Below are 125,185 nucleotides of genomic sequence, written 5' to 3' on the forward strand. Positions count from 1 at the left end.
CCTTCTTCCGGATCGACGAAGTGCTAGGCTCCTATTGGGCTAAGGCGGGCCACGCCTCTCCGTGTTCCCCAATCAACTCCTCCACTGGGTGCGCTCCCTCCTCCTCAGCCCCGCCCCACCGCCCCAAGTTACGTCGCTCCCTCTCTCCTCCTCCGTTTTCCCCGGGGCTGCGCTCGCGCGGCAAACCCACCGCCCCTTGCCTCTCATTGGCTGGTCAGGTCCCGCGCGAGCGGGATCGCGCCCTTCGCTCCCGCCCCCAAAGCTGGGCCATGCCTCTCCCCTCCCGTTTTCTCCAAGAGCCAGGGCGACAAGGGTTTCGGCTGCTTCTGGCGCGCGCAAGGGTGCGCGCGCCTCTCGAGGACCACTCCCTCCGCCTCGCGCGAGTAGCCGCGGCGGCTGGCAACCCCTCCCGCGCACGCGCACTTGGCCACCCCATTCCTCTGCCCGGTCGCGGGTCGCCTCGCGCTCTGTCTCGAGCCGCAGCCACCGCACTAGCGGCATTTCTTGGGGGCGCACGCGCACTGCGCCTTCCGCACCCGTTCCCTGGACGCGGCCGATGCGGTGGCAGTGAGTCCGTCGGGCGCGCACGCGCTCTCGGTTCTGCCGTGCCACGCGCCGGTTATCCCCTCGCGGCGCGCCCTCAGGGGCCGTTATCCCCCTGCAACGGTCCCCGCGCCACGCACGCGCAGCAGCGAGGGGGAGCGCGCGCGGGAGCGGCGACCGCAGGAAGGAGGCGCCGCCGCCGCCATTGCGAAGGAGGGAGGGAAGGAGCGAGCAAGGCTGGTCCGCCCTCCCCCTGGTTCCCGCCCCTCCCCCCTTCCCCTCCCCGGCCCCCGCCCCGAGGGAGAGCCGCGGAGCGGCGGGAGGAGGAGGCGGAGGAGGGAGCCCGCGAGGGAGGGTCTGCCCGGCCCCCCGCCGCCGGAGCTGCCGCCGCCGTCTCAGCTGCCGCTGAACGAGGAGCAGCAGAACATGGCGCCGGGGCCGCCGTCGCCGCTGCCGGGATCCCGGAGGCCAGGGCCGCGCTGAGGGCGCCCAGCTGGTGAGTGCGCGAGCTCGCTGGCCCCGGCAGCGAGGCCGGGCGCCGCCCCGCTGCGGGGTCCAGGGGGAGGCGGGGACGGCGGGGCCCGGAGCCCGCGAACAATGGAGGAGCCGGAGGGGGAGGGGAGGGAGCGGCCCCCCAGCCCCCCGGGCCCCGCCGGCCCCGCCGATTCGCGCTGCGGCCCGGCCCGCCGGGGCCCGTCTGCCCTTCGGACTTGCCCCTGCCCGCCCAGCCCTGCTGTCGCCGCGTCTGCCCCCACCCTCCAACCCACTGGGATCTCGGTGTCTGCCTCGGCCTCCCCCCCCAACTCTGCTCCCAATTCTGCGCCTCCCCCTTCCCTCTTCCGCCCCTCAGTGATGCCCTTCGCCCCTCCTAGATTCTGCAGTGCTCATGGGATCCACCTCCTCAGTGACCCTTCCGCATCCCTTAATTCTCGGTCCGTACTTTGAGATTCGTGATCCTTCTGCCTTCTTCGATTCCGCTCTCCCCACCCTGGATCTGTTCCCTTCTTTGACCCATCTTCTGTTACCCTCCGCTGTTTCACCGCCAGGAGCTGTCCCTCTAGGACCTGTGGTTCCACCTCCTTGGTGATTCATCCAAGACCCTGTTCGTCTTGGCACTGCTGCTCCCAGGTCTTCTCCTTGGCCTTAATTCCACGTCCCTCTTGGGCCCTACTGCCCTCTGACAAAACCTGCTCCACCGCCCCCCCCCATACCCCTGGACTCTCTGACCCTCGTCTGCCTCAGTTCAGTTCCCTGCCCCCTCTCGGACTCCGATGCACTATGCTTGCCTCCTCCCCTGCTCAGACCTTGCTCCCGTTCGCCGTTCAGATCCTTCCCTCTCTTCTAGACCTTTCTGCCTCCCCACTCTGCTCTTCATCCAATCTCAGATCTTGCTGTGCCCTCCAGCCTGCTTGCTTTCTGACTTTGCCTTCCATGAGGCAGCCTCCTCCCCCTTCTCTGACCCTGCAGCTCTCTCGTTTCTGCCTTTCACTTCTCTGACCTTTCTCCCGAGCTCAGCCTCTCCGCAGCCTCAAGCCCTGCAGTCCCCAGTTCCGCCCCAGTGTTCTCCTTGCCGTTTCCTCTCTTCCCCACCTCCTTATTGGCCCTCTTTTGAGCGGTTCCATTCATTTGCTCCGGCTTCCTTTGACCTGTCTCCCCTTCAGTACTTCTCTGTGTAAGACCTGCTTCCAGCCTGTTTCTCCAAGTCCTGTCCTCTTCATTTTGGCCCTTCTTAGATTTGTCCTTTACCTCACTGAACCGTCGATAACTTGTTTCTGACGCATCACCCCCTTCCCTTCCCATTCTGCACCTCAGACTTGCCCCAAATCCTTTTTGCACCTGCTCTTTCATTTGTTCACTTCTGCCCCATCCTCTCTATTTAATGCTTTCCTCACAGCTCTGCCCCTTTTGGAGCTGTCCACTTGTCCACCTATTTTTTGGACCCATTTTAACTTTCTTACTGCTGTCCCCTCTCGGTGTGGTCCTCTTTAACTCTGGTCATCTTGTGACTGCCTCGCACCTCTGTTGCCTCTCAATTCTAAGTTTTCCACCTGATCTTCTCTCCCCCCACCATTTTGATTCAGCTCTCAACCTCCACTCTTCTCCTTGCTCGTATTTGTTTTTTCCTTTTTGCCCTACCTCTTACCCCCTTACTGAGTCTCCTTCCCCCTGCTCTGCCCAGTATAGAGATGTTTTTCCAACCATTCCTACTTGTCACTCCCCCCACCCCAGCTTCCTCTTGGAGCTATCTCGGTTCTGGGCTAGAGTCTCCCTCCCTTTTGTGAGCTCTCTCCCAGATCTGTTCTTCATTGCCTTGTTTTCTCCCTCATCTTTTCTTTCCCCTTGTATCTTGCTAGGCTTCTTCTCTTCCCATTTAGTTCCTATCAGATTTGCTTCTCCCAGCTTCCCCGCTTGACCTGCCCATTCCCACTGGGTGCTTCCCTTCTTCAGGCATGCCTTTCTCTGGTCTCCATCCCTCAGCTTTGGAGGGGAAGGGGCTGGGTTGGGCCTAGGCTTCTGCAGGCTCAGGTTTAGACTGCAGATTCTCTCAGCGCTCTGACCCTGAGGGTTTTATCTCGAGGGATCCTGTGAGATCTGAGGAACTAGGTGGGGGTTGGTTGATTGGTTACTGCTCTCGAGTCTGGGAGTGTCTCCCCCATCTCCCCCATTTCTGCCAAGGTTAGTGGTGGTGGGAGTATATCTCCTTTCCACTGCCCCGCTTTCTTTCCCGCTGCCATTTTGCTCCCCAGCCCCTTCGGGTCCCTGGGCTTTGCAGTTTTGTGTCCTTCGGAAAAGGAGAGTGCAGCTGCTCACAGGTCTGTCTTCTCTTTCTCACTTTCCCTCCCTCCTTCTCTGAGCTATTGTAAAGAGACAGTTGTACCCTCTCCCCCTTTCACCTCCAAGCCAGCACCCTTTGGGAGAATTTAGGAGTATGCTTTTTTGGTTTTCGTCCAGCTGACAAGTCATATATTTGTTTTACCTTCGGCTGGGGAAATGCCAGTTCTCGAGTTCTCCCCAGTCCCACCGGGGGTTGTGGTCGCACTTGGTGTTTACTGCTGTGGGTCTGCAGAAGCTGCCAGTCTTGCCTTCCCTAATGGCCTCTGGTTTGCTTTGTGACCTTTGGGAGGGGTGGTGGAAAGTGGGCTTATTTCTTTTTCACCTCTGCCCCAGGAAGGATTCAGCTTCCTGGTCTTCAAAATGGTGAGGGCCTGGGTTTGGAAAGCTCTTTGCAGTTGTTTGTTGAAACAGAGTGCCAAGTGTCACTTAGATTTCTGCCCTCTGGTATTGCAGGCGCTCCCAGCCACAGGAGCTGAGTGCTTATAGGTAGATCCATGTTTGGGAAAGGGAGGGGGCTCATTGGTGTACCAGGAGTATGTGGGTGGACCCTGACACTCCCCCAGCCTTTTGACTGCCCTGATTTGGTAGAGTGAGAAATGGGTGCCAGGAACTGGCTGATATGATTGGGTTTTTGGTTTATTACCTGCGAAATGTACCTTTGCTGCCTTTTCCTTGAGCTTCAGTGATCTTATGTTGGGGGTAGGGTTTAGGAAATTCATTCAGAGGAAGAGGTGGTTTTTACAGAAAACCAGACAAGCGTTTTCCTTCCTTACCTTGGGAGAAGGACGCTTTTGCATGTTCTAGGTTTATTTATTTTATTTCTTAAGTAAATCAAAAGCCTGATTTTCTTCCCCCCCCCCCCCCCCCGTGGCCTAGGGCAATTGCATATTAAAGCAGCCATCGAGCTGTGAAGGAGCGTTTACTGGAAGGACTTTATTTCTTACTGAGCTATAATCAAACTTTGTTTACTTCAGAACTTATTTAGAATAGTTCTGTGTGAATGCATGTGAAATAAAAAACATTCACTGTCATCTACAGAATTGAACCATTGACTCATCAAATGTTAGGGCATTTGTATGTGAGACGGTGAGGGGGGCTGGATAGCAGATCCATATGGCTCCTTTAGTTTCTAAGTTCTTAGGACTTTAAGTTTTGTGACAAGCAGAGTCTGGTAATTTTAATTATCTGTGGCATTTGTCTTCACCATTATTGACTTTAAGAATTTTGGTTCATTTCTGTTAGTTTCTGTTCATTTCTGAGTTTTGGCCTTGTGAACCATGATTAATTCTCTGAATTTGTTTGCGCTTATGTTCCTCATGTTGGTATAAATAGTTGTTTTGTTTTTTATTCTTAATGTGGAAGTGGCAGCTAATTAAGAATAAAAACAACTGTGTATGCAGTACTGCTTAAATTCGTGTTCCAGGGTTTTAACATCACTGGCAGCATAGAAAGTTTCTGCGTGCCCAAAGCTTACGTTTACATAATAGGAAGAGAGGAGACAGAAGAACAAAGAGCTGATTTTTCTTCCTAAACTGGTAACTGATGTTCCAGAGCTTGTCAGATTTCTCTGATGGTAGCAGAGGCTCCAACCCCTGTATCAACATTTGCTTTCATGAAGGAATTGGGTGCTACAGAAATCTGAGGTGGTAGCCTTGGCCTTCTGGAACATTTAATGTGCCAGTTGGGGGTGGGGTGTGGAGTGGGGGATGGCGGTAGACGACTGTTTTCGACCTTGTAATATGTCTTCAAGGGCTCTTGCCCTGCCTAGAAAATCTTTGTATTACTGGCCTGATCAAAGTTCCTGTCTTTTTTTATACTAGCCTTTCTTTTTGGCTATGTCCCCCCTCCCTTACCCTCTGCCCCTTTTTTTCTTGCTATGATGAAGGCCAAAGATTTAGGACTATAAAAAGATCAGAAGATAGTCATTCCTCTTGATACTGGACACATGCAAGTTGTCCTCCTTGTGCAGATCCATGGGCCTGATGGTGACTTTTGACAAAGGACAGTCTGGGAAGAGTGAGGGTTGCATAGGTGATTGTAAACTACAGCCTCATAGGTGTTTGGTCAGTCTGTATGTGATGAGGAAACACATCAGGTCAATACAGTTGGAGACTGAAAAGATGAGACTAGTTGTCTGTTTCCCTCTAGTCTTGTCTGCTTTCCCCTCTTCCGTGTGCTGTGGTGTTTCTGAGAGGTGTTAGGTCTCTTGTAGGGCCTTCCTGTGATCTGCTTTGACTCTTGTCATTCACCAACTGGCAGTCTAAACAGTGTGTTAACATACTCAGTCACTGTGACATTTTATTTATCATCTAGTTCAGTCGTTTAAAATTTCTTTTCCACACTATATGAAATAGGTAAACTTGGAGATTGTCTGCTTGAAGAGGGAAGGCGACCAGCAGAATACCCTTGGGTTTGGAACAACAGTTTGAAGCTCAGTGCCTCGTCTAGCCTCCTCATTTACAGTTGGGGAAATGGAAAGCTTGCAAAGGGCATGCTGACAGGCTTCCTGTCATAGTTGAAAAAGTAATGGGCATACGGGTAGGAGACCTTCTGGTCTAGGCCTTAACCTAATTAGAGGGACACTTGGACAGAACGCTTTACCTCTCTGGGCTTCACATTCGTAGCCTGAAGTCTTGTGTGCCATTCAGCTCTGATTGTAGATTCTCGCCCTGGATCACATACCACGTCAGAGCTGGGGCTGGGACTGGATTCCTGGTGCTACTCTTAACCACCGCCCCCCGCCCCGCCCCATCAGATCCAGTAACCCAGAACAGGCCAGGCAGTGGGGGGGCTCTTTCCCCAGGGGATGCAGTAAAATGAATTGGATTACCTTTGTTGTATGCTTTTTCAAATATAAAATAAACACTTGCCTCTTTTTCAGGCATTCACATGAAGATTAGTTTATAATTTGGGGAGAAAGGGGCATCCAGATTGTATTAACTACATAACTAAAACCATATACCTCTTAAAAACAGTATGGAATTTTTCAAGCTGAGTCATTGTTGACCCAGGCTCTCAAATAGCAGTGGTCTGAATAGCACTTGAATGCTGGTATTAAGAAATGCAAACAAATCATTCATGTTCATCTTCCTGAAAGTTTATTTCAATTTAATTTTTGATACTATGCTTTATCAGGCTTCATCTATGAAGAATTCTTGAAAATAATACTTGGCATCTGTCAGTCTAATCTTCATTTATTTGCTTCGCTGATGTTAAGAGACACCATTAAGTTGATATATTAGCAGAGAACCAGCCATGAAGCATCCTCACAGGAAAGTAATATTTATTTTAGTCAAAAGTAGCCAGACTTGCCTATCTCCTTCATCCTTTTTGAAATGAACATTTTCATTTTATGAAATTTGTGGCAGTTGTGATGTTGCATTATGCATCTATAGGTATTTCATACTTTAAAAAAATTTTATTTATTTATTTTTGCCATGCTGGACGACATGCGGAATCTTAGTTCCCTGACCAGGAATTGAACCTGCGCCCCTGCAGTGGAAGGGCAGAGTCTTAATCACTGGACTGCCAGGGAAGCCCTCATACTTTTTTTTTTTTTTTAAATTATTGGTTGCACCAGATCTTAGTTGCGGCTTGTCAGCTCCTTAGTTGCGGCATGTGGGCTCCTTAGTTGTGGCTTGCGAACTTCTAGTTGCGGCATGCATGTGGGATATAGTTCCCTGACCAGCGATTGAACCTGGGCCCCCTGCATTGCGAGCGCGGAGTCTTAACCACTGCACCACCAGGGAAGTTCCTACCCTCATACTTCTTTTGCTCTCCTAGTGTCTGCCTTCTTATTTGGAAAATGTTCTCTTGCTAGTAGTCACTATTGTAATATTTGCATTTGGTAATCAAACTTGAACAGTTGAGAGGCAGCTTCCTATGGCATAAACAAGGTTGGATTGATAAAGAAGAAACCTGGGTTCTAGCCCCGGCTCTGCTGCTTACTAGCTGAGTGACTTTGGCCAAATCATTTTCACTTCTCTGGGCTACAGTTTCTTCATTAGAAAAATGAAGGGATTATACCAGTTGGTTCCCATTGTTTCCCATCATACCTAGCAAAATATCTTGTACATAGTAGGCCCCCACTACATACATGCTGATTGAAGCCAAGCTGGTGCCAAAGACTTTTTTCTTTTTTGGGGTGGGAGGGGGGGAGTTGGGGAGATGTGTACACTGACCATAATGGCTATTTTTAGGCTTGAAACTCTTAGATGGCATGCCCTCTTGGTCAGCATTTAATCCGTATACATACATTCACACATATATCCTAAGTGTCTTGACCAGGGCTACACAGCTAATAGATGCTAGGGCTATGTTATAAATCCATGTCTGTCTGATTCTAAAATTTGTGTTTATTTTATTAGACTGCCTTGCCTGTCTGGGATGTAAGAATAAGCTATATTTCTAATCTCTTGAGGAATTCATAGTCAGTTATAAACAATTAACTATATATATAATATGGGGTAGGGTGAGGGAAGTGAATGTTCAATAGACTATTACTAATTTCTAGCTCCTTTGGAGGCAGTCCCATATTAATCTTAAAGATTTTCATATTCAGAGACTGAACACACATTAGGTTCCATATCACAGTATTTTAAAAGGAATCCACAGCCACAAGTACCAGCTTGTCTTTCTAGTCAGCATATTGAAGAAGTTGAGCATTTTATTTCTGACCTGGATTCACACCCAGGTATAACAAAAGTGTAAGTAAATTTGTCTAACAGAAATAGGATGGAAATGTTTGGTCATGTAATGGCCTTAAATCTATATTTCGGGACTTCCCTGGTGGCACAGTGGTTAAGAATCCGCCTGCCAATGCAGGGGACATGGGTTCGATCCCAGGTCCAGGAAGATACCACATGCAGGGGAGCAGCAAAGCCCGTGTGCCGCAACTGCTGAGCCTGCGCTCTAGAGCCCACGAGCCACAACTACTTGCTGCTCTGCAGCAAGAGAAGCCACCACAATGAGAAGCCCACGCACTGCATCAAAGAGTAGCCCCCCCTCGAAGCAACTAGAGAAAGCCCGCGCACAGCAACGAAGACCCAGCGCAGCCAAGGAAAAAAAAATCTATATTTTCTTTGGCAAATAGAAAAGTATCTGAATAGCTCCTAATTGATTTTCTTCTGAGAAAACTCTCTAGACAACTACAAATGTATAGATAAAAATATACTTTGCCCCTTGACTTGTTTGTGTGGAGCTCCCTATAATACTTTTTTTTTTTAATTACAATTCAGAAAGTTATTAAATAATGTTGGGGTGAGAGAGTGTTTTCCAGCTACAGCTAATAGCCTCCTGAACTGTAAAAAAAATATTGTTGCATTGTACTTCTTCCCATCTCCATTGAAAAGAAAGGTCAAAACCGAGGCTTCATCTATTGCAGCCTGCACTGCTTAGGAATAAGACAAGGAAAATGATTACTGTTAATTGCCACGGGCAATTAAAGAGGATTCTTTGTTCAGTAACAAATTGTGTACAAATGAAAGTCAGCACTGCATTAATACAAGATTATTAGATTCTTGAAATCAGCATCTTCAGCTAGAGTGGCTTTCACTTCAAGGGAATTGTGTCACTGGGAGTAGTGTACCTAAATGCTTGGTGATTAAAAGTGTCACTAGGTCTTGGACTTCCTTGGTGGCGCAGTGGTTAAGAGTCTGCCTGCCAGTGCGGGGGATGCAGGTTCGAGCCCTGGTCCGGTAGGATCCCATATGCCGCGGAGCAACTAAGCCCACGTGCCACAAATACTGAGCCTGCGCTCCAGAGCCCACGAGCCACAAATACTGAGCCCGCGTGCCACAACTTCTGAAGCCCATGTGCCTAGAGCCCGTCCTCCGCAACAAGAGAAACCACCACAGTGAGAAGCCCGTGCACCATAGCGAAGGGTAGCCCCCGCTCTCCGCAACTAGAGAAAGCCCGCACGCAGCAACGAAAACCCAACGCAGCCAAAAATAAATAAATAAATAAATTTATTGGGGGAAAAAAAGTATCACTAGGTCTTTATATTTCAGAAATGCTTATTAAGTTTTTAGGTGGAAGGCTGGTAGATGCTGCTTTTGTAATATCATTTTTTTTTAAAGAATTTCACTTTTATTTATTTATTTTTGGCTGTGCTGGGTCTTCATTTCTGTGCGAGGGCTTTCTCTAGTTGCGGCAAGTGGGGGCCACTCTTCATCGCGGTGCGTGGGCCTCTCACTATCGTGGCCTCTGTTGTTGCGGAGCACAGGCTCCAGACGCGCAGGCTCAGTAGTTGTGGCACACGGGCTTAGTTGCTCCGCGGCATGCGGGATCTCCCCAGACCAGGGCTCGAACCCGTGTCCCCTGCATTGGCAGGCAGATTCTCAACCACTGCGCCACCAGGGAAGCCCTGTTATATCATTTTTAACGGACTGATATCATTGAATATTTTAATGCTGCTGACCTATAGGAAATTTCTTCCACTGATTGGTCAGTCAGTTGAGGAATGCACATAAAACCTTTGATAAATGAGGAAAAAGGACCCTGACTGCTGCGGGAGTGGGTTGTGGCATATGCCTAGTATTAGTCAACAGCCATGAAGGCTTAAAAATGGTCAGTTGAGCTAAAGTAGTTGTGATTTGATGTTACATGTGTGTATGCAAGGAATACATATTTTCTTATGTACAGATTCCCTTAACATTTTTTCTTTTTGTTTACTTTTTTTTTAAATTAAGTAGCAACTTACATGTAGAAAAGTACATAAATCTTAAGTGTACATTTCTGAATTTTCTACATCTTGTACAGACCCCTTTTTCATATGATGGGACATAATTTCCTTTCCACACAATTCTTCATAAGTTGGAAACTGAGAGTCTGTCTGTAAGGCACTTCAGTCATGACTTTAATATACAAATGTGAATGTGTAGGATCATATTTATAACTTTTCCAAGTTTGTTCGAGGTCATATACCTGATAATGAATGGGATAATACTGATCTCATACAAATTACAAGTGTCAAAAGCATCTTGTAATAACAGATCTTACCTATTTGTGTTGTAATTCCAGAGTTTTTGGGTCTCTGTTTACTTGGAATTAAAAGGAAATAGGTATGGTCACTGCTGTGACATCATGATGGGACTGTCAGGCACGCAAACTGGTGTGAACTTTCTGGAAAGCAGTTTGGCAATGTTTTAAGAGACACAATCCTTGATCTAGTTATAGGTATCTATATGGACCCAAAACTAGAGATGACCACCAAGATTTTATACAAAGATGTTAATTATAGTGATGTGTATTGGAAAGAAGAGAAGCAATCTAAATGTTTTAACTTTAAGGGAATGGTCACTTTATGGAAAAGTCTGGAGTCATGTAAAAGGGATGTTTTTGGAGAATTCTTGACATGGGAAAGTGCACACAAAATAAAATTAAGTATGAGAAAAAAGCAGGATATAGAACTATAAACAGTGTGGTTCCAGTTATTTTAAAATATATATGGGAAAAAGTGGAAGAAATATGCCGAAGTGCTGTTAGTATTTATCTCTATGTTGTAGAATTTTGAGTGATTAAATTTTTTTTCTGAGTTTTCCCATTTTCCATAATGATTTTACTGTTTTTGATTCAGAGGAATAAAAGGTTAAACAATTTTTTTTTTTTTTGGCAGAGCAGTTGTATTATATTTGGTTTTTCTTGAAAACATATGAAGGAAAAATTGAGCTGAAAAGCAAGAAATTAGTAATAGTGAGGTCTGTTGGACTCCAGTACCTTTTTTTTTTTTTTTTTTTTTTTTTTTTTAGAAGGTTTATTCAGGAAGAAACACACTCCACAGACAGAGTGTGGGCCATCTCAGAAGGCGAGAGGCCGACTCTAGTACCTTTGAAGGTAAGGCAGTTACCCTTTTTTAGCACAATAATTGAATTAATTATAGCAGTATTACCAGTTAATAACAACAGTATGCTTATTGAGTACCAGGAGACTCCTGAGTGTTCCCTCATATTCTCCTTACCGTAATCCTCTGCTCTGAGGTACGTGGTATTTCATTTTCTAGTGAGGGAGCTGAGGCTTCCTGAGGGAACTTACCCAAGGCCACAGGGCTGATAGGTCCCGGAGGCAGTCTGGTTCAGAGCCTTTGCTTGGAGCCCCTGCTTTCTGCCACTTTCTCTGGTGTGCTGTACACTTTACAGAACTGATTTTACCCCAGAGATGAGGAAGATAAAAGTCTACTTCATGGCTGATAGCTGTAGCTATACCAAGGTGTCCCCCACCCCAACCATGCTTGTTTTAAAGGAGCCATTAGTACATTACTTTTTCCTTTTCTTGGTCAAAATCAGGAATGGACATGGAACTAGTTATATCTTCCCTTTTAAGGGCCAAAAAATTCTTTAAATCGGATTTAAATAATTTTATTTATTTAATATAGTTGATTAATTTTACTTAAATATTTAAATAACTTAAATAATTAAGGACTATTAAGCAGAAGAGGGAACAAACTGGTTCTCTGAGCTCCAAAGGATAGAGGTATCGGGAGACAAGTTTTATTTTTCCCTTTTCCTCCCTGTTCAACCAATGTTTGGGTGTCTACACTGCTTAGAGTACCAGTTGTACAAAACATGCCTCCTCCTCTCTGAGAGTTTATATGCCATTTATAAAACAAAAACAATTCTTCCCTTACAGGTGACACAAGGAACACCCTGTTTCTGTACCAGAAAGTAAAAAATTTAGAAGGCCAGTGGCCTGATTTTTTTTTTTTCCCCGATCTTATCTTAAAGAATTAAGTGCGACTGAACATTTCAACACAAGAATGCGTTGACTAGGAAGACAGATATCATCTTATTATGAGAAAGAAAGTGGTCCAAGTTCATGTTTTATCTTGAATACGGAATAATTTGGAAATTAACAATTTTACCTTCTTTGTTTTTATTGTTGTTACTAACAGGACATTTGCACACACATATACCTGTTCATTTATTGGTCATTCTTTCTTTCACTAGGGAGAACATCGAAGACCTGATGTTCATTTGCAGTGTGAGGGGTTTACATTTAGACATGAGGACGAAATTGCAAAGTAGCTTGGAAGCTCCACAGGGTTTTTTTGTTTTGTTTCCCCGTTTATTCTGTGAACCCATCACATTTGTCCTAGAACACGTCAATAGAAGCATAGTATTTGTTGACTTAAATATATGATTTTTTGAGAGAAACCAGGAAAAATAAAGTCTCTGGAATCCTTTAGTCCTTAGATTCTTGGGTTTCTTCAAGTGATGTAAAAACCCTTTCTGCCGTTTTCATTTTGCTTCTTACCAACTTTGTGACCTTGGACAAGTCATTTATCTTGAGTTCTTGTCTATAAAATGGGCCTAAATACCTATTCTGCCTGCTACAAAGGCTTTTTGTGTCCGGTTTTTTTTTGGAGAACTAAATGCCAACAGTGGATGTGGAATTCTGTAACATTGGACAGTCTTTCAGTTTTCTGGGAGGATGAAAAAGCACAGTTTGATTAATTAAACTGTTTAAGTAGGCCAGCATGTTAGAGGAAGCCTGATGAAGTTTTGAATCAGTAGAACAGCATGTGCTATTGATCTGTAATCTTGTAACTCACCCCAGGTAGCAGCCAATTTTAGGGTCTTAGCAGGGTCTCACACATCTAAATGTTGTAGGTCATAGGCCGAGTAGCAGTTGTTGAGGTCTGTTTAGTATTCACAGTGTTAGCACTGAGGCCTCAGTTACTCCTCCCATCGGGATGCATGGCCTCGGGTCGAGCCCCAGTCCCACCTCTTGCCAGCTCTGCACCCTCAGACAACACACTTAAACTTTGGTGCCTTCAGGCACCTCATCTATAAAAAGGGGAATATAATAGCGTCTACTCATAGGGTCACTGTGCAAATTAAAACAGATAGTGTATTTAAGAAGCTTAAGATCATGCCTGCGTCACGGTAAATGCTCTGTAATGTCATTATTGGTGCAGTAGTTCCAGACTTGGCTTTTACAGACCAGTTGACAATATGGTGGTGGGAAAAAAATATATTAATTTACCAATTTTTAGTTTCGCCAGGGAGGACATTAAAAAAAAAGAAAGGGAAACTAGTCACCGTTATTTCGTTGAAGAAAAAGGACCCACTATTAGAATAGAAGACAGCCATTTTCTCTTTTTTGGCCGCGAGGCTTTCGGGATCTTAGTTCCCCAACCAGCGACCCCTGCAGTGGAAGCGCAGAGTCTTAACCACTGGACGGCCAGGAAATTCCCAAAAGATAGCCATTTTCAAGGAAGTTGGCAGCTTTACGTGGACATATGTAGGTGTATGTTTCTAATTCTCATTTTTACATAGACTGGGGAAAACTGCCACAGGCCAACACGAGTAGTATGTGCACAGGTATTAAATAGACAGATACCTGTCTCAGTTCCTGCATTTATTGTAACCTTAAGCTCTTCTCTGAGCCTTAGTTTTCTCATGTGTAAAGTAAAGATACTAATAGCTGTCTCACAGGGTTGTTTTGAGAAACCGGGGTAATGTATGAAAAACGTTTGGCATATAGTAAGTGTTCAGTTGATAGAGCTTGTTATTCTCAAATGATTAGTTGAGTATTAAGCCAGTTAAGCAAAATCCCCTGTGCTTTGTGCCACTGGGAATTCTGAGAAGTATGGTATTGTGCTTGATTGCAGAAGTTTCCTACAAAGGTGTCCTCTTCATTCTTTCCTCTCTCGTTTATTCTCAACAAGTCACTGGAGGCACTAAACAAAAACCTGACTGTTGCTCCCCTGCTTTAAAACCTTGGTGCTTTTCTATGGTCTGTAAGATTAAGTCCAGATCACTAGTGTGTTCTATGGAATCCTTTATACGCTTTGGCCCATCGTGCCTTCCCAGTCTCCAGAACACGCTCTGTTCTTTTTCTGCCTCTGTGTGTTTTTTAAATTAATTAATTAATTAATTAATTTATTTTTGGCTGTGTTGGGTCTTCGTTGCTGTGTGGGCTTTCTCTAGTTGCAGGGAGTGGGAGCTACTCTTCGTTGCGGTGCGCAGGCTTCTCATTGCGGTGGCTTCTCTTGTTGCTGAGCACAGGCTCTAGGTGCGCGGGCTCAGTAGTTTTGGCTCACGGGCTCTAGAGCGCAGGCTCAGTTGTGGCGCCTGGGCTTAGTTGCTCTGCTGCATGTGGGATCTTCCTGGACCAGGGCTCGAACCCACGTCCCCTGCATTGGCAGGTGGATTTTTAACCACTGCACCACCAGAGAAGCTCTGCCTCTGTGTTTTTGATGAAGCTGGTTCCTCTTGAGAGTTCCCTTACCTATCCTCTGATTGGTGAATTTCCTGCTCATTCTTAAGCATCCTCTCAAGTGTCCACTATTGAGACCTTTCTTCCTGGGGTTTTTCCTCAGCTCTGTTCCATTAGCACTTTGCTGGTGATGTTATACATATCACTTTTTTGTGTGTGTAGTGATATGTTTATATGGTTCTGAATCAGCAGTCACAAAACACCCATACTGTTCCCTTATCCCTGTCCCCCAGCCACCCACTTGTCCCCTGTGGAGACATCAGTGTTCTACCAGAGATATTTTTTTCCTTCCAGAGATACTTTATGCGAACAAGCAAATAGAAGTATGTATGCATTCCACCCCACCCCCTTTACATGAATAGTAGCATACTATGATTACTGTTCTGCATCTTCCTTTTTTCTACTTAATATTTTGGGAGATGTTCAGTGTTAGCACAAAGGAAGCTTCCTTGTTCTTTTTTTACAGCCTCGTGGTATTCCACTACACAGATAACACTGTAATTAGCCAGTCTCCTATTGATGGATATTGGATTTGTTTCCAGTTCTTTGCTTTTGCAATCAGTGCCGTAGGGGAAATGTGAATATATGTCAATTTGCATGTGTGAGATTATAGCTGGAGGAGAAATTCCTAGAAGTAGAATAGTTATCTTCTACTACTTCTTTTCTTCTTTCTTTTTTCTTTTTTTTTTTGGCTGCCATGGCTTGTGGGATCTTAGTTCCCTGACAAAGGATTGAACCCCGGCCACTGCAGTGAAAGCGCTGAGACTAACCCCTGGACCACCAGGGAATTCCCATCTTCTGCTTCTTAAAGCTAGGAATTTGTTTAAAAAAAAAAAAAAGCTAGGAATTTGTTCTTTTTTGTTTTTCACTTTTCCTCATAAAGTGCCTAACTTGTCACTGGTGCCTAATTAATGCCTGAATGAAGGATAGACTAGTCCAGCTGGTAAGCCAAGATGGATTTTTGAAAAAAACTGGACTTTGATATCCTAAGTCCTGATATCAAGGGTCCGCAGCTAAATCCTAAAGCTTGCCGAAGTTCTGGCAGCTGTCCCCCCATGGCTTTGGGTGTTACAATAGCGCATAGGACATGGTTGGAAGATGTCTGTGTAGCTCGCTCAGCTTGGGACAGATGTGACTTTTCAAAACCCCCCTCCCAATATGACAGTCAATACAATATCCCTCTTCCCCTAGGGAAATCCTTTTACTCTCTCACCAAGTGAAACTAGGTCCTCAGAGACTTCTGCAGTAATAATAGCCAGTACTTCTTTAGTCCTTTCTATGTGCTAGGCACTGTTTTATGCACTTTACATGTATTAACTCAAGGAATCCACGTTAACAGACCTCAGAAATAGGTACTGGTACTATTCCTGTGCCCATTTTACAGATGAGGGAACTGAGGGCAGCATGTGTTTAGGTAAGGTAGGTAGATTCAGAGAAAAGAGAGTAAGAAAAAAACACCTGCCCCTTAGAAAGTACCAAATTGTTATACAGTTTTACCAGGCTGGTTTTGTGTGTGTGCTCTCTTTTCTCTCTCTGTCTCTGCAGTTTCACCTTAATTATTGACCTTGATTATTGGGAAATGTTTCTCCCACTGAAGGGTATTTGGATGAACATGGTACATTCTTTCGTTTGTCCCCTTGATCCCTAGTTTAGCTTACCTGTTAAAGATTTCCAGAATGATCTAGCAGTTAATTCCAGTTCCATTTTCTGCCCCTCCTTTTTAGTGAGGTCCTAATTGGACTTTATAATCTAGTTTTTTCATCTAATCTTATCTTAGCAAAATACAGTCAAAGCCTGTTACCCAATTCTTTCTGTTATGCCTCCTTGAAAAATTTGCTTTTGATTTTTGGGGAATAGCCCTGGGAATTTTGGTATTGCATGATGTTCAAGGGAAAAGCCGGTGGCATGTGTTGTGTGTCATCAGCCAGCCTGGAATGCTCACTTTAATAACCATGTCAGATGCATGTCTTCCCGGAAACCTTGCCCAGATCCTTTCTCTATTTCCAAGCTCTGAATCAGCATCAGAGCTTCTTTTAGATCAGCCCTGTCTAATCACCTCTGTCCTTTACAACGGCCATCAGCCGCGTGTTTCTACTTGAAATGGAGCTAGTGTGACTGAGAAACAGAATTTTAAATTTTATTTAATTTTGATTAAACTTTAAATGGGCAAAGCATTAGGGAGTGCAGATGTAGACTGTATCCTCCACAAGGGAGAGATTCTTCTTTTCCTCCCTCTCCTAACTCTGACATAGGACCATGCTTTTTATGTATTTGATGAATGTTTGATAAATAGCCCCCAGATAAATAGCTGAAATATGTAAAGAAAGTTAAAATATTCCTTAAATTCTACTTCCTAGGAATAGCCATTTTTAAGAATTGTGTTTTAGTTGTAGAAAAAATTGCCAGTTTTCATTGGCATTTCAGTGATTTCTGCAAAGGATTCATCCTTGATTCTACAAATTGAAATTCACCAGGGTTGTTGTAGGTTTGGGAATTTTCAGAGATGGAGGCTTAGAATAAATATAATAGAAAGGGTCATAAATTTAATAGAAGTATGACTAATGTTGGTCAGGTAGCTTTATGAAGATTGTTGTGACAAAGTGGAATTCTGTCCAAATGATTAGAGTCCTTAGTGAAAATCTAAGAGGATGAATCATTCTTTCCACTTCCATATCCCAGATGATTTTGCTGGCATTTTGTTTTGAGGATGAGTCGGGTGTTCCGGTGTTTTTGGCTTGATTCCTTCTTGGGATGATTGGGGTATTTGAAGAGAGAGAGATTAAAGGATTTATTCCTTGCTAGCAAGACTAAAGAAGCAGAAGCGGATCTGCTGTCATTTCTTTTCTCTTCCATAGTGGAAGCAGCACCATAGGCCAAGTTCTTTTTGTAAAGGGGGAGGCTAGGGGCGTGTGTATGTGCGTGCTCACGTGTATACGCTTTTCCCATGTAAAGATGTCACTGATTTAGTTTTTATTAAATTTCCTTGAATCCCTAATGGTTTTCCCTACTCCAAATCATTTGTTTTTGGGAACTTCCATTCTGTTCTGAAATGATGTAGTATTTACATTCTAAGTGGGCTGGTGATGTTGGGGCCTAGCGAGGCATGGATAGAGTGATGAAAAATGATAAAACTGTGGTGCTCAGGAGTAAAGGAAGGAATTTTTTGAAGTCTTTGAATTAAGTGGAATGTGGCATTGGATCCTGGAACAGAAAAGAGAATTAATGGAAAAACTGAAATCCAAATACAGTCTGCAGTTTAGTTTTTTGTACCGGAGATAATTTCTTTGTTTTGACACGTGTAAGTCTAAAATTATTCTAAAATAAGTTTAAAGAAAAAAAAAAAGAAAAAGCCAGGAAGAGCAAGAGCATTTAAGGGCTGTGAGTTCACTAAGTGGGGTGGGGTTTACATAAATTTAGATTATATAAGGGCCCTCTGGGAGCTCTGCCTCTCTCTCTGTCCACTTTCCTCATTAAACTCAGTGTTCCAGCCACGTTGGATGACTGTAGCTCTTCCAGAGATCCTTGCTTCTGACTCTTTTCATATACTGTTTTCTTTTTTATGGTATATTTTCCTGCCACCCCTTACCCCCAACCAAACCAAACCGAAACCAAAACCAAAACAAAACCAAAAACAACCCCCACAAACGGACAAACCAAAAAAACAAAAACACAAAATTTAACTAATTCTTTAGGTCTGCCTTAGATTTTATTTCCCTCAGAAAGCCTCCCCTAACCTGCAGTGGTGAGCCCCTTGCCTGAGTTTATCCCTAACGTGGTACTTATTACTCTGTGTTCTGATTGTCTGCTTTCTTCTCTCTTTATCCAACTACGTCTTAACACCTTGAAGACAGGGGCTGTGCTTTTCACCATTTTATCTCTAAGCATATAACCAGGGATCTAGGCATCATTGATGTTCAGGAAATGTTTCTTGAATAAATATCTTTACAACCAGAAGCAAGACTCCTACTCACACCCCCTCACCCTCTCAGACCCCACTGGCAGTTTCCCTCATTCCTTTAGGGAATGGTGGCTGTAGTTTGCTGTATAGTGGCATATATACGATAGATGGCCAAATCCCTGCCATAGAGAGAGAAATCAGGACTATAGAGATGAGAAAGCACATTTTTAACGAACTTAGTCTTGTATTTCAAGCTCCCAGGGGTCCAATTCAGGAAAATATTTTGTTTTAAAATCTGCTAGTTATGTACCAGACTATCTTTTCCTGTACTACATTAATTTATATCTCACTTTACTATAAGAGATAACGTGTAGGTTGTTTTAAATCTGTTCTTTAAGTAAACCATTATCTAGATAATTAATATTGTCAGATATGACACCTGCTTTTGAATTTCTTACATTCTGTTTGGGGGAGAATGAACATGCTTACCCCCCAGTTTTTTACTGTGGCATAATAACATGAATCAGGTAGTGAGAGTAGCAGGGACCCTTTGTTGTGGTGGGCAGTGAGACATTGCCAGTGCTAAAGCTATTACCTCTGTCTTCAATTTCCCGAATGTGGGTATGACCTCTAACAAACAAAAAGGTTGATGAATTTGGGTTGCATCTAGTTAGACGGGGCTTAGAGATGCGGATTCTAAGGAAAAGTTACGAACTCAAGGGTCTGTGGACCCTTAAGGGATTGAGATGGGGGAATGTCCATGATGCTGTCAAGAGTATGTGCTGAATTTTGGTTCTGTTTATTTTCTGTGAAGAGAGGATCTGTAGCTTTCTTTTAATTCTCAAAGGGATCCATGACCCAAAAAAGATTAGAACCACTGGTTTAGAGTAACACTGACACCCATGGCCTCATTTTGTCTCCCTTTTATTTCACCGTTTTAGATTGGGCACTGCGTTTTGTTTTTCCCTGATATATATATATATATATATATATATATATATTTATATATATATATTTGTTTATTTATTTATTTATTTTTAAACAAGCATGTCAGTTGATTCTTTTTTTTTTTAATTTATTTTTTTTGGCTGTGTTGGGTCTTTGTTGCTGTGCGCGGGCTTTCTTTAGTTGTGGCGAGCGGGGGCTACTCTTCGTTGTGGCGCGCGGGCTTCTCATTGTGGTGGCTTCTCTTGTTGCAGAGCACGGGCTCTAGGCGAGCGGGCTCAGTAGTTGTGGCTCCAGGGCTCTAGAGCACAGGCTCAGTAGTTGTGGTGCGCGGGCTTAGTTTCTCCACGGCATGTGGGATCTTCCCGGACCAGGGCTCGAACCCGTGTCCCCTGCATTGGCAGGTGGATTCTTAAGCTCTGCGCGACCAGGGAAGTCCCTTTCCCTGATATTTATTTGGAGGTGTCTACTGTTGAACATCTAAGGGAGGGAGGAGTGTGTAAGTTTTCTTTTTGGAAGCTTGGTTTATGGCTCTTAAGCCTTCATGTATTCTCTCATTGTTTAGTAAAAATGTCTTTGTATTTGAAATATGATTACTACTTTCCTACGTCTAAGTAGCTGAGCAGTGGTCATATAAAGATGAAAATGACTAGGTTCTGGCCTTAAATAGGCTTTCAGTGATATACAACGTAAGTGCTCAGAAATGGTAGCTAATATAGTCTCATGGGAACAACTGTCATGTAGTGTCATGGCTATAGTCTTGGAAGATGTACGGGGTAGAATAGGAACATGAGGGGAAAATTATCTAGACTTTATTTTATTGAAATTTCACCGTTGGGGTTTCCCTGGTGACGCAGTGGTTACGAATCTGCCTGCCAATGCAGGGGACACGGGTTCGAGCCCTGGTCCAGGAAGATCCCACATGCCGCGGAGCAGCTAAGCCCGTGCGCCACAACTACTGAGCCTGTGCTCTAGAGCCCGCCACCCACAACTACTGAAGCCTGTGCACTTAGAGCCTGTGCTCTGCAACAGGAGAGGCCACCGCAATGAGAAGCCCGCACACGACAACAATGAGTAGCCCCCGCTCGCCACAACTAGAGAAAACCCACGCGCAGCAACGAAGATCCAAGGCAGCCATAAATAAATAAATAAATAAATAATAAAAAAAAGACATTTCACTGTTGATTTATCTCATTACGTCATTGGTATTTTGTAAACCTTTGCGTGCAAGGGTGTAACATAGATGAGGTGCTTAGGGTCATTGACAAGCTGGAGAGGCCCAGTTGGAAATACAACAGTGACTGAGGTCCAAGCTGTGACACACGCATTCACGTGGAACTCTTTTAAAGACTGTTGACACCATTTCCCCCCTTCTGTGGACAAGGTTCTCTTTGCCCATAGTCACTCAGCACGTATTTATTGGCCACCTGTACGTAGGGTGTGTAATACTGAACTGGAACCTTGGACTGGACTGTTTACTTACTAGGAGATGGCAGTATCTTTTGATCGATCCCCATAATCAATATAGTGACAAGGTCCTTTTTGCTGGGAGGCAGTATAGATGGCCTTTGGAAGTCAAAATGCCAGAGTTCTAAACCCAGCTCTGCCATTTGCCAGCTGAATAGGCTTGAGTCAGGTCAGTTGATCCCTCTGAGCTTCGGTTTCCTCTGAAATATAACTATTATATAGGACTTCAGTATTATATACTGCATATCAGCTGCTTTGCGGAGGGCCTGTCACGACGTAGTCAAGCCCAATAAGTAGAAGCTGTTTTGTTACTAGCTGATGGAGATTATAAAACTTGGAGAAAGTCTCTCATTTTATTTATTCACTAAGGATAATTACTACGTCACTCAGAAGAGAGATTCTACGTATGTGAATGGGGGGAATTGGGTACTCCTGGTTAGTATTAGAAACTGCGGATATGTCTTTTTTTTTTGGTTAGTCCTGTTTGTTCCATAATTTTTACTAGGGAAAGGTTCTTAATCTGGGTTCCTGAATTTTTTTGTGTAAGTGCATTTTTCTGAGAGAGAGGGTCCATGTTTTCATCAGATTGTCAAAGGGATCCTTAACTGCCAAATGAATAAGAATTGGTTAATTGACCTATTAGGTCAGTATAGAGTCACAATTGGTACCCTTGATCTGAAATTATCCCTTATAGTAATATATTACTGAGAGAACTTTTCCAAATAAAAAGAACGTAATGAGGATATAGAGTGAATACTCAAAAGCTTTTGTGTGCTACCCTTATCTATTTATTTATTCTTTAAGCTGGGAGGAAGTGGGACAAGTAGGAAAGGAAGAGAGGTATCAGAGGGAGTAAGAATCTACCTGAAGAATTAAATGCCAGCTTCTTGCCCACATATTCCACAGACTGATTCTAGGTCATCACTCAGCCTCCTCTTCCCTCTACTATAACTTCCAATGAGGCTGAATCACTTGTTTTCTTCCAGACATGTTTTAAGGTTTTATCACCTCATGTTGGTCCCTCTGCCTAGACTCTCCTTTCTCCCATAATTTGCAGGTCCAGTTCTCTGTGCTTCAGAGCTCCTTCCTGATGCTGCCTTTCTTAATTGTCATCAGCTTATAAATCCCTTGAAAGCACTCACTCTCATTCATCTTTTGTCCTCCAGAGGCACAGTCCTTTGTTATAGAGTTAGGCACTAAGGTGAAGAATGATGCATAAGATGGAACCGAATATCTGCTAAAGGGAGGAAAAAGATACAGGTTAAAATTACTGAAAACAGAAAAAATGATCAGATGCCAGTGTGAGTTCTGAATTCTGGGAGGGAGTTTGGGAACCCCTTTTATAGCTTCGGTGACAGCCTGGGTAGGGAGAAGAACCCACCCTGAATTAGGAAGCAGGAGTGTGGGGAATAGGTAGCCAGCATTATGGCCTTGGCCAGGTCATATCACTTCTGGACTGGGGTTATCTTCTCTGGAAAGTGGGTTGGACTTTTTGAATATGTAATAGTGATGGTGTTGATGAGCATCTGCTGTGTACTAGGTGCTATGAGAATATGATAGGGAACAACCAGACAAGGCCCCCTGCTTCTGTTCCAGTAGAATGTATTGGGTGGGTTAGTCCCTTCACCAGCTTTAAAATTCTGTGATCTGGAGGATGGGACACCAATCTCTGCTTGGGATTGTTGTGAGGATTAAATGAGAAAGTGCTTTGAAGATTATAAAGTGCTCTTCTCTTATTTATCAATATTTTGAGTACCCTCCATCCCCCATCTTTGACCTATAACTTAAACAGATTAAAAATGTTTAAAATGTGTATGAAGGTCACTGCCAGCATTTTTACATTAGCCAATCCCCAGTGAGGTTTCATGCCATATTGTAAGCACATTAGCATAGGAAGATTGGATAGAAGCTTTTTGCACCAGTAGGAGTATGAACTAATGATCCCAGGGTTTAGGTAGAGTCAGGCACTTAATTCTTTCCATTATAAGTGAATCCCTTAACAGGATTGGAATATAGATCTGTAATACCATCTTCCCCAACTAAAAATGTATTTGAGGAGAGTACATTTACTTATGAATGTTTCTGAATTTTTTCTACATTGGGTTTGTTTCAGCCTTTTAATTGAGTTCTGTTTTTTTTCCCCCTGAAGATTTCAGGCTGTCTCTTAAATTCTTTATTTTATTTATTTATTTTTGGCTGTGTTGGGTCTTTGTTGCTGTGCGTGGGCTTCTAATTGTGGTGGCTTCTCTTGTTGCAGAGTGCAAGCTCTAGGCGTGCGGGCTTCAGTAGTTGTGGCGCGCGGGCTTAGTTGCTCCGCGGCATGTGGGATCTTCCCGGACCAGGGCTCGAACTCGTGTCCCCTGCATTGGCAGGTGGATTCTTAACTACTGCGCCACCGGGGGAGCCTTGTCTCTTAAATTCTTAAATGTAATTTCATTCTGGTGAAGGCTGCATGTTGGGGAAAATCAAACTTCTCTACTGATATGGGGCTTTTTGACCATAAATTCAGGAGACAGTTTTTCTTCAAGTGCTTGCATTTTGTGATTAGGATGAAAATTTTAAAGCACAACTCCCTTGTCTTTAAAATTGTCCCAGAACCCTCAAAACAGAGAGCAAATGATGCAATTAGGGTGCAATCCATTGCCTGTGGGTTTCAAGGGAAATCATTTTCTACACAATTCGGAAGCTCATGGATAAAGTCAAGATTCCTTTTATATCTGGTGAATTTTGTCAAAAATGACCTGATAAGGTGAGATTCTTACCTTGAGGTTAGAGTTTTTGAGTGTTAAGCAATGCTAAGCAATGCTGTGAAATTTCTAAGATAGCTCTGATTTATGAATAAAATGTCACTTCTGATTCATTCTTTGAGATGTTTTTATTCTTTTTTCCTTGGAACTTTAAATGGAATTGACTTTGTTCACACTACTCTGGTGTTTTTCACTTTTGGTGAAAGGAAAGACTTCCATCCTTTCCTGCTGTCTCCTGTGTTACGTCTTACTCTGCTGTTTGTGAGTTCTTGGGATTGAGATAAAAGATGAATTTTTACCTACCCACTGATTTTTAGTGTAGATATCTTAATTCCTTTAAATTTGAGACTGACTTTCTTTCCATAGAATTTAATTTTATGATTGTCCTTATTGGGGGCCAAACCCCTCAGGATTCATATGAACACAGCTGTCTGATCAGTAAGGAAGATGCTTCTTCCAGAGCCTTGAAAGAGTATTTCTATAATAGTGGAGTCACATAATTACTTTTTTTTTTGGTGACTTTTCAGGTGTACTTTCTGTGTGAGTAGAAATCAGTTTTTGCAACAGTTTTGCAACAGTTTTGCAATGTTGAGAAAAAAAAAAGAGGTTAAATTCAAGGGCAGAAACGTATAGCATCTTCTCCCTTACATTGTTTGAGAACTGAAGAAAGGTGCAAGTTAGTGTTTTCTCACAATTTAATGCTCAGATGACTGAAGTCATATTAATTCTTAATTGCAAATTACTGAAGTTTAAAGACAACCATTTTCCATCAAGTCTCATTTTGGAAATGGTCTTTGTGGTTAAAACCATGAGAGACATTCTGTTTCTTCTGAGTCTTGGGTGACATCAGTGTGCCCATTGAGGAGACAGAATATTGAATCCTGACCTACTTTCCCTTCCCAAGTGGGTTTAAGAAGCCGTAAGACAAGGTATGTAATAGTACTTTGAGCAACATCAGGTGCACACACATTTTTATGGGGAGTGTATTATTAAAGTTTTGCCTCGAGGTAGATGAAAGCCTGTTCCTCTTATAGTGGAGAGCTCTGCTGAAATAGCAAATGGATTATAGCGATAGTAGCTTCTGTTTTCTCCAGAAAGCTCAAGCTGCACAGCTGTTTTTGTCCATTCAGTCTTTGCAACACTGCAGTGTTGGGGTTAAGCCATGTGCATAGGTTTCAGAAGCAGGCAGCTAGGGCCACACGAAGCTGGGTGATCTAGAATGAGTCACTTGACCTCTCTGAGGCTGTTTTCTCATCTGTAAAATGGGGATTATAATAGTACCTGACTTGGGTTATTGTGAAAAATGAAATGAAATCACATATGTATATTGTTTATTTGGTGCCTGGCTTATGAATATTTGCTATTATTACTTGTATAAAAGAGAGATGACTAAATGGGAAAACAACTAGTGTAGGCGTGTGTGTGTATTTAAAGCCAATTCTAGTGCATTTTCTGTTCCATCATTTACCCCACATACTGTGCAGTGGGAAGACTTCATGTTGGCATGGGACTCCTGCTCTGTCTTTTTATTTCTCATCTGGCCCCAAGAAGGCCTTCAGTAAATGTTAAATAAGTGATGAACCTGAAGCCCCTCATTGTGAAGTGCTGGCTTAATTATCAGAGAAAGATGTGATTTCCTGTGGTAATTGCTAGATACATTTTTGTATATTCCAGTTTGTTGAGAGTTGATTATCTATGAAGCATTTAGTAAATCCCATTTTATCAGACCTTTTCATTTTCCAGTCTCTGAAAGGAATTTATTGTGCCTAACACTTGGAAAATGTTTATATTGGGTTGTACGGCATGGTTTCCTGTGGTAAGATTGTTAGAAGTAATAATGGACTAGCTAAAAATGTTAAAGCATTTATCTATTAGGTTTGTTGGCAGATGAAGTATGAAAATGACAACAGCTGATGGCCCAGTTTCATCATTCAGCCTGGAAATCAGTGAGAATCAAGCTTCTTTGTGCTCTGGTTGGAGGTTATATCTTCTCTAAGGTTTCCATTTCATGAGACATTTTTTTGTTAATGGAAAACTGGGTCAGCAGATGATGTGATGAAGGGCCATAGGTGTGGTTTTAATAATTGTTAACCTCCGGAGTTACTGGGTTTTTATTTCGCCTTTTAAAAAATTTACACTCTCTAGCACTTCTTACCCTTATCTACGTTTAAGATAATACCTGAAATTGAATTTAAGATAAGACTTAGAGATGTCTAAATGACCTCTGAGCAGGTTGGAAACACAGACTTTCAGGAGCTGGAGGTTTGCATCTGTTCTAGATTGATTCAGTTCTTCATCCTTCTAAGAAAGGTAAACTGTGTTCTGGGCAGTTTTTTGTAATGGGGTTTTCAGGCTAGATGTTTAACAAAAAAATAGAGACCCTCATCAGAAGTAGAGGTTCGAGGGTGGCTTCGGCAAAGAGGACGCAAAAGTCCCTGCCTCATGTGCCAATTGAACTCCTCCGCCTTCCTTCCCTAGTGGCTGCATTTCAGGACTTGAAAGAGCTTTGGAATCCTTTGTTGAGTGTTTTGGATGAGATTTGTATTCAAGTTGCTTTTTAGAACTAGGCTATTTGCTTGGCCTTCACTCCCAATCTCTGTGAATCCCACAGCTGTATAACAGACATCAGTCAGACACCAGACACCTAAGAAGTACCTCTTGTGTGTGAGGTTCTGGGGAAACATAGAAGGAAACACATAGAAGGATTCTCTCTATTCCCTAGAAACTCAGTGAGTCAAAGAGAGAAGCGATACTGACTTCCTTTAAAAAAAAATGTACACCTAAATACATATACAGCTAAACTAGCATTTTAATCTTTAGAACTCAAAAATGACATTGTAATACATCTAGGGAGACATTTTCTAGGATTTCATTTTATGAAATTAAAAAAAATTGGTGGTCTTCATTCTTTCGCCATTTTATGTTTTATTTTTCATTTAGTTGATATTACTATTTTTATTTCTTCATTATCTGCTGTTGGATCAGTTATTGTCCAATCAGGAAAGTGGGAACCACTCTAGATACTTCAAGCAGAGAGGGATTTGTTACAGAGGTGGTGGAAGGGCTGGAGGAGCAAAAGGAGGAAAGGAGGTGTGTGGGGGGCAGCGCAGGGGAGAAGGGGGTTCTTAGCCAAAGATCAGAAAGCTGCCTTTGGGCTGGAGCCCAGGAGTCTGCACTCACAGATGAGCTTGGAGCCATATTGCCACAGTTCAGCAGGAACCCAGAAACCAGTGCTCCGCTGATGCTGCTAGAACCTGTGGTGTGTGTGCAGTTGCCTGCAGTCCTCCACAGTTGCTCGTTGCTGCTGCAGACATAACCAGAAGCAGGAAAAGTGTTGTATCCCTCTTCCTGCCATCCAGTCTCTAGCCTTTGGCAGATTCTTAACTGGAAGCCAGCTAGCAAAGGAGTCTGGGAAATGTAGTTTGCAGGCTTTCAGTTCTGGTGATACAGAGAAGAGTATAGAAAGTGTAGGTATGGCCAAATGAATGCTAACATTACTTGGGAATGATGAATTTGTCATAGTGGACCTGAGCGGAGAAGGCATTATTTTAAACTGATAACATTCAGATAGGTGGAAAAGTGTAATGGCATTCCAGCTAAGGGGTATAGCCTGGGTAGAGGTGTGAAAGCAGGAATGTACAAGGCAGGTTCAGGGAACAGTTTATCTGGAGCTTGGAATTCTTATTGAAGGATAGTTGGAAATAAGGTTGGAAAGGTAGGTTGGAGTCAAATTGGGGTGGAGGTGTTGCGACAAAACTGTTCTAAAAGTAACACAGCAATGATTTGGCCTGGGAGAGACCAGTGAGGAAATGCACATGATAGTCCAAGTTTTGGAATAAAAAGGACACAACCAAGGCCACGGTAGTGGAGTTGGAGAGGAAAATGCAATCCGAGATAAGCTTTTAACTGGTATATATCAGTGGGTTGGGGCAGGCCATTGGAAGAAATAATGAATTCTCATTTTCTGTTAGTTTTTCCACATAAATTGAATGTGTTAATTACTATGATCTTTGAAGGTCTCTGTTCTCTACTTTTTACCTCTCTCTGGGATGGTACCTTAATGAGTAAGTCTCATCATAATATTGTGTGGATCTCTCTCAAAGTGGCACTAAATTAACTCTGATCATAAACTTTATTAGTAAATCTGAAACCTGTGTAACCTCTGCAGGGGCCTTAATAACTTGAGGTGACACTTTTATTACTTCGGGACACCTTTTTGGCTTTTTCTTTAGATACAAATTCACGTATCCCATTCAGCAAGTAATTATTGAGCCAGGTATTATGTGCGGTACTGAGGTTGAATGGGGAGTGGAATAGATATGACACTGGTCCCCATCTTCTTGGAGTCAACAATTTAACAAGAAACACATTAAAGGAAAAATATTACTCGGCCTTAACAGTCTTTGTAGTTGCTGTTTACCTGGAACGCTCTCCTCTCAGCCTCCCACATTATTAACTCCCTCACTTTTCTGTTTTGTAATTGTCTGTTACCCTTTGTTAGAATATGAACTCCAGGAGGGCAAGGATCTTTGTCTCTTTTGTTCATTGCCATATCCCCAGTGCCTAGTGTAGTGCCTGGCACAATAGTAGGTAATTTACAAAGGCTCAGTATTTGTTTGTTGAATGGTTGAATGAGAGTAAGTGAATAGGGGCGCCCAGGGAACTGGATAAAGGCCACAGTGGTTTTAGAGTCCAGTGAGAAAGAAGTAGAGTGGTGGAGACGAGGTCACATAGGGATGTATAAGAATTTGGGGTTTTATTAGAAGGGCAGAGGGAAGCTCTGAGGGGTTGTAAGCAGGAGATCAGCAAGAACAGATCTGTACTTTAAAAAGATAATTTGCTACTCTACAGAGTATGGATTGCAGAGAGCAAGAGTAGGGTGGGAAGGAACACTTGACGCTGTAGGGATCTAGCTTCCCTGGAAGCAGATATGTTTTCTTTCTCAGCTGTTGAATTTGAGTGTCTGTTCCAAGGGTAGGGGTTGATTGTTATCAGTCTGATTATAATTGCATGCACTTAGGTTATCATTAGCCCCAAGAGGCCTACCTGTCTCCTTGAAGAACATCATTGTCCAGGGATCCTGCTGACGGATGAAAGCTGTCAAGACAGCTTGGCTGTGAGATGCCATTTAACTAGTTTGTGTCTGTGTGTGCCTCCCCTCCCCTCCCCTCTGTGAGATTTAATGACCTAGTTAGAAAGTCCAGGCCTCTTGGCTACTTTCCAAGTGTTCTACCACTAAAATGTTGATATTACCTTTCTCAGAATTCTTCTGAATCATTTGCAGGCACTGTAAGTGGTTTTTTAAACTTCGATTTTGCCACTTTAAAGACTGCTCGTACTAGTACTTTTCCCTGTAGGAATTTGAGTTGCTTTGGTTACTTGAAGAAGGCCTTTTTACTTGCCTTTGCTGGTTTTTTTAATATATATATATATGAATTTATTTATTTTATTTATTTTATTTTTGGCTGCGTTGCTGTGAGCGGGCTTTCTCTAGTTGCGGCGAGTGGGGGCTACTCTTCGTTGCGGTGGACGGGCTTCTCATTGCGGTGGCTTCTCATTGCAGTGGCTTCTCTTGTTGCGGAGCATGGGCTCTAGGCGCATGGGCTTCAGTAGTGGTGGCCTGTGGGTTCTAGAGCGCAGGCTCAGTAGTTGTGGCGCAAGAGCTTACTTAGCTGCTCCGCGGCATGTGGGATCTTCCCGGACCAGGGCTCGAACCCGTGTCCCCTGCATTGGTAGGCGGATTCTTAACCACTGCCCCAACAGGGAAGGCCTGACTTTGCTTTTTTTTTTTTTTTTTTTTTTTTTAATGGCTGTGTTGGGTCTTCGTTTCTGTGCGAGGGCTTTCTCTAGTTGTGGCAAGTGGGGACCACTCTTCATCGCGGTGCGCGGGCCTCTCATCGTCGCGGCCTCTCCTGCTGGGGAGCGCAGGCTCAGTAATTGTGGCTCACGGGCCCAGTTGCTCCGCGGCATGTGGGATCCTCCCAGACCAGGGCTCGAACCCTCGTCCCCTGCATTGGCAGGCAGACTCTCAACCACTGCGCCACCAGGGAAGCCCCTGACTTTGCTTTTTAAAACGGAGTTGAGTAGCCTGTGATAGGTAGGAATGTTTCTGCCTCCTGACGTGTTAGTTGGCAAAGTAGTAGAGGCAGCCCTTAATAAAGGTCAGTTTGGAAGAATATTATTTAGGTACTTAGCATTCTTGGCATTCTTGTGGAATGATACAGGTTTATGGCCTTTTTATTAAGTTCTTAAAATCGAATGGTCTTTAATTAGAAGCAAGCACATAAAACTTTGTGACTCCAGACAACACTGGTTTTACTGTATTAGATTGTAGAATGTGGTTTGCGCCTGTAGGAATATGGGTTTTGGAGGAGGAATCAAGAAGGGGTGTGAAAAGGCCGTATCGAACACATTCTAGCCCTGTCCAGGCCATTGGCTTACTGCAGCCTTAACTGTGTGGAATGTGGACATACAGCTTTCAAGCTCAATTGCCTTTTGATTGCTCCTGACTAGGCTTTTAGTTCTCATGATTCAACTGGTTGAGTTGAGCTTTTGTTAGATAGTCAATATGGAAAATGGAGTTCAGTAGCTTAAGTTTTTTTAACTCATGTAATTATAAGACTTGACAAGCCATGATTGCATAGATTTTAATCGTCATCTTTGAAATGGTCTGCTCTAATGTTTTAAATAAGACAGTGGAGGAATATATACATTCAAGGACTGACAAGTTATTACAACCACCCCCGCCCGTCCCCCCCTCCAAAAAAAAAAAAAAACAGTGAGAGAAATCCCACCATACTGTATGTATTGTGTAAGATTCTTCACTGGGCAAAAAGGCTCAGGAAAGTGTATATCACCTCTTCATCCAAGTGTAACTCGGGATGTCCTTAATGAGGAAGACCTGAAGGGCCGGTGTGTTTGACAGAGCATTTTGGTATAGACACGTTATATAAGTTTACAGGCTGACACCTGTGCTGTTTAGGGGAGTTGATAGCCAGAGGGATCATCCTGTTATGGACAACAAAATTAAGCCCCTGACAGGCTCTCTTAAACACAGTGGGTTTTCTGAGCAGAAAGTTGAAATAGCAGTTGGATTGCAGGAGCAAGTGAGTGGTCTGAGGAGTTGGGAAGATACGTGCAGAAAGTGAAGGAGCTTGGCTGAGTCACCTCTGTTCGTTACCAAATCCTCTCTTCCTTCTGCAGACTATACTAGTCACATTAGCCGTGTTATAAAAGTTTTCATTTAAGCATAGCTGATGCTGTAGGTAGTTAAAGTCAGTCTGCTGACAAGGTTTTAAAATGGTGGTATATTTTTCTATTCCGTTCTTTCTAGTGTGAGTTAGAAATCAGTAGCTATTTCTTGTACACTGATTTTAAGACTTTTCCAAAGAAAGTGGCTGTGATATGTTCCCAGGGCCATGTGTAACCTGGGGAGTGGGAGGTGAGGTCAATGAGGGAAACAGTCAGTGGGTTTATGTTGGGATGAAACAGTGTGAGCATTCTGTGCACAGGTAACTGAGAAAGGTATGTTGTCACCTAATGTAAGTATATTTTTGATAATTTGAACTCAGGGACATTGTTTTCTGAATAGCAGCCAAATACATGAGGTCAAGGTGATTTCCTCTTGTAGGTAGGACAGCTGTCATGGAAGAGTAGGTTGAACCTGTTTTCCTTCTTAAGTATGAGGGCTGAAGTAGTGGTAAGAGATGACTCATTAGTTTTCATGAAAATTACTGGCCAAGGACTTTCAAGGAATGGTGGTTGATAAGGAGGAACTAGTTACTATTCTGGTCTGTTATCTAAGGGAAAATCATTTTATAGAAAATGCCATTTATTAAATTCCTTATATGACTACAAGTGTTTTCTTAGTTATTTTTGGACTCCTCAACAGGACATGTTACTTTTATAGTTTGAAATTTATCTTGAAGTAATGGGTAGTAGATAGGTGCTATATGGAACATATAGCAGAAGCTCATGAAAGTATACATATGATGAGGGACAGAGGTTGTTTTTGTCCCCTTCCTGATCATTTTGATTCTCGGATTTCATTAACCTTATCGTCTCTGCCACCCACCCATGGCAGAGAGTGGTGTGTAGAAACAGCCCTGGGGTGGGGTGGAGTGGGGAGAGGCGGGAGAGACCCTAGCACAGGTCTGATGGCAGCTTCTGTGACTTCCCTTTTCCTCTTCAGCTTCCTCATCTGTTACCTGAAGGAGTTGGCTGACAGCTCTCCACAGCTCTGCATTCAAGGGGCTTTCATTTGGAGAGACAACAGATTGGTTCATCTAGAAGTCTTTTTAGTTGTTAATCCCAAGAAGAATCTTAGGAATTTTTTTTGGCCAGTTTTCTTCAGATTTTGCTTCTTATTTATCTGCCCTTTCCCCTTGGCCGACTCCCTTGACAGTGAGACACAGGGTCATCGGTTTAAGTATGGGAAGGAAATTATGGCCTTGAGCACAGTCAGAAAGAATCTGGCTCTCAGGCACTTCCTGTGAGCCACCACTAAATTACAAAGACTGAGCCTTGACAAGGCTTTTCAAAGGGACATCTTACACCACCACTGTGTCAGCGTTTCCATCGTAAGCAGTTGTTTTTCATGGTGCTTATTATGACCAGGTTTGAAGTGGCCTTTACACGGAAAGCATTTACCCAGTAGGGTGAGGGTAAAATAGCAGAGAGATATGGAGGGAGTGGGAGAGTACAAAGATTGCTTTCAGAATTCCCTCTTTCAGCCCAGACTGACCATGCCATTCTTGCTCAGAATCCTGGGGGCTCCTCAGAGGATGAAGTCTAGACTCTCCTTATTGTGACAGGGCCCACCACAAAACAGGTTTGCCCCCGACCTCTCCCACCATACATACCTTATGCTCGCCGTTCCAGTTCTCTGGCCAGGACAGCGTGTTAGAGCAGCAGGACAGGCCTGGGGGTGGGGTGGGGAGGTGTCAGACCTGGGCCTGTCAGAGGGGGCACCATCCCTCACTAGCCACATTGTTTCCTTTCTCTCTGTCTCGGTAGTCACTAATCTGCGTAAGTTTCCTGAATGAGAAGAGAAGGGGGCCTTTGGGGGACAGACAGGAGACTCTTTTTGACTCTTGTCTCTTGGCAACATCTTGGGAATTAAACCACCAAATGTCTGCTTATTAAATTGGTTTTTGAACCATGAAGTTTTTTGAGCTTTTTAAAAAAACTACAGAAGTTGAAAAAATTTTTTTCTTTATATGTGGAATCCCAACATATAAAATAGATCAAATTGAGTTGCTCTGTTTTAAGGCCGGAAGGTCTGGTGTTCCACCTGTTCAGCCTTCTCCATAGCCCTGAAGATCTGCCAGTTACATCCGGGGCCCTCCAGGGCACGCTCCTCAACTGTTCTTCTTGTTGGTGCGTGAGGATTAGAGTCACCTGTTTGACAGGACCCCAGGCAGAGGCCTAGTATACAAGGGGGAGAATGTGTCCCCGTGGTTGAGAGAGGGGCGTGTTCACATCCCAGCTCTACTTCGTAGCTATGTGAACCTGTGTTTCTTCATTCCTCTGAATTGTATCCTTTTTTAAAAACTGTAGAGAAAAGTGTATAAAGCATGTACAGTCTGAACAATTATGAAGTGAATACCCTACCCGTGTAACCAACCCAGGTCAAGAAGTAGAGCAGAAGCTCCGCTCGTATCCTTTTTCTATCATACCTTCTTTCCTAGCCTCAAAGTAGGAACCTGAAATATGCTTTTCAGATAGTGAGGTGAAAAATATTTGAGTAAGAAATATTTTTCATAGTACCTTTTTGTTAATAGTGCCTACATGTAACATCTTCTCATTCAGAAAATCCATTTTGTGTTAAATGTATTAATTCATAAATCCATCACCTCTAGAAGATAGGGATAAACACCTCAATTTAGCAGATTTTCAGATATGATGAATTGAGCCTAAGGCATGATTTTGTGCTAATTCCAGGCTCCTTCCCATGTTCTGTCTTGTAACTGTTCATTTTCCATTTCTCTCAGACCTCTGCTTTTAACTTTATTTGAAGCAAGGCAAGTATATAAGTAAGTGTGGAGGCTAGAAAATGGAAAGGAGAAATATAAGTATTGGTTTGCTAGTGTGAGTCCTAAATAAGTTCTTTAATCTGTGAATTCAAATTGTTCCCTACTAAAATTTGCTGGATTTAGAGGTTGTTCTGTTATGTTTCTCTGTGACCATTGTTCTTATCTTCAGTACAGGTGAATTAGATAAAATAAAACCAACTGTTCTTATTAAAAAAGTTTATACATGTGGCATAATTTTTATTACTAGCAGTAGTCTGCTTTAGGACTGGCAATTTATAGAATAATGCAAATGAGTAGTGAGGAATAATTAGAGATAATGGGCTGAAATCCTCATGTCATCTTAGACTGCCACCAGGGGAACAGAATAGTAAGGCTTACTGTTGGACTTCAAAACAAGCCGACCTATTTTTCCCAATTGACAGAAATGCCTGTTTCCTCCTCTGCAAGACACATTTGGCTGTACCTCCACTCTTGTATATTCAGATAAATTTTTTTGGAGAATGTTCTTGAAAAAAACTTTTTTTTTTCTACTGAACTTTAAAAATAAACTGAATAGATCAGAAGTGCTCAGAAGCAACTGCTGGATAATTTTATAGGTTTTCTTTACCATTTCAAAAATCAATGGCCCGAATACCAGGAAATTCAGAGGTAAGATGTGGCTGTGTTTTTTTGTTTTGTTTTGTTTTTAAGCAAATCTTAATCTTTATTGGAGTATAATTGCTTTACAATGGTGTGTTAGTTTCTGCTTTATAACAAAGTGAATCAGCTATACATATATGTGGCTGTGTTTTTGTATCTTGGTTTGGTAAGAATCTTAGCTCACTGTATTAATGGTAGATAGGCTGTGATACCAAGGTGGATTCGAGTAATTTCAGTTTCCAGTTGGCCTTGGTGTTGCATTTCCTTTGGCGTGGAATATTTTTGCAGGTTATCAGAAATTGTGTGTTGTTGTTATCGTTCTTAATATAGGTAACCCAGAGAAATTGTGCTGCATCAGTGAGAAAGATTTCTCAGCCTTCACTTTTGTCTTTGTTTATAGTTGCTTTGATCAGATAGCCTGATCAGAACTCCAGAGTTACCTGAGAGAAAGCTGCTGAGGATAAAGTTTAAGGAAGTGCTTTTGCTGAAAGCAGCTCCCTTCATTCATCAGGGGAATTTGATTTCATCCTGTGAATAACTTGGCTTAGAAATTTTGTTTCTTTGGGACTGGCTTGTAGAGTTCTGCATGAGAACTGTGTCATGGTGAAAAATGGGCTATTTACTTTATTCTTTGTGGGCCGGCTATGATGGTAAGATAACGTAGCTGTGTTTTTCTACGCTGGAATTTGAGGTACCTTTACCACGGTTTGGGGGGAAAATAAATCAAGAGGCGCGTTGGGACTTCCCCGGTGGTCCAGTGGTAAAGAGTCCGCCTTACAGTGCAGGGGACACGGGTTGATACCTGGTCAGGGAACTAAGATCCCACATGCCGCGGGGGCAACTACGCCTGCGCGCCACAACTACTGAGCTCTTGCGCCTCAGTTAGAGCCCACGTGCCGCAAACTACAGAGCCCACGTGCCCTGGAGCCTGCTCACCACAACTAGAGAAGAGAAAACCCACACGCCGCAACTAGAGAGAAGCCTGCGCACTACAACGAAGAGCCTGCGCGCCTCAACGAAAGATCCCGCGTGCCGCAGTGAAGACCCCGCATGCTGCAACTAAAACCCAATGCAGCCAAAAATAAATAAGTAAATAATAAATCTTAAAAAAAAAAAAGAAAGAGGAGCATTAAGAGACATTTGTAAAAATTACATACGTAATGTCAGAGAATCTTTCATAGCTGTCCTTTAAAAAATTAACTTTGGGCCAAATTATTTTCAAAACAGACATCTGAGTTATCAGTCCTTGAAAACTGTTTTTGATCCCTTTGTGTTTTCTTCATTGGGCCCTCTGGAGCGTGCTGTCCATTGCATAGCGCATAGTAAGAGCTGAGTGCACATACATACCCATTGTCCAAGAATAGCCCATCTGTTGTATGAGATTACATGTTTCAAGACCAGATGGTTAAACACTTAAATCAGTCTTTCCAAAGATCCAGATGACCCATTTCAGAGATTTCCTGTACCCAGAGCCCTGGGGATGTAGTAAGATTCTGTGGCTTTGAGGAAATCCTCCCTCCTACGCTAAACAGGAGTAGGTGTATGTAGCCTGTGCTAGTGGGAGCAACCACTAGTACTATTCTGGGCAAATATTTGCTGTTTGCTTCCTTTGTAAAATCCGTGGCTTTCTTCCCCTTCCCTACCATGTTATTTGAATTTGCATTGGACTGAACGGTAGAAATATAATTGCCATATTCAAATGGTGTTTTCTTTCACGTAAGATGATCATCTCCTTAGACTGTGTTAATTTGTTAGGTGAGGAGTTGAGGTAGCAGTGTTACCAACAATAAATAACACTGGTGGGATAAAAGATTATTTTCACGTTAGATTCTCACAGGTAAAAATACAGTCTGTTCATAGTCTGAGCCCTGCTGACCTTCTTGTCTTCTACCTTCCATGCACGAAAACTCTGTGCCAGTCAGTATGTCCCAAAACATATCTGCTGCTGTTCCATTTTGGTCACCGTCATTCATACCCTTTTATGTCTTTAGAATACCTGGGCCATCTCTCCAAGCCCTGCCAGTCTTTTATGTACCAATTCAGATTTTACTTCTGCTCTGACACCATTCCCAGTCTATCCCACCATTCCCAGTCTATCCCAGACCTGAATGATCTCCTCTTCCTTTCTCTGGATCCCAGGAAATGGTCTATGCCATTTATTGTCTGTGATCTAGTTATTTTTTAAGTTAAAATATTGTATTTCTAGTAAATTATTAGATTCTCACCAGCAAGGACAGGGTCCTGTTTCTTCTTTGTTTCATGACGTTGTCTTAGGTATAAATATGTATTTGATTTGGTTGATGGACAGTTCAGTTCTTAATTTTAAGGATTAGAGGCCAGAGTGATGCAAAAATGGTTAACGTCTCTGAAATATTATGAAGGAAGGAGAGAATTTAGCTACTCTGTAACTGGGGCCATCAAATGGCTTACCTTTCTCTTTTATTCAGTGTTAGGGGCTATGTTGTGCTTGTTAAGTTTGATGTAGTCATTTCAGATGTAGTCATTTCAAAAGATACTTCTCACGCGGTAAAGAAATGAGCAGAACAAGGGCATTTCTTCACGTTTCAATAGAAATCACACGGAGGAAGTGAAGACTCCCTCTTTATTTTGGTGTCAGATTTATAAGGATGAAAATTCCTATTTATAGCTAAATACTCTGATACATCATTTGTGCACATCGCTAACCTGAAGGTTCTGTAAATTTATTTGGATTTCACAGATGAATTAACTGGATAAACGAGGACCTTGGATTCCACTTCCAACTTTAATTTCTTTTTGTAAAGGAAAACAAACAAAAACCTTAGGAAATTTTACTTTAACATTTAATAATGTGAAAATAGAAACATTGGGCTTTTAAAGACTATTTTGTTTAAGTAGACCAGAGAGTCGTATTCTCTTCTTACTGGAGCTTTTATATCGCATCCTTTCTGGCCTGTTTGGAAAGTAAATTCCTCTGAAAAATTCTTAAGGAATCTTTCTTACAGGGAAAATGCTTCCTGGTTAGATCCTTTCCTTTTGTTCTTCCCCTCCCCTCTGTAGAGCAATGAGTCTTATCATGTATCTACTTAATGCAGACATTTTAACCAGCTGTTGATGGTAATTCATAGTTTTGAAAATCCATTCAGAAATTTAATGTGTTCAGAAGTATGAGGTATTAAGGGCATTTAGAAAATGCTCTGCTTTCTGTTAAATTAAAATGCATATTTCCATTCCTTTCTCCTATTGGAATTAAGAAAAATTATGGTAGCAAGGATTTTGCTTCCTTTGCTAGTAGCTCACTATGAAATTATTTCCTTATATTATATAATATATAATTATTATACAGTGTTATATTATTATTAGTTTGGTGGTGTTCTGTATATGGTTGTTTGAAACAAAATGCATTTTCAGAATTTGTTGGCTAGTCTCATAGGCAGAGACAGTAGTTTTGGTTATGAATAGTGGTGGTAGGTAGATAGATCTGTGTCTTAACAGGGCATTCTAGGTTATAGAGCCCAGAAACATTTCCTCTTGGGGGTGGGGGTAGGGGGTGTGAGGTTGCGGATGGAAGGGTGAAACACACACTGAGCTGCTGATGGTATGAACTTGAGCAGTCATAGTAATGCTGGATCACAGTGGCATTTCTGTGTCCTATGAAATGTGTACTATCTTGGGAATGTTACCACTTCTTGTCCTGGGTGTTTTGTAGAGGTGTTAAAAAAGAAGACACCCCTCCTCCTACCTTCCAGTTGAGGCGCTCTTTGTGGAGTTACTGTCTTGGTTAAACAAGTCAAATAACTCCGGAATCTTGGTGACAGGTTCTAAAAAAGCTCTCAGATGTTTGCATTATGGTTTTGTTTTTTTGTTTGTTGGTTTTTTTGATGGTGGACCATTTTCAAAGTGAAAATTGAAATTGAAAATTGAAAATTATTGAACTTGTTAACAGTATTGCCTCTGTCCTATGTCTTGGTTTCCTGGCCGCAAGGCATGTGGGATCCCAGCTCCCCGACCAGGGATCGAACCTGCACTGCCTGCGTGGGAAGACGAAGTCTCAAGCACTAGACCGCCAGGGAAGTCCCTGCATTATGTTCAGCCTATATTTGTGACAAAGAATTGAAAATACTCCTGGAGTATTTTCCTTCCTAAAGAAGTGGACTTATGGCTTCAAATGTGAAGCTAAATGTTAGGTTCTGTGTTTTAATTTTTCTAATACAAGTAGCTCAGTAAAGCTTAAAGATAAAAGGAGTTACTGTTTTTTTTTTTTAATTAATTAATTTCTAATTTTTTTGGCTGCATTGGGTCTTCGCTGCTGTGCGCAGGCTTTCTCTGGTTGCGGCGACCGGGGGCCGCTCGTCGTTGCGGTGCACGGGCTTCTCACTGCCGTGGCCTCCCCCATTGCGGAGCACGGGCTCCAGGAGCATGGGCTTCAGTAGTTGTGACACGAGGTCTCAGCAGTTGTGGCACGCGAGCTCTAGAGCGCAGGCTCAGCAGCTGTGGCGCACGGGCTTAGTTGCTCCGCGGCATGTGGGATCCTCCCAGGCCAGGGCTCCAACCCGTGTCCCCTGCATTGGCAGGCGGACTCCCAACCACTGTGCCACCAGGGAAGCCCGGAGTTACTGTTTTAAAGAATACTTTTTTCCTCCTCTACAGTAATTCTTCAGTTTTAAAAGGATTAGTATTGGCAAATTATTAGAATGGGTGTTCAGATTTTGCAGTTTGAGTAGCTTAGTTGCCCACTAAGAACACCAGTTCCCATCAGATTTACACTCTAAAGACATTGCGAAGTCTTGGACATGCCCTGTCTTCTACTTTCTCTTTCTTTGTGGCCTTCAGATCATTAAATTTAGTGACTCAGCTAATTTTTTTTACCCACCTCTTAGAAAAGTCGAACGTGTTTGTGACCAAGCACTTAAGGTTATTTCCTTTAAACCAAGTGTTTGAGACGTTTTTAGATTAATAACAGTCTTTGTTTACCATGTAATTCAGTCCAATTGAGGAACTAGTAAAACTGCATTATCCAGACATCAAAGACAGACATGTAAGAAGAGTATACTTATACCAGGGAAACTGTTAGGTTTCTAACAAGTGGAAAGTTACCAGGTGTCCAAAAATTAACCACTCCCATGCCACCTAATTCTCATTTCTTGTAGCTTTTTTAGTTCAGCCAGCAGCATTCTGGGTTTTAAATATCAGTTGCTACATTCTTGAGAGTTGAGAGTGTTTTCTTTTCTTTAGCATCCTTCAGATAACTGAGACTTTGACTTGAATGGACTAAATAGAATATCCTGCCTAAAAAAAATTGTAAGTAACAAGATGTTGAATGGACTATACATTTTAGTTTAGTTCAAAATTAAACCAATATCTTTATTTCTTGAGGTTTAAGAGCAGGTTGTGGTTTTGTTTTCCTGAGATTTCTGTGAAGAGGTAGATTATTTGGCCCACTTTACAGAGGGTAAGTGGGATGATTTGCCAGCTGCATGCAGCAGTTGCTTGAAGTAGGACCTGTGTTGCCAAGTTGCATTTCAAGATTGGTCAAGTGGGTGGCCTTGACTCCTGCCAGACCCTGGGATGAGGAATGATAGAGAAGGGCTCTGTTAGGTGAGCACTCTTGACTTCCTTAAACCTTCGTCAGCATTCCTACCTGAGGCTCTGTTAAAGCCTCATTAAAACAAAATTGTAGGGACTTCCCTGGTGGTGCAGAGATTAAGAATCCGCCTGCCAATGCAGGGGACACGGGTTCGAGCCCTGGTCCGGGAAGATCCCACATGCTGCGGAGCAACTAAACCCGTGCGCCACAACTACTGAGTCTGCACTCTAGAGCCCGCGAGCCACAACTACTGAAGCCCGCGTGCCACAACTACTGAAGCCCGCATGCCACAACTACTGAAGCCCGCGTGCCTAGAGCCTGTGCTCTGCAACAAGAGAAGCCATCGCAATGAGAAGCCCGTGCACCACAACAAAGAGTAGCCCCCGCTCGCCACAACTAAAGGAAGCCCGCGCGCAGCAACGAAGACCCAACACAACCAAAAATAAATAATAAACAAATTAATAAATTAAAAAAAAATTGTATATGTGTACTACAGAATAATGTGCAAAAAGCACTTTGACTTCATATAAATCTTTCCTTTTCAGGTATTTCAGAGGTTGTATGTAAACATGCTTTAGATGTTCATAAGCGTCTTATAATTTTACTTATGTATGCAATCACCTAGGGAAGTGGGGGATGGGGAAGGTTGGGTTTTTTTCTCTTTCCCATAGCTATCCTGCTTGCTCCTCCTGAAACCTGGAGCTTGGCTTCTATAGGAGCATGCCACTAGGTTATCTGGAGGTGATTACTTACAGGCATTGAGATTTCTCTTTTGAGAAATGGTCAGACAATCTTTACATACCATCTAGCCACATTTTGTCTCCATAGAGGGTTTGGCTTTCTGGGTTATCAAAGGAAGACACGGATTTTTGGGAAATGTCTTTGACCTTTCAGGGTTATCATCATAGGGGACAATTGTGCTCTCCCATTTGTTGCCCCCTTGTATCAGTCAGAATAATGTATGGTGGTCTGACTTCCTGTGGCACTTCTTGTGAGATAGGCTCACAAAAAAATATTAAGGTTGGGAAATGCTGGGTTCCTACCAAGCATAAATGAGATTCAAAAGAAAATTGCTGTTTATTTTAAATTCTTCTCTTTGGAGTGTCTCAGGAGACTGTTCATTTGGCTACAGGTTCAGCAATTGCACAGTTATATTTACATGTGTAAGTAGACTGCAGTGCAGTATAAACTGTAGCAACCAGAAGAACCTTTATGTAGAGGCAGCCAAAGACTACATATTTTACTTATTTCAGCTGGGAAGCTGCTAAAGACTTTGTAAGACATCATCATAACATTTTATGACTTCAGCTATAGGTCCTTTTAGGTGCCACTTCACAGGCACAGTCTGTGACTCCCCATAGCCTTTGGGGAAGAATCAAAGCTCTTTGAAAGTGGCTTAATCTGGTCCCTGCTTACTTGCCAATGCATCTCACCCATCTCCTCCCCGTACACACTTAAGTTCAGCTGGTTCTCCCACGGGCAGTGCCCTTTTCTGGAGAGAGAGGAGTCTGCACAGTTCGGCCCCTCTACTTTTGGTCTCACCTGAGATGGAACTTCCTCTAGCAAGGCTTTCCTAAATCTGAAAGGCTGGGTTTGGGGACCCTTTAATAAGCTCTAATAGTCATTCATTTATTCATTCCTTCAGTAAATATTTGTGTCAAACATGTTCTCGTAGCTTGAGGATACAGAAGTGAAGAAGGCAGGGGTGGGCCTTACCCTCACAGAGCTTACGTTCTTGTCAGGGAAGCCACCCCATATTCATACCCTTTAAAAAACAAACAAAAAAACCCTTTTATTTGGAAATAATTACAAACTTAGAGAAGTTGCAAAAATTAAAATAGCACAAAGGAATATCCTGTACATTTTACCCAGATTCACCTGTTGTTAACATTTTACCTTGTTTGCATTCTTAGTCTCTCTCAATAATAGGTGTGATTTTTTTTTTGGACCAGCCACATACATTATGGTCTTTTTCCTCTAAATACTTCAGTGTGTATTTCCTAAGAGTAGGGCTTTTCTCTCACATGATAGTTGTAAACTTCATAAATTTACACTGATAGAATACTTTTATCTAATTCCATTCATAGTCCAATGTTATTAATTGATCTAATGATGTTCTGAATAGCCTTCCTCCTCCTGCCCCTCCACGCCCGCCCCATACAGAATTCAGTCTAGGATCAGATAATTGCATTTAGTTAGGATGTCTCTGTAGCCTCCTTTAATCTGAAATATTTATTTACAAAGCCATTCTGTCTATTATGACACTGATTTTTTTTTTTTTTAAGTACAGAAATGCCCCCCCACCCCGCACCCCCGGCCGTAATAGAATCTTGCTCATTTTGTGTTTGTCTGATGTTTCCTTGTGATTAGGTTGAGGTAGTGCATTCTAGGCCATCATACTGCATAGTGATGTTGTATCCTCCTGGGGTATCACATCTGGAGGCCCATGATGCCCTTCTGGCTCTTTGGTGGTAATAATTTTCATTACCCAAAGTGTTGCCCAACATCTCCACTGTGTAATTAGTGTGTGTTTGTTTTTCTTCTTCCATTTGCAATAAGTAGTCTATCAGGAGACCTCATTTCTGCGCAAAATCCTGCTCCTAATCAAAATTTCCCCCCCTAGATTAGCATCAAGTGATGATTCTTGTCTGATCCAGTATTATGAACTCAAGTTCCTACTTCTGCAGTGGATTGTAATTCGTTACTGTACTTAATTATTTTGATGTTCAAAGTGTCCCAGATTTGACCAGTGGGTGCCCCTTCAAACTGGCTCCCGTGTCCTTGTGAGGTATCCTATCATTTTTTCAAGCACTTCCTTCCTTTCTTGTACAATAAGATGTTCCAGGCCCATATTGTACCAACCCTGCCCTAGCCCTGGAATCAGCCACTTTCCCAAGGAGCTTGCAAGCCCTTGTTTTAGCCCTTAGCACACTGCTTGCTTATGTGTCTTCCTGCATTAGATGACATTGTACCTCTGAGGGTACAACAGATGTCAGTCTTTTTTTTTTTTTTTTTTTTAATAATTGTAAACTGCCTTGCTTTGTAGATTGCCTTTAGTGCAAATGCTTTGGTTATTTCACCACTTCTTACATTCTTTGCTGTTGGCAGATTCTCTTTTTTACTTATTTTTTTATTTTTGGCTGCATTGGGTCTTCGTTGCTGTGTGCAGGCTTTCTGTAGTTGTGGTGAGCAGGGGCTACTCTTCGTTGCGGTGCGTGGCCTTCTCATTGCGGTGGCTTCTCTTGTTGCGGAGCATGGGCTCTAGGCATGTGGGCTTCAGTAGTTGCAGCACGTGGGCTTAGTAGTTGCGGCACTTGGGCTTAGTAGTTGCGGCACATGGGCTTAGTTGCTCCGCGGCATGTGGGATCTTCCCGGACCAGGGCTTGAACCTGTGTCCCCTGCATCGGCAAGCGGATTCTAAACCACTGCGCCACCAGGGAAGTCCAGATGTCACTCTTATTTGCTCTTATGTCTTTACCCAGCTTAAGGCCTCGTACATTTGATGTTTACTGTAATTATTTGTTGAACAATAAAATTGATTTTTCCTACTGTTTGGTGATTAAAATTGGTTTCAAAATTATGATGCTGATTGGTTTTCTTTTTTCCTCCCCCACCTAGGAAGAAATGTTGACTATTTGGCGATGAGAAGTGGCAAAAACTAACCTCGTACTGGTATACAAGCACGACGAGATCTGACACTTTTGCTTCGTGGGCAGCCGGCCCCCACTGATAATGTGGGGAAGCCATTGGGTCCACTGGAAAACACTAATCTGATCTTGGAAGTAGCTGATTGTGGCAGGATGTGTCGACGATGATGATGGCAAGAAAGCAAGATGTCCGCATTCCCACCTACAACATCAGTGTGGTGGGATTGTCTGGGACGGAGAAGGAGAAGGGCCAGTGTGGCATTGGGAAGTCTTGTCTGTGCAACCGCTTTGTGCGCCCGAGTGCTGACGAATTTCACTTGGACCATACCTCTGTCCTCAGCACCAGTGACTTTGGTGGGCGAGTGGTCAATAATGACCACTTTCTCTACTGGGGGGAAGTTAGCCGTTCCCTGGAGGACTGTGTGGAATGTAAGATGCACGTTGTGGAGCAGACTGAATTCATTGATGATCAGACTTTTCAGCCTCACCGGAGCACGGCCCTGCAGCCCTATATCAAGAGAGCTGCTGCAACCAAGCTCGCATCAGCTGAAAAACTCATGTACTTTTGCACTGACCAGCTGGGGCTGGAGCAGGACTTTGAGCAGAAACAAATGCCAGATGGAAAGCTGCTAATTGATGGTTTTCTTCTTGGTATTGATGTTAGCAGGGGCATGAATAGGAACTTTGATGACCAGCTCAAGTTTGTCTCTAATCTCTACAATCAGCTTGCAAAGACAAAAAAGCCCATAGTGGTGGTCCTGACTAAGTGCGATGAGGGTGTTGAGCGGTACATTAGAGATGCACATACTTTTGCCTTAAGCAAAAAGAACCTCCAGGTTGTGGAGACCTCAGCAAGATCCAACGTAAATGTGGACTTAGCTTTCAGCACCTTAGTGCAACTCATTGATAAAAGTCGGGGAAAGACGAAAATCATTCCTTATTTTGAAGCTCTCAAGCAGCAGAGTCAGCAGATAGCTACAGCAAAAGACAAGTATGAGTGGCTGGTGAGTCGCATTGTGAAAAACCACAATGAGAATTGGTTGAGTGTCAGCCGAAAGATGCAGGCCTCTCCTGAGTACCAGGACTATGTCTACCTGGAAGGGACTCAGAAAGCCAAGAAGCTGTTTCTCCAGCACATCCATCGCCTCAAGCATGAGCATATTGAGCGCAGGAGGAAGCTGTACCTGGCAGCCCTCCCACTAGCTTTTGAAGCTCTTATACCCAATCTAGATGAAATAGACCACCTAAGCTGCATAAAAGCCAAAAAGCTCTTGGAGACCAAGCCAGAATTCTTAAAGTGGTTTGTTGTGCTTGAAGAGACACCATGGGATGCCACCAGCCACATTGACAACATCGAGAACGAGCGGATTCCCTTTGACTTAATGGATACCGTCCCTGCAGAGCAGCTGTACGAGGCCCACTTAGAGAAGCTGCGGAACGAGAGGAAAAGAGCTGAGATGAGAAGGGCATTCAAAGAAAACCTGGAGACCTCTCCCTTCATAACTCCTGGAAAGCCTTGGGAAGAGGCCCGCAGTTTTATTATGAATGAAGATTTCTATCAGTGGCTAGAAGAATCTGTATACATGGATATTTATGGCAAACACCAAAAGCAAATTATAGACAAAGCAAAAGAAGAGTTTCAGGAGCTGCTTTTGGAATATTCGGAATTGTTTTATGAGCTGGAGCTGGATGCTAAGCCCAGCAAGGAGAAGATGGGTGTCATTCAGGATGTTCTGGGGGAGGAACAGCGATTTAAGGCATTACAGAAGCTCCAAGCAGAGCGTGATGCCCTTATTCTGAAGCACATTCATTTTGTGTACCACCCAACAAAGGAAACATGCCCTAGCTGCCCTGCCTGTGTGGATGCTAAGATCGAGCACTTGATTAGTTCTCGGTTTATCCGACCATCTGACCGGAATCAGAAAAATTCACTTTCTGACCCCAACATTGATAGAATCAACTTGGTGATCTTGGGCAAGGATGGCCTTGCACGAGAGTTGGCCAATGAGATTCGAGCTCTTTGTACAAATGATGATAAGTATGTAATAGATGGTAAAATGTATGAGCTCTCCCTGAGGCCAATAGAAGGGAATGTCAGGCTTCCTGTGAACTCTTTCCAAACACCAACGTTTCAGCCCCATGGTTGTCTCTGCCTTTACAATTCAAAGGAGTCTCTATCCTATGTGGTGGAGAGTATAGAGAAGAGCAGAGAGTCCACACTTGGCAGGCGAGATAATCATTTAGTGCATCTCCCCCTGACCTTAATTTTGGTTAACAAAAGAGGAGACACCAGTGGAGAGACCCTGCATAGCTTAATACAGCAAGGTCAGCAGATTGCTAGCAAACTTCAGTGTGTCTTTCTCGACCCTGCTTCCGCTGGCATTGGTTACGGACGCAACATTAACGAAAAGCAAATCAGTCAAGTTTTGAAAGGACTCCTGGACTCCAAGCGTAACTTAAACCTGGTCAGTTCTACTGCTAGCATCAAAGATCTGGCTGATGTTGACCTGCGAATTGTCATGTGTCTGATGTGTGGAGATCCGTTTAGTGCAGATGACATACTCTTTCCCGTCCTTCAGTCCCAAACCTGTAAGTCTTCCCATTGCGGAAGCAGCAACTCTGTTTTACTTGAACTACCAATCGGACTACACAAGAAGCGCATTGAACTCTCTCTTCTTTCATACCATTCCTCATTTAGCATCAGAAAAAGCCGATTGGTCCATGGGTACATTGTTTTTTATTCAGCCAAACGTAAGGCCTCCTTGGCTATGTTGCGTGCCTTTCTTTGTGAAGTGCAGGATATTATCCCCATCCAGCTGGTTGCACTCACTGACGGCGCTGTAGATGTCCTGGATAATGACGTAAGTCGGGAGCAGCTGACCGAGGGGGAGGAGATCGCTCAAGAAATTGATGGAAAGTTCACAAGTATCCCCTGTAGCCAACCCCAGCATAAACTTGAGCTCTTCCACCCATTCTTTAAAGATGTGGTGGACAAAAAGAACATAATCGAGGCTACTCATATGTACGACAATGCTGCCGAGGCCTGCAGCACCACAGAAGAGGTGTTTAACTCCCCCCGGGCAGGCTCTCCGCTCTGCAACTCGAACCTGCAGGATTCTGAAGAAGATATCGAGCCCCCTTCTTATAGCCTGTTTCGAGAAGACACATCACTGCCCTCTCTGTCCAAAGACCATTCTAAGCTCTCTATGGAACTGGAGGGAAATGATGGGCTGTCTTTCATCATGAGCAATTTTGAGAGTAAACTGAACAACAAAGTACCTCCGCCAGTCAAACCAAAGCCTCCTGTCCATTTTGAAATTACAAAGGGGGATCTGTCTTATTTAGACCAAGGCCATAGAGATGGACAGAGGAAGTCTGTGTCTTCTAGCACCTGGCTACCTCCAGATGGGTTCGATCCTTCTGATTATGCCGAACCCATGGATGCTGTGGTCAAGCCAAGGAATGAAGAAGAAAACATATACTCAGTGCCCCACGACAGCACCCAAGGCAAAATCATCACCATTCGGAATATCAACAAAGCCCAGTCCAACGGCAGTGGGAATGGTTCCGACAGCGAAATGGACACTAGTTCTCTAGAGCGAGGACGCAAGGTATCCATCGTGAGCAAGCCAGTGCTGTACAGGACGAGATGCAGCCGGCTGGGGAGGTTTGCTAGTTACCGAACCAGCTTCACCGTGGGGAGCGATGATGAGCTTGGGCCCATCCGAAAGAAAGAGGAGGATCAGGCATCCCAGGGTTATAAAGGGGACAGTGCCGTCATTCCGTATGAGACAGATGAAGACCCAAGGAGGAGGAATATTCTTCGCAGTCTAAGAAGGAACACTAAGGTAAGACACGAGTTTAGGAATGAGTTATAGGAGTGGCTTGCACAGCACAGTGTCTTGGTAAGAGTTCATTGATGATGATGAAGATTTTCAAGGACAGCTTACTCTGGTAAAAAAACTGCCCTGTGGGTGTGTGTCTTTATTTACTCTTTGACTTAGCATTAAAAAATAAGCAGTGTCTCAGATAGCTGCTACTGGTAGCTCTCAAGTGGTAAGGACTTTGGATAGACAGCCCGAGTTGTCTTTGTCCAAAACAATAGTTAGGTAATTACCAAAATGAGCAGATCATGTAGAACTTGTCAGTGTCCTGACAAACAGCCAAGCCAGTGACAATGTGCTTGGCCTTTCTTCACTTAAACAGCAGAACCCAGAATCACAGCCCTCAGTCTTTGACTGAGAAACAAACATTTCATCCATACATCTCTTAAGTGCTCCTTTTCCCCTTTGCTGATCTGTAAAGGTTGCTACATTTTAGATTAGGAAAAATTAGATGGTTATTTTATTTGCACACATAAATCAGTGAAGGGTCTTCAAGTACCTAAATGAAAAATAATCTTGTCTCTGTGAGTTATAAACCTGTCCCGTGTTTGTAAAATTGGAGTGCCCTCCAGCTCCTTGAGTGAGTTGCTGCTGCTATCAGTGAGAGCTTCAGATTTGATTTAGGGACCACAAGTGGGGCAGGAAGGGGAAAAGAAAGAAAAAGTAAACCATGTGTGTTAGGAATATCAGGCCTGCTGTCAGATGTAGAGGAAACAGCCCCAAATGTAGGAGCAAATGAAGTCTCTATCTTGCGTGGAATTGCGCTGTGCAGGGCAGTGTGCCCTGTCCTCTTGGGCTTAGGCTTTGAGATAGAAAAGGTATTTCTCAACTTTATTTTTTCCCCATTTAGAGTAGGGGAAATACCTTTTGTTTTCCAGAGAAAGACATCTTGGTGAGACACCACAACAGAACTCTGTCAACAGACTGTTACATGCGGGCCCGCCCCCAGCATTGTGTATACAGGATGGTTTCTCTGCATTGAAAGCTTTTGCTCCTCTCCCTACCATGAAATGGCAGAGGACAAAGTCACTTGTCTGAAAGCGTTTTAGGGAACTTTGGAAGAAAGATTCCCCAAAACTTATGTTATTACAAGAGATACCAAATCAGAAGGATCTTGAGTCCAGGCTGTTTTGAGAGCTGACAATTCTGTTGTAAAATACTATCTGGAGGCCAGTTCTGCAGCTCATATTGGTTAAGAGGGTCCTTGGAGATGGAGGAACATGGTGCCATGGCCCTCACAGGGAAAACCTATTCACTTTGTGTTCCCTGATAGCATACAGCATGCTTCTCAATCACCACTGGCCAGAGCGTCCAGAATTTTCTTACCTATAGAATTTCAGAAAGGGCAGGGCAGTATCATTGTGTGTTCTGTTCCCCTCCCATTCTGAGCTGTATATCAATAAATATCATAGGCATTCTTCTGTTTGCTCTCCCTATGGTTTGCTTTTACATTTCTGTACCTTTATCTGCCTGCAGTATTTTGTTCTCCAAGTTAGTAGCGGGCAGACCAGTGGAAAGCAGTTCTTATTAGGAAGCCAGAAAGTAGCCTGACCAGCCTGCCAGTATTTCCCCAGAGCTCTCCTGTTTGATGATGCTGGAATCCAAACATTTTGAACATTTTGGCCTTCTTCTCTTCCTCCTCCACTCCCGGTGAAGACTGTTGCCAGCACAGCGTATCTAAACGCTGACAGTCTTCGAAGTGTGGAGGTGTCTGCACACCTGGGAATTAGGAAGGTGGCATAATATCACACTGTGAATCATAACGGGTTTTCCGACTTCAAGCTACGTTTTTAATACTGTTGAAAATAAAGCTTTTAAAACACATTCCCAAACAAGCTGTGCTTTAAAGAGCAGGTTCAGCAGAGAACAGCTGGTCACAGTGAGCCTCTGAGACGGCCGCCTCCACGCTGGTAATGAGTGCCTCCTAACCTAGAGCTGCCTCACGCTGGATTGCTGGGTCAGCGTGCAAGAAGTGATCCACTTCCCGTCTATCTGGGTTATGTGGGCCACACCTCTCCTAGTCAAATAAAAATGATACCTCTGGCCCAAGAGCAATAGCGTGCCAGAAGTCATTTAGGAGTATCCTTTGGAAAGAGTGAGTAAAAGGTGAAATTGTCTTTTCCTGCCTTGGAAAATGGTGCCTTAAAATGAGCATAGCTGCTTTGTCATCCTAGTGCAGAGATAAGCAAAGTTTTCATTCTGTTCCTGGTTGGAGCAAACCTCCTATTGAAATTTGCTGCCGTTAAGAAATCAGACTGACACTTGTTTACTGGAAAAGCAAGGTACCATGGGGCAGAGAATGCCAAGCCAGCCCCTACATGGGGAATTTGGCCTTTGATTTTTATTGGCATGACAAAGCAGTACAGTATTTATTTGAAGTGAGGGGAGAGCCATTTGGTAATGGAAAACACACTTAGTTCCTCCTGCATGCCACACACCACTGGGGAAATGGCACAGACCCTTCTTGCCCAGAGCTTAGCACCCAGTTGAGGCAGCAAGACCTACACAGCTTCTGAAAATAGGTGGTCTGCCTAAGAGGGTGAGGGGAGGGGGTCTGTGTGGGGCAGAGCAGATATCCTGTGCTGGGGGTGGTTAAGGTAGTGCAGTGTGTGGTGATCAGGAGCTCTGGGAATCAGGGGGCCTAAGTCAAAACCCAATTCCTCCTCTTCCTTGCTGGGCCTTCGAGCACTTGATTCACGTCTCCACGTCCCTTCTGCAAAAGGGACGAACTTAGTAGCACCTTTCTCATACGGTGTGAGAGAGGGAATGAGATTGTGCCTGTAAAACACTGAGCATACTGCATGCTGGATAAGCATTTGTTATTATTATTTAACTTGACCTTGAAGAATGAGTAGAATTGAAGAAGTGGTGTGAGGTAGGGAAAGGCTTGAAGGTGAAAATATGCATGTTGTATTCAAGGAGAGGAGAAAACTGGTCTGGTCTAGCTGAGAGCTTGAGGGACCAACTTTGTCCCTCCCTTTTGTATAAGTTTTAAACCCTGTGTGTTACTTAGCTGCTTTCTCCTCCCTTACCCTAGCAACAGCCCTAACAACAACCAAAAAAGCTATGCTCTGGGTACCTGTGTGATGTGGAGAAAGAGAAATTGCTCAGTGCCCTTGGCTAATATGCTAGATTAGCTCCTTACTGTAAAATTGGAGTTGGAGTGAGGGAATGGCTTTCATTTCTACTAATGAAAGTGCAAACTGTAAAGCTGACTCTCATTCTGGGTCCTTTTCCCAGCTGAACCATTTAGCAACCCACCCTCATAGTGGGATCCTTCCGCACTCAGCTGAATGAAATTGAAAATCTACGCTTGCACTTCAGTGGGGTCCATGAATAGATGCTTTGTCCGTAAAGAGTTGTCGTTGCACATGGTCTCTGTCTCCCAGTGCCATGCGTTTGCAAAGATGAGATCAGGACCAGCAGGGTCTTATTTTAAAGCCAGAAAAACAGGCTGGGGTGCCTTGCTCCACACAATGTGCTGTTTGGGCAAGCTCAAATTGCTGAATTCGTTGTGCTTGACCACAGATTTAGAGAAGACATTACTGGCTATTTTACCCTTCTATCTGATGTGCTCTTATTTTGTGTTTTTTTTTTTTTTTTAAAAAAAGACAAAACAGAATGATAAAGAAAATCTTTCACTCACTCTAGCTACCACATGACAAGACAACCTATTGAAAAGCAAACCAATTCAATCACGCATTGTTTGGTCTATAAGGCACCAAGTAACCAGTTTGACAGTTTGTGTGTGCCCCCCTCCCCCCAGTGAATTGGCTTATTTCATTGGATTCAGTGAATTGGCTGGTTGTTGTGGCTTTGTGTGGACACAGCTCTCATTTTGTGAGGCCTAGAACGGAGTTAAAGTTTCTAGTGTGAATAAAAACCAGCTGGGGAATTGGACTGCTCGCTCCACAGGGAGGGATGTTGCATTTTGACAAGCTGAATGGTATGAAATATGAGCTCTTTGTAACCTGCTCGGGAAAGACTCTCAGTGTGTGCTTCAGAAAAGGCTAGCCCTGCCCCATGAGCTCTAAGTCCAGATAAATACCTTGGTCTTAAAAGTGGGGTAGGGGCGCTGACTGGACCTTGGATTTTCTGATTCCCGAAAGAATTTTATCTTTTAAAAGAAGTACTCTTGCTCCGAAGCACATGTTCATTCATTCTTTTAGGAAGGAAACATTCAACTCCACGCACGGGCATTTCCTGAGCACTTGTATGCCTGGTGTTGTGCTGAGTATCATATGTGTGGTAGTTGCATTCATCTAGTTTACCATAACAGAGAATGATAGATTTTATACATGTATTTACGTGCATTTTGAATGTTGCCGTAGCGGAGGTACAGGGTGCTAAGGAATTGTATAGCAAGGAGTTTTACCCTCACCTAGGATATCCGGGAAAGCTCCTGGAGGAAATGATATGTAAAGCTGAGACTTAAAGGGTGAAGCAGACAAAGTCAGTGAAGATGGAGGCTTCCTGGGTCGAGCTTTTGAGAAAACAGTGTGGAACTTGGAGCTGAAAAAAATGTGGCATGTGCTAAGACTTGAAAGAGACCTAGAGTGGCTACTGTAGAGGGTGAGGGAGAACTGGGCAGAATAACAGAGGGCTACGGATCCCATGTGAAAGATTTTGTACTTTCCTGCATTTATTGAATACCTACTGTATGCCAGGTACAGTACCAGGTATTTTCACATCAATTTTTCATCTGTTTCGCTTAACAATCTTAAGGAAGTGATTTTTTTTAAAGTCCTGGTTTTAGAGATGAGGAAACTGAGTCTCAGTGCCCCCAAATTAGTGTAGTTACTGAGTGGAGGAGTTGAGATTTTGGAACCCCAGTCTTCTGACTTCTGTCTGCTTCCAGTGGGTTTTTAGAGTCCCGTCTCCAAGAAAGATGGTAATATTCAATAGCCAGGCACACAGTTGGAGTACTCAATCAATCCAGTCAGTTTGTTCATTTTAGACAAAGGACTTTGGTTATTATCTAAAAACATCTATTTCCCCACACTGCCCCCTAAGAACAGCGTGGTGCTGTTTGTTTCTAGCTTCAGTGTCTACTTGAGTAGAGGACAAAAAAGGCATGGAGACACTGAAATAGCAACTGGAACTTTGAGAAATTGTTTTGAACTGGTGTCACTTGGTTCTCAGTTTATTTTAAGCCCAAAGAACTGCTGTAGTTTGTTTTTGGTGACAAAAATAGGCTATCTTTAACTATCTGCTTTAGCTTAGAGCACACCTGTTTTTTAAAAAAAAAAAAAAAAAAAAAAATTACAATAGGCAACCCAAATCTATTTTTCAAAGAACAGAGAATTGCTCCGATCTTCACTGGGCCAACTTGTTCTCCTCTACCACCTAGTGATACTGAAATATCTTTGTAGGAACTCAGATTATTTCAGCTCGAGTCAGGGATCACCTCTACTTCCATAGAGAAAGGCCTTCTGAATACTTTTTATACAGTGTTTGAGAGGAGGCTAACAGGTAAAAACTGACCCCCACAGCTCTGGAAAGTCCAGATTCAGTGGGTGTCGAACCAGGCAGGAATGTTTATAAACATTTCCTGGAACTAGTGGACCCTCCTCCCTGCTTAGCCCCCTACTGCATTGGCCATTCAGCCTGAGAAGGCAACAGGGATTGACCCAGATTCATGCCTTTATAGGGCAAAAAGCTATGGTCTCAATTTATTTGGTGCCTATGAGGGGATGACATGCCTTTCTTTTCCCACCATGCAAGAGGGAGGGTTAGGGATGCTAGGAGACTTTGTGCTACTTCCTGGTTCATCCCTAAATAAAGATGCTCCAAGTTGGAGAGTGACCAGGTCATAGTACTGCCAGCTTGAAGGAGACAAGGCTGAGCATTTGTGCTTTCATAATAGACTTTGCCAGTCAGAACAGATCCATCCCCAGGTTTTCTCTTGAACTTGGGCTTAGATTTTTTCAGAGCCAGAAGGGGGAGCACCAGTCAGCCAAGAATGCATTTGGGGCATGAGCGAGTAACTTAATTGAAAAGGTCCTTTTGAAGCTGTGTTGGAAATACGAGAGAATCATCACCAATCAGAAAGCTGTAATGTTGAATACAGAATGCAAGAAAACAATTCGGGGGAAAGCTAGAGTAATGTAGTTTATGGAATCTTCTGGTTTTTCTAAGATTCCTACCAGTTACAGTTGGTTCAGGGTGTGCCACTCTACAACTTGGCAACCCATGTGTGTGACCCTCTAGGGCTTTGCTGCTATCAGTTTCACTCTCAAGAGGGAGAATTGCCCCGTTCAGAGGACACTGTCCCTGTTCCAGACTACGTCCTGTACGTGGCATTCCTCCTTAAAAACAGAAACGCAGACTGGAGTCTGTTTTTTATTTGCTTTATTAGGTATGTTACCAAGCATTTAAAAGGCTGTGCTAGGTGGTACAACTCCAATGACCACGTTTTCTGACCCTAAAATCTGGATAAGTAATTTGACATGGATAAGGGTATTTATGGAGACGGGGAGAGAATATTTGAAGTTGGCAGTTTAGGATCACTGAATAGCTGTACCTGCTGTTTCCATAGAAGATAGAATATTCTTTATCCAGAAAGAGTGGCTGACCTCTCCATTGAGGCTGTGGGAGACTTTTTTTTTCTTTGTGACTCAGTTGGTTTTTATCTGATATCTAGATCACCTTTGCTTGCTGTAGACATATATCTTCTCTAATACCCATTAGATTGTAAGTTCATTGAGGGCGAGAGATGACTTCAGTATTAGCTCTGCTGCTAGTCTGTTAGGTGACCTTGGGTATAATTCATTAAAAAGGAAAAATGCCTAGATTCCTGCACACTGGAAACTTAGCCCATTAGGAAAATGGTCATATGTGTATGTAGATGACTATCCCTTGTTCAGTGCTCGCAGAGTGATACACGGAATTCATGACGTCATCTGTTTTTTAAATCGGAGTCTGTGATGTACTACTCTCAGTATGAACATGACGTTCTGAACCTCACCTCACATCCTAGTAAGAGCAGCACAATGTTAGAAGACGAAAAAAATACTCTGGTACCCACAGAGATAGTCATCATCTCAGCTAAACTTGAAAAAAATATAAAGAAACATTGGCCTTGTGCATTATTGGAAACTGTTTTTGTTCAAGAAATTTATTGAGTGTCAATTGCACATCAGGCTCTGGAACCCAGTCATTTTACAGGCTGATAGAAGGGGTCCTTGTCTTGGCTGTTACTTATTCTTTGGCTGGCATTCTAATCATTTTCTTGCCCCGTGGACTTGGAGGAGCTGTGGAGTGGGCGTACTGTCCCATAAGCAGGAGTTTCCCCTTTATGCTCTTTTCTTGTTTCAGAAAGGCCGAGAGGCCAGAGGCAAATTCCAATCACCATTTCTCCCCAGTGCAACACTGGCAGAAGCTATTGGTTTATTTCTTTGTTTCCTTTGCCACCTGATTAGTATCAAGACTAAGAATCAGGCATGTTTTTAAGGAAACTGTGAAGTAAAGAACAACGGACTATGTTATTTATTCAAAAAATATCTATCCAAAGGACAAGGTGAAGATGATTTGAGCTGACCCAGTCCTTTGTTTATGTCAGCGGTGTGTTTCACCATGGAGATAGTTCATGTAGGGGAAGGAACATGGGGCTTTGACATTCATACATCACTGGCCTCTGAATCCTGGCTCTCTCAGTGCTGGGTGTGAATCTGTGTGAGCCTTCGTTTTCTCATCTGTAAAATGGGGTTAGTAACCCTTACCTCGAAGGGTGGTTGTGAGGTTTCAGATAACTGCAGAGCACCTAGCACAGTGTGTCTAGCACATGGCCACTCGTGATTGATCACTGTTATTTTCCATTTTGGACCCAGTCAGACTCTAAACTTAGACGTGCAGATGTGTAGTTTGTTCTCAGGGCTTGGTTTCCTCTGGCTAGATGCTTTTTTCAGTTCAGCCTGCTAATGAGTGAGCCCAAAAGAAGATAGATGTTGGGACGGTGTTGTTTTCTTCTCTCCAGGGACCTGCCGTTGAGAGTACTCCACTGACTCCCTAATGAGTGACACGTATCTGACCTGGGACTGAGACATCTGGCAGGCCACTCAGAAGAATGGCATTTCCACCTTGATGTGTGCCCAGTAACCCTTCAGATGCCTGAGGTGTTGCTTGCTTTGTCAACGGTCTGGTCCACTTCTTGGCGTGCGCCACAAAGTCTGATTTCCTTCCTAGGAAGGTTTAGAATTAGTTGTGCAAGAATCCCTGCCTGATTTTGTGACACCCTAGAGAGCCTTCAGTTATTTCAAGGAGGTATTTTGACATTCTGTAAAGCAGAGTTTGTTTAAATCTTAGGGAGAATGAGAATGAATATCCATGTCATTCAACAGCGGGAATTGATGCCCTTGCCAAAGCTTACTCTCTGTTTTGTAAGTTGAAGTGCTGAACTAGGTTAGATCTTATTAGACTCTTTGAGGTGAGAGGGATAAGAGCAGCTCTCTGGGACTTCTCTGGTGGCGCAGTGGTTAAGAATCCGCCTGCCAATGCAGGGGACACGGGTTCGAGCCCTGGTCCGGGAAGATCCCACATGCCGCGGAGTAACTAAGCCTGTGCTCCACAACTACTGAAGCCCCCCGCGCGCCTAGAGCCCGTGCTCCGCAGCAAGAGAAGCCACCACAGTGAGAAGCCCGCGTACCTCAACGAAGAGCAGCCCCTGCTCGCCGCAACTAGAGAAAGCCCTTGTGCAGCGACGAAGACCCAACGCAGCCAAAAATAAATAAATAATTTTTTTTTTTTAAATTACCTTTTAAAAAAAAAGAGCAGCTCTCTAATTTAGCCTTCCATCTGACAGCAGAATCTCCTTGACAATGAGTATGGCGGGTAGGTTGCAGCCTCTGCTTCGAATACTTACAGAGCAGTCCTTTCCTTTTTAAACAGCTGGGGGTTTTTTGTTTTTTAAAAACAAAATCGGCCAAAATTGCCTCTTTGTCTTCCTCTTATCTCTCCCAACATGACTATACAAAATCATCTGCTCTCTTTTCATGAGATAGTCCTGTAGCTATTTGAAATAGCTGTCATCGTGCCCCATTCTTCCCTTGCCCAGCTTAAAGATCCCTGGTATTTTATGTGGTCTTTATTACCTTTAGAAGTTCTTCAGATTGTCTTTGTACCCCCTTAATCATTTATTTAATCATCCATTTATTTATTCTGCATATCCCAGGAACTTTCAGAGGAAGGTAATGAACCATAGTGGTTAAGAACGCAGGTTTTGTAGCCAGAACTGACTTGGGCAAGTAACTGAATTTTTCTGGGATTCAGCTTCTTCATCTGTAAAATGGAGTTTTAACACCCATATCTACAGATCTGTTGTGAATCTGGAATGAAATAATACATATAAAGAACTTAAGCAAGGATCCGGTGCTTAGTAAGTATTCAGTTGATGGAGGCTGAATTTTCTAGCTCACTTAGACTGTTAGAACACACCTCATCATCTTGCTCTAGTATTGAGAGGGTGGAGGAAGCATGAGATTAAAATTTATTGTCTGTTTACTAGAACTATGGTCAGAAGGCATTACAGTGATTGCAAGTAGCTTCCTGGTAGCTCTCTTTAAGTTCCATTCTTTTTTATTCCATAACAGCAGTTTATTTGGAAGCTTCAAGGTTTTATTGAAGAACAATGCTATTGTTATGTTAGTTTTGCCTGGCAAATGCTGCCTGGTTGGGGTTGGCCAAAAGAATGTCGCTTAAATCCGGATGGTCTTCCTTGTGTGTTCAGATTCTTCAGCTGACAGTTTAAATGGTATGGCATTTTTAAGGGAGAGCCTCACTTGATACATTGTTACGGGTTGCTACGGTGTGTAACAATGGAAAACACTCAGCCCTTCTCACTTTGTTGGGCAACTACTGCGCTCTAGGCACTGAGCCACTTGCAGTACATCGTATCATTTCACCCTCAGGACCACCTCGTGAGGAGGGTGCTGTCCCCAAGGTGCTACATTACTTGACCAAAGTCACAGAACTTCTCAGTCAGGATTCAAACCCAGGTCTGTTAGATTTGAAAGCTTAAATTCTTTATGTTGTATTTCTTGTAAGTAGAAGATGCTAGGGAGAGTCTAGATTGGTTAAATTATTTCACGTCAAGATAAATCATTAATTTGCTTTTCCGCACTTCTTTGGTAAAAAGTGTGAAATCAGAGCCTGTTTGCCTCAGGCAGTCTGCACAGGGGAGAGAGAAGCAGCCACTCCCTGCAGCCCGAGAGGCTGTGTCACTGGTTTTACCAGGAGCAGGCATATCGCAGCGACAGGCTTTGTGGAGGGCATGTTCTTCTCTGGGACCCTCGGATCCACTCACACTGCATTACAGTCCTCCACACCAGATCAGTTAGCGGGCTTTGTGAGGACTGGATCATCTTTGCCTTTGGGTTGTCATTTCAGATAGTGTCAACCAGCAGTCCAGACACGGTCTCGTTCCTTCTTTCATGTACAGTTTATTCTCAGCTGGTTTGTTTTTTTTTTTTTTTTTTTTTTTTTGCCTCTTGTTTGCACAGGAAGTCCTCAGCGAATTTCAGACTAAACAGGAAGTGATTTGTTCTCATATAAAGGGGGTACCAAAAGGAATGAGGATGAGCAGGATAAGGAAAGGGAACGGTTGACCCTGACCTCGAAGCTAGTTAGCTGTCCTCTTTAGTGGATTTTATGCAGAGATCCCTAAATACTTTTAAGTTCTAAGTGGGGCATATTTTTAAATAAACCTGCCCTTCTAAATTAGTCTCATTAACTTGCAAATGAAACTGAATTGCTGGAGACACACCTGGGTCCATTTACCTTGATTCTGTTCGGTTATCCTCTTTAGTAGATATTTTAACAAAAGCCCAACATTTTAGGTGTATTTCTGTAGCTTTAGGAAATTTACCATCGGCTTAGAGCATTTTTTTCATCCTCATGTGATCTTCAAAATAAAAGGATTGAATAATTTTGGAGCAAAATATCTCAATAATGTTTATGAGCGTGGGCTTTGGAGACAGACCCTCCTGGGTTTGAATCCCAGCACTGTCACTTGTTAGTTGTGTCATGTGAGACATTTTTCCTTGGTAAAATGGAATGCCATAAGGTTTAATAGAAATAACATCTGGGGCTGGCTTGGTACGTAGCAGCTCGCAAGTAGTTGTTGCTGCTGCTACTCCTACTACATGAGGAAGGTGACTGCTAGGAAGGAAAAGACAAAGAATTATCTTATTTGTCATGTCTGATTAGTTGGTTTTACCCTTTCTTAATGCAGAAGCCATTGGGAATTAACCCCAGGCTGATGTATCAAAGGGAATTCTTCTCTTGGGCTTTCAGCAGAATGCATGCTCTCTTTTCTCGAAGGAGGAAATTATTAGTTTTCAATTCCACTTTTTTAATCTTTTAAAAAGATTTTAGCCATCCTTGAGTGTATAATATCTATTATCTGTATGGAATGTTTGGAAATGTTCCTGTTTACTCCATTGTACCCCTGATAAAGGATGTTGGACAGTCATCTCGTTGCTATTAAATAAACATGGCCTGCTTCTTATAAACACCTTTGTTCTGATAATGCAGTTTCACACCCAAGGTGTGACTATGTGGCAACTTGCCGGCATCTTGTGTGATACTTGGAAGAATGAGATGAGTAAGTGGGTCTCTTTATCCTGCTTGGAATCTTTGTAACAGTTTCCACACCACTGAGAGTTCGCCTCTGGAAGCCTTACTGACGTTTGAGTTGTATGTTGAGAATCACTTTGTTTTTGTGCTTTCTTTTCTCTTTCCTGGACAGAAACCAAAGCCCAAACCCCGGCCATCCATCACAAAGGCGACCTGGGAGAGTAATTATTTTGGGGTGCCCTTAACAACCGTGGTGACTCCAGAGAAACCGATTCCTGTATTTATCGAGCGATGTATTGAGTACATTGAAGCCACAGGTAAGTGTTACCTCAGAGCCGATTACAGCTTTCACTGTTTACAGGACGCTTTCTAGAGGCTAAGCCATCTGGAGGTTCTGGAATTATTTCTTGTTTCCGTGAGATGCTTTCTGGGAAGGAGCTGAGTAATCCCGACAGCTGTCAAGACTTGTGGATCCTCCATCTTCATGTAGTTTTGAGGCTGTCGTGCAAGATATGTTAGGCCTTTCAGTGTGTGGGAGCAGTCCTGTTGTCAGGACTGCAATTGTGGCTGGTTCGAATACCTTTTCTGTGCTCCCGCAGCTCCCTGTCATAGCATGCAGCCTGTTTGTCCCCTACAGGTCTCTCAGCAGGGAAAGGGTTTTATTTATCAGTGACTTCAGCGCTGTACTGGACCCAAATGGTAACACATTTTGGTTTAATAAAAGGAATGTGTAGATGGCCATCGATCAGGTGCCTGAAATTCATATATTGATAGAATTTTTTTCCTTCAGTAAAAAACCAGCGAAGATGCTTAGATATCATCTAGTCAGGCAGCTGCATTTCAGTTCCATTGGCAACTTGGTGTTATCACAAAGGCCAACTGTCTTAAAATTTTCTGTATTGCTCTTGAAATGTTAAAATTTTACCTGTGTTAAAAACATTTATTTTGTTCATTTAGAGGTCCCATAATGTGTCTCCTTGGCATTTCTTTTTCTTTTCTTTTTTTTTTTTTTTTTCCTTTTTGGCCATGCCGCATGGCTTGTGCGATCTTAGTTCCCTGACCAGGGATTGAACCCAGGCCCCGGCAGTGGAAGCTCAGAGTCCTAACCACTGGACTGCCAGGGAATTCCCATCCTTGGCATTTCTTTTGTAACCCCCGGAGCTTCCAGTTTCATGTCATTGTTTCCCTTGATTTTCTCCTGGATACCTTCAAAGCTGATGAGCTTTGAGGAGGTGGTATAGTGGGCACATGGTTATGTGGACCCTTGAGCATTAAGAGGTGAGCTCAAGGATATAGGCTGCTACTAATTTGAAACCAAGGTAGGGATTATAACCTCCCTATGTGTTCTTTCTAATTCCAGTATTACCTGCAATGATATTAAGTATTGTGTGCTGTGGACAGCCTACCAAACTCTGCTAATAATTTCAGCAGCATCATGTTAAGCTGAGTGGTGGTGTTCATATTTACTCAGGATGTGCCAAATCAGGGGAAATGGGTTTCAAATTGAAGCTCTCTAAAGACTCTGTAGTTATTTCCAGGGTTTTCTCAGTAGCACACCAGGAGTGAATCACAGTAAGCGCTTGGCATAATCATAGCAGATCTGTAGTTTGTTTAGACCATCTGTACCCAAAGCCTTTTGTCAGTGTCCATCTTCTTGACATTGGTTTTATATCAGTTTCTTCCTGGCACCTCTGCCTTGGGCAAGGAGGAAATCTTCAGGAAGCAAGTTTGAGTGATTCAAGCCTCTCCTTGTTGACCTAGCACTTCAGAGAGATAGTTTATATCATTTGAGGGGTCCCTAACTTTATTTTGAAGTGATTTCAGATTTATAGGAAAGTTACCAAAATTTTAAGTTGTAAGAAATTGGAAGTTATAATTCCCAGGTTCCTTAAATGTTAACATTTTACCACATTCCCTGTATCGTGTGTGTGTGTGTGTGTGTGTGTGTGTGTGTGTGTGTGTATCTTTTTTTCTGAAATGTTTGGAAGTTGCAGATATGATGCACCTTTACTTCTAAATACTTCAGTGGGTATTTACTAAAAACATTCCCTTTATGTAAGCACCATGCAGTTATCAAAATTAAGACATTGACATTGACCCAATACTAACCTATCTAATCTGTAGACGTTTTCATTTCATCATCGGTCACATTAACATCCTTTAATAGCAAAAGACAAAATTTTTTTTGGTCCAGGAGCTAATCTCAGACCACATTAAATGGTACATTTAATTATCAAGTCTCTTTAGTCTCCTTTAATTAGAACAGTTCAGTTTATCTGTTTTTCATGGTCTTGATAATTTTACAAAATACAGGTCAGTTATTTTGTAGGAGGTTCCTCAACTTGGATTTTTTTTTTTTATGTTTCTTCATGATTAGGTTCATGTTTGCACTTGTGGCAGTAACAGCAGGGAAGCGAGGCTGTGTCCTTCTCGGTGCATCATACCAATTGACATGCGTTGTCAGTTTGTCCCATCACTGGAGATTTTCTCTGTGATCCCTTGATTAAGGTAGTGGTGTCTGCCAAGCTTCTCCACTGTAAAGCTACTCTTCCCCCATTGTATGAATAAGTATTTTGTAGGGAAATGCTTTCAGACTGTGTAAGTATCTGTTTTCTCCTAATATTTTCACCCACTAGTTTTAGCATCCATTGATGATTCTTCCCTGAGACAATGATCACCCTACTTCCTTCTTCATTTATTAGTTAGGATTCTCCTGTCAGGGTGAGCTTCCCTTTTCAGTGGGCTCCTTGACTGGCTCACCTGTGGTAGCACCAAATGCCTGAATTTTACCCGCATGCCCTCTCGCTGAGCACATCTGTGGGCTTGATCTACCATACCCACCTTGCTTCTCTGACTCTTAGACTGCGATTAGCTTTTTATTATGTCCACTGCCTGTCTTCTACCTGTGCTTCTACAGGTGTTCTTCTACCTGTGAATCCTTTCGGGTGCGAAGACCTCTTCAACCCTGCCCCCAGTTCACCACCAGCCACTACTGAGCTGCTGCTTCTCTTAAAGCTCTGTTAGATTGAACCACTGCTCACCCTGACACCCAAAAGCTTGGAACTTCAGGGTCCTCTCTGACTCATCTAATCAGTTCCCAAGTGTGTCACTGTCCTTTGTCATCTCTTGGCTCTGTCTCCTCCACTTCATTTCCACTGCCCCACTGTCACCCTCCTTCTCAGTCCATCCTGATTACGTGGCGTTTCCTCTACTATAAACCTCTTCTTGCTTCCTCACTGCCTACCAGATGCCTGCGCACTCTCGACTCCTCCCTCCTACATGCACTACTGCAGTACTGTTACGCTGTGGTTGTCTGCCTGCCTTCTCTCCCTCCCTCCGACCCTCCCTCCCCATTCTTCCTGTTTTATACTACCACAGGCGTTAATTTTAAAATTGTTTTACAAGAATACACACCATGTATTAGAAGGATATGGCCAGAGCAGAATTTCTTTGTATTTCTCTGCTTTGCATATACCCTTCGTGTGGTTTGAAATGCGTCCCACGTTCCTCCTTGCCTCTGGAACTTGTCCTCATTCTTCAGGACTCTTCCACCCCCAGCAGCACTTTGAATGTAACCTTCCTGGTAGTTCTTCCCGGCACATTTCAATCCTGAGAACAGGATTCTCTGTTCCCCTTGTCTCGGAGAACCTGGCACACAATACACATTAGTTGTTGATGGAATGATGGGTTTTCAACCTGGAATACCTTAATTCCATTGTTTTCTTCTTCTTTCTTTCCTTTTCCTTTTACATTCTGGTCATATGCTTCCCCTCATTGGCATTAGTTTGTACTTTTATAGAATTTCAGGAAAATAATTAGATGTGGTATCTGTGAGTTTAATGTGTATGTTGGGGGCAGTTGTCTTTTGTGTACTCAGTTTCCTAAAAGAACTTGTTTTCCTCTTCATAAAATTAAAGCATGTTCATTGTAGAAATTCAACAAAAGGCAAAAACTGAAAAAGAATTTAAAGATTCATTATCTTCCACTTAATGAAAACCACTGTTGATATTTTGATGTATTTCCTTACAGTCTTATTTCTCTGCACGTGTATAGGTTTTTAGTTTTACGTAATTCAGGATATGTGGTATTATAGTTCTCAAAAAACTTAGCATCACTCAGATGAGGCTAAAGAGCCCTGAGTTTACCAGCTTACTTACTCCCGTTTTCCTGCAGGAAAAAGAACTCAGTAACTAAGAGTTATGTTGGAGGACCATTTTTTGAGAACCATTACCTTTTAAACCAGACATTATTTTGTGACCATGTTCCCCTGTCATTAAATACTCTGTGAAAATATGACTTTGAATTGCCGTACAATGTTCCATTAAATGGCTGTATCACAGATTATTTAACCATTCCCCGTTCTTAGGCCCCTGTAGCATTTTTCTCCTGATGTACTTAAAATAAAAGAGATTCACTAGGAGAGGCATTTGGGAAGAGTGATATAGAGCTTCAGGTCTGCAATCAGACCGCATTTAGAATCTTTGTTCTGCCATTTGCTCATCTGTAAACTGAGGGTGATGACAGGACCTGCCTGCTTGGGCTGCCAGGGTTCAGGGGGACTTGCGCGTGGGGCGCCGAGTGTGGCGCCTGGCACGCGGAAGTGCTCAGTGCGCGCTGGTCGTCGCGGTCAGCTTCCCCCGTGGTACATTTGGTCTTCCTTCCTGTTGCCGGTCAGACTTTACCGAGTTATGACCTTTTTCTTTTCTCCCTAACTTTTAAATTTGAAAGTGGCCAAATCCATTGAAAGAGTACTACAGGAATCACCCAGTGTTCACCAGTGGTTAACATTTTGCCACATTTGCTCTTTCTCCCCACAATTTGTATTGTTGTTAAACCATTTGAAAGTGAGCTGCGGACACCTTGTCACTTTACTTCTAAAAATCTCAGCATATATCCCTAAGCTTAAGGACTTTCTCCTCTGTAACTACAATAACATCATCACTTTTAAGAATATTAGCATAATTCAAGAGCATTTCATGTAGATCTGTGTTTAGATGTACGCAATTGACTTAAAACTGTCTCTTACAGCTGAGTCTTTTGTTCTAGGATCCAGTCAGTATTCACAGTGCATTTAGCTGTTGCCTCCTTAGTCCCTTTCAGTCGAGAACAGTTCTCTCTGCCTTTTTATTTTAGTGTTGACGTTTTTTGAAGAGTCTAGACAGTTGTCGTATAGACTGTACCCTTGTGTGGCGTGCTGTCTGTTCCTCTCCGGTGTCCTCAGCCCCCTTGTGACACCACCCGTAGCCACCTCCTCATGTGGCTCCTGTCTGAGCCGAGGGCTGGGGCTGCAGACACGGTGCCCGGGGCAGCGGGACTGCTGCCTCCCTCCCTGGACACAGCACATCTGTGAATTGGGCATCGGGACTCTCTTGAGATTCTGGTGACTGGCTGAATGAATTAGTCAGTCAGGTGTTTTCCCCAGCTCTGGCTGCTTTCTACTGAACTTGTGCTTTTCTTAGGGAAAGCCTGTGCTGCCACCTGACTGCCCCATCCCATCTCTCCCTCTCTTACTCAGGGTAGAATTGCCACATGACCCAGTTTCCATGTGGTAGTCCAGGCAGTCACTTCTAACCAATTAGAGGTGATATTCCAAATAAAACTTGTTCGTCAGGACTGCCCCACGCAGTTCAAAGTCAGAAGTCATTGTGTCCCTGTTTTTGTGTCCCTCTCATGCTCCTTGGCACTGTGCTCATCCTGGCAAATAAAATATTGCATCATCACTTTCAAGGGCAGTGCTTGGGAGTTCATAGTCCTGCCAGCCGTGGTTAGGCCTTCCATGCCTCAGGGCCTGTGTTGCTACCCACCTGCCGCTTCACAGCCAGTGTCACAGTGGAAACCGAACCAAAACCTTGCAGTAGAGAGGAAATGGTGTGACCGTTATGAATTGGGACGACGTAAACCATCCCATCACCTTAAAAATATTTTTTCTGGGACTTCTCTGGCAGTCCAGTGGTTAAGACTCTGTGCTTCCAATGCAGGGGGCACCGGTTCAGTCCCTGGTCAGGGAATTAAGATCCCGTGTGCCGCGCAGCGCAGCCAAAAATGTAAAAAAAAAATCTTATTATAAGAGTAATGTACTTGTTCACTGTAAAAAATTTAATCATTATAAACATAGGTAGATGTTATATAGGTATGTAGCAAAGTGAAAGTCCCTTATAATCCCAAGTCTCCAGAAGTAATCTGCGTTAATAGTTGGATTATGTTTTCTGCTAATGCCGTCCGCCAAAATGTTTAAAAGCATGAGATCATGTACTACTGTTCCACAGCTTGTTTTTTGTTTGTTTTAATTTAACACTGTGTATCTTGTGCATCATCTTTTAAAATTTCATCTCCAGGCCAACTGCATTTTAACCTTTGACCTGAGAAGAGGGTGGCAAGAGTTGGGCTCAAAGGGGGTCTCTGGGAGTATGGGAGGAGAAGCTTTGTTTGCAGCCCGTTCTGCCTTCCAGGGGTGGCAGGTTCCTGTCCCGTGTTTTGTGAGTAAATTGCTGACTCCTCCTAAACACGAGTCACAAAGAAAGGATTGCTGCCTTCTTGTCTCAAAATGTGCTGCTCCTGCTATTACCAGGACTCTGTTGGAGCTCCTCCCCCATATTCTTAGGTTGGCTCATAACATTGTGGGTGGAGGAGATTGGTTCTAGTTTGCACCTGTTTTTTGTTTGTTTTTTTAAAATTTTTTAAAAAATTATTTATTTTTGGCTGTGATGCGTCTTCATTGCTGCGCGCAAGCTTTCTCTAGTTGCAGAGAGCGGGGACTACTCTTCGTTGTGGTGCACGGGCTTCTTATTGCGGTGGCTTTTCTTGTTGTGGAGCACGGGCTCTAGGCGCGGTGGGCCCAGTAGTTGTGGCTCGCGGGCGCTAGAGCGCAGGCTCAGTAGTTGTGGCGCACGGGCTTAGTTGCATGTGGGATCTTCCCGGACCAGGGCTCGAACCCCATGTCCCCTGCATTGGCAGGCGGATTCTTAAATAACCACTGTGCCACCAGGGAAGTCCCTGCACCTTTTTTTTTTCCTGAGCTTTCTGACCAGTTCATTTATCTTTTTTCCATGTTTTCTAAAATTGGAATATGTTCAAGAAATGACCAGTAGGTAGAACAGCTTTCAGATTGATTTGCAGATGCTTTTAGCCCAGCCCAGGCCCAGGGACAGACTCTGTGCTTTCTGTGCTAATAGGATATTAGATTTTCACTTTCTCAGCTCTGGTTACATGGGAAGGCTGGAAAAGGGCATGTAACTACTGCAGCTGCTCTGGGGTCACCATGGCAGCGGGGTGGGAGGACTGACTGGGGGTCAGATTTGACTTTGTGTTTCTGGTTAGAAAGCTTTTTCTTCCAGTTTTCATCCATGTGGAAAATTGGTCAGGGCAGTAGAGTCACTGCTCCCCTTCGATAGCAGCGTGACTCCTCAGTGAAGGAGAGCATTGGCCAGGCTAATCTGAGATCTCTGATGTGTGGCAGGAAGTAGGAATATTCAATTCTGGACAGTTTATCTCACTGGAGTTGGGGTGAGGCTTACTTTTAGAGCCTACTCACAATCCTCCTGAGAATAATTTCTCAGGATAAGTACGCTATCTTTACACCTCACTAGAGTCACAAAACTAAGGTTTTATACCCCGAGTCTCTGGGCCAATTTTGAGTCAACGCTTCCTTCCCGAAGTTGGGGGGAAGTATCCACGTCCTACAGCATAGAAACTCCCTGAAGGAGCTTCTTCCAAGTGTCACTCCTCCCCATCCCAGAAGGTCTAGTATCCCGGAGGCTGAATGCCTAGTGCCCTGCTCATCTGGGCTCTGCTGCATGTATTCCCCAGGCCCGCAGCCTCACTTGTCAGCCATTTAACTAAGAATAGCATTCTCTAGGAATGATTTCTTTGAATAATGTGTGAGACCAAACCTCCTTGCTCCCTCTTTCTGTGATTTTTAACCAGTTTCTTTTGGCAGTGAGAGGGGGGCAGGGTGACAGTGGCAAAAATCATTTCACATCCAGACATCCTTTTCTTAATTGCTTTGCTTACTGAGAGGTGACCAATCCCCAGCACCTCTAGCAAGTGCCACAGAGGGCTGAGAATAGGAATTGTTCCCAGGGAGAAGTAGTTTCATTTGGACAGAAGGCCCCTCTTTTGCATCTTAAATTACAGTGTATTCAGACCATACCATATAAATAATTGGTAGGCCATGGTTTTGTTAGTGCATCTTACTTTCTGTTGGTCCCTGTAGAGTGAAAAACTCCCTGTAGTCAAGGAGACCTGCAGCTGTTTAAAATAATAATGCCAAAGATGGTCTGCCATCACGTTAACTTTCCCCATTTTCTATTCCTGACACATTTATTGAGTGCTTGCTATGATCCCAGCATTGTACTGGGCACTTGGCATGTTGTGATCTCATTTCACAAGAGATTGTTTTGTTGCTGTAAGAAGCCAGATGTGGCAAGGTGGCCCTTGGGAGGCAGTCAGGGTACATCACGGTCTTTTATCACTGTAGGGAGGACCTCGGTGTCAATAAAGTGCAGGGTTGGCTTGGCTGGAGAGAAGGTGGCAGCATTTATCTTCTCTTCCCCTGCTCTCTGGGAGGAATCCTACCCCACAGTCTGGTAACAGAAGCAGGACCCTGCCTTTCAAGGCAGTGCCTACCTGGGCACAACATTTGCCCCTGAGATTCACATTTATTTTCAAAAGCCCTTTGCTGGAGGGCCTGGAATCGAACCACACTACCCTGCATTGGGGTTTCAGTGCCTGCACTTAGCAGGCTTTGTATTGCAAGAGGGACTTTTTCTTTTCTTTCTTTCTTTCTTTCTTTCTTTTTTTTTTTTAAGATTTTTTTTTTTGATGTGGACCATTTTTAAAGTTTTTATTGAATTTGTTACAGTACTGCTTCTGTTTTATGTTTTGGTTTTTTGGCCACGAGGCATGTGGGATCTTAGCTCCCCAACCAGGGATCAAACCCACACCTCCTGCATTGGAAGGCGAAGTCTTAACCACTGGACTGCCAGGGAAGTCCTGAGAGGGACTTCTTCTGTCTGCCTTCCAGGGGCACTCCTTGATGGGCAGCAGAATCAGGTCAAGCTTGACCTCTCATCTCTGATGGAGTGGGAAAATCCAGATACAGCACCGAGTGGTTGTAGAAAGAAAGAAATGTCCTGATAAGTCGTTAGTAGGTTTAAAAATATTTAGCTTACCATCTTTTGGTGGGGGGGGGGATGGATGGATGCCAGATTCCATTCATTCAGCAGATATTTATTGGATTAATTTATTAATATATTAATTAATGCTAGGCATTGTGTTGAACTAAAGTTGCCCTCGTGATGACCAGGGGTGAGGGAAATAGACATAATCACACGAATGAATAATTAATTCAGGCAAGGAACATTATTGGATTTTAAAAATCACCGGAGAATAAAACGACTGACAGGACCAAGTGACGATATGGAGCAGTTAGAACCCTCACCGCTGCTGTTCAGGTGAATAAACAAACTGGTCCATCCATCCCCTGGAATACTACTTAGGGGACAAAAGGAATGAATTACTGCTACACACAGCAACATTGTCAGGTCTCAGAATCATTATATGCTGAGAGTGATAGAAGCCAGACACAGAAGACTACAAATTATGATTCCATTTATACATGGCTCTGGAAAATGCAAACTAATCTATAGTGACAGGAGGCAGGTCAGTGGTTATGGTTGCCTAGGAGCTGGGAGTGGCAAGAAAAATTGCTTGCAGAGGGGCATGGGAAAACTTTTGGGGGTGATGGAAATATTCCATATCTTGATTGTGGTGATGATTTTACTCATGTACTCATACTTCAAAATTACCAAACTGTATGCTTTTAATGGATACAGTTTATTGTATATAAATTATGCTTCAACGGTTGATTTTTTAAAAATCACTGAGGAAAGGTGTTGAGGGAACTTGATATTTGCATGGTCTCAGAATACCACCCAGCACATTAATTACTAATTACAAAGGAGAAATGTACCTTTATAATGGAGAGATATGGGGGTTACCACCTTAACAAAAGGTGATCAGGACTGGCACCCCCAGTAGCTGTTCAGCCTAACATTATGTGCCTTGTTGCCAAAAATATTTAATCTGAATCTTATCATGAGTAGATAATCAGACAAATCCAGAATGGGATACATTTTACAAGACAGCCGGCCTGGACTCAATAAAAAGGTCAGTGTCCTGAAAAAGAAAAAAGTTTGGGGGCCTAGTGCAACTTCTGTGTTCATAACCCGAACCCCTTTCCCATTCAAGTAGCCAGGTGTTAAGTCCATGAGCTTTTGAGTCACCTCTAGTGTCCTGACTTTCCCACGCAGTAGCTGGCCTTAAACTGTCTAAGCCTCATTTTCCTGTTCCTTCAAATTGGGAATAAAAATAATAGCTCTTTCAAAGGGAATTTTTTAGAATTAAATGAACTCCTGTTTGTAATGTTCTTAGCATAATGCCTAATACGTAGTAATCACTCAGTCCATGTTGGCCATTATTTTGGTGGCTCATGTTACTGATTTACTGCAGTTGTGGAAATCCAAATAGGACACTTACCCAGAACAGTAATGGATGACATTAGACAATGTCTGTAGGCAGGGTTTTTTTTTTTGTTTTTTGTTTTTAACCGGGTGAGGCGGCAACAGAATCAAGCGTTTTATTTTTTTTTTAATTTATAAAAAAAAAAAAAAATTTATTTATTTTTGGTCACATGGCCTGCAGGATCTTAGTTCCCCGACCAGGGATTGAACCCGCGCCCTCAGCAGCGAAAGCATGGAGTCCTAACCACTGGACCACCAGGGAATTCCCTGTAAGCAGTTTTTAAAAACTTCTCATTGAAATATAGTATCCATTAAGAAAAGTGCACTCATCATAAGTACAGCTCAGTGAATAGCCACTAACTGAATACACCTGTATAACCAGTACCCAGACCAAGAAACAGAAGATGACCAGCTGCCTGCAAAACTTACTACCCTGGCTTCTGCCCCTGGCTTCTGACAGTTACAGAATAGTTTTGCCTGCTTTTGTACTTTAATAATGGACTCATACCAAATGCATAGTTGTGGTCTAGCTTCTTTCACTCAGCATTATTGTCTGTGACGTTCATCTGTAGGTGGATCTGTAAACTCCCTCGTGGTTGTGTGATTCATTCATTCTCATTGCTGTATACTGTTCCATCATGTGACCAGTCCACAATTTATTTATTCATTCTACTCTTCCTGGATATTTGGGCACTTTCCAGTTTGGGGGCTGTTACGAATAGTGCTGCTGTGAACATTCTTGTACATGAATATTGGTGCATGTATGTGCACTCATCTACTTCAGGTATATACCCAGGAGGGAGGTAGTTTTTAATAATTAATTTTAACATGTTGAACATGTTGGTTTAAAAGATGTCTTGAAGCACATATTAGTTCCTGAAGGGGCAATAAGTCTATGAGGCTGTGAGCTAAAGCAGTAAGAGGATCTCTGCTACCTATTCATGGCTTTGTGTTTCCTATCTTTTAAGGGGTAAGGGGTCGTTCTGGCAAGAGTGTATGTGGGTACACAGAGCTGTGTCATACATTATTTTAGCAGCTAGATCATTCCCGTTTGCAAAGTGTGCCTGGCTGGAAGAATCTTGAATTCTTCCAATACCTTGTGGTGTAGCCATTTTCTTTGCTGGGGCTCTCCTCGTGGTTCCGAGTTGAGACTGTGGTTAGCACAGATCTTGATAACCCTATGGTGTTTACTTGATGGGCTATCATGGGGCATTGCTCCCTGATTCAGTTTTGGCCATTTGTAGCACAGATAAATAGGTGTTCTTATTGACACCTACCAGTGAGACTCTAAAATGAAAGGTTCAACCCTGTGGGCAGTTTGTGAGGGGAGGAAGGGTGAGGCAGAGTCTGGAAGCGAAGCTCTTCCCCCAGTGTGTCTGAGTGTGAGTGTGGAGCCCTGCAGCCGTGGCTGGAGATCAGCTTGTCTGCTTTGTTCGCAGGTCAGAGGTGACCCACAGCTCCTCTGCGCAAATGGAAGCCCTCTGTAAAAATGCTCTCTGACAGAATACTTAGAGCTGTGACCTTCTTCCTGATGGAGCTTGTTTGCCCGGGGAAATGAGCAGAGTGCTTTCTGCGTGGCAGATTTACATTTCACCACTAATTGAGGGTAGCATCTTTGGGGAGAAGCGCTTGCCATTAGATCAGAGGCCTTTTGGGAGACAGCCTGGCAACAAGCACATCAGGGCAGATTAAGGCAGGGGGTGGAGATGGGGAGAGGACAGAGTGCAACTGTTATTAGTAACTGGGGGACGGTCCACGGGGAAGCCAAGTGAGAACTTTTGCCATGTGCCTGTGGGGACTGTGCACATATGCACATACGTGTTGCATATGTTTTGATGGGCTTTTTTCCCCTTTTTTCTTGCTACTGACTAATCTGTACAGGGTGAACCTGGAGCCAAACTGCCTGGATTCAAATCTCTGTTCTGCTGCTTATGAACAAATGTTTAACCTCTCTGTGACTCAGTTTCCTTGACTGTAAGATGAGGATAATGATAGTACTTTGAATCGTTGAGGTGATTCAATATGTTAAAAACCTTATAACAGTACCTGGCAGGTTGTAAATGATCAATTAGCATTTGTTGCTGCTGCTTTTAGCACTGACACTAAAGTGCATCTTCCACTCTAGTTGGGCCTCTCAGCTTGCTGGAGCCTCATTTGCCAAGCCCTGCTGTCCCGCTAGCCTTGGTTCCCCTCCCCCTGTGCAGAGGCCCCTCACCTTCAAAGTCCAGCCCAGGCTTCTCCCTCCAGGAAGAGAAGCCCATTGACTCCCTCCCCTTTCTGAGTTTCAAAGAGCTTGATAGCCAGGCGGGTCAAGCATAGACTTTGGAACGGGTCATACCCCGTTCAGAATCCCAGCTCTGCTGCTACTCTTCTCAGTTACACCGCTTCACATCTCTGAGCTCCGTGCTTCCTCTGCAAGATGCGGCTAACGATAATACCCACCTTGTTAGGCCTGTGAGGGTTGAAGGAGATCGTGTATAAGATACTTGGCCTGGCACATACTAAACACTCAGGAAAGGGGGGAGACCTTGTCATTTTGTGATGAAATCTTCAGTATTAACTTCTTGCTTGTCCTCTGATTATTTCATGAGTTGCTTTTGAGTCCCTGTTTAGATGTTCACCCCTTACATTCAGGAATGTTTGTTACATGTTTTAGATCTTCTCCATGCCTACTCGGCCTGTGATAAATACTTGGGAATCTTTTTTTCTACAGAGCCATCCTCACCTCCATATAACCTCACTCTTTAGATAACTCTGTGCATTTATTTCTCTGCCTGATTCCAGAGTGCCAGAGGACTGGAGTGCGTCGAACTGTGAGGATCCTGTCCTTCTCTCATTCATTCGGTCCATAGATAATTGAGCACCTTCTATACTGTGTGCCATGCACTGGTCAAGATGCTGATGATACAGTATTGGAAAAAAGAGATAAAAATCCTTGCCCTCATGCACCGTGCATTGCAGTCTTGTGGGGGAGACAATAACAAACAAAATATAAAGAATCTTAGTAATTAGTGCTTGAGAGGAAAAAAATGAAGCAGGAGAGTGGTATGTGAAATGTCTGGGGTGAGTGTTAAAATTTTAGATACGGAGGGCTGGGGGAGAGTGCCTTTTGATGCGAGCCTGAAGTGAATGAGGGAGGGAGCCATGCGATTCCCCAGGGAAGAATCTTCCAGACAGAACAGCAAGTGTAAAATTCCTGAGACTGGAACATTCCTGGTAAGGACCTTGGCTTTTACTCTGAGTGAGGTCAGAAGCCATTGGAAGGTTTTGAGTGAAGGGACAGTAATTGGCCTTTGTTTAATAAAATAACTCTGACCACTGTGTGGAGAACAGTTCTGACCCTTGAGGACTGAAATGCACTTGATCTAGCTGCCTTTCTGCAGATCTTCCTCCATTCTGCCCTTCCTTTCTCTGCATATGTACCCAGTCCTGCATTATGCTGGCATGGGTTCACCTAGACCCTTAGTTTAAACCTGAAAGGGTAGAGGTATATAACTCAGCATAGGAGGGCAGCCTGGATTAGAGCCAAAACTGGAAGAATGCAAGAAATGGTAAGCAGATGGGTTGCTCATCTTTCTTCACACTTTGCAGTTTCATGCCTCCATGTCTTTGCTCATCACTGTTCTTACTGACTCATATGTTGTTTCCCCTCCCACCTGACAAATCCCCACTCTCTCTAAACCTTCCCTCTCTAAACATGCCTTTGTCACAGCAGGTTTTCCCTTGTATTAGGGTTAAATGAAGTCATAAGGGTGGGCCCTGTCTAAAAGGATTAGTGTCCTTATAAGAGGAGGCATGAGAGAGCTCTCACCAGAAACCAAATTGGCCAGCACCTCGATCTTGGACTGCCCAGTCTATGGTATTTTGTCACGGTAGCCCAAGCAGAAGAATACAGATGGCAAGGTGATTGATGCAGGCATCAAAACTCCTGAGATCCTTAAGGTATGGGCTGATCCTTCCTTCATTTATGCATCCCCATGGGGCCTAGCTCTCCAGAGACCTCAGTCAGGGATCTTTGTGTTCACATGACCAGGACAGAACAATTGGGTCAGTAGGAATGGGAATTGAGGCAACAGAAAGTCAGAAGGACTGAAGCTGGTGGAAGAAGACGTGGAAGAATATCACTTGAGAATCCTGGTCTAAAAAGATAAGCTCACTCTTTTGTGTTGTACCTGGCTCTCAGGTGGTTTATTTGTTTGAAATGTAAGATGACTTGGGTATTAGACAATTGAATCCCCCTTTTTCAAACAGAGATGGTGCAAGGCCTTGTGATTTCACCCCAGTTTGCGTTCTTTCGCCCTTGGCTGGAATCCTTTGTCTATTTAAATTTGGTGGCCTCCCAACAGTTTAAAAACAAACTCACACAATTTATCTTTTCGGGGAAGCTGCAGTTTGGTTGAAACAAGACCTTTCTAGCATGTAGCTCCTGATAACTGCAACTACAATCCGTGTTTCTGTTTTGTGATCTATTTTTTTGTGTTTCAAAAGCCACAACAGAAAACTCTTTCTTCTTTTGTGGTTGTCAGGAGCCAGCATTTGGGTTGTGGCAGCAAGAGAGTGTTTTTGTGGAAACTTAATCCGTAATGAGGTATTCCACTTCCTGGCCTGGGCTCTCTGTGAAGGGCATGTATGCCTTTATAACCCGTGAAGGGAGTGAAGGACCCCAAATCTGGGTAAATTCAGAATTCTTCTGAGCCTTGAAAAATGTAGGTTATGTAGTAGTTGTTGTTGTTGTTGTTTTAATATCACTAAGACCAAATGAAGAAAAACAAGGTGAAAATACCCAATCTGAATTGAATTAAATGTAACAATTATTGATTCTAAGAAGCCCCTTGGTTCTAAACTGCCCCCATCCGTGTGATAACAGCTACTGGGGGAAGGATTGTGGGGCAGTACAGTAAGTGTAGGTATTAACAGTAAGTTAGCCTAGTGTGGAAAACATTTATAATGGGCCGAGATGCACATCATCAGAGGGAAGGAATGTGGTAATGGCTGTTTTAACAACAATAGTGATGAGGATAATTAACATTAAGGAGGCCCGGCCCTAAGCTCTTTATAAGCATTATTTCATTTCATCCTCATGGTGAGGAGTTGTCCCTTGCCCACACACAGCTAGCCTTTCAACAGCCTTCTTGGCAGCAATTATGTAAGGCCGACAATATCTTTCTAATCTGAACATCACTATTTCATATTTCCTGTGTTTGGGGTAAGGAAGCTCTATCCTCAGAGTGATCTTTGAAGGGAAGGACTTACACAGCATTTAAATAATACAAGCAAGGGCTTCCCTGGTGGCACAGTGGTTAAGAATCCACCTGCCAATGCAGGGGGACACAGGTTGGAGCCCTGGTCCGGGGAGATCCCACATGCCGCGGAGCAACTAAGCCCGTGCGCCACAACTACTGAGCCCGTGTGCCACAACTACTGAAGCCCACGCGCCTAGAGCCCGTGCTCTGCAACAAGAGAAGCCACCACAATGAGAAGCCCGCTCACCACAATGAAGAGTAGCCCCCGCTCGCCGCAACTAGAGAAAGCCCGCGCGCGGCAACGAAGACCCAACGCAGCCCAAAAAAAAAAGAAAGAAAAGAACAACCCCCTGGAGTCAGTCTGCTTGGATGCCAGGCTTAGTCCTGCCACCTCATTAGCTCTGTGATCTGGAGCAGGTTACTTACCCTATCTAAGCCTTAGTTTCCTCATCTATTAAATGGGGGTGCTGATAAAAACAATATTTTGACATATCCAAATATTCTCTTAGATTTAACCAGCTATTTCTGAGCATTTGAGAAGTACTTATTTATAGCTCTCAACATACTAATCACCAGTGACTTTTAGCAGTTCTTAAAACAGACCTTCTAACACTGCTATTCAGATGGTACCATCCTTCATCTTTTTTTTTCCCCAAAAGTCTGATTTAAACTAGCTTAGATGTTTTATTCATCCAAATAGGCTTTCTCAGTTACTTCAGATTTGTGAAGCTGGGCCTATAACCATTTTGGTATGGTGGCAGGTGATAGACGGCAGGCTTCAGAACATGTGACTCTGAGTTCTGGATCTGTTGCTCGCTCGTTCAGGCCACGAGGATGTCGATAGAGCATGTTCAGTAATCCAGAAGACAGTGACTTGAACATGGCCCCCTGCCGTTAGGAGTTAGGAAATGAGAATGGGGGAGGGATACGTTTGTGCTCAAGACTATGAGAACCCAACAGGGGAGCTGGAGTCACCTCGTTGCTCTTATCCGTAATTTCTTCAGTGCACGATGGATGTAATATCTGCCTTACCTGTGCTACATGGCGTGTGATATTGAAGATCAAAGAAGAGACACATAGAAGTATTTTTAGATTATGAAACTTTGCAGCTATTCTTGTCTTGAGGTGTGTTGGTCTTATAATTTGAAAGGTAGAAGTAAGGCCTTCAGTTACTCTTGAATAGGTATGTGCTAGGTGCTGTATCTCATCTAATCTTTACAGCAGCCTTGTGAGGTAGACCATCTAATAATGCCATAAAGATTAGAGGTGGGGACTTCCCTGGTGGCACAGTGGTTAAGTAAGAATCCACCTGCCAATGCAGGGGACACGGGTTCGAGCCCTGGTCCAGGAAGATCCTACATGCCACAGAGCAGCTAAGTCCGTGAGCCACAACTACTGAGCCCGTGTGCTGCAACGACTGAAACCTGCGCGCCTAGAGCCCGTGCTCTTCTTTCAAGAGAAGCCACCGCAGTGAGCAGCCTGCGCACCACAACGAAGAGTAGCCCCTGCTCCCCACAACTAGAGAAAGCCCAGGTGGAGCAACAAAGACCCATTGCAGCCATAAATATATAAATAAATAAATGGATGAATGAATGAATGAATGAATGAGTTAAAAAAAAAAAAGATTAGAGGTGATTGGTAGCTGTGCCTTCCCAGGTAGGGAGCAGGGTGATCACAACTTTGGTCTTACATCTTGCATATCTTGCCTGTTAAGAGGTTGTCAATTTAATCATGACCGGAACTACAGCGGCTCCCAGACTTTTTGATTTGGTGGACTAGTGCTGTTACCCTCAGCATTTTGGGGGTGGCAGAGGGTTGCCAGCTTTTTGTTCTGCCAAGCAAGGATATTAAATTTTTTTAAAATATCTTTTATGACTGTTATTTCATAAAAGTGAGAATACTTCATCAACCTTCAAGTAGTAGGAAAGAAGATTTCAAAATATAAGCTAGCCTTCTATTAATTTTTTTTTTATCATGTGTTTGGTGTAAAATGCGGGACAGTATGCAGCGAAAAAGTAAGTCTCCCTCTTAGCCTTCTATCCCAGTTCCCCTAAACTAGCAGACTCCCTTTGTCTGTGTATAAGTTGCAGATATCTAATTGTTTGATTTATTTATAATCTTTGTTTTTTATAGAATTCATTTATTCATTTGTTTTTACAGTTGAATTTTCTATTGTTTCTTTTGGCTTCTGGGTTTTTGATATACTCACTTAGAAAGGGTTACCCCGCTCCAAGATTATTTTTGAAAGTCTACCATAGCTTTTTTCTAGTGTTTTATGGTTTTATTTTTATCTGAAATTTATTTTGTGGAAGATGCAACATTATTTCAGATGTGACAGCATTATTTATTGCATCTTCTACTGATTTGAAAGCCACTTGTATATATTGCAATATACACTACTGAATTCCAGAATGTATTGGAGTGTCTTTCTGAACCCTCTCATCTCTTTGATCTAGCTAACTAGCTACCCATCCATCCATGTGCCAGAACTACACTGTTTTAAAGACTGAGTTTTATAGGTAGCCACTTTGGAATTATCTTGGCTTTTCTTGTTTAATTTTCCGTATGATTCACTTCAGAGTCTGTTTAACTTTTAAAATAAGCCTTTTGTAACCCTTAAATCATACATTAACTGTTGATATCTTTATGATGTTACATTTTCTTTTTTGTCTCTCAGTAGTGTTTTAAACTTTTCTTCATGTAGCTCTTTGTGGCTTTTTTTTTTTTTTTTTTTGGTTGCACGATGAAAGGGACTAATAGGTGTGTGTTTATATAGATGAAGACTTTTGATTTCTGCATATTAACTTCGTATCCAGACTCCTTACTTGAATATTTTATTGCTTGTAATAGTTTTTCAAATGATTCAGTTGGGTTTATTGAAATGTAATATACATATAATACAACTCACCAATTTTAAGTTTACACCCAATGAGTTTTGTTTTTTAAAAATATTGATTGATTGATTGACTGATTGATTTATGGCTGCGTTGGGTCTTAGTAGCAGCACGCAGGATCTTTGTTGTGGCATGCGGGATCTTTCGCTGTGGTGTGCGGGCTTCTCTCTAGTTGTGGCGCACAGTCTCTGTAGTTGCGGCACGTGGGCTCTCTACTTGCAGCAGGCAGGCTTAGTGGGGGATCTTAGTTCCCTGACCGGGGATCAAACCCGTGTCCCCTGCATTAGAAGGCAGATTCGTAACCACTGGACCACTAGGGAAGTCCCACCCAATGAGTTTTGACAAATGTGTATAGTTTTGTAATCATCGCCACAGTCAAGATACAGAGCTTCTTGGGTTTTTTTAGGTAAATCATGACACCTGTAAATATTTATCATTTAACTTCTTTTCCTCATGTTTATTCCTCTGATTTTTACCCGCCTTTGGACTAATTATATTGGCCAGTAGTACCTCCAGGACAATATTATATAATGCTAGTAATAGTGGATATTCTTACCTTGTTCCTTGTTGGCTTTGGGATGAGACAGGAAAAAAATTTTTTTTCATTTTTAAGGACTTACTTATCCATCCATCCTTGTTTACTAAGAGTTTTTTGGTTTATCGAGAGTGGAGTTAAATTATATCAAATATCCTTTGAGCTTTTGTAAAGATGCAGTCATTATAATTTTTCTCTTTTGATCTATTTGGAAATACATTAAATTAATAATTTTCTACTGTTGACCCACTCCAGGAGTCCTAGAATAAATCATACTTGGTGTGATATACTGTAGAATAAATCATACTTGGTGTGATATACTGGGAAATAGATTATTTGGTCTCCGTCCTCAGGTTCTGGCACACAGCTCCTAAAACCCTTGGAATCTCTGGACAGGTGAGTGTCTTTTGTAGGCTAATGAGATGACTGGTGACTTAGGGCCCCTAGATAGATTCAGGATGGGGCTGGTCACCAGAAAGACCCAGGCACAACTAGAGGGTTGGAATTTTTAGCCCCACCCCCAAACCTCTGGGGAGAGGCAAGTGTCTAGAGAGTGAGTTCAATCACCAATGGCCAGTAAGTTTAACCAGTCATACCTATGTAATGAAGCCTCCATTAAAAACCCCTAAATGATGGAGTTCAAAGAGTTTCCTGGTTGAGGTGCTGGGAGGGTGCTCAGAGAGGGCATAGAAGCTCCACGCCTCTTTCCCTACACCTTGCCCTATGCATCTCTTCCATTTGCCTGTTCCTGAGTTTTATCCTTCATAATAAACTAGTAATATTAAGTAAAATGTGTTCTTGAGTTTGTGAGCTGTTTTGGCAAATTATCAAACCTGAGGAGGGGGTCATGGGAACTCCTGATTTATAGCCTGTCGGTCAGAAGTACAGGAGGCCTGGGACTTGTGACTCGTGCCCAAAGTAGGGGCCAGTCTCGTTGGGACTGAACCCTTAACCTGGAGGTCTGCACTGACTTCAGGTGTAGTTAGTGTCAGAATTGAATTGAATTGTTGGACATCTAGCTGGTGTGCAGAGAGTTGGAGAATTGGTTGGTATGAGAAAAAGCCCACACACATTTGGTGTCAGAAGTGTTGTGAGTAAAAACAGGTCCCTTGGTTATAGAATATTATTTTTAAACGTGCTGTTGAGTGCTATTTGCTAATAGTTTTTGCATCAGTGTTCGTAAATGCGGTCATTCTGTAGAGATTTTTTTTTCCTCTTGAATGTTCAAAAATGTTAATTGTCTTTATATTCAAATGGCAGTATTGCTGTATATAAAATTGGGTTAGCCTTTCTTTCCTCAAGGACTTTATGGACACAGTTCTGCTATCTTCTAGTGTGGGCTGTGCATGGGAGAAATCTGAGGCCAGCCTGTGTTTTGCCTAAATGCCTTGAAGATTCCCTTCCCTCCCTCCCTCTCTCTTTTTAAAGTTTAATAAGTTTACCAGGACATACCTTGTTAATTGAATTAAGTCAGTTTTTCCTGGAACATAGTGAGCCCTTTTAATCTGTATATTGAAGTCATCCTAGCTTCGGTTCTACATGTCCCTTACAGGGTTTTCAGCAATGTCATTTCTTTTCCATGTGTTTTTGGTTTCTGTAATGGAAAAAGATTTATTTTTCTCTTCTACTTCCCTAGCTCTGCCCTTAAGTGTTTTATCTACTTTTGTTGTCTCTTGTCTTTTCTTAGTGTATCTCTGCTTTACACATTGTTTCATAGAAGAGATTGTGTGGTTCATTTGTTTTTTATTTCATGGGAATATATTTTTATTTACTAATGGCAGCATTTTGGGGGTTTTTTTGGTTTTTAATTTTTTGGCTGTGTTGGGTCTTACAGCACACAGGCTTTCTCTAGTTGCAGCAAGCAGGGGCTACTCTTCATTGCGGGGCACAGGCTTCTCATTGCGGTGGCTTCTCTTGTTGCGGAGCACGGGCTCTAGGCACGGAGGCTTCAGTAGTTGTGGCTTGCAGGCTCAGTAGTTGTGGCTCGCGGGCTCAGTAGTTGTGGCTCGCGGGCTCTAGAGCGTAGGCTCAGTAGTTGTGGTGCGTGGGCTTAGTTGCTCTGCGGCATGTGGGATCTTCCCAGACCAGGGCTCGAACCCGTGTCCCCTGCATTGGCAGGCGGATTCTTAACCACCGCGCCACCAGGGAAGTCCCTAATGGAAGCATTTTTGGATGAATGTTATTTGCAATTGGTTTTTCTTGTGGGTTTTTTTGAGGGTTTTTTGTTTGTTTGTTTTGTGTTTTTGCTGGTTGTTTTGTGCTGGTTCCTTTTTTAAAAAAAATTGTGATAAAATATACATAACGTAAAGTTTACCATCAATCATTTTTTAAATGTACAGTTCAATATGTGCTAGATCCTTTTATAAAATTGTCATTCATCTTTGAATGAGGTGATTCCTTCCAGTCTAGCAGTCTGTAGAAAATTCTTTGGGGAAGGGGCTAGCCTAGCAGGGGTTTTTCTTGAGTATTCTACTAGCCTTTCTTGCCCTCAGACATCTGGAAATGGCAGTTGTAAATGCCCCAGGCATTCTCCCTCTGTCACCCTACCTCCTTGACAGGCTGCTTCCTGTAGGTTTGACTTGAGTATATGATTCTTCATGCCGGACTGGGTCTGAGGAAACCTCAGTCCCCAGTCCCTGAGCCAGTTCCCACTGTTAGAAACAATGGGTTGCTGGTATTGCCCCCTTGGAATGAAGCATTTACTTTTTAGAAGTGGACTTGCATGCTTTGTCTGACATCTGTAACAACAGGCGTTCTCTCTCATCGCTTTCCCACACCCTTGTTTGACCTTTACAGCATTTGGTGGTTCTTACTCACATATTGGGGTTTGGGGTCACAGATGTCTCTAGTTTTGTCAAAGACGTGATGTTTCTGTTTCTCATTCTCCTGGTTGCTTTTCTGTGGTTCTCTAGTGGAGAAGGGGTAAAGTCTTTGTTCTGCCATTTTAAGACGAAGTACAGTCTTCTGACTTTAATAAATTTAGCTTTCTGAAAAACTCATTTTTTAAAAAGTCCTTATTTTTTGCCTACTCATGAGAACTTCCTCACTACCATTGGTTGGGAAATCGCTGCTTTTGTGTCATTTAAGGGTAATCTGATCTTGTTGAGGGAGCAGCTTGAGGGGTTAGTGAGAGGGATGTGTTTAGACCCTTTCCTGTGTTCTCTCCATTAGCCTATTTCTGTCTCCCTCTGATTTTATGAGCATTTCAGTTAGATCTCTGTGCTCGGTTACCCATCTTCTTGTGTGTATATATCACTCTGCTGAGAAACTTGAGAAAGCTATGTCTCCTTTATGATCCGGCAGTGTGTGCGGCAGGAGTAAATGCAGGCCGGTCCCGTCACCAAAACAGGAAGCTCTGTGAGTTTGTAGGTAACAGACCCACACAGACCCTTGTGGCTTCCTTAGGTCTTGTAGTATGGCGAATGTCGTAGGTTTTCATTCTTTAGTCTACATAAAGAAAGATTCCTTTTAGAGAATAGATTTTAATTTTCACCCCAGCCTTAATTATTACTGTCATTTCTTTAGCTAAATTCTTTTCCAGCTGGCCATAGTATATCAGTCAGATGAGGCCAGCTTACAATTTCAATGGCTTAAAAGAGCAAAGATTTTTTTTCCCACTCATTTATGATATTTGTTCTGGCAGCTTTGCTCTGCACTGTCCTCACTCAGGGACCCAGCTGATGGAGCAGCCACCCTCTTGAACGACGCTAGGTGCGAAGGGAAAGAAACTTCTGGAGGATCTCATTCCAGCAATTAAATGTTTCAGCTTCACCTCACTTTCTGCTCACAAGTCACTGGTCAGAACTGGTCGCATGACTTTGCCCAACCACAGTGGGAGCAAAGGAGTTTATTCTTCCTTGTTCCCGGGAAAGGAGAGTGGGACACTGACAGAAGTCCTAATTAAGGACAACCATGGCTACCTGTCAGTTGTTTCAGCAGAGTTGGCAAGTGTTCCATTTAGAATTTCTGGTGTTTGAATTTGTACGTTTTTCTTTTAGCGTACCAGTGGATTGGAATGTCTGTGCCCAGCTCTGCATAGAACTTCCTGAGTGATTTTGCAGAGGAAAAAGGTTCTGAGCTTTTCTCTCTTCTGCATGATCTTACTTAATCCCCATAGAGTCTTATGAGGCGGAGACTATTATTTTCCTATATTAATGGTGAGCTGGTATTGAGAAAAATTAAGTCATTTGCCCAAAAGTGGCTTAACTCATAAATAGCAGATTCAGCTCAAATGTTGATCTATCGAATTCCAGAACTCAAGCTCTTAATCTTTATATCTTAAGACCTGAGTGTCCCCAACTTTTAAATGGGAGGCTTATTAGACTGTCTTGTCTACAACGGCCTTGCTGACTTAAAAAACTGCCTGCCTTCCTAAAACTAGCATAACAGCCCTGGTTGTCTGTGCTTTGAAATGCTAGCCCTGTTTACAACATTTGGCATTTCCTAGAAGCAAGGAACCAAAGCCCAAATAATTAATTTTACAATGGACGTCTTGATATGGGGGAGAAACACGATTCATGGCAACACAAACTATACTTCTCTTGCTTGATTGTAGCATGGACCTTGGCAGCCACAAGTCATGGTGGCGTGATAGTTTCTGATCAAAATGTCGAGGGCCAGCATTCTTCGTGGGTGGGGATATGTGCAGAGCAGTAAGTCAGGTGCTTTCTTTGGCCTTCTAAGTAAATCCGGCAATTGGGAGACCAGCTTTTAAAATAGGTTAAACTTAAGACTTTTTTTCGCTAGGTCCTAAACCTAAAGGTTTCTACTCCTTTTTAAAGCGTTTGTTGTTCTTGTTGTAAAATAGGTACTCCTTGTTAAAAATAATCAAAGGCAGAATGCTTAGAATTTGGTGCACTCGTGCACTGTTGGTGGGAATATAAATAGACGTAGCCATTAAAAAAGATAATTTGGCAGTATCTGTTAAAAATTTAAACCTCTTACGTTCTCAGTCCCAGCCACTGGCCCTTCTGGGAATTTATCGTCCTATGGAAGTGTTTGTATATGTCCACACAAAGGTATGTACAGGATGTCTGTTAATAGAATAGTGCATCTGTACAGTGGAGTTCTAGCAGATGTTAAAAAGATAAGGTTTATCTAGCCAATGTGGGACTGTACGTCCGTGATTTATTGTAAGGTGGGAAGAGCAAGTTGCAAAATTATGTGTGTAGTGTGATCCCATTATAAGGTGGAGTAAACCTGTGCTTATGTCAAGGTATATGCTTATGACTTGATGTGAAAAATGTCTGAAAATGGCAAGGGTTTCAGGAGTACCTCCCAGGTGGCTCTGGGAGGGGAGGGAGATTTTCGATAGGGGTAGTGTTGGAAAATCGGGCTTTTACTGTTTATACGTAATTGCTATATCGTATGAAAAGAAGTTTAACAATAAATGTATATTACTTAAAAAAAATTAAACTGTGTAGAATTGTTTGAAGTGGAAAAGTAAAGTTGCTTTCTCATTCCTCGTAGATATCTGCTGTTAGGAGTTTGAATGGTTCCCTTGCAGAGATTTATTTTCTGTGCATATACATATACATAATAAGCATCACGTGCACAATGTGTTTATACACAGTTGGAGCAGCACTAAACATACTGTCCTATGACTTATTTATTTCCACCTAAAAAACATGTTGTGTACATTTTCCCATATTGGTAGGTATAAGCTACTTATTACTACTACCACCACTACTTCTTTTTCCTCTTCTGCTTCTGCTTCCTCCTCCTCCTCCTCCCTTTCACTGCATAGTATTTCTTGGTCTGGATATATCATAATTCATTTGCTGTTGAGGGACATTGTTTCTAGTCTTTTATTATAAACAGTACTGCAGTGGATATCTGTCTATAGGCATGTGTATACACACTCAAACACAGGTGTACAAATAGATCTGTAGGATAAATACCCCAGAGTGGACCGAAGGGTACGTTTTGTGTTTTGATGGATATTGCCAAAATACTGTTCAGTGTATAAGGGTAGCACATGTTTTTAAAATGGTCATGCGTTAGAATTGCAAGATGCCTTAAAAATCATGTAGTTCAGGGACTTCCCTGGTGGCGCAGTGGTTAAGAATCCGCCTGCCAACGCAGAGGACATGGGTTCGAGCCCTGGTCCCGGAAGATCCCACATGCCGCGGAGCACCTAAGCCCGTTCGCCACAACTACTGAGCCTGAGCTCTAGAGCCCACGAGCCACAACTACTGAAGCCCGCACGCCTACAGCCCGTGCTCCGCAATAAGAGAATCCACCGCAATGAGAAGCCCGCGCACCGCAACTACAGAGTAGTCCCCGCTCACCGCAACTAGAGAAAGCCCGCGCGCAGCAACGAAGACCCAACGCAGCCAAAAATAAGGAAATAAATAAATTTATTTTCAAAAAATCATCTAATTCAACTCTTCGATATGGGTGAATCTCACGAACGTGTGGAACAAAAGAAGCCAGAGACAAAAGAATATATACTGTGTGATTCTGTTTATATAAAGAAGAAAAACAGAAAAACTTACCTGTGCTATTATAAATCAGGACAGTGGTTATCCTTGGTGAGGAATAGAGACTAGAAGGGGGCTTCTGGAATGCTGGAAATGTTCTGTATCTTGGTCTGGGTGCTGTTTACATGGTGTGTTCAGTGTGTGAAAATTTATCATTGTACACTTCTCTATAAACTTATAAATGTGTATTATACTTCAATGAGAGTTTTTTGTTTTTTAAAGCATCTAGTCCAACTCTTTGGTTTTATAGATTAAGACCCCGAGAGTTGAAGGCTTTCCTCCCTCTCCTGCCAGATGCAGCTGAGGTTTCCTGAGAGCCTCATGCTGGCTCTGGAGCCCCAACCTGTCTTGCCAGTATTGGACTAGTGATGCTGTTGGCACTCGGAAAGGCTGTGAACGTGTGACAGTGTCTCTCACCTTGAGGCCCTTGAAGAATAATGGTGTGTCTGAGAGCCAGCTGCTGTGTCAAATGGAGTTTCTGGTTTTATAGCACACGCTGCTGTGTTTGGGAATGCCCTAGCACAGGCCTCACACACCCAGTCGATAAGACAAGCTCAGAAGGTTTACAGCTGAGGAAAAGTCCGGTTCTCTGTCATTCCAGCCGGCCTCTCGCTCATGATTTCTTTTCCTTGAGCCGCCTTCTCATTGCATCCTAATCTGTACTTTCCACTGCTTATTTCTAATTGTTTTCAGGCCAGTCCCTATGTTAGATAATTGTATCTTTTTCAGTAAAATTGTTTGTTTAAAGTAAAAAAGAAACAGATTTCTGTTTTATCCTTCCTGGCCTGCTTTAGGAGGGTGGTGGAGTGGTGGATTCCAAGGAATTGTTTTGTGTGGTGTGTGATTCCAGGATTTTCAGCGTCCAGGATTCCTTTATTTTGCTGTGGAGATTCTATCTGGAAACTTTCTGTGAGTCAAAGCATAGTTGGGTTGTTTGAGCATTTCCTGTGGTCAGAAATTTCCTTGTGGTCAAAAAATTGATCGGAGATTAAGATGTATTCTGAGCACTTGCTGGCATGCACATACCTATTGACTTTGCTAGTGCTAGTAGCACATCTGTGTGGGATGTCCCGTTGTGATCATGAGTTAGAAATAATGGCTAAATTACAAGAGCCAGCCCTCTTAACATAATACAGTCTTATTATCATGGCCGAGCCCATGTCCTGACAATACCAAGAGATTGATTTATGCAAATTTAGGTAAGTATGTAAAGTCCAGAATGGCCACCTCTTAAATCTTAAACATCCCTGACACATGGAGGAAATGTTAAAGGTAGTTACTGATCTATTCTAAAGGGGCATTGGTAAATACAATGCTGGGGGAAGACATTCCAGATATGATATTGAAGAGACACCAAATCGATAAGTCCTTATTTTGAACCAGACGGGGCCTTCTGTAAGTGGGCCCTCTCAGTAGAAAATTCTCATGTTGGACTTCACTCCAAGTCCCTACCCCACCTCACTACTTTCTGCCCTTTTGTTTCCCTTCACCCTCTGCTTCCTTCCTCCACTCTGGCCTCAGCAAATCAATTTGTTATCAAAGATCCAGCTTGAATTATGTCTTCTCACTGATTGGCCATCCTTACTTCTGCTGACCTCGCCCTCCCTCTTCTGGACTTCTGTGCCAATGTTGTCTGTGTACTCTGCTTAGCAGTCACATGTTCTACCTTATAGCTTATCTTTTATTATCTTTAATTTGATTACACTTTTCACATCTTTACCTTGTCTGCCTAAATTGTCACCTCCTGAGAGGATATGACAGTGTTGGTGATTTTTATATCCCTAGTGTAGTGTCACCCAGGTAGTATGCTTTCAGTAATGATTTATTGCTGTGATACCCTGTTGCCCAGATACCACCATGTGTCATATCATCAGAGATGCGATTACTATAAATAGAAAATGCAATTGCTAATTTATTTTGCAAACTTGAGCAGGTGGCATCTTTCTTTGTCTTCCTTTACACCATAGGTCACCCTCCATTGAAAAACTGTGTGACAAAATTATTTTCAATTTCTGACTGACTCAGCTGACCCTCTGGATTTAGGGGGTAGTATTTGCTTGTCAGGGCAGTTTCAGTTCAGCGGAAGAGTTGATGTGGTTTGTTGGAGCTTAGTGGAAGAAGATTTTACCTGGCTTTTAAGATCAATATGTGAATTCTTTGAAAATGTAGAATAGGCATAAGCCAACATGAACCCAGGGTGAGACTATAAAAGTCTCAAAAACTTGCAGAAATGCATAGTCCTGATAAGTCTTTGGTAGCCTGTCCAAATATGAAGCATGGATCTAAATTTTTATTCCGTTATCATAGTACTACCTTTTGTATCATCCTCTGTGTCTTGTGACAATTACTTTATCAACCATTAGATCCTAAAAATTGGGTCTTTTCTAAGATGTTTGTTTTACAGATTTCACTCTCGTTTTTATACCAAAATCATGGTTCGTGAATTCTTATTTTATAATGTGTTCTAATAACTGGTAGAATTAATCATTTTCAACTCTTTACCAGAATATTCTATAGCCTCACACTATCCTAAACGAGTAATTAAAAACCTGTTATATGCCAGCTCCCCTTAGGTGCTGGAGGTTCAAAGATGAATAAGACAGTTCATATTTCCCTAGCAGGGCTCTCAGTCTAGTGAAGATTATAGTCAAGACCAAGTTAGTAAAGGAAGTAGTTGGCGGCAAAGCTTCCATTTTTCTACAGCCCCATTGCCTAGCTTATACGCCCAGCAGCCACCGCGGTCTACAGGGTAACCTTCCAGACTGCCTCTGTGTGATATTTTTTATGGGATCTTTTAAAGATAGTTTTGCTATTTTTTTCTTTTTTACAAAGTATCTTAATGTGACTTTTTGAATTATTTTCTTTAGTGCATTTAACCATTCCATTGAGATGTTTAAAAAAATATTTACTTATTTATTTATTTGGTTGTGCCGGGTCTTAGTTGTGGCATGCAGGCTCCTTAGTTGTGGCATGCGAACTCTTAGTTGCGGCATGCATGTGGGATCTAGTTCCCTGACCAGGGATCGAACCCGGGCCCCCTGCGTTGGGAGCGTGGAGTCTTAACCACTGCGCCACCAGGGAAGTCCTCATGCCATTGAGATTTTTATTTGGTTTATGTTTAAAATGCAGTTCAACATCTTTGTGTAGTGTATGGTCTTTCAATTCAAGGTCATGATATCTCTGTGTATTTTTTTCTCTTCATTTTTCTCATAATTAGTCATTGCTGTTGTTTGTGTTTACTTTCTAAGGTTGATGAGGTCGGGTGAGTGTAATAAAGTAGTTTGTCAGTCTGTAAATATCTGGGCCTATTGAGGACCAGGCGTTTTCAATGCTAAGGAGATCCTGAGCCTAAGGCCAGGTCCCATTGGAAAGAGAGCTACATGGAAGAGGAAATCAATAGTTAATAGTTCACGGCAGTGAGTTTGCCTCAAGTCCATGAGGCTGAAACGTTAGGGGGAAGTCGGGGAAGGAAGGAAATCCCTTGAGCTGGCTTGGTACTTGTCTGGGCCAGGGGCTTGGCCTGAAAGATAAGTTGGATTCTGTAACAAAGAAAGGATGGAGAAGAATCTTCTAGGTAGGGAAGGTGGACTGAACAAGATTCAGGTGTAGAGGTGAGAGGTGCTGTTGACCACATAGCTATGTTGCCCTAGAATCCTTTGAATGTCAGGTTCTGGCATTTAGACTTGGACAGGGGTTTTCAGATTGTCTGTCTCGGATCCCTAGGATTCTAAGGAAGGTTTTCTGTGTGGAAACGGGGAACGCAGGCCACTAGGATTCTGGGTCCTTCACCCTTAAAGTTCAGTTTAAGATTTTATTTGGAAAAAGGATTTTGGTGCTCTTGAGAAAGCTTATCAACCCTTGTTATCAGTGGGAAGGCAGGGTTTGAAGGTTTTTATCTGTGAGAGAATTCGCCGAAGCTCTCGGAGGGCACTCCCTTGTTACCTTCCCATATCAGTCAACCTAATCAATCGATGCTGTTGTTTTTACCACTTGAGTGGGTCTTGAATCTGGCCCCTGCCACTGCAATTAATCTCACTCTCTTCCTGGTTTATGATCATAGCCTCTTGGTAGTTGGTCTTTCTCCTTCTGGTCTCATGTCCGTTCAGTCCTTTAGCCACACTGCTGCAAATATCTTTGTAAAATAAATGAGGTCACATCACCTTCCCACGTTTAAAATTCTTCAGTGGCTCTCCATTACCTCCAGGATAAAGTTTTAATGCTGTTGCCAGCAAGACTGGCCCCTGTCCATCATCTAGCCTCACCTCTTGCCATTTTCTTTTTTTTTTTTTAATAAATTTATGTATTTATTTATTTACTTTTGGCTGTGTTGGGTCTTCGTTTCTGTGCAAGGGCTTTCTCTAGTTGCGGCGAGTGGGCCTCTCACTGTGGCGGCCTCTCTTGTTGCGGAGCACAGGCTCCAGACGCACAGGCTCAGTAGTTGCGGCGAGTGGGCCCAGTTGCTCCGCGACATGTGGGATCTTCCCAGTGTCCCCTGCATTGGCAGGCAGATTCTCAACCACTGTGCCACCAGGGAAGCCATTTTCATCCACGATGAGAAACTTCAGCCGCACAGATTAGAGCGGCATGCCGCTTCTTAAGCTTTTGTGATATTTCTCACCCGCGGTACCTTTACTGCTGTTCCCTTTCAAGAGTCCCCTCCTGGCGTCCTTCTCTGGCCTCCCCTCTGAGCCAGTGCCCACCACCCTGTGTTCTGTGGTGCTCTGTGCAGTGCTCTGTGAACCCTTACACTCTGGGCTCTGATTGTCTTCCTTCCTCAGTGGATCCTAAGTTCCTCGAGGGAAGGGACTGGGTCTTCATCATTGTATCCTCCAAACCAAGACACAGGGCTCTAATAAATGATTATGAACGAATGAATGGTGTAGAGACATTCAGAAGACCTCTTTCCTCAAAGTGGCATTCAGTGGAAACGTGGAATTGTATCTAAAGAAAGGGAGAAGTAAAAAGATGCATATAATACTAAGGTCTTGAGCAAGGTTGCAACATCTGAGTGAGCACTAATTTCCCTGTGTTCTTAGTGTGAGGGGTAGAGGGTGTATTGCTAACAGACCAGGGAATGTGAAACTTTCGAGGTAGGGTACTTACATAGAGGGGCTCAGAAGGAAAGGAGCTGCAAGTCAGCAGAGCAGGGGGAAAGAAAGCCAGTGAATCAGGCTGCCAGGGCTAATGGGAGACTTGGTGTCCCGAGGGTGCGGCTGGCCATGAAGATTCAGGTGCACCTTTTCTGAGTTGGGGGAATTGTCTATAAATCACTTTAGAGTTTAGAGTTCAAAAATAAGGGACTTCCCTGGCGGTCCAGTGGTTAAGACTCGGCGCTTTCACTGCTGTGGCCCGGCTTCGATCCCTGGTCGGGGAACTAAGATCCTGCAAGCCACGCAGCACGGCCAAAAAAAAAGAAAAAAAGCTGTTATAATAATTATGATGATAATAATAAATGGAAGATAGGTGGATAGATGTTTTACCCCAGGGGATTTGGCACTTTAAATTTTTCAGTCCACTGCAGCCTGTATCATTTCAGAGGTCCTTAGAGCAGAGACCTGCTCTGACAAAGATTCCTCATTACCTGGTGATTTCTCTTCTCCCTGATGCACCCTGGGACTGCTCGAGCTATTGTTCAGCTACCGGGAGCCAGCAGAGGCTGGGCGGAGACAGCGTTGGAGTCTCCGTGACTCTAAGTGAACATTTACATCCAGGCTAATCTGAGCAGCAATGGGCAGACTGTTAGCGAGAACACTCTTCCTTCAAGGATGTAAAGACAGAGAGCTTGACTGTCTAACAGTTGAATGAACTGTTGTCTGTGGGGTGTTGTCAGCCTCAAAGAAGCAATCAATTTTCTCTCCTTGCCCTCTGAAAAAGATCTACTTGTGCCATTGTTAGAGCTCTTTGCTACAAGTATTCTTGGGTTGGATTTGGCTTCTGAGTTTATCTCCATTTTCAGGAATCCTTCCCTGAATACCCACCCGCCCACCTGCCCAAGGCAAGGGAAGGTGTCACTACTGGCAGAACCGGTAGGCTGTCTACTACTGGTACGCAGCCCTGTTGTCACCACGCTGCATTCATTGTCTTTGTCACTTTGCTGCTTTGTTTCCTGCAACGCTGCTACACTAAGGAACTCAAGAGCAGAGACTGTCTCTTCTTTGCCATCACCTGGCACAGCACCTGACGTGCAGTAGGCACTTGGGTATTTATTGAAGGAATAAGTGATTTTTTTGTCCGATGTGCTAAATTAGTTAGATTAGGGCAGATAAGGAAATAGACACTAGATGCAAGATGAATTCTTGAGGATTGATCACTTAAAGATCTCTTCTTGGCAAGTCTGTCTACACTTTTGCTTTTTTTGCTTCTCTTGCTTCTCTTTTTCCCTGCCCAGGCTCTTAAACTGATTGCATAAAATTTTGTTTCCCTTTGAATGCTGTAGGGTGCTGCTGCCACAAGAGCTGTCTTTGGAGTTTACATAAATATTTGTTGTTTAAGGGACCTAGTACGGTCAGAACAGGGAAATTGGGGAAAAGCAGATTCTCAAACCCCTGGAATCTGTGACTTGAAGAACTGTGTGGGTTTATTTTTACTTAGGGGCGCATAACCTAGGGACTGTGGATAGGCTTCTGGAGGCGTGTGAACCCCTGATTTCCTACAGCTGTTGGTGAGATTGTATATGTGTGTGTGCGTGCACGCACAATGGGGATGCACCAGAATCTACAGCCTTCATTAGGGTATCAAAGTAAGAGGAGTCTCCTCCTCCCCAAAGGTTAGAGACTACTGTGCAGCTACTGTACTGTGAGTGTTGGTGGAATACCTTCCATATGATCCAGAGCAAGCGGGGATGATGGCACACCTTTGTCCTCAAGGAGTTTATGATCCAATAAAGATTAAAAGATTTGACCCTAAACCTCTTGGAGCTGGCAAAAGAGAGATCAGTGAGGGCTGGGAGATAGATTTGTTAGGACTTGAAGGATGAGTAGCATTGAAGTGATTGAGACTAGATCAAATAGTTTTCTCTTCCCAGCTCTCCAAGACAGGAGGCCTCATAGCTTCCCAGCGATTCCATGCGACTTGGTGGCCCAAACTGCTTGTAGCCCACCTCCAGTTTTACTGTGTGCCCATCCCCTCCCATTGGATCCTTTCCAGAATAGTCACTGATCTCGTATACTCATGACAAACAGCAGTAATAGCAGCTAAGAAAACTTTTAATGTGGTAACATTAGCTCCTGGCTTTATTTTCAGTATCTCACCTCCATATTACAGATTGAAAATAGACAACCCTCCTGGGTGCTGGAGTTTAATAACTGCCTCGGTTTTATCCCTCCCCACAGAGAGATGGCTCAGCACACATCTGTCTCCCTTGTGTGTTCAGTGACCGCGAGAAACAGACGCCAGTGTCAGTGAGCACTTTGATGTGTGGTGTACCATTCCTCAGAAAACACCAACCCAGTCTTTCCTGGAACTGCCTTCCAAAAAACCCCACCAAACTAGTAAATGGAAAATGGCTGCTGAGTGTTCGGAATAAGTAATATGCATATATTTCAGCTTTATAACGAACTGAGAGCAAATTACAGTGTTGCCCTGATGGGAGACAGCAGGACAAAAGGCCAGACTCTTTCTCGAGCTGATTTCCTACAGCTGTTGGTGAACTCCCAGCCTGCTTAATCTAATTGGGAAATGCTCTTTATTTAGCCCTAGCGTGCGGCACAGAGCCTTCTGCGGCACCTGTGGGCAGCGAGGCTGGCGTGACCCTCAGTACGTTCCTTACCTTCTCTGAGTCTGTGTTTCCTTGGCTTCCTTGCAAGGGTAGTTGTGCATATTAAGAGAGAACACGTGCCAAGTGCCAATTAGGACCTCACGTTGCCAGGCCCAGTGCTGAGTGTTTCCGTGAGTCTCATCCCATTCTCATAGCAGTCTTCTGAGAAGGATGTAATTTCCAATTTTCTGAAAAGGAAAAGGGGATTCAGAAAGATGGAGATTGGAGCTGGGACTCTAGCCCAGAGCCCTTGTTACCCTTTTGGCCACATCGCCTCCCTTCACTGGGGTAATTTGAAGCCCAAAGAAGACAGGTCAGTTGGGCCCTGCCAACTAATGGAGCAGTGGGATGGGGCAGCCGATGTCGGACTCTGGTCTTCTGCACCAGTATCCCCTCCCTCTGACTGCACGGGAGGGTTTTTTTCCCTCCTGACACCAACTGTGTGGGGTCTTTTCCAATACCACGTCAGTTCTCCGCCACCAGCCAGGTGTCCTGCCACCCAGTTCTGGCACTAACCACCCAGAGTTATCGTCAGGCTCTACAGGTTTAGGGCTCAATCCCACAGAACCACCCTCACTTCACCACGCCAGTTGCAAGTCCGTGGGCTGTGCACACTCTGTCTGACTTGGCCAGAAAGTTGGGGGTTCCCACAACCTCCCCCCAGGTTCAATAATTTATTAGAACAACTCACAGAACTCAGGAAAATGCTATGCAGTTGATCCTTGAACAACACAGTTTGAACTGCGTGGGTCCACTTACACTCAAATCTTTTTCAATAGTAAGTACAGCCGTACTCCCCAGTCTGCGTTTGGTTGAATCTGTGGATGCTGGACCACCGATACAGAAGAACCGCAGATGTGGAGCGTCGACTATAAGTTATGGGCGGATTTTCAACTGTGTCGAGATTCAGCACCCCTAACCCCCACGGTGTTCAGGGTTCAACTGTCTTACTATTACAGTTTACTATAAAGGATACAACTCCGGAACAGCCAAATGGAAGAGATGCCTAGGGCAAAGTATGGGGTAAGGGACACAGAGCTTCCATGCCCACTCTGGGCACGCCACCCTCGATGTGTTCACCAACGTGGAAGCTCTCCGAACCCTGTTGTTTAGGGTTTTTATATAAAGGTTCCATTAAATAGGCATGATTGATTATTCATTGACCATTGGTGACTGAGTTCAATCTCCAGCCCCTCTACCCTCCCTGGAGGTGGGGGTGGGGCTGAAAGTTCTACTCTTTCATCAAGGCTGGGTCTTTCTGGTGACTAGCCCCCATCCTGAAGCTATCTAGGGCCCCCCCACCAAGAGTCCACCTCATTATCATAAACTCAGGTATCGGGTAACAAGGGGCTTGTTATGAATAACAAAAGACACTCCTATCACTCAGGAAATTCCTGAGGGTTTTAGGAGCTCTGTACCAGGAAGTAGGGACAAAGACCAAATATATATTTCCTTTATACCACACTGTCCCTGCCCTCCCTACAGGGTTCCTGCGTTTAAAACCTTGCCAGTGGGCTTCCTTGGCCCCTCTGTGGACACCTAGGGCCGAATTGGCCCGTGACCTGAGGCTGGGAAGGAGCAGCGGGAAGAGCCCCACCCCAGGCCAGTGCGCCTCTTGCCCTGCCGGGAGGGCTGTGCTCAGGCGGGGCTTTTTCTTCCTAGAGCACCTACCTGCCTTCTTAGCTGCTCTCCCTTGACTTAGAGGGCAGCATTAATCCCTTTTTATAAGAGAGGGAACAGATCCTGGAGTTCTTTGGGCAGAGGCCACTCACAGCCATCAGAATGGAAAGGACCCACATTCCAGCCCTTTCTTCTGCGCTTCAGGCTGGCGAAGCTGTGAGCTTTGTAGCATCAGACTGAACCGATTCAGAACTTTACCAGGTTCCTTCCCACTTGGGACTGCCCTAAAAAAAGCCTCCATATTTCCATCCACATTTATCATAGCCACTTTCTACAGTTATCCTGGAAGAGAATTGGTGGGACTAGAGCTGTTAAATCTAGTCAGTTATTTCCCTGCAGTCAGCCTAGATCTCTGTAATTCTGTCTTTCAGAAAAGGCAGCTAATTTCAGTAGAGATAACTCCCATCTATCGCTATAATAGTTTAATAGGTGCAGTTAGTTACAGCTCGAATATACCAACGGGCTTTATGTGAGTAACTGCCATATTTATGCTGCTTTGAATTGATGATGGTAAAGTGCTAAAATATGAGGTATGTGGTTTCATATGCTATGATTTTATGGGGGTTCTGTGTTACTTAATCTCTCCCTCCCCCTATAATTCTAGGTTAGCTAGTTGCTTTCTCGTTATCCAAATAGTTTTAAAACAAAGCTTTCTCCACATTTTTGGACTACTTCCCATGTGCCCATTTCTCACCATCCTCCTGTATTCTGCTTGCTTATAAGTTAAACGCAAGTCATTTGCATTCCAGAAATGCCTTCTTGCCATAAAAGCAGGCAGTCAGCTCCACTTTGGGCTCTTTCAGATAAGCAGCGTTCATGTAGCTTGTGACTCGGCAGTGCTAGCGGATTTCCTTGGGACCCAGTGCCCTGATCGGAACAGCATGCCCTGGCAAGCTGCCTGGAGAGCCCAGCGAAGCTGGCTGAAGCCCAGTGAAGCCTGTTTCACAGAGTAATCCCGCCCTTCCATCCAAGACAGAAATCATCTGGGTGGAAGCCCAAATCCCCAAGACAGTTCCGACAGGCCTGCCTTGCCCGGCTGTCCCATTGCACTCTCCCTCTCCACAGCAGTGAGCTTTGGTGGACAGACCGCTCGCCCTTCGCCAGCGCAGAGGAGATGAGACTGCTTTTGCCCCGACAGGCAGCGCAGCAGGCTGTCCTGTCACAGCCACCCTGCGGAGCCGCACCCGCTCTCCACCGAGGGCCCTCGCGCTCTCCCTCTCATGGGGGGCGTGCGCGTGCGTGCGTGTTTCTGTCCAGCTTCTGGGAAAGGGTGCAACCCTCTTGGGGGGGATCCCAGGCAAAGCGAAGCCGTTGCCCTGCTCTGGAAAAGTGAGCAGGCCAGATCTAGAGACCACATGTAGAACAGCAGATGGCTTGCCCTGGTGAGATCAGGAATTCACTCAGTCCCCATGACTTCTCTAGGGAGTAGCGGAGGCAGGGAAACCAGTCCGTAAAGGAAGGGAGGAGTTGGGTGCGCCTGTGTATGAAGCACCTTTTCTGTGCTGGCCAGGCCTGAGGCTTTCTCTCTCCCATAGTCTGTGGGCTGGAAGGCCTGCCAGTATGCCTTGAGGCACGAGGGTGGTTGAGAACAAACTACTTCAGTCTGCTTCCTTCCTCTCTTCAGCCAGAGAAACTGCACTTTTATTTTCAGGCATGTGTTCCTCCTTCCCTCCTTTCTGTGGATAGTTACTGAATGCCTTCTCCAGGCACGAGTTACTGTGCCAAGTCCAAGTACATAGAACGGTAATCGGAAAACATGCCTGTTCTCTCCTTGGGGGACCAGCATGCAGCGAATAATCACACAGCTGTACAGTAACTTTCAAGTTTTGCCCAGTGCTATATAGAGAAAGTATGGGGGTAGTGTAGTGCGGTGGTTAGACACGGGCTTTGGCGTCTGTATGGGAATAGTCATAATGGTAGTATACAACTCATGGGGCTGTCGTAAGGGTTTCAGAGATAATGCATGTAAAACGCTTATCACTGTGCCTGGCCCAAAATATGAGGATTGCATAAATGTAAGCAGTTTTTATTATCATAACTGACTTAATTTAGATCTGGGGGTCAGTGGAGACCTCTGAGGGAGCAATGTTTAGCCAGCCAAAAAGGTGGAGGTAGAAGTAGGAGGAACAACCTATAGGAAGGCTCGGAGGCAGGAGGGGCTCACGCTTCGAGGCTCTGAAAGGCCAGCGTGATTGGAGTGAAGTGGGTTGGGGGCGGGCCGCAGGATCAGGTGGTGATGCAGGCCACCCAGGCCACATGTGGACAACTTTGTGTTGTATCCTAGATGCAGAGCACAGATTGTAGGCTGGTGGCTGGTGGGGACCACGATCAGATTTAATGCCAGAGTGTTAACAGCCTTTTAACCTATGAAGTGTACTTTCTTAGTGAGGAAAGAGAGGCCAGGAAAGGAGGGACACTGGGCTGTGATTGGTGACATCACAGAACCTTTCGTGATTCATTGGGAATGAGGAACCAGAAAGAAGGTAACCTCTGCCCTCATTAATGCTTGAGAGGAATCTGCCTATGACCTCAAGGGGCTTTACTTGGGGGCCTGCTGTGGAAGGGAAGTTGGCATTGTATGCATGGGGGGGGTATATTGTACCTGTGTGTTAGTTTGACTGTTTCTTTGTTGGTGGCTCTGTTTAGTCAGTGAGGACCCCCCCCCCATTGCAGTGGCACTAGCTCGCCTCCGAGTCACACTGCCATCACCCCCGTGCCACTGGGCTTGAGTGTGCTAGCGAAGTCACACTTGGAGCCCGAAGGACGCTCGCATTCTTGGCAGTAGGGTCTCCCAGCTGCTCTTGGCTTCGAACACTCGTTGCTGCTTTGCAGAGTACAGTCTGCTCACCTCAGTTATAGGTAACACTCCTCTCCCCTCCATCCCGTGCTGCCCAGAAAGAGCAGTATTAACTCTGGGCTGGCCTAAGGTTCACTTTGTCATAGTTCTCTTAAACACATATATTGGGCTATGCGTTTTCTTGAAAGTCAGGAGAAAAACAGAGCCCCTCATTTGGCTCAGAGTAGGGTCCAGAAGCCCTCTTTCACAGTTAATGACAGTAAATACATGGGTAGCTTATAAAGGATCAGCCAGATGCTAGAGCCATATGATGCCCCAGACTTGGTGTGATATTTTCATCTCTTCCCTTTCAGATCTCTTCTCCCTTCCTCCTCAGCCTTGAGATTTATGACGTGGCCGTGTGTACATGCAATGGTGTTGGAAATTTATAAAGCCACAATGCCTAGTTGTGGGGCTAACACCCGGTCAGGCAGTCATAATAGAGTGCTAGTGGCATTCTGTCATGGGGAGAAAGGAGGTCTGGCATTGCCAGAAACAGATCTTGATTGGCGAGGGAATTACGAAGGGAAGACAGCTAACAAAGGGGCACTGGAGGGGCCAGAGTGACCCTAGTGTTCAAGTAATAGAAGAGCCAGAAAATCATTCCAAGCACATCCAAAACAGGAAGGCAACAGGGAGATCTAGTGGGGATTCTTTAATGTTATCAATAGTAGAACTTCATCATAGGAATAAAGCACGGACACTGTCCATTGGCTGCTGTCTGTCGAGAGAGGAGGCAGCATTTTTTCTCTGGCTCTCCCTGCTTATCCTCCAACTGACAGATGAGAACACTGAGTGGGGTGTGAATGAAGAGATGAATGCGTATGAGTAAACAAGGGAGGAATGGAAAATCCTTCTAACCCGTAATGAATCTGGCATTTATAGGATAAAGCCTACATGTAATATTTAAAGGATAAGGGAACAGGGAATTAACATTGGAGGGAGTAGCATGCTGTTTAAATGCACAGTCAAGGTGGGAAGGAGGCTCAAGAGGGAGGGGATATGGGGATATAGGTATGCATATAGCTGATTCACTTTGTTGTACAGTAGAAACAAACTAACACACCATTGTAAAGCAATTGTACTCCAATAAAGATGTGGAAAAGTAAATAAAAATAAGCGGACAGTCATCCAAGACAGAGACTCGAGTGAGCCAGTTCAGAGCCTGCTCCCCCCACCATGTACACACAGCTCTGTGGCCTTGGGCTTAGCCTCTCTGAGCCTCTATTTGCTCTCTGTAAAATGGGAATAAAAATAATAATATTTACCTCAAGGAATTATTGGGTGGATTCACTATGATAATTCTATTGCAGAGCTTAGGAAAGTGCCTGGCACATAGTTAAGCCCTCAGCAAAAGTTAACTGTTATTATTATTGTTTTATTATTATCATTATTATTTCAGTGTGCCAGCCATTTGTATTACTTGCTTTCATATGTGTAATCTCAGTATTCACAACACCTTGATAGTCATTAATAAACAACCCTGCATTTGATGAGGAACCAAGGCTTTGAGAGGTGGAGTGATTTGTCCTCAGTCACCCAGCAGCTGTAAGACAGAGCCAGGATCAAAACTGAGGTTACTTTGGTGTCAAAGCCCGTGTGTGTTTTTAATATTTTTCTGCCAACTGGCCTGTTTTGGCCGAGCCCTCAGAGCAGGCCATGCCTACAGGGAGGCGCTGCTGTTGAAGCTTGTCAAAATGTAGAGAAAGGGCAGGGGGAAGGCATTCTGCTGTGGGCTTTACGTAGGTTATCTCATTTGTTCCTTGCAGTAGTCTAAGAAGGTGGGGGTTAATCCACTGTAGAGTCAGATGTGCAGAAGTTAAGAGTCAGATTCCGAACCCGGCTCTCCCTGACAGCAAAATTCAGGTGCTCCTCCACTTGCTAGCTTGCTTTCCACTTAGATCGTTAGGATAATAGCTGCTCCCTTAGCCCTGTGCTAAGACCTCGTTCAGTGCACCCGACCAGGGTGTACGGTGGGGACTGTTCTCTGTTGTGCAGAAGAGGAAAGGAAGCGCGATCGCCCAGGATCTTACAGCCGGTGAGTGGCTTGTGATTCCACGCTAAGCGTCAGCCACACCCCAGCCCTTTCACCTTCCGTCGCGGCGGGGGTGCTGCAGTGTGACCCTCAGGAGGAGACAGACTGTAGTGACACTGTTGGCATTTGACCCAGAGAGGTCGGCCCCCTTCAAGACAATTTGGACTTTATGCTCGACGGGGTTTCCTTTTCTCCCAGAGTTCTCAGCACCCCTCTGGCCTTGAAACTTAGCCTGCCTGAGACTTACCTCTGGGATACAGGAAAGAAAAGGAGAATGGTCTGTTAGATGCATTTCCTTAAAAGTTGACAGAAGTAGTTTAGTAGTTAAAGCCTGTCTGATGTGGGGCGTTTTGCAGCACTGGCAGCACCGATTAAAAAAATTTTTTAAGGACTAAAGTGCTGAGTTTTATATCTAAATATAGAAAGTGAAAAATAAACAAGTCAGAGTTTGTCTTGGAGGAGGTATTGATTTGTTGCTAGAAAGGAAACTTAGGAGGAACTGAGTCCTGGTGTGACCGAGCAGGGGCGAAGCCTGGCCGGGGCAGACTACGGAAAGACTTCAGGCCAAGAATGCCGGTGCCGAGAAGTGGTGCTTGGGATCCAGGAATAAAAACTTTCTTGGACGTTTCAGAAAATCAGACACGTACCAGAGCAGAAGGTGGTTCTCCTCTCGGTTTCCAAGCTCCTGCAGGTCACCTGTCCATTCTCCTGGTGCCCCTGGTGTGGCAGGTGCCACAGGCATCTCTCGGCCGCTGTGACGGGGAAGTCAAGGGTAAAATATGCCAGTTCTTAGCCCATAGGGAACGCCTCGTGGCTGGCATTGCTGGGTCATCTAGCCTTCTGTCAGCAAAATAGTTTTGAGGAAGACCACAGCTGAAAGCTCTGTGAAGGATCTTACCTGCCATGTTGGGTGCTCAGTAAATTTTTTTTTTAATTTATTTATTTTATTTTATTTATTTTTATTTTTGGCTGCATTAGGTCTTTGTTGCTGCGCACGGGCTTTCTCTAGTTGCGGCGAGTGGGGGCTACTCTTCGTTGCGGTGCGTGGGCTTCTCATTGTGGTGGCTTCTCTTGTTGCGGAGCATGGGCTCTAGGTGCGTGGGCTTCAGTAGTTGTGGCTCGTGGGCTCTAGAGCGCAAGCTCAGTAGTTGTGGCACATGGGCTCTAGAGCACAGGCTCAGCAGTTGTGGCGCACGGGCTTAGTTGCTCTGCGGTGTGTGGGATCTTCCCAGACCAGGGCTCGAACCCGTGTCCCTCGCATTGGCATTGGCAGGTGGATTCTTAACCACTGCGCCACCAGGGAAGCCCAGTAAATATTTATTGAAAGAAAAAATAAGGCCTCTTTGCTTTTCTCTTTTTTAATGTCCTTTTGAAAAATCACACATGGCCGTGGTTTAAATAATGTGTAGAGGCTTGCTAACAAATAAAAAGCACCAGTTTTAATACTTTTTGGAGATGCTTTGTCCCTGAAGTATCTGGTACTTATTTTTCCTTGTATATTGCCCCCCAATGTTATTGAATCATAGATTTTGAGAGTCAGAGGGACCTTAGAGGCCTGGGCCGTCTTCTAGGGTGGTGGCGGTTCTCACAGTATGGTTCCTGGGCCAGCAGCATCAGCGTCACCTGGGAATGTGTTGGAAATGCAGATTTTGGGGGCCCACTCCCAACCAACAGAATCAGAAACCCTACAGGTGCAGCCCTGTAACCTATATTATAACCAGCCCTCCAGGTGATTCTGCTGCACGCTCAAGTTTGAAAACTGGTGACTTAAAACGCAGTAGTAGAAGAACACAGGCTCTGGAAGCAGATGGGGTTCAGATTGCAATTCACTAGCTCTCTGACCTCATGCATGTTACTTTGCCTCTTAGCCTCTGCATTCCCATCTGTAAAATGAGATTAGTAATAATCTCTCTGAAGGAGCTATTGTGAGAACTGATGTAAAAATGCACGGTAAGGACTTAGCATTATGTGCCTCACACACAGCAAGCGTTCAATAAATGGTTTATTACTGGTGTTACTAGCTGTCTTCTTAGACCAGGTATTAATCTTTTTAAACAGCATCCCAGACAGATGGCTATCCAGTGAGAAGGGAGTTCAAAAGCTCTGGCCCTTTATAATGAGTGACAGCTGTAGCTATTATTATTTTATATATTGAGACAATATTTGCCTTCCTGTCATTCCCATTCTAGTGATAGCTCTGTTTTCTAGAGCCATTGGAACAAGACTGTTCTACACAGAAATTGTTTAGATTTTTGAAGATAGCAGCCTTGGCTATTCTGAACTGTCTCTTGTTCTATTCCCACATGTTAACTTGTTTCTCTTGTTCTATTCCCAAAGATTAAAAGATTCCCAAAGAAATCAGTAGGGCTCTGTAAAAAAAAAAAAAAAAAAAAAAAAATAGACCTATTGCCGAGATTCTGCTATGGTAGTGGGTCTTTGGAGATTTCTGGTATGTAGAGATGCCTCAGAGCTTAAGATTGAAGCTTTCTCAGTGGGACCTCTAGCCATGGAACAGATCTTGTGGCTAGGGGGTACTGCTTTCTGCTGGCAGGTATGAGCCAGAGTCAGCCCCTGAGTGTTTCTGTGTGGGTCTGTGGGTCCCAGGATGCACACCCCTTGGAATCCAGCGTCTCTGCCTAGGGGCCTGCTCCAGGCCCCCAGCCCTTTCCCTGCTCCGGTCTTGGGCTCCTTGGCAAGCTGCCCTTGCTCTGTCAGGCATCCTAGTTCTCACCTGTGTTGCTAGCTCTCTGTTTCACGAGCAGCCTGCAGTTTGCAGTCTGCTCTAAGAGTTTTGTTTTTATTTAATTGATGTCTAATTAATAGTTGTGAAAAATTGTACTGGCCAAGCAGATGATACCTTTCCTAAATTATGGCATGTTGTTGTGGAGAGCAGTGGCAGAATTGCTATTTTAAAGTGGGATTTTGTAATATAAACACATGTCCAGATTACAGGAAATACTAAGTTGATGATTAACTGATGCTATGGAGCTGGCCTTGCACGCTCAGATGCCTCCATTTTTGTGATCATCCATCTAGTGAGGTTTCAGCAGGCCCGCACCTCCGATAATTTCCCGATAGCTAACTTGCAGTTTGTTTTCTGCCCTGTGATACCGGGGCAGGTGGTCATTAGGAGACAACGCAGAGGACTCCTCTGTCCGTGCTGAAGGTCAGGGTTGCCAGAAGATGATGAATGGCCTGAGGCTGTCAGGATCTTCTCCGGTTCAGAGAGTGCCTCTCCACAGGGGGGCTCAGGAACTGTGGACATTGCTACCTCATCGAGGACTTTCTAAGCTCCTGCCGTTTGTAACATTGTTTTCTTTGTATTAGAGAGGGCTGACGTTCAGGTAAAGAGAAAAGTGTAGTGATTTTTTTAAACCTAGGGGGTGAAGATTTGAATCTGTTGACACATACCCAGGGCTTGTCAAAACGTGGGTGATTTCATGTGTAAGCATGTGACGTGTTACCCGAGATGTGAAATAGGTAGAAAGTTTAAATATGTCTGAGAAGAGTTTAGAAAAGTCACTGAGGAAAGAGACCATTGTAAAATTACGAACTAGGGATGGTGAACAGGGGCCATCCTGACCTCTAACTTCTGGAGGTTGACAGCAATAGAGGGGATGGACCATCTCAAAATTGGCTACCCAGAATACTGAGGGCCAGTGGGTTTCACTCAAATGTGATGTTTCTTTGAGGGGATTGACGGGGGTGGGGGGAGACTGTGGTCTGGACCCCAGCCTGATGGTGGATGAATGTCAAGCATCTTCTGGAACAGTGTGGAGGCAGAAGAGTAGCAGGGGCCCTGGACTTAGACCACTCTGCCTCTTACCAGCTGTGCAGTTTAGGGTGCGGACTTCACCTTTCTGAGTCTCCCTTTTCTCATCTGTATTCTCTCTCCATCCAGTAGCCCCACCATAAGGGGTTGAGGATTCGATGGCATCATCATTCATCTAACAAATGAGTGGTGGATGTGGGAAAGCATGTAGCCCAGCGCACGACATGGTGACCATGCAGGAAATATTAACTCCAAAAGGGAGGGCAGTGGGAAAGGCCACCACTGGGCTGGGGTGTGTCCAGGGCCTCAAGTTTGGATAGTGTCTGCACTTCTTGTGCCGAGTACAGTGATGGCGCAGCTCCCTTGTAGCTGGGCATTGCACAGTAGGGTGTCCTTGAGGCTGGTGCGTTAACCCCCTTTTCTCTGGGGTGAAAGGGCCCACGTGCAGTTAACAGCGTTTAGGCTAGGGAATTGATGACTTTTGCTTTGATGTTCTTCACAGTTCACCTGCCACCAATCTGGGGCTCCAGAAACAGGCTGACTGCTTTTATCTCGCCTGATGGGTGCCTCTCCAGAGGCATCAATTACGGTGATAACTGACGTTGAGACACTTGGCTCTCAAGAGCCTCCTAATGGACTTCGGGGCCTAGTCCTCTCTCCACTGTCCGCACTGCCTTCTGGTGTTCAGTGGTGGCTCCAGGGTGCTTCCTCAGTGCCCCTTCATGGTCAGAGTTGCTCAAAACCATGATCTTCAGAAGGGAACCAGGGTTGGTTTGGCCATGAGATCCCATCTTGGTTTTCACAGTGACGTCATTGTCCTTTAGACCCATGGTCTTAGGGGCGCAACAGTGGACTTTCCTTCCTGGAGAGAAGGAGAACCAAGCTGAGAGACAGTGCTTGGAGTCCACTGCTAGCTGCACAGTACTTCCTGTGCCGAGGGGTGGGGAGTGAAGGGTGGAGGGAGTCATTCTCTCACTTGGTACTTTATATCCTCCCATGTTATTATTTAGTTGAATTTTAGCATTGCTTTTTTCCTTACCTAACACTGTACACCAAGTAAGTTCCAAAAGAATCGCAGAGTTAAACGTAAAAAAAAAAAGTTGTTAAAAGAACAAGAAGGAAGAAATAGAAGAGGGCTTCCCTGGTGGCGCAGTGGTTGAGACTCTGCCTGCCAATGCAGGGGACACGGGTTCGAGCCCTGGTCTGGGAAGATCCCACATGCACGGAGCAACTGGGCCCGTGAGCCACAACTACTGAGCCTGTGTGTCTGGAGCCTGTGCCCCGCAACAAGAGAGGCCGCGACAGTGAGAGGCCCGCACACCGCGATGAAGAGTGGCCCCCGCTCGCCGCAACTAGAGGAAGCCCTTGCACAAAGACCCAACAGAGCCAATAAATAAATGAATGAATGAATGAATGAATAAATAAATAAGAAAGAGAGAAAGGAAAGAAAGAGAGAGAGGGAGGGAGAAAGAAAGGAAGAAAGAAAGAGAGAGAGAGAGAGAGAAAGAAAAGAATGAAGAAATAGAGAATATCTGATCTAGGAACAGGAAAATCCTCTCTAACCATAAAAACAGATGAAGACATCAGAAAGAAGTTGATGGGTCTTGAAAACCTAAAATTTTTGAATTATGTACTTCCAAAAAATTCAGTACACAAAATTAGAAGACATAACAAAAGGGAAAAAATGTAAAGATATATAACATTAACGTAGTCAGTTCCTTAATATTCAAGTACAAAATGAGAAGAACCACTCCTATAGGAAAATGAACAAGAACGTGAATAGGAAATTCACAAAGTAAGAAATACACACTGCCAAGAATCTTTTAAACTTAACTAGCTATCAAAAAACATAATTGTGGGTTATTCCTAACAGTGAAAACTTGGAAAAACCTAAATGATTAACAATAGATCGTTTTTAAGTTACTGTATATTTTGATGTCTTTAAAATCACGTTGTAAAAAAACATTTAATGATTTAGGTTCACAACATACTTTGTAAATGAAATGGGTGGGTTAAAACAGTATTCTCTCCATTTTGTTAAAAAAAATTAAAATTCCAGAGTATACATCAAAATGTGGACAAAAGATATCTTTGTCTGATGTGTTTCTGTATCATTTTAATTTTTACAAAAAACAGATATTTTTACATTTTTAAGTGAAAAAGAAAATGGGCAAAAGTGGGTTGAAGCACCTAGGCAAGTCAAGAGTGCTTTAGCCCTGTTCCTCTCTCCCAGTGGGTGCCTCATGGACTCTCCCCTTCTTTCTTCAAGTGCAGTCCTCCTCATTCTCTGCTCTCCACTTCCTGCTCCTAAGACACCTGCTTGTTTCTTCTCAGGATTGAGCACTGAAGGCATCTACCGGGTCAGCGGGAACAAGTCAGAGATGGAGAGTCTGCAAAGACAGTTTGATCAAGGTAAGGCCACAGCCCAGCCGAGCACCGGAGGCCAGTCAGGGCAGACGCAACAGCCAGACTGCCAGTGGAGCCCCTCGGGGGTGCTCCTGCCACACAGCCCCAAAGCCAAGAGGTGCTTGGCTGGGTGACTGAGAAGGAGAAAGTGTTTGGCCCCTGTCAGCAAACAGAAGTGTCATCCCCGCCAAACCTGCTTCAGCCGGGCTGCTCCCGCACCTCACCATCCACAGACACTGTCCCAGCTCGCCCCGGCACGTGCCGCGTTCACCAGGAAAGGGCCTTGCTTCCCTGGGACTGGGCTGTGCAGGGGTTAATCTCAGGCACATGATGTAAAGGTTGGGTTGAGATGACAATCCTCTTTTGCCAGGGCCACAGGAGCACCCTCAACCATGAGTACCCTCCTCACAGAGTCCCTGCAGGAGAGAAACAAAGCAAGGGAGCATTTTGTGATGAGCTGAGCCTTGGGCCCCAGACTCCCAAAGCTGAACTCTCATGAGTTAGACTGGCTCTTGGCAGGGACTTCTGTCTCCTAAGCTAGATCAGGTCTGAGAGGCCTACAGCCAGATGGCCAAATCTATTTCACCCTAACCCAACAGCCAAACTCTAACTCTTAGAACTGAACACCCACCAATGCCAGAAGCAAATGAGCCAAAGCAGTAAAAATTCACAAATGTCACTGACCAAAGAGGAAAGTAGGCTGGGGATCAAAGTAGGGTCCAACTGAGCATGTGACTGGGCCTCAGGAGACCAAGCCAGGCAGGCTGTGCGGGCCTGCAGGACCAAGCAGCTAACCAGTGTGCACTGGGGGCAGGCACCCCACCCCAGCACCCAGGGGCCCACAGCGCTTCGTAACACCACAGTCAGTCTGTGCTGGCTGGCAGCGGGAGGAGGTGACCCAGGGGAGAAGGAAAATGTGCGTTAGTCTTGCAGGATAGGAAGCAGGAGGTCAAAATGAGGGTAAAGCCACCCTTGGGTATACACTTGATTATATGCCAGAATCTGTAACATGGGTTACATACAACCCCCAAATAGAAACAGCTGATATCTATCAGTAGATGATTTGTTACGATCAGAAATGCAATAAAGTATGTAAAGAAAAATTAGAGACAGAGGTCAGAGGTATCATGAGCTGGAAGGGACCAGCAAGGGGAAGATGAGCCTCGTTGCCCGATCACCACAAGGAGCAGGGATGGAGATGGCAGTCCAGGTTGTTGGTAACGTTTTTGTAACCTTCCAGGAAAAGGGAGCTGGCCTTTTGGGAAAGCCTCCTCCTGTTTTCCCTGAGTGCGAGGGTGTAAGGAAAAGGTAGCAGCACATCCAGGCCAAACAAGGGGAGTTGGATGGCACAGAATGGGGGGTGCAGCTCCTCTACTCAAAGGCTGACCTTGGAAGGTTGGGTGTCAGCCTCTGTCCGTGAATCTCAGAACTTTCTTTTCTTTTTTTTTAGCAGCACTCAGGGATGCCACCTTCTGTCCAGTCTGTGATGATCCCGAGTCCCTGCCCAGGCTCCATGCCTGCCCTGGGCAGCATCCCTGGGTCCTCGTTTCTCTGCTTATCCCCAGCGCTGAGTGTTCCTTGCTTCTGCCCAGCTTAGACTGCTCTGGCCTCACTCTCCCAACTTCCTTTCAGATCACAACCTGGATTTGGCAGAGAAGGACTTCACAGTGAACACTGTGGCAGGGGCCATGAAGAGCTTTTTCTCAGAACTGCCAGACCCCCTGGTCCCATACAACATGCAGATTGATCTGGTGGAGGCACACAGTGAGTAGCGGCAGCCGTGTGTAGCCTGTGGGCCCCTGGCAGCGCCCCAGGCGGACTCTGTGTTGGGCAAATTGAGGGAGGGGGTGCAGCACCGTAAGAATGGGTCCTGCCCTCAGAGAGCTGACACTTTGACTCTTGGAACTGAGATGTGAAGGACATAAGGAAAGGGAGCTAGCAAGGTGGCACCGAAGGGGCCGACACATTAGGCCCCTGCCTTGGTTGACCAGAGGCGCTTCTCTGAGGGTTCTGTCAAGAAAATTGCGGGTGGCCCCAGAACTCCGTGAGTTGAGAGCCTGGTTTTGATGTCGGACTTGGGACAGATCTCTGCTCCGTTGCTTGCTCACGGTGTGTGCATGGCCAGCGTGATCTTCCCTGGCCCTTAGTTTCCTCTGTTACCATTCCTTCTCCTACTTATTAAATGAGGTTAGGAGAGGTCTGGAGGCAAGGCTATGTCACAGACCTGTTAAGTGGTAGGTATATTACTTTCCTTTGCCCTCCTCTCACTCACCCCTCTTCTCCCAGCTCTCCTAGAAGGAAATTAACGTGTGGTGCAGGGCCAGATAGCCTCTGAGGAAGCCATCCTCTTGAGGGAGGGGCAGCGCCAGTGGTCCTGACCACGTGATCACTTGAGGCTGCGGCAAGTTAGCATCTCTGGTTTTAATGGTCACCTTGCACGCCATCCTGCCTGCCCCGAGAGCTGTTTCTGCCCTGGCTCGCCTCTCTCCAGAGGCATTTGTCCACCATGTGGGAACCTTCCCACTGGGCAGCCTTTCCTGGACTTCATGTAGTGCTCTGGGGCGGGGGGGCCTGACCTCTCCAAGCTTTCCACGGGGTGACACTTCTGAACTTTTTTAGCCAAAGGCAGCCTTCTACTTTGTACCTCTGGTGGGCCAAGACAGAAGCAACTGCTGCTGTGCAGCTACAGAAGGGAGCGTCTTTGCCAGCAACCAAGGCGGTGGGGAAGTGGAAAGGGAGCTGTGTTCCTGGGACCCCAGCACATTAGTCTTATCTTGCCACTGCCCAACTCAAAAGAGGGAGTTTTAAGCAAACACGATTTACTCACAAAGCTGATGGTGTGGGCAAAAATCGGGGGGCTGTCACAAATTCGCAGGACTTTAAGATGTGGGTCATAGACTCTTAGTGGCTTCGGGAAATAGAGGTGCTGACAGAAGCCCAACTGTGGAGGGGAGGGGTGTCCCTGTCAGAACCTGACTGCTGTCAGCGCTACAAAGCCCCCAGAGTCGCTGTTCTACGGTCTGCCTTTCCTGTGGTGTTTGTTTCCACAGTCGAGGTGCCACCTTCACCACCATATTTTACGCACACCGTCTTAGCTGATTGAAATTGTTCGCACCCCCAGCCTTATCCAAGCCCCCAGGGACGGGGTAGAAGCACTGGCAGCTTCTGGGACTGTCACAGGGTTCCCTGGCCTTCTTCCCCATCTGCCTTCTCAGGACAGGAGTCTGGGTTTCTCCAGGTGAGTTAGGGGGTGGGGACAGGTGCCAGCTTCTGCTCTGGTCCTACCATCCAAAGATAGAGGTCCTCCCAGCAGTCACTTCTCTAGCAGGCTCCAGGCTGGCTCAGATGTGAAACACATGGGAAATCTCCATCCAGAGCCAGCTTTCTTTCCATCCAAACTAAGCTTGTCTCTGGGCAGAAGTTAGGAAGAGAAGGTGTGGGCTGGTACCCAGCTTGCTGGAAGCCCAGCAATTCCTGACAGCGTTGTCTTGACTTGGCGCCATCTAGAGGCTTTTAGAGCCCTGGCACCCTGCAGAAAGAATCCCATTGTTTCTGCGGGAATTGCTGACATAGCGTCTTTTTGTTTTGGGAGGGTCATGGGGGGCAGGAGAGGAAGGTGTTATTGATAGGGAATCAGCTGCCTTCCTACAGCAGCTTCCGCCGCCTGCCCCTGCTAAGGAAAGGAGCTTCTTGCTGCTACTGCAGTCTGGAAAAGGGTGGAGATTTTCCGCTTCCTCTTCCCATTGTGTGTTTCCTGTGCCCCAAGCTAGTCAGCTGGAGCTCCGTTGTCTTGAACCTGGTAGAGAGAAGTGTGTCTCACTGACATGGCACCTCTCACGGCCTCAACAGTTGAGTGAAGAGTGGGGCTGTGTGTGTCAGAGCTTAACTGAGCCAGAAATACCGACCAGGCAGTGCCAAAGTTAGTGTTAAGGGACATGATGGAACAAAGGTTCTCATGCCCAAAAGTAGCTATTTCTCAGCCTGGCTGGGTTTCCATGGCAACGTCAACTTGACCAGCTCTTTCCACGTAGTACCTAAGAGCTGTTGTGTCTGTGTGTGCTAAGGGCTTGGAAATGGTTTCCGATCCCATCACAACAAATATCAAGGTCACTGTCAAATTGTTTTGTAAGCTCCAAAATTTCACAATAGTGAACATTGCTGAAATTGTGCCTACAAATTGAGATTTTTGTGATTATTCACCAGTTATTTTCCTACCACATTCAAGGTGATGTGTGGGAGATTGAGAAATGAATAGCAGCAGCCGCAGCCCGTACTGCTAGGGAGTGGCAAGCTGGGCGTGACCTTCTGTGCTGAGACATTGTTCCTGCCCTCCCCGGGTGCTCATTTAAGTTCTCTTCCAGACAGTGTGAAGCAACCTGAGCTGGAAGTGCAGAAACGCAGTAAGGAGAGAGGAAGGTAGAAGGCCTCGTGGAAGAGATGGCACCTGAGCTTGGCTTCAGAGAGGACCAGGATTTCAGGAGGCAGCTAAAGGGGGCTTGAATTCCCTGTTCTGTCTCGTCCTCACGTTTCACCCCAGCCTTCAAGAAACAGCATCATTTATTCTTGCCCCGCATCTTCTTTCCCTCTCACAGCCCCCCCAAAACCCCACCACCACCTATCCGGAATCCCTCTGGTCCAGCAGTCCCCACACACACTGTCCTATGTCTTTTGGGCCAGAAAAGGCCCTAGAGCTGCCTCTGTCTTGGTCCAGAGGCTCTGAGCCTAAGGACCTTTAGCCTCAGAGCCTCGTTAGCCCCCATAAACTGCTTGTGAGTTCTGTGTGCGCATTTAAGTCTACGGAGAAGACCGTTGTCTTTCATCAGATTGTCAAAGGGATGGGACTTCCCTGGCGGTCCAGTGGTTAGGACTCCACACTTTCACTGCCAAGGGCCCGGGTTCGATCCCTGGTCAGGGAAATAAGATTCCACAAGCCACACAGTGTGGCCCCACCCCCCCCCCAAAAAAAAAAAAAAGGATCATCAAAGGGATATATGACCCCTGATGGTTCAGGATGCTGGCTTATCGTCTCACCCTTTCCATCTACAGATGAGACAACTTGGGGCTAGAGATTAATAGATGACTGACTGGCAAGGTCACCTGGCGGACCAGTCTGGCTGCTCCCTGGGCTCGTGTTCACATGCTGCCGTGTGATGTTGCTAATCCTGGAGTCCTGCTTCCTCTTGTCTGTCCAGCTAGCTGCTTGAGAGCACAGGGCTGTTCCTCGTCTCCTAGCGTGTGCCAGGCCCTGTGTGGGACAGGGACAGATGGCAGCAGACAGGCAAGTGTGCCGTCCCTGCCTTCATCTGCTGGGTAGGAGACATTAGACAGGTTACTGCAAGGTCACACCTCCAGGAGAAGGACGCCCTGAAACTTCCGTTCTGGGCCCGACAGAGTGCGAGTGCAGCCTTGGAGTCACTTCCCCCGAGAAGGACAGGTGGCGGTTGCATGCCATGTGTGCCTGCACGCGTCACTGAGCGGGCGTGACCTGAGCCGGTGTTCTCCTTTTTTGGTGGTGCAGGTGTGCAAGGTGGTCAGAATCCATCAGGGATTTTCCTCTAGGCAGAGTTGAGCGGTAGCAGATCCAAGCCTAGAGCCTGGTTGACAGCCTGGGTACCAGAGATGGCAGCAGAGTGACACAGCCAGGGCAAGAACAATGTTTGGGATTAGGGCCCCTGACACCAATTTGTGTGACCTTGGACCAACATTCTTACTTCTTTGGGCCTTGGTTTATCTGTATACTGTGAGGGGTGTAGCAAGCTAGCCTCTGAGGTCCCCAGTGGCCTCTGGCTATCCTGTCTTTCTTTTTTTTTTTAATTTATTTATTTATTTATTTTTGGCCGCGTTGGGTCTTCGTTGCTGCACATGGGCTTTCTCTAGTTGCAGCGAGCGGGAGCTGCTCTTCGTTGCAGTGCGTGTGCTTTTCACAGCAATGGCTTCTCTTGTTGTGGAGCCCGGGCTCTAGGCGCACGGGCTTCAGCAGTTGTGGCTCGCGGGCTCTAGAGCGCAGGCTCAGTAGTTGTGGCGCACAGGCTTAGTTGCTCCGCAGCGTGTGGGATCTTCCTGGACCAGGGCTCAAACCCGTGTTCCCTGCATTGGCAGGCGGATTCTTAACCACTGCGCCACCAGGGAAGTCCTGTCCTCTCCTCTTGCTCCAAAGTTCTTGGGACCTCAGTTCCAAGTTCCCTGGTCTGTATCCAGACTTCGTCTTTTTTTTTTTAATTATCTATCTATTTATCTATCTAGTTAGTTATTTTGGCTGTGCCAGGCCTTCGTGCTGCAGCACGCGGGATCTTTGTTGTGGCGTGCAGGATCTCTTAGTTGCAGCAAGCGGACTTCTTAGTTGCGGCATGTGGGATCTAGTTCCCCGACCAGGGATCGAACCCAGGCCCCCTGTATTGGGAGCACGGAGCCCTACCCACTGGACCACCAGGGAAGTCCCCGGACTTCATCTTGATTCAGCTGACCTCAGATGCCTCTCCTGAACCTGTATTGATGTCTCAGTTGACAGACACATGGTTTCAAAAGTATGGTTTTTTAGCTGAGGAGGCCTGAGCCCTATAGAGCCCCTCACTCCTTTCAAAGAGGATTATTGAAGCTGGCGAGGGCTCTGAGCATGGTGGCAGGCAGGTGATCCAGAGCAGGAGTGCTGGACTTGGAGACAGAGCTTGGTGCCCACCCCTCCTTCCCCTCACCAGCCTTGTGTCCTTGGTGTTGCCTCTTGAGTGGGTTTTCTCAGCCAGCCTATTGGATAAACCAGCCCCACCTTCCCTCAGGTGGTGGGAGGGCTGCACAAACAGCAACTGTGAAATTGCCCCGCCGACATTCCTGCACCCTCCAGAGGTAAAAAGTCACTGGTGTCGTGACTACCATGGAAAGACTGCCAGTTTGAGTGGGTCCCTCGACACTGGTGGTGGTTTGCTTGCTGGAGGGAAATCAAGACAGAAGGACAGGTCAGGTCAGAAGGATGTCCGCGAGGTGGGTGGACCTTGTTTTTCACGGGGCCAGGCTTTGCACTGGGAGGCTTCCCGTTGTTCCCTTTGCCGTCCTCCCCCTCCTCCTGCCAGCCTTCTGGTGCTCCCCGGCGCTCACGAACACCTGCCCCGAGCAGCTAGCGGGGAGAGGGAGACGAAGCCCGGGGAGCTTGGCCATCTAGGTCCTTGTTAGGCACCTTGCTGATGTGCTACACCGGGACGGGGAGAGAGGCTGGCATTCCTGAGGGTGGCCCTTGAATCACTATCCGAGCAGGTGCTGTAATCCCCCCGGCCCACCGCCCGGAAGAGAGAGAAGGAGCAGCCGCCCTTGTTGCTCAGCGGATAGGAAGGAGAGGGGATGTCCCGGGCCGGCGGTGCCAGTAGCAGCCCCATTTCCTGCGTCCAGCCAGGAGGACGGGTGAGGCTGGGCTCTCACGTGAAGGTGCTGCCGTTCGTACACAGCTGTGTTCTTGTCATACAGGTGCCTCGGAGAGACCTGTGCCAAGCCCCGTCTGGAAGGGCGCAGCTATTCTAAGTGAGACTCAGCATGCATGTGCTTCTCGTGTTTTCCAGGATAGTTGTTCATCCCTCCACCCCCGCCCCCACCCTGAGCAGTTTCCTTCTTTTAAGTAAACTTTTTATTGAGGTGTAACAGTAAAGGATTTTGAAACTCAAGGCCAGACAAAAAGTGTGCCCTTGAAGTTGAAGTCTTGGGTTCAGAGAAATGAAACTGATAATGGCGCCACATAATTAGTTCCTGTGGGGGGTTTGTAATCATCTTCTAACAGACAAATGTTACCAAAACACTGTTTTTATCAAGCCACGCTCTCAAGTCAAAACATTCACCGGTTTCATGCTCGTTAGCCTGCCAGCGAACACTCTCAATAGCTCCATGCCTGCCATCTTTGCAGCCGCCTCTTCCACTGGTCCCCTGAAACTCAGACTTGCTCCCAGGTGCTTGTTGTGTGTCTGGCTGTGAGCTCTTCACTTCATGGTGTGGTGTTGCCAAGTAAAGGAGGCGCTGTCATGAGCCTCTTTTATGGACACGGAGATGCCGCTCAGACGTGTCACTTCCCCGAGATCACACAGCTGTGGTGTCAGAGACAAGATCTAGACCACCACACAACCCTTCCTCCCTGTGCCTCCCCACACCTCCCCACCAGCCGTTTATGTTCCATCTGTCCTTCTACGTCTAGCTTGAGGCTCCCAGACTGTGACCCTCTAGGAACGTCACCTCCTAGAGAAGTTCTTAACTAGGAGGCCGCAGGCTTCCTAAAGAATACGTGGGTCTGGGGAGTCTGTGAAGCTCCAGGAACCGTAGACAGGGCTATACACAGTTTATCTGTGGGAGAGGGTCCAGAGCTTTCATCCATCCTAAAGGAGCCCGTGTCCCCAGACCAGATAGGAACCATCATATTTCTTAACGAACCCCCTGTCCACCCACCCACAGCCGTCAGTTGTGGGAGAGCTGCCATCTCTTCATGGGATCCTCCTGTGATTTTTATGAGCCCTGGAGTCCTAGAGATAGCCTTCAGTTCCGACAAGTGGCCATAGGGATATCCTTCCGTGCTCAGAGAGATCTCTCGACCAACTGGTTCCAAGTGGTCTCTGGACCATTTTTGTCTCACTAGCCCAGGGTGGCTCTCCCAGACAAGGCAGGCCAGGTCTCCTCAGGAAGGGGGAACCAGGGCCCCAGGGAGCACAGTGGTCCTCACTCAGACTCTGGAGCCATCTGGAGAGGGTTTGGTTCCCAGACCAAGAGGCTGATTTCTGCAACCTCTCTGGGCCTCAGATTCCTTATCCTTGAGGTGGGGTGATAACAGCCCCAGCCTCGTAGGATTGTGAGGACTCGCTGAAGCAGGCCTGGCGTGGATTACGCGTTTCATTTGGGTTAGCTTATTTTCCCTCTCTCAGTACATTAGGATCCCATGATGGGCAAACTCTGGGCGGTAGTGGGGGAAGGGGGTATGTCGTCCCTTTGATGAACTACATAAGAATTCCCCCACTGTTTCCATCAGCTCCTCCGATAGGGAGATGTGTGGAGGGTCCCTGTGAGCCCAGGAAAAGGACAGAGCCCTGGTCTTGTGACAAACTCCCTTCCTAGACCGTCTGTCGGCGTGGGTGGGTGGCAGCGCTCACCCGTCTGGTCAGGAAGCAGGCAGGCTTTCTGCATTGGGATGCCTGTCTCCAGGGGCAACCGGATGAGCAAAGAATGGTGTTCTTTATGGTAGATTCTCTCTGGATCGTGGAGTCTCGGGTGGGGGGGCCAGGAAGCCCCAGGCGTACAGCGCTCCCCTTCAGCAGGGGCCTGGGACACGGAGGTAGGCCTGACCCCTAGCCTCATGCCACTGCCAGGTGTGCCAGCCTTGGGCACTGGCTTGCAGGGAGAGGATGGGGTTGGGCTTCCCTCAGAGAAGGTAGAGTATACAGCGTACTCTTCCCTGGCCGCCAACCCACCAGTTTGGCCAACTGCCCAGGACCAGTATCTGCTTTGAGCCCCAGGCCTACCAGCTTTGGTCTTGGTTTTCTCTTTCCTCAGAAATCAATGACCGGGAGCAGAAGTTACACGCCCTTAAGGAGGTACTCAAGAAATTCCCAAAGGAAAACCATGAAGTCTTCAAATACGTCATCTCTCACCTGAACAAGTACGTTGCAGGGCTTGCCGTTTGGTCTTCCCTCCTTTGAAAACCTCCAGTCAGGGCCAGCTGGCTGTAGAGCGAGGCCGAGCGAGGCTCCGTCCTCAGCCTGTTGGGGTGCCGGCTCGCCAGGAGCACCCTGGGCTCTTGGCTTCTCCGCCTCAGGTTCTTGCCCTGGATCTGCCTGAGAGAGGCCTGCATGGCCCCCGCACACCCAGAGTCCTTTCTCCAGGATTCGTGTTTCCTGACTGGCGTGACAGAACGCTGGGCCGAGACGGGTGTGCAGTGTGACAGAGTGAACTCCAGTCAAGCCAGTGCCCGGAGCCACAGTCAGGAAACCAGTTAGCCGCGTGGTTCCCACATTTATTCACACACAGAATAGGTTTGCTTTCCAGCCAGACCTATTCCTCTCCTGATGAAGGGGTGTTTTATGAACCCTGGCTTGGGATACACACGCTTCTTCTCTGTACAGCCAGAGCATTGCCCCGCTTTGGGGGCCTGGGGGAGAGTCCCTGAGGCATCCTGCCCACCCACGGGGCTGGGTGGGGGGGGGGGGCGGGGTGCCTCCTGTGAGCTGGGCCTCAGAGCCGCGTGGAGACAGTGGAACAGAGGATGGGGCGTGGAGGGGCTCGGGCCTCAACTTGCAGGCCGGGGCCCCGGAGAGCTGTGCTGGGCCTTTTCTGTTCTCGGGCTGCGGGTGGGCGGGCCAGGAGAGCAGCCGGCGAGGCAGTGACCATGAGCACAGGCGGTCGAGATCCTCGACCAGGCCTGCTGCGGGTTCTGACCTTGAGTTTGGTGTCGCCTACAGAGTCAGCCACAACAACAAGGTGAATCTCATGACCAGTGAGAACCTGTCCATCTGCTTCTGGCCCACCTTGATGAGACCCGACTTCAGCACCATGGACGCCCTCACGGCCACACGGACCTACCAGACAATCATTGAGCTCTTCATCCAGCAGTGCCCCTTCTTCTTCCACAACCGGCCCATCAGCGAGCCTCCCGGTGCCACGCCCAGCTCCCCCTCTGCCCTGGCTTCCACCGTGCCCTTCCTCACCTCCACACCTGTCACAAGTCAGCCGTCACCACCCCAGTCGCCTCCGCCCACCCCCCAGTCCCCGATGCAGCCACTGCTCCCCTCCCAGCTTCAAGCCGAACACACGCTGTGAGCCCCCGAGGCCCAGGGCGAAAGGAGACACGGTCTTCTCTCTCTGACGGGGTGGCGTTTGGCCTTGAACAAAACCGGGTCTCCTGGGGCAGGGGTGGGGAGGGTGTCCCCTCTCTCCTCTCACCTTCTCGAGGTCTCAGCGGTAGCACCACCAGCCAACAGTCCGCCGGAGGCTGGGCCGTCCAGTGCCCTGAGCCCAGCACTGCAGACCTGGGGCTGGCTGCGGGCCACAGCCGGGGCCCTGCCCTTTGACTTGGACCCTTTTGAGGACTGAACTAGCCAGGCAGCGGCCCTGTGGCCCTCCACACGCTCACTGCTCCCCGGACCCCCTCCCTCAGCTGTCTGCTCACACCAGCCCCAGGGCATCTGCCCACTGGACAGAGCATGGGCTTTGGCCAGGGGAGGAGATTTGGGGCTTCAGGCTGCCCCAGGGCAGGGCCGGCAGCCCCTAAAGAGAACACTTCCCGCCTGTTGCCACTTCCACCTTCCGTATCTGCACCCCACCCCCGTTGCCCGTGCAGCCTGTCCAGCAGCCTCCTTGGGAACATGCAGGCCACGGCTCTGCCGCTCCGAGGTACAGTGCTGAGGGCGTTCGCCCTCAGATCAGATCAGAGCAGAGGGAGGGTAGCTTCATGCCTGGACCGAGAGAGGGTGTCGCTGCTTCCACCCCCCACGCACCCCCTCCTCGCTTCACAGGCTTTGGGGATACGTTCCCTTTAAAACAAAGGAACACTGGAAGAAAAATGGGAAGACCCCCTCCAATGATTTTTAAAAAGAAAAGGAAGAAAACTACAGACGTCGAGATTTAGCTCTCTCCCCACCTCTGCCGAGAGGCAGACAGGTGGACGCGGACCCGTCTTGGTGACAGCAGAACGAGGGTGCCTGCCCAGGGGTGGTTGCCCGAGAGCCTGTTGGGGTCCCACTTACGTCCTGTCACTAGATGCCCCCCACCCCACCCCAAGAAGACGGTTTGAGCCGTTGGTGGGAAGAGCTAGGGAGACCAACCTAGATACTGGTCTGCCTTGGAACACACTACAATGCTACAGAAACGCTGCTGCTGTGTGCGTGCGTGCGCGTGCGCAAGGTTGGGGGCGGGGGGGACAGCTGGAGGGTGCCAGGGTGCACTTGGGGTTTGGTTCAGTGTGTTTGGTGTTGAAGTGGAATCATTTTCATACTGCACCAGCAGGGGTATTTGTGGGAAGTGGGCCGTGTGTGGGGAACCCTGAAGTACGGTGGTCTGCTGGTGCCATGTAGGGCCATCCTTCATGCTCCCAGGCTGTCAGAGCCCAGGGGAGCTAAAGGTACAGAGACCGTGAGAGTCGTGAGGAGGGCATCGTGCATGCCTGACACCATCCTCTTCCCGTGGCCTTCCCCCACCCTTCCTGGCCTTTCCACTGGCCCCTGAGAACCCTTCTCATTCCCACCTCTGCCCTCCGAACACAGCAACCCTGCTAAGGCTGCTACAGATCCTGGCTGCCCCCCATTCCCCGTGGCTGGGCCATGGCCTCTGCAGTGAAGAAGCCTGACACTAAGGTACCCTGGGCGTGGGGTGGAGGCCCACACGCTGCATAATCCTCTGGGGTCTCTTTGCACTTTAAGAAGCAGCACCTGTGGTATTTTCGAGGCTGCCCTGGGTTGCCTCAGCCGGGTGACCTGACAGAGTAAAACATGCCTCGGAACAATCTCAGCCACTCCCAGCCCCAAACGCTTCCCGTTGGCCGTTGGAGGGCAGGGTAGGCCCTTTGCTCACTGACTTCTTCCTCTGGATAAGCTGGATATCTCACTGTTTCTAGTTCTTGTTTGACAAAATAAGGTGCTTGGAAAAACTAAATTATCCCTGCAAGTTTTACCGCCTCCTTAGGGATACAAGTCAAAAAACAAATCCAAGGTACACGAATGTCTTACGTAAATGTTGGATGCCGGATTTCTTCTCTTCTGGTGGATCTGTGCTTCATGCTTTATAGGTCGGGGCTTGGCTGGAAGGCAGTGTTTGTGTTCAGTTTTGACTGAGGTTGGCAGACTCTTGCTTCTCTGGCCCTCTAACTCCCTCAGCTCTGAGCTCCAGGCAGGTGAGGAAATTACTCCATTAATCTCTGCCTTTTCTAGGTCATGCTCACCTACTCCCAGTCAGTCCCAGTTTGGGGTGGGGGGTGGCCTGGGGCCACTGTCCCATGTGTGAACTAAAACAGAAGTGGCCCAGATCCCTCCCACTGCCCAGTCTATACTGCCACCCCTTTGTGCTGGCACACTGGGCTAGCTGCAACCTTGGCTCTGCACCAGGAACTTCACAAGACCCCAGCTGTCCCGCCTTCCCAGGCCACCCCCATCCCTGACACTGCACAGTCCTGTAAATGGTAGGTGATTTTTCTGGATGGGGAAGGGCCACAGTGAGGGCAAACACCTGTGCATTGCATCATTACCCATGTGGGAATAGAAGAGACCAGGCTTCCACAGGTTAGCCTCCGGTCCCACAGTGCCCCCGGCTAGACACTCTGGGCAGCTGCAGGGACCCCTTCACGTGCCTGCCCCCAATGTCCTGCCAGGGCTTTACCTGTGCAGGTGCGGGCTGGTGGCTCATGCCCCAAAAACCACAATTGGACAGGAAGCTCCAGGGGTTCCTCTTTGCTTTGCTAACTCTTACATTTTCTGCTTCTCGGGCTGGAGGACATTCATTCCCGGTTGGCATTGGTACCAGTAGCAGTGCTGGGCCCTGGGCTTTGGCCTCTGGGGGTGGGGGGGGTCAGCATTTGGACCAAATGGGCACTTGGAGGGGACCCACGAAGGCGAGTGTGGGGGTGTGTTGGGGCAGTCTACCCGTAACTGGAATGCCTCCCACCCCCCACCTCCCGTTCATGTAGTGTTAAGCTCTGGAAAGTTCTCTGACAAGTCATTCTCATGTGAGCTGCACCACAGCTCTAGGAATTGAGGGAGTGGCAGGCATTAATTATCTTTTACCAAAATGGGTAAGCATGTTAGTGGGGGTATGGGGGTGGTTTCGTGCCTCACAGCAAAATAGCGGTGTGTCCGGAAGCTCTTTCCCTGTCCAGTGTTCTTTCTACATCCACGAGAGTGTAGGCACCAAGAGCTGGAAATGAACAGCCCTCGATTGTAAGTATAAGGCTGATTCTGGATCTGCAGCACCGATGCTTCCACAGAGGAAAGTTGTCCAAGGTTAGGAGGCGTGGCTTGTGAATTTGCCCTCAGTTCTTGGTTGTGTTGCATGTGGGTATTACAGCACATTTATTCCTGCGTTCTGTCAAGTTCTTCCCATCACTTGACATTTTGAGGAGGAATGTGAAATACTGAGTACTGTTTCCTGGGTTTTCCTACATCCCACTGCCATCTTGGTCTTCCTGCTTAAAGCAGAATGCATGCTGCAGGTGAGATTCTTCTAGCAGAATGTGTTTGTCCTTGCCAGGGTGGACAGAGGGTGACAGCATAGGGGCAGCACACCGGCCAGAAGGGGCTGGGAGAGCACGACTTCCCTCGTCCCTGCGCCTTGGCTCCTCCGGGGGGCCGGGGGTGGGGGAGACCTGGAGGGATGCCATCCCCTAGGCCACGTGTGTTCCAGCCTCAGCCCTGAAACTCGGAAACCAGTCAGCTGCATTTGTAATCCAAGGTCATCTCCATCTTTGCCCTCCCCAGTCCTCTCCTGCGAGAACCACACTGCTGGGGGGATGTTTGCTGGAGGAAGCGTTGGCTCTGCCACTGAGGGCTCTGCTTTTCCAAGAGAAGGAAGCTCCAGGGATTTGGGTGGGTTGCTGCGGACCAAGTTCCCTCACTCCACCTTCCTCGTGTGCGATGGGCACGGTGTGCCGCGGGGCCTGGGAACGGGCCCAGCTTGCTGGGGACAGTCACGGTACTCGTTCCTTGGCACCGCTGGTTTCCGCAGACAGTGGATGGAAGAGTTGCCCTCACTCCAGTTGCTGGGCAGGTTCAAGCCGCTCGTTTCGTGCTTAGGTGAAAGGACGACTGAGTCGTGTATGCTGGAAGCCTAAGTCACATCCGTGACTGCTGGTGATCACACCAGAGAAGGCCTGGCATGAGGGGAAGGGCCACTCTCATCTAAGGTCCTGGGCTGGGCCTGCCGCTGCTGTCTTAGAAGGGAGGGATTCTTCTCACCTCTTCCTCTGAGAGCCATCTTTCAACCGGCCGCCCGCCTGCAGACTCCTCGAGGGTCAGAGGTGACTGCCTGCCGCTCCGGCCCAGCAGCCCCCCTCGGCAAGCTCCAACAGCAGTGATGTTACACTTCAATGTAGTCGAGACAGGGCGTAAGTTATTGTTTGCATAAAAAAAGAATCATGTTCCCTGTGTACATTTTTAAAAATTTTTAAGAAGTCTGAATTGTATGGGAATAAAACTTGTTTGAAAATTTGGAATAGTGCTGCTGCCAGCTTATTTTTCTGGTACTTGTATTTTCACATGTTAAATGATCTTTATATATGTTGAATTAACAAATATTTTGAGTTTCCTGAGGGAAAAAAAAAAAAACATTAATGGTATTGAAATGTGTTAGTAGTCCGGCTGTGTGCCCAAAATTCTGTTTTGCAGCAAAAGTGAACTGTATGTAAAGAAAGTATAACAATTATTTCTTTGTATTTTAGGGGCTTTAACCAGGACATCCTCTAGTTGGTATTAGGAATGTTTGCTTAATTTCCAAACTTTTTTTTTTAAACACGTCGTGGGTTTTTTGAGGCTCCAACCTGATTAGTGCATGGTCAGCCATCAACTAAGGCTGAGGCATCTCTGAGGTGTTTTTGTTTGGTTTTGTTTTTTAAAATCATGTATTTGCTACAGAGTATTGTATTTGTCTCAATGGGAATGGTGTAAAAAACTGAAAAGGCCTTATGTGATATGTATCATAGTTAATAAATCAATCTTGTAAAAAACCAAACCTGAGAGAGATGAAGGTGGCCCCTCCTCCCCGGGCCCTGAGCACACCCGCGCCGGGCAGGCCAGCAGGCCAGGCCCCGCCCCCTCGGGCCCCGTGGGGACGCTGGCTCCATCCTCAGACCCTCAGGAGGAGCGCGGTGGGTCTCTGGCCGTCGAGGGAGAGGGCCCCACAGCGCCCCTGGGAGCAGGCATTCTCCAGCAGAGCTGGGCCCCGTGGGGAGCTGCTGGCACCTTCCGCCTCCGTTCCCGGGACTGCTGCCGGGAGCTCCCGCCTGCGCAGGGCCAGCGCTGGCCTCCTCTCCTCTCCTCTCCTCTCGCAGAGCGATCTGCTTCCCCCCCAAGTCTACAGTCACTCCTGCAGTTTACTTTAGGTCATCGTGCGAAGCACCACCCAGAGACCCCTGTGGCCACAGGGACCCAGCAGGCCAAGGAGACACTGAACGGTAGCTCCTGTCCTTCCCTGTCACTCCCTGTTGTCTGAGCGGAGGCCACGCCAGTGGCTCTGGGGTCAGATGCCAGGGTTTACCCCTGGGTGACCCAGGAGAGTCAGCCTCTCAGGACAGCAGCTCCAGGGATGGAGGTTGACTGCCCCTCGAAGACACCTCAGCCACTCAGGCTCGGTCCGCTCTATCCCTGTTCCCTCCTCACCCCTCCTTCCTTCTAGGCTCTCTAGGTCACCTCCCAGATGCCACCTGCAGCCGTGACCTCTCTGTTCCCACCAACTCCGTTCTGGCCCAGGTCCTAATTCTGGCTCACCTGGACTCTGATGGACACTCCCACACCTTCAGTGGCCTCCCCGTCCTCAGTCTTCGTACCCCGAAGTTACTCCAGAAGGAAGACCTGGCTTTGCGTTACCTGCAGCAGCAGTGGGGACTAGTCACCGAACGAGATGCCTCTCTCCCCTCCCGTGCCCATGGCAGGCGCAGTCATTGGTCACAACCCTCCCCCGCCGGAGCTCGGGCCCTACACGCCCCTCCAGGCAGTCGCTGCCCATCGATAGGAGCCAGCAGTCACTCACAGGTCTACCGCGGGCCAGCCAGGGGCCCCTCCCTCTGGACCCAGCCTGCCCTTCTCTCCCACTCCTCCATTCAGACTCCCAGCATCTGTCAAGATCATATTCTCTGAATGCACTTGGCTCCTTCCGGCTTCCAAGTCTTTGCTTGTGCTGTTCCCTCTGCCCGGAATTCCTTCTATCCACACACCCCCAAACCTCAGCTCTGCCCATCAGATCCTCGCTTGTCCTTCAAAGCCAGTCTTCCTGTAGAAATTCTTCCCAAACCCTTTTACACATTGACTCACCCAACAACCATTTGCCTGCTATGGGGATTCGTGTGACTCCCATAAATGCTTCAGCATTTGTTCTTTTTCAAAACAATTTATACAGTATAAAGTTGGCACTCAATATGTGTGCTGACATAAACCTTTGTCTCAAGTCACGTGTATTTGTATACTTATACCTCTCAGCCCCATCCACCCAAGTGGAGAGCTTTGGGGGGGCAGGGCCTGTGGCTCCCCCATATGTCCTCTCAGAATGCCCACCAAGGTGCCTTGAACAAGGTGCCCACCAAGGTCCTCGGTCTGTAGAACGCAATGGTCGGTCTCAACCTTGCCCTTGACTTGAGTCTATAAGCCAACCTCTCCCATGTGACTCCAGCACAGACCTCCACTCCGAGGGCCACATTCCTATTCACCTGCCTGTGACACTCCGCTTGCTGACCGTGACATACCCACAGCCACACTCCCGACCCCTTTCTCCAAACCTGTTCATCCCCCATGCTTCCCCAAAGCCAGAGACTCTGGAGACCTCCTCAGGGCCCACCCGGCCCACCTCCAAGTTCCATTTTACCTTCCACGTAGCTCTCAGATCCCACCATTTTCTTCCTCCTCATTTCCTGCCACCATCCTGATTGAATCTCACCAGCTTCCTCCTTGGCCTCCTCCCAGGTCTCCCAGCCTCCAGTCTCACCCCCTCCCTTCCATCTCCCTGTGGCAGCCAGAGCAAGCTTTTCAAAACAGATCTGGCCCTGCCACCCCTCCCTTAACACCTTCTGGGGTTCCCCAGTGCCCTCAGAGGCAAACTCTTCAGCAGGTCCTGTGAAGCCCCCACCAACTCCCCAGGGAGTCTTACCTTACACCCTTCGGTCCAGCCCTCTGACTCCTCAAGGGCCTGCCCACCTCAGGCCTTTTGCACATGCTGTTCCCTCCTGGAACACTGCCCACCCCTCCTTGCTAACTCCCTCCCTAACCTTTAGATTTCAGCTCCATGGACTCTTCCTTGGGAAAGTCACCCCCTCCCGCCGATACCAAGATGAACTCCTTTGCTTTCAAAGAAAAAAAAAAATGTTCTCTTCTTCAACAGCACTTTTCTGTTACTTGTTCAGATTGTATTCGCCCATTTAACTCATTTCCTGAGTGTTTACTCTGTGCCAGGCCCCCTGGGACACAGCTGGGAGCTGACCCCTAGTGGAACAGACACAGTAAACAGGCAAAGAAATGAATGTATGCCATAATGTCGGGTGTAGACAAGGTATTAAGGGGGAGCAGGGATGTTATTTGGGGTGGTCACGAAGACCTCTCTGGGGACGTGACATCATTGCAGCAGGCAGAGACCAGGATGACTTGCCTCTGATACAAAACTTAAAGGGACACAAACTCAGTGATCAAGATAAAATATATTTCAATTCATGTTTTAAAAAATCAAAGTCAGCTCCCCAAAATCCATGATCAAAATTTTAGGTAAAAAACAGATTCAGTAACAGTGCTGTGAAGCCCCAGGCAAAAGGAGAAATCGATAAGACAGCCTGGAGTGGGGAGGAAAGTGATGGTGGATGAGACCAAAGCCAGGACAGTGGACGTGGAGAGAGGAGGTGGGAGTCCGGATATCTTAAAGGTCAGGGCGACAGAATCTGCTCAAGATTGCACGTGGCTGTGAGAGAGAGGAGATGGGACGACTCCAGGGTTGACACAAAGTGTATCTAATCACCGTCTGTTCCCCGAGTTGCAGCCAACACCGAGCACCTACTAGGCTCTCACCAGCTCCAGGCCGACTGCCCGGAAGTGGAGAACGCGGCGTGTTACTCCATGCGGCCACCAGGGGTCAGCAGAGCGCCGCCCTGTCCAGCAGTGGTCGGGCCTGGGAAGTGTTGGAAGCCGGGTCGGTGACGTTTTAAGGGAGGGTGAGAACGGGGTTGGAAGTGTCCCAGGAGCAGGCTGAGAAGCAGGCGGTGAGCTACTCATCCAACCAGCCCTCCATCCATTTATTCAGGGCGAGGTAATAAGCTCAAAGTTTGTCCTGGGGGCCCTGGGGAGCCATGGGGTAGTTTGAGCATGGGAGAGACTGCGTTGGATTTGCAGGAGCTGAGGAGGAGGGAGAAGAAAGTGGGGATTTGACAGGTACTGCTCACCGGAACTCTGTCTCCTAGGTGGGGATTAAAGAGCATGCAGTTGCCATAAATGTTAGCAAGACAAATCATATTAATAGAAGCTAACAGGGAGTTTGGGATTGACATGTACACACTGCTATATTTAAAATAGCGGGGCTCCCTTGGTGGCGCAGTGGTTAAGAATCCGCCTGCCAATGCAGGGGACACGGGTTCGAGACCTGGTCCGGGAAGATCCTACATGCTGCGGAGCAGCTAAGCCCGTGCACCACAACTACTGAGCCTGCGCTCTAGAGCCCGCCAGCCACAACTACCGAAGGCCGCGCGCCTGGAGCCCATGCCCCGCAACAAGAGAAGCCACAGCAGTGAGAAGCCCGTGCACCGCAACGAAGAGTAGCCCCCGCTCGCCGCGACTACAGAAAGCCCGCGCGCAGCAACGAAGCCAAAAATAAATAAATAAATACATAAATTTTAAAATACATAAATAAATAATAAAATGGGTGACCAATAAGGACCTACTGTAAAAATAATTAATTAATTAATTTTTAAAAATAAAAATAAAAGCTAACAGTAAATCAACCACACTTCAATTTTTTTAAATTGATTAAAGAAGAAAAAAAGTATCTTAAAAAAAAAGATAACAATTTTTGGACACTTACAAGGTATCAGGCCCTGTTTTCATAATTTTTCATGTATCGATTTTCACACACACTCTATGAAGTAAGCATTACCATTATCCCCACTTTCCAGATGAGGAAACTAAGGCACAAAATGACCAAGTGATTTGTCCAACATCACAAGCTAGTAAGTGGGAGCCAGTATTTGAACCCCAAAGCCCATGGCTCTTCCTGTGGCTACTGTAACAAATGAGCGCAGACTGGTCATAACAACAGAAATGCCTCCCCTCACAGCTCTACCAGCCAGAAGCCCCAGATCAATGTGTCATCAGGGCTGTGCTTCTCCGAAGTCTCTAGAGGAGAGCTGTTCC

General features: G+C 45.4%; 1 protein-coding gene across 2 annotated transcripts; it reads left to right on the forward strand.

The window, feature by feature from the left end:
* Window positions 1-314: 314 nt before the first annotated feature.
* On the forward strand, window positions 315-120,818 carry ARHGAP35 (Rho GTPase activating protein 35). 2 transcript variants are annotated; one of them, XR_011071395.1, is made up of 7 exons: window positions 315-1,039; window positions 43,510-47,386; window positions 59,166-59,310; window positions 105,081-105,158; window positions 106,785-106,916; window positions 109,514-112,658; window positions 114,663-114,749. XR_011071395.1 is itself a non-coding variant. In XM_068528171.1 (7 exons), exons 2-7 carry the CDS (start codon window positions 43,703-43,705, stop codon window positions 115,923-115,925), a joined length of 4,503 nt encoding a protein of 1,500 aa, XP_068384272.1. In that variant the 5' UTR covers window positions 317-1,039; window positions 43,510-43,702; the 3' UTR covers window positions 115,926-120,818. The 2 variants fall into 2 exon arrangements, 1 of the variants encoding a protein (XP_068384272.1); XM_068528171.1 differs by lacking the exon at window positions 109,514-112,658 and adding an exon at window positions 115,568-120,818 and having other exon boundaries at window positions 317-1,039; window positions 114,663-114,768.
* The last annotated feature ends 4,367 nt before the right edge of the window (window positions 120,819-125,185 follow it).

Source organism: Eschrichtius robustus, chromosome 19 (assembly GCF_028021215.1).
Source record: "Eschrichtius robustus isolate mEscRob2 chromosome 19, mEscRob2.pri, whole genome shotgun sequence".
Classification (NCBI taxonomy): domain Eukaryota; kingdom Metazoa; phylum Chordata; class Mammalia; order Artiodactyla; family Eschrichtiidae; genus Eschrichtius; species Eschrichtius robustus.

Excerpts from the sequence above, each read along its gene's own strand:
- ARHGAP35 (XM_068528171.1), top strand. The coding sequence starts at position 43,703 with ATGATGATGGCAAGAAAGCAAGATGTCCGCATTCCCACCTACAACATC. Across the intron at positions 47,387-59,165 it reads GTCTAAGAAGGAACACTAAG|AAACCAAAGCCCAAACCCCG; the intron begins GTAAGACACGAG and ends TTTCCTGGACAG. Across the intron at positions 59,311-105,080 it reads TGAGTACATTGAAGCCACAG|GATTGAGCACTGAAGGCATC; the intron begins GTAAGTGTTACC and ends GTTTCTTCTCAG.